General features: G+C 39.2%; 4 protein-coding genes across 6 annotated transcripts in view; 1 reads left to right on the forward strand and 3 right to left on the reverse strand.

The window, feature by feature from the left end:
- The window catches only part of arhgap21b (Rho GTPase activating protein 21b), a 49,654-nt gene extending 31,311 nt beyond the window's left edge, over positions 1–18,343 (reverse strand). Inside the window, exons 1-4 of one of the 2 annotated variants that reach the window (XM_042497085.1) lie at positions 18,147–18,343; positions 16,949–17,148; positions 5,343–5,522; positions 5,148–5,169 (exon numbers count right to left, since the gene is read on the reverse strand). In XM_042497085.1, the coding sequence (XP_042353019.1) occupies positions 5,148–5,169; positions 5,343–5,522; positions 16,949–17,020 (274 nt within the window). In that variant the 5' untranslated portion in view covers positions 17,021–17,148; positions 18,147–18,343. Of the gene's footprint in view, positions 1–5,147; positions 5,170–5,342; positions 5,523–9,303; positions 9,375–16,948; positions 17,149–18,146 lie in introns of those variants that run through there. The other variant, XM_042497086.1, reaches the window with a different exon arrangement.
- Positions 18,344–21,069: 2,726 nt separating this feature from the next.
- prtfdc1b (phosphoribosyl transferase domain containing 1b) lies at positions 21,070–33,395 on the reverse strand. The gene is given in 11 exon segments (XM_042498452.1): positions 21,070–21,903; positions 23,377–23,453; positions 23,597–23,643; positions 23,859–23,941; positions 25,992–26,009; positions 29,908–29,973; positions 30,935–31,118; positions 32,906–33,012; positions 33,250–33,321; positions 33,323–33,377; positions 33,379–33,395. Coding segments are annotated over 11 exon segments (774 nt in total). The 3' UTR covers positions 21,070–21,855.
- A 5,103-nt stretch (positions 33,396–38,498) lies between these two features.
- Positions 38,499–99,932, reverse strand: pbx1a (pre-B-cell leukemia homeobox 1a). 2 transcript variants are annotated; one of them, XM_042498306.1, is made up of 9 exons: positions 99,279–99,932; positions 98,405–98,478; positions 52,154–52,398; positions 49,560–49,750; positions 48,600–48,735; positions 46,440–46,599; positions 45,450–45,562; positions 43,527–43,616; positions 38,499–38,803 (listed from the first exon to the last, which is right to left on the reverse strand). In XM_042498306.1, the coding sequence occupies exons 1-9, from the start codon at positions 99,461–99,463 to the stop codon at positions 38,711–38,713; spliced, it is 1,287 nt and encodes a 428-aa protein (XP_042354240.1). In that variant the 5' UTR covers positions 99,464–99,932; the 3' UTR covers positions 38,499–38,710. The 2 variants fall into 2 exon arrangements, with proteins under 2 accessions (XP_042354240.1, XP_042354241.1); XM_042498307.1 differs by lacking the exon at positions 45,450–45,562 and having other exon boundaries at positions 38,715–38,803; positions 99,279–99,929.
- A 41,126-nt stretch (positions 99,933–141,058) lies between these two features.
- glula (glutamate-ammonia ligase (glutamine synthase) a) overlaps positions 141,059–144,179 on the forward strand; it is a 4,403-nt gene continuing 1,282 nt past the window's right edge. The window contains exons 1-6 of the mRNA XM_042497901.1: positions 141,059–141,197; positions 142,217–142,404; positions 142,485–142,646; positions 143,687–143,833; positions 143,917–144,044; positions 144,138–144,179. The exon at positions 144,138–144,179 is cut by the window's right edge and continues 158 nt beyond it. Of these exons, the coding sequence (XP_042353835.1) occupies positions 142,239–142,404; positions 142,485–142,646; positions 143,687–143,833; positions 143,917–144,044; positions 144,138–144,179 (645 nt within the window). The 5' untranslated portion in view covers positions 141,059–141,197; positions 142,217–142,238. The remainder of the gene's footprint in view (positions 141,198–142,216; positions 142,405–142,484; positions 142,647–143,686; positions 143,834–143,916; positions 144,045–144,137) is intronic.

Genomic DNA, 144,179 nt, shown 5'->3' on the forward strand with positions numbered 1-144,179 from the left:
TGTCTTCACAAATGTGCTTTAATGTTAGGCAACTTATAAGATTGATTTAAGACAGCAAGTCTCTTTTTGCTATTGTATAAATAAGGGGTCTTCAACGTTTTTTCGAGCCAGGGACCCCTTAGCTGAGAGGGACGGAGCCGAGACACCCCCCACTACATATATTGCATAAAATTGAGCCGCATATTAAACTAAGACAATAATAAAATGAAATAATAATTATTGGTAGATTCATATACATCAATTTGTTAAAGTTATATCGTCAATGTTGTGTACTGTTAATGAAATAGGGTTTTTTTTTATCAATAGATTTATTGCTAATAATTCATGGATTCATGTTAATGTGTTATTTCAGACACATTTTAATTAAAACTTTTTTTTATTAATTAAAACTTAAAATGTCAAGCAACAATTTGGCAACCTCCGGGTCGTGGACCCCCTGTTGAAGACCCAGAATAAAATCATTAATATCGCAGATACAAATTAAAGTTTTGGTAGCACTCTACATTAAAAAAATTAATCATGTTTTCAATCAACAAGAAACATTTTGCAACTGAGGTGAGATGAACAGATTGAAAACTTTTTTACTGCAATATGTTATCGCAATACTTGATGTACAGATTATCATCATAATGATCATAATCATGGTCTTTACTTTAATAAAGCACACTCCAAAAGCATGGCTCCTTAAACATGTCCTCTAACTTAAGCTAATTACACACCAAAAAAAATGTATCTGCAAAAAAAAGCGGAACAACTTAAATGTGGCGCTTTCATGCGGCTGCCTACATGGATGCTACTTTAAATTTGAAAGGATGTCAATCTTGTAAATAAGCTTGTAATAAACTCACTTGTGCTTTTTCACAGAGGGAAATATCTAGATGCAATTTCAAGTTAGGTTGAGAGACTATTCATTATTCATATCCACTGGCTGAAAATGCTTTGGAGAAAAATTCAAGTTGTCCTTTAGACTAAATATATGATAGAGATCAAGTGTACTTTTAATTCTGAAGAGGGCATCAAGTGCCAAAAAAAGTAATTAGGAATGAAGAAGACTGCATCAGAGGTATAATTATGTGCCCTCTCCTCCCTCCTTTTGATTTATGCCTATTGCCGTTTTTTTGATGTGTTACTGTGACCAGGATAGCCCAGTCTGGACTAAAAATCATCCCAGGTTGCCTTTTTTTTCCCCCTTCCCCAATTTTGGCTTGCTGCCTGTGAGCCCCTGTGTGCACCATTATGCAACTGCCAGGGTTCTTTAATATTCTCTGGCTTACTCAGTCAGAAGCAACAAAGCTGCAGACTAAAGGGTCTTCTACAGGGTTTTGGTTTTTGGGTGTATTAAAAAGTCATGACTGCTTTAATGGGAGCTGGCTCTCCTGTACTGTTACATGAAGTTTAAATTTGGACGAGGAGCAGGCTGTGTGTGTGTGATTTCCCGTATATCCCTGTTGTTAAAGAAATCACAAAGTGGGTCACAGCAACAGTTCAAATTTGGAACTGAGACACCACAACAAATTGTATCATGTGGTTATGGGCAGCTGCAGCAAAAAGCATAATTGGACTGCTATTTAGAGCAAGCTCTATCAAGATGAGGAGCTGTGTTGTGGTTTTTAAAATGCCTTGCTGGCCGTTCGTGTGCACATTCATTATGTACATGCGTAGCATACAGTCCATTCAGGATTTTAATTGGATGAAAGCAACCATCATCATTAGTACAGGGCTGTACATGGCCACGTGACTATGTGCCCTCTGCTTTCTAATCATTGTTGTCTCCATGTCATATAACACAACAGCCCACATGATCTGTTGCACCATACAGTTAATCAACCCACATCTACAGCTAGGTGATGCAGAGTCACAGCATCAATACTGCAATAGGATACAATAAATCTTTTAGTTATCGTAATATTGCTTAGAGTCTCACTGACGTCAGAAGGCTGCTTTACAGTCTTGTGACATAAATGTCTGAGCTTGACTGAGTGTAGTTTTGTGTGTGAGTAATGAATTATGAATGCCACTAACTGTTAGGTCACGATATCAAATTGCTAATGTTTTTCCTTCATCAGTTTTTGTGTGAGAATATCTCCTTAAAACCACCAATACTCCTAAAATCATATGGTGTCAATACATATTGTGGTATTAGTTAAAAATTTCTAGTGATATTTGGTATTTTTCTGACACAATTGTCTGACTCAAGGGATGTCGGCTCTGGCTATAAACCTGCCTTTGCTGTGTGTTCCTCTGAGCTAACAGCGTACACACTGAAAATGGTAAATTTGGTAAAGATAGTGCAGTAAGCATGCCCGCTTCATTGTTTTGGTGTATTGCTGCTAAGATCTACAATAACTAAAATGAATCAATCAATGAACATCACCTCTGAAAAGCCCAGACTCATCTCGCAGGACTCTCATGCCTGATGTTTATCAGTTTTTTGACACCGACAGTCGGCGCATGCTGCTGCCAGGGTAAAAAGTGACATTGGCCCATTTTACACTGCCTATTGAAGACAGAAAGATCACACTTCTGAGCTACCACCCATTGTGAATGTGGGGACAGAGTTGTCTTTCCTTAGTAACAGCTCTGAATCAAGGTCTATGTAAAAGGGACAGGCGGCGGGACAGGACGATAGGGGATGACGTTCTGACGATGTGTTATGTGTATGACCCACTGCGGGAGTTTTAAAAAGTATCTACCAGCAGTTAGAGGCTGACTCAAAAAAGGAGAACATCTACCAAAAATGCAAATGGGAAAACAATGAGATTCAGGAGCTCCTTGGCCTCCAAGCAGAGGATAAGATCAGCCGCCTTGTTCATAGAGCACTGCCAACGCAAATGTCATATGTTACACTAGAGGCAGAAACTGTTGTGATAAACTTAAAGCCCATCGTATCATGTTTCTTTTGCTTCCAGGATGCCGACATGCCGTCTAAAGTCACCCACTGGAGCGGCACAATGCTGCTGTTCTTTGGAATTGTGAACAAATGTGAAGAAGGCACAGAGAAGAGACTTAGTAATGTCTCTATAGTGCGATTTCTGATTAAAAAGGGTTATTGACTTCACCTATGTGCTAATTAATTTCACTCAACTCGAGCTACTGTGATATCAGTGTAATAATGTTCTGGGAGAGCCGCATGCAGATAACTCTATGTCTGTGGTGTAAACAGGTCAGTCAGGCCTCACTTTCAGGGCACCGATTATCAAATTATGTTTGTCTTTTTTATAAAAGCAAGGCATGCAAGGTAAGTTTTCTTATATACCACCATTTAGACACAGGGCAATTCGAAGTGCTTTACAGAAGCACAAAAATATAATACATTGAGAAAACAATTAAATTGCACTGCATAAAAACCAAACCAAGTTCCCCCCAACACTAATCTGCAAGAGCACCATCACTGCGCCCCGAGTTTAGCACCACCAAAGACGATTGTGATTTGTGTGAAAATACACACAGGCCAAAGCATTTCTTTCTCCAATACTTGAAGGATAATGTGTGCTTCCAGACCTTTATTTAACGCTGCGGAGATAGGTATGGTTACAAGAGCCTTGTAACCCAACTGTATATGACGAGCTCTGAGGAAAATTAAAACAGATTTATGGGCTTTCCCCATGTGAAATGAAAACAAAGAGATTACTTATGCCTACAGTGTTTCACTTCCTCAACATGCTCACAATGAATTACAGTGGTGCTTTCCTGAACAATTTTCCTCTCCGAGGAATATAAACATCTAATGGAATTTCTGACTTCGACATGGATTAATTCCAGTGACAGCAACCTCTACACGGACAACAGAAGGCAACAGTCTAAACATAGAGATAAGCCCACAAACACAACTGGGATATCACAGTGATCACACTGAAATGGGACAGCAAGAGTTAACTCAATCACAGAGAATTCCTAACAGGAAAAGCTAAATGAAATATATTCTAGTTGAAGAAGCCAGAATGAGTACAATGCGTCTTTCTCTTCTTTCATTAAGAATTGCACGCAAGATTTCTGAATTTAAACTTTCCTTCTTGGCAACAATACAGCATTTAAAATCCAATCCAGGCTTTCGAATGACTAACATAGCCTTGCTTGATAAAATTAAGAGTCAACTGTGATGTTTTGGAATAAGATGTGACGCTGGTCAAAATTAAACATCACAGGCATAGCACCAACATATCTCCTCTGAATGTAAATTCAGGGTGTCTGCAGGTATCAGACATTGTAATTTAATGCTTTTTAAAACATTTTCAAGACATTTTTAACCAAATGTAAGATTGATTTCTGGACCAACATCTGTTTGTCTTATGCAAGCATTGCAGTAAACAAAGGTAAATAGTATATACATGATCCCATGCAAGGACCTGCAGACACCCTGAAGTTAAAACCAAACTGATTATTTTTTGTTTTCAGCAAAAGTTGAATATGTATTGTATTTCTACAGAATAACAAATCCTCAGCACTTTAAGGCCATGTTTTTTCTCAAATCTTTAAACTCCAGCATTTTTAGAGTCTCTCATATCTCTTTACAAAATTTGTAAAACATTACTGCTGGTTATCACTATTGCTTACGTTTTTTTTTGTGAAAAGATAACAATGGAGTAACAACCAAAACATTTGTAAAGGTGAAATGTAACGTAAAATGTCAGGGTGATATTGGGCAGGCCAAAAATGTGAGCGGAAAACAGGGATTTGGTAATTATCTTAAAGTTATGCCTGAGTAAATAACTTAGTATTTAAACAAATAATCATATAAGTTAGACCAAAAATTGATGTGAGGCCCTTCCCAGATAAGGGAGACAAAATAGAGAGGTAGAACAACCAGGGGAAAGAGGGTCAAACACGGAAACACAACCAGTAAAATTGAGGCCATCTCTTTCTGGCAGCCTTTTTATGGTGAGGGAGAAAAACAGCAAGAGAAACAAAGTGAAAACAATATGAAGAGGTGGGTCGGTGCGGGACAGAAACAGGTGGTGCTGACCAAACCTTTCATGCCTTCACAAAGGTCAGTGACACACAGGAGCTACATTGTTCTCATCGCATAAGGAAGCAAAAAGAGCCAAAGAGTGGACGGATTAAGAGTCATTAGAAGTCAGAGGCGCTGCTCTGACTCAGCAGTGCTGAAGGGCGGGCATGAAGAGGAACAGCTGAGTTTTTCTGCTTACCTCTACGGCCATGGTCCTCCTCCTGTAAAAACACAGAAACACTCAAGTGACTTTGTTGTTCACGGTCACAGAGCTCAGATAACAGGCTTTTGTTGACTCAGTGTTATCTCACGTGATAAGCAAACAATAATCAGGTGTATGAAACTCATGACAGCTTCTGACAAGTTTAAGAGCAAACACAATCAGGATATTTACCGGGACGCAGTGCATGGACGACTCCGGCGGGTACACGATGAAGTGGCGCAGGGTGAAGCCGAACCCCTGGGAGGTGCGCCGCAAACGCACGGTTTTAGGTCTCGGCCACGAGAACGGCTCGTCTTCTGTTGGGTATTGCGCTGTAGAATCAGCCAAGCCTCTCCACTCTGAGGATTCATCCTACAGAGAGAGAAAAGTGGAAGAGGGAATTTAAATTGAGAAGCTCCACTTTCACATTTACACTGATAAGATCTATGAGATTTCTGCTGAAAAATGTAGCTATGAAATTTTGAAACTGAAAGTTTAACTGTTGGAAAAACCCGGTGATTAAATCCAAAAACAAAGTTACCAGGGTCCCCAGACAGAGCAGTTACAACAAATAAAGTGCACAATGCTGCTACGGGTGACAAATGAATGCCAAAGGTCCCCGTGTCGTTTTCGCTATCTTATAAATGTAGCACAATAGTTGGGCGTAGGTATGGAAATGTTTTATGATACTGTCACAACAATATTTACTTGCCCTGCTTTATTCAAACATAACAGATCCTTTTCAAAGATAATTCCAGCTGTCTGGCATACATGTAGAGAGAGAGGGAACGTGGGGAGATGGATTTAACCCCCTGAAACCCAAGAAAATCTGCTTGATTTCTTAAAAAAAACACGAGAAAAAGAAAATGAGCAGTGAAATAAATTATTCAAGGACATTGTAAAACTGAATAAAAAGTACAAAAAAATAACCCAAGGAAAGAACAAACAAACAAGGCAAATAAGTCTTAAAAAGGGTGCTTTTAAAAGTATATTTAATTCCATATCATAATTTCAAATATGTAATTTTAACAATTAGAAATAGAGTTTTTCCCTAGCTCTTCTCATTCCTAGACATTTTCTCTAGCCCTTTTTAAAATAGTTTTTTTAATCTACTAATATCTTGCAATTTGTTGAACTTTTCTTTTTCCCGTGTTGCTTATTGCCGTTTTTCACATTTCTGAAAGAAAGCACACTAATTTGCTCAGGGTTCAAAGGTTTAAATACTTGTGAAAGACATCTGAAAGCAGCACAATAATCTCAAAGGGTTAACTAATTCCATGACTTTTCCAGGTTTTCCGTGACTGCCAGAACCCCGTGCTACTAAAACTACACAACTAAAGTCACTCCCAGTTTACACAAACAAATTACCTTTTCAGCTGAGTGCACTCAAGTTAACAAGAAAAGGTCAGTAATTTATTATTGCTAGACAATTTTTTTGTCAATGGGCATTTGAAAACATTACTAGCTGTCCAAGGTATACTGTAAAGTCATCGTATCCCAATTTCACAGCTGGAGAGCAGAGCACGTCAGGCTGCAGGGCTTTGGACACCTGCCCCCGTGTTTACTGGCTATTTATAGCCTGACACCTTTGTGAAAGCGACGAGCAGCAACACCCCCCTCTACACAGGTCTCCCCATATCATATTCACCGTGACAGTAGAAGTTTCAGGAATGCCTCACTGCAGTCTTATATTTCCAAACTGAAAAAGTATTTTTCCTCACCATGTCTCAAACAAACCCTCCCCCTCCCCCCCGAAGCACAGACTTTCCTCCACAATGTGAGGAATTTGATGAGCTTGCATTCACGCTATCTCTGCCTGGGCAGATATGTTGAGTAAAATGTAGAAGATCACAGTGAATCACCTGCATGTTCAACCAGTATTTAACTATGATTAAGAAAGAATTTGCTGTTTGCCTACTTGTGATTAACACAGTGGCAAAACTAAACAAAAATCTGGATTATCTGACCTGTTCAGTATGTTTTGATTAAGAGAGAAATAAATAAATCCAAGAAGCTCTCCCACTTGATCCAGCTGTTGCAGAGAGCAACAAATGGGCAAAACCACATTTTAAAAAAAAACTAACACGAGCAACAGCTTGTTCACACCAACTTAAAACCAAAATCATCCCATCCAATTGCGCTTAGTATGTCACAGGATGGGCATTCAGCCTCACGCTCAATGGTTCATTAAAAATAAATTGTGTGCCTGGAGGGGTGTGCCAAGTTAAAGCTTGTTTCTCTGTCTTCTTTGCAGTATGTTTTAATGATTCTAACTTACGTTTTTTCTGCTTTTCTTTCTTTTGAATACATCGTCTCTATTGTTTTCATGTTATAACAACGAAGGGGTTGAATCAACAAAAAAATGCACAAACCTGTGATTAGCATAAGTGCCTGGTATAAATAAATAACTAAAGAAAGAAAGAAAGAAAGAAAGAAAGAAAACATAATAATAAGCAAGGGAGTAAACAAAAACAGTAGAATTTTTTTATTTATAATAATAATGAATTACATTTAAATAACATTTCCATCTAAATAATTATTATTAATGACTTATATATACATAGCAGATTCAGGACTTATATGAGTAACAAAAGAGTTCTATTGTGGGCCCTGTCTCCAAATACATTAGAAACCATCCCATATCCTTTTAAACTCTCCAGGTTTGTACCTCAAGATATACATTATTTTTTCGTTTGGTATGCATGACGCTAATTCATTAATCCCTCTCTTAGATGTAGGTGGTTGTTCATCTTTCCATTGCATGGTTTTACATTTGTTGGCTGTAATAAGGTCATTTCTAATACATTTTCTGTTTTCAACCATATATTTCTGAAAGAGACAGTTATATAAACTACTTGGAACAAAATGTATTTTAAGTTGGCACCCAGAGCTGTTGAACACATAAGGAGTTTAAACGTGCTCACTGTAGATAGTGAGGACTCATAGTACTACTGCAGCTGGCTGGGAAACAGAGCCGCAGGTGCAGCTGACACCCATGTATTTTGATGAAACTAGCAAAACAGGTTTTACTCTGCATAACCAAGCTTTGGCTGTTCTGTGATACCAGCACTTCCATGTTGTCTGTGTCTGAGCACTGGGTACGAGAAAACATTCAAATCCATACCCGGAGAGGGGCTTGTGGTGATATGACAAAAGATCAACTGGATGTTTGAAATGCCTGCATTGCTCCCCTCAAGTCTCAGGGCAAGCCAATCCCAGTCAACTGGACCTGATTTAGCAGCCAGTGCACGGGGCAATTTCCAATCCTCTGATCTTTAGATGTGGATGACAGAAGGGGGTGTGGGCCTCCTGACAGACACATGCCAAGCATTGCTATCTTTGCCACTTGCATAGTTAATACTGTTGTGACATTCCAGGTTAATAAATTCCAGACCCACATTTCCCTCATGGTTTCCCCTTCCTCTTATCTAAGAAAACAAAAATAAAAACGTTATTATTGAAGAAGTATTTCACCGATATACAGAAGGCCCTCACATATGCCTAGGTCGTTTCTGCAGTAGAAAGACGCAAATACTTCTGAAATTGGTGCTACATGACTAGAGACAACAGAGGAAAAGGGTGCTTTTGCTAAAAAAAGTAGAAAACCTACAACTACCAGAATGCATCTGGTGGATGACATAATGCTACCTTGTCCGTTCTACACAATTCCTATTTTTAAGCAAGAAATAGGCATTGCAGTAATATAATCTTGATTTATATTCGATCAGTTCTGCCTAGTTGTACCGTTTAAGCGGATTTCGCTACAGCCTTTAGTTCAAGTAACACCTCCAAGAGCCAGCGAAACACCGCAAAATTAAGTATTTTAAGTCGTTGACATATTTTACATCATTTGGCAGCGTTTCACTGTGGGGTACGGAAGGATATCTAGGTACTGGTTACACATACTCCCCACATTGTTTTGATACAAAGCTGGTGGAAAATCGGTCAAACAAAGCAAGACTGCCGTGTAAACCTGATAGACCAGATTAATAGTGCTCTCAAATAAATGTGATGAGAGGTCAAAAGGAAATCAACATAAAGGAGCAAATTATGAGATTACTTGTCAAAAAAGGGGCTACAAAGAAAAGGCACATGAAAGGGAACACCCACATCAAAACGCTTTCTCTCATACCCACAAATAAATGCCTCTCACCCATTTCTGAATCACCAGTATGCAGGGCTGGTATTTGCACTGGGTGAGGCACCTGGAGGAGTTTTCAGTTGGCACTAGTTCTTCTTCTGGACATTTTTTCGATTCAAGCAGCGACCAGGCCTGTGTCTCAGTGGGAATATCAATTTCAGCCAACAGATTAATGAATTGATAATTCAAACAAGAACTGGCTGTGTAGTTAAAAAAAAAAAAAAACAATTTGTTGTGGCCTATTCCACTGTGTCAAAAATCTCTATTTTTGTCCCAAAAAATTAAAAACACAATGATGAGACACAGCATTGCGATGGTGGACTTCCTTCATTATAACGTACATGGGCATTGCAGTTTATTAAGTTGATTCCCTAACACCATCCTGCTGCCATAAATATTACCTAAGGCACCAGTTTACTCCTGTTTGAGTGACACTTGCTAAAAACCACAGTGCCCAGGTGTTTTAGGGAATTACCAACCCTTATTGTTATTGAAAGTCTAAATGCATGACTTATTTCTTAAGAATTTCCATCTCAAGTATGAATGAAGGCCACATCCAACCTGATATGTTTCCATTTTTAAAATGGCCTTTTTAAAACAAAATGATCTCCATACACAAGTGTTTTAGCACCACTTCAGAAATTATCTCCATCCATATAAACACTTCTGAAAATGTTTATGATAAGACAAATGAAAACAGGAAGCAGATTGCCGTTGTTGTTAGAGGATATACTACAGAGATGGCAAGAAGTATGAACAGACATTTATTTGCTTGGACCAACAAAGAGGTGGCATTGTTACTGAGGGTAACATCAAGTGGTCAAGGTAGCGCAGAAAAGATTTGTTGCACGGAAGATATAGCAGAGTATTAGAGCGTACCTGAAGCATTAATGCTCTCCATCGGCAGAGTAAGTCATGGCAATGGGGTAACAAAATAAGAAAGATAAAATCACAAGAGGTATGTATACCTAGCTATAATGATAGACATTATCAATAAACAAACATAGTTGTCTGCGTTATTGTTTTTCTTAAATCTTTGTTTGCGCACATCCAGGCTAAAATGCAATGCTGGGGTTTTCAACTTAAAGGGGGTCAGCAGTTTTTTCAAAGGTCTCCCTTTCAAGGGTTACAAACACCAGAGTAGTGACAAAGCTGGGTGTAAATGTAGTAATAGTTATACATTTTAAAATTATGACATATTAGTGTGGCTAAGCCTGGTCTGTCACTGGCATCCTTATCCTGTAAACACATGCCCCAAATAATGAATGAACACACACTGGTAGCAGTGCATCACTATCTAAAACTGGTGCTTTTAATAGGTTTCATTCATGACTGCCATAAAATTATACTGATGTGCCTCCCATGGACGGCATCAGACAATTTCGTAAGACATTTTCTTACATTTGTTTCACAATGCAATGGTGAATGATGGCTATAAACCCAGACCGATTCTCATGCATTTATAAAAAGAGCTCTTTTAAGGACAGCATCTCTTATACATAATGTGTATGCATAAAACAATTGTGTAATGCTCTTGAAATCTGTTCTTGGTTAATGATTGTATGCATAAAACAATTGTGTAATGCTCTTAAAATCTTCTTCTTGGTTGACGAATGGTAAATCATTTGTACCAGTGCATTAAGTAGCATGTCAGAGTACAAGTGGTCATTTTCTGAGAGATTGTAAGGTGGCTACATGAGCAGTTCCCCTACCGCAGAGATTAAAGGGCAGGCAAACCAATACCACCCACTAACATCAGAAATTTTAGGGTGAAACTGCACATGCACAGCTGTTTACACACCACAAAGGTTGATATCTAGAGGCTAGGTACAAACTGAGGAAAACTGGAATTTCCACCTTGTCCATTTTAACAAACACAATAAAACCACACTGTATGGCCTATATGTTTAAAATCCTCTGCTGACATCACCAAATGACACATTACAAGCACCACATGACATCATCTCTAAAAACATCAGACAAGAACACTGTCTTAAAATGTGAAGAAACCTAGTTCTCTGTGGGCTGCCAAATTCTACACCACATCCCGTCCAAACCAAGCACTTAACTGTGAAAAGCCTAAAGTAATGATACAGAGGGCCACTGGTGAGACCTGGGCGTTCCAGCTATGTAATGCTAGACAAGGTTAGGAGCATCATTACTCTGACTGAGTGGACATGTGGTGTGTGTTGCTGTTCATGCCACACTTCTAGTTGTAAAATATAAATGGGACACATGAAGTTCTATGGCTACTGTTCAGACAATATGACTCTCTACATGCTGGCACTTTTGTAACAGATCTTTTGGTGTCGTTGTCTGCAAAAGACAAAACATAATGACTGTTACAGTGGGAAACATGATACTTTGATACTCTACGTTCTTTTTATGTGAAATTTGTTGTGCTGCTGTCTTTGCCATAGCTCCCTTAGAAAAGAGACTATTCCTGATTAAATAAAGGATAAATATAAAAAAAAAATACCCATGGATTTTACCAATTGTAGAGATGGGAAATAACCAATGTCACAATGAAACTGATACCTACATTCATACTCTTTGTTTCATACATGTTGGAACAAGCTGCAGACTTCAGTACCTACAGTGAGTTCACACAATAATGAACACCTTGTTGCAATGAATTATTACCTTTAAGGCATTTTTATGTAATTTTTGTAATCAAATAAGTTGAATTTTAGTACTGTGCAAAAGTCTTGGGCCACCTTAACTTATTATTCGTTATTACTTCTAACTTGTTATAATGGTCATAAATATTTCTCAGTGGTCTCTTTACTAAAATACAACCAGAACATACAGGAAATGTGTGTACAGTATTAAAAATGTAAATATATCAGAATAAAACAACCTCAGCAGGCTAAAATTGCATGTAGTGTGACCTTCCTTCCAACTTAGCATGTCTTGAACTCTCTTGGGCAGATAATATGAGATTTACAATAGTAATCTTCTGGTGTATTTACACCAGATTGCATTCAAGACATGTCCAAAAAGCTCAGTATTGATTGCTAGCTTTTGTTATGGTTGTACGATTAAATGTTTCATAGTAAATACTGACTTCAGTCTGAAGAAGCCATTTTGTTGTGACTTTTTTGGTGTTTTAATGCATTGTGCATGTTTTCTGTATTCTTTGTATCATAATAAATATAAACAGTACTGTGCAAAAATCTTAGTCCACCATAGAATTTTTGTTTTAGAAAAGTTGTAATGAGAAGATAATATATAAATTTATTGCTTAGTCTCTTTATGAGGATACAAAGAATACAGAGAACATGTACAATGTTTTAAAACAGCAAAAAAATCAAAACAAAATGGCTTCTTCTGACTGAAGTCAATATTTAGTGTGAAACATGGAATCACACAACCATAACAAAAGGTAGCTCAAACAATTAATATTGAGCTTTGGACATGTCTTGAATGCTACGTGGTGTAAATACACCAGGAGATTAGTGTTGTAAATCTCATATTGCCTAAGAGAGTTCAAGACATGCCAAGTGGAAATGGAGGTCACAGTAAATATTTGCAACTTAAGGCTGATGAGGTTGTTTTATTTTGAAATATTTGCATTTTTAATACTGTATACTGGTTGTATTTTAGTAAAGAGACTACTGATAAATATATATGTATGGTCATTATAACCTTGCTAAAATAAAGTTCAAAGAGGCCTTAGTAAGCATTTTTGTACTTCCGGTACCCTCATCTCAAAGTCAATAGGTTTTTGAATAGCTTTTTTTATAGCATGCCGGAAATAAGGTCTGCAGTCCACACAAGCTTAAAAGATTTTCTTGCTTTGTTCCAGGAGATAAGATACCCCAGCTTATGAACTTTGAAGCTTTTACCCATCTAAAAAGGCGGCGAAATGACACTACATAACATCATCACGCTTTATTGTGTTGGTGATGTTTAAGACATGCGGCCACGGTGTGGTTCGATTTTAGCCTTACATTAGCTTTTTAATCGGCAATCCATAATAATACTTGTTTTTCCACACTTCCTGGAATACCCAGGAAAAAAAAATCAACCCAGAAACAAAGTACAACATGTGGATGCCATATTGCATCAGCTGGAAACAGTAACACTGAATGAATTAGGCTGTGCATCACCCTTGCACAAGTCTAAATTTAGCACAAAAAATATATATTTAAAATAAACAGGCCAGCGACCATGCCATTTATCACAGAGAAAAAGTACTGTAGCGACAAGTAAACTTTCTACAGCAGAATTTAGCCATGAGACTGGACTGCTTATACATCCCACTCTCATGTGTGGGAGGAAACTACTGATGCCTTTGGTTTCCTGAGAAGGGTTATTTCAAAAACACAGCTGTTTAGGTCTCTTGCAAAGTTTTGCCAAAGCTGTATATTGAACACTTTCTGACTTGTACATGTTTTAAGTTTTGCTTGTATGAAAAGTTGTATAACATTAAACATTTTTAAACAAAGACATTGGAACTGTCGCTTTTGTGAACACCACAGATCTCTAACTTGTCACATTGCCTATAAAGAATGGATTTAGCAGGACTGAGCAGTTGATCTTACAAAAGGAAAACAGATGTCAGCTCTCTAAAATATCCCCCTCTGTTTAGGCATCTCCAATTATCATATGTTCAAGCTACGAGGTGAGCATGACAGAGAGAACATAACAGGCTTTTCCATTCAAGATGACATTGATGTTTCTACTGCTCAGAAACTGTGGCAAGAGAAAAAAACTGAATTGGATGGCCCATCTTTTATGTTTTCCCCTGAGACATCACAGACACAACCATAAGACAACAGGAAGTAACAGACTTCGTCTATCCAATTGAGGGTCAATTTTCCTTTCCGATTGCCATCAGTTAACCATACAATGCCTGCACAGAGGGGTCTGTAAAAGACAGCCTGCCTAAATTAGATTAAAAACTGAGCTTTAATGATGCAAAGATTGTAGGGACGGGAGGGGGGGGGGTCTGTTTGTCAATAGCACCCTACAGAGCTAAATATGGATTACGCTTCATCATAAGGAGCAGTAATTCATTTCACTTCACTCTCATTTCTGTCGTTCTACTGGAGCATAGCAAGCTGCAGTGCAGGTATTGTAAATCACGAAAAAGTCATCATATCGGAGGCAGAAATGGATCCTGCAGTATAGTGTGATATAATAAAGAGGCTCAGAGTAAATCTTTACCACTAACATGCCACACAACAGCAGACTGATCAGCAACCAATCAAAAATCTCTGTGCTGCAAACTCAATATCTGACCGGAGGAATCCAAGTCGAGGAGGGAGACATCAGGTCGACTTTGTCTGCTATTTGGACTCAGCTGCAGTGTTTGAATACCATGAAGTATTCAGCTGATAAAGTGGACAAATACTTAAGTGTAGAAAAGAAATCAAATCACCAGCAAAAGCTGAAGGCGAAGCTCGACCACAGTCTATGAACTCAACTAATGAATGATTTTTTTAAAATCCAGTTATTGTTATATACAACATAATATACAAGGATCATCTAACAGGCCAATGGCCATAATGGTTGTGAAAAAGTCGAAATAAAAGGGGAAAGAAATGACTGTTACAGTCTTATAAAGTGTTGTCTTACAGGTATAAAATAAGCTATTCATGGGAAACAGCAGGGAGGAAAGTAAAATATATTTTTATGTTTTTGTTTATTTGAATTGGTTTTGTTGATTTTTTTTAGAAAAATAGTTTCTAAATATCACAACATATAATTTTCTGTGATACCACACTGTAAAATTGCAGTGTAATTAAAACATTTTTTTAAGTTGCACATTCCTGCATAACTGTACACTTTTAGAAACAGTCACTTCTATAACTTTATATATTTACATATTGTTATATACTTTTTTCATAGTGTGTTTTAAATGTCCTTTATTTTATTTCATACTTATGTCTTTATATTGTTGCACTGTGTTTAGATGTTGTGCACCAAATCATCACCAAGTCAAATTCCTTGTAAGCGCAAAGCTACTTGACAATAAAACATTTCTGATCCTTATATGCCCAATTTTGTCTCAAATCCATTCATTTTTACATTTTTTTTTATCAACGGGTTTCTCTCTTTGCTTCACATTTGAGTTATTAACCCATCCTCGTTCTGCTGCTTGTTCAAAAAGACATGAATTCAGGATAAAAACAAAGGCCCAGCCAGTTATCCTAATCATCTTCATCAACAGTGACCACCGCAATTTGTTTTTTTGCTACGACACTTTCAAAAAGTGATTAAAAAAACATCCAGTTCGAATTATAAAGCCATTAATTCCACAGTGTCATTATTTCCAGAAAATCCTAGGAACAGAGACTCCAGGGGGTTTCCGGCTCAAAATTAGCACATGAATTGGTTAGTGTGGCAGCCTTATTAGAGGGACTGCTAAAAGAAGGATTTCCACTGGCTGCACTGTACCGAGGATTTTCCTCTTACCATAGTACACAGTTAGAAAGTAAAGTTCTGAAACAGGCTGTTATGTATTATGCAATTTTTCGCAACTGCAAAAAGAATATTTCTGAAGTTATTTTCTGCATCTGAATTTTTAGGTGCTTTTACATTAATTCATTAAACTCATTTAGAAGTTGAGCTGCTGTATCCAGATGGTCGTAATAGCAAAGGTAAGCATGCTGTCTGAGTTTGTTTTTTTAGCTGCGACTGTGAAAAGGACAGGGGTCCAACACAAGCTGTCTCTGCACAAAGACCTCTGAATAAGCCCTATGTTAAAATATCATTGTGCTCGTCTTTCCCTCCCAGTGAAAAGGAGTTTTTGTTCTTGATTTATGTTGTCAGATTTTCTAAAAAAAAAAAAAAAAAAATCTCCGGACCTCTGGAAAAGACTCAGAAATATAAATAAATTTAAAACAAACCTGGTAAGACTGAGTCTATTACTTGCTAATTGATTTGATATCTTGTTGAGTACTGACGTGTCATTTGTTTTCCCGCATGCTCCCCAATGATCTAAAATCAAATTTAGTTTGAAGTGACAACATAAGGAGCTTTAGATCCATCATTTACAGACTGTTCACATAAAAGGGGGGAGGGGGGAGGCTTAAGTGAAGAGTTGAATATTTGATTAAAGGCAATTGAGGGAATGAAAGAAAACTACTGATTCTATAAATAGGTGCCCTTCATTTCAAAGAGTACAGGGTTGCTACCCAGTTTACCATGAAGGTCTTCATTCAGGCGACAAGCTTTCAGAGGAGCAGATGGTGTCCTGTCTGGTATTACAGGGGTCACAGCTTAAAAATGGGAAAGAGGGGTGTTGTATAAACTGCTTCATTGCCATTGTGTCCTCCTACACCAACCAGTGATGAGTGATGAAAAAATTTAAACTAATTAAATATAGTTCTGCGATGGGCACTTGTGTTTCGTTCTCTAAATCTGCAGGTTAAGAAATAAATATTAAAATCTGACAGCTATATTTATCAAAAATACAAAAAATATTGACACACTGGCGTGATAAATAGTACAAACAAGCAGGAGTTGTTACAAGGACAAACAGCTGGGCCTAAGTGTCAAACACACTAACCCCCCTCCAACACCAAACTGAGAAAGGGAAACCAGAGTCAGTTGCCCCCCAAAAATTACTTTTGTGATCACCATTTGAAAAATGTTATTCATCTTACAAATAAAAAACAAAGCCTTAAGTTTGAGTTGTGTCATTTACCTCGCAGAAAGAAGATCTTGCTTGTTGTCTCTCATCATCTTCACAAGAATGAACCCAACGCGATGCCATCATTCAAATTCACTTAAAATCCTGTTATCCATGAACGCCCATATCCAAAAGGTAACTCCAGGAGGATGCAAGAAAATATGTTCCACTCTGTTCAGTTTAAACCTCCATTTTTGCTTGATGTCTTAATCCATCTGTTGTAAAGAGAGCAGCAGTGACATGTGTTATAATCACAGCATTTTGTTGTGTTGACATACAGGCATGTTTTCAAATTAAGTGCTCAAATATAGCTCTCACAATGTTCATGGGTCTGTAAAATAACATGAATGGATACCTCAGTAGTCTAACATAACAATAGACCATCCTTGCTTCATTTTGAACAATCACTATATGAAACAGGCCTAACTAACTAACTAACTATTAACTAACTATTTTTACCTGATGTTTGTGGCTTTACAAAGCTCTGCACTGAGACGCTGGGAAACTGGCTGACTTAGCGTAATAACACTGTATGATCAAATGTGAACACAAGTTAGTTAAGAAAACTGCTTACTGCTACAAAAAATACTCCTACACTTAATTGAGTATCACTTAAAGTTTCGAGGACAGTGAAAACAGTGTTGACAAACTACATTGTCACCGCATTATTCATGCAACAACAATTTAGGCTTGCTGTCTTCAGCCTGATGCACAACAACGTGGGTAGTCAACACTACATAATGAATGGCCAGCAACAAGTGAACTACAGACTGGGCGAAATTTAGGTCTGTCACAGTTGAAATAAAGTAACATCAAACACATTAACCCGAAGTTAGAAAGCACAAATCACACAGGTTCATTAAAATGTTTATGTTTCGATCTGAAACCATGGGTATTGTGATTTAGAGAGGGTGAAATTTGAATGTTTGAGATCGATGCTCAACTGAGGCACGAACAGAGCGCGTCGAGCTGTTGTTCTCAGGCGACCAACAAAAGTAGCTTTTCCAGTGTTACTTTTGATAAAATACCACCACACTTGAGTTTAAATGACAGTGTAACACACCGTAGTCACTTTTAACATTGCGTACTTTATAGACGCTGAGTGTAAAGCTTATAAAGTGGATGAAAGCAACAACCAAACCAAGTAAGGCAACAGGCTGCTAGGCGCTGCGGTTAGCATCCATGCTAACGGCTGGAGTTTAAACAAAGTTACCTGTGTAGTTACGAGGCGTCATTACAGGCGGGCAACAGCGGCGGCGGCTGTCCATAAAAGCGAGAAGACAACGTAAAAACATAGCGTTGGAGATCCAAGATGGCCAGACGTTTTCATAATTTAATATAGTATGAGTACAAACGGCTTCCCGGTGATTAATCCATACCCACTCAGGGGAGGCGCATGGTGCAGTTTCGTAGCTGGAAATTTTTGCTTCCAGCGTTCCCGACTCTCTGGGAGTCCACCTTCGGTCAACAGGACTCTCTCAGCCAATCAGAGGCGGCGTTGTAAATTTGAGCGGGCCAATCAGGTGCGAGTTTACAAAAAGTAAACTGCGCTGGTAAAAGGTGGTGTTTTTTAACCGCTCCAACTGAGTTAAACGACTAGGGGAGCAAATACACACTTTCTGGAGGCGACAAAGTAGAAGTAACACAAACACACTGATCACATTTCAGACTTTTTACAATCCTACCCGCTTTCGTTTGTTATAAACAAGGCCGAGCAGGGAGTCACATGTCCTGGTTCAGAGGGAGGTCGAGCAGGGCTGGCATGTGGATGGCAGTGGATGAGGAATGTGAGTTCACACATACCACACAATATATAATCTTTACTCCCATCGTGCTGCCATTATAAACCCCCGAATCAGAAAAATCAAATTAAACACTTAACACCGACAGTCCTTTACTACAAACACAGATTAAGAACAGATTGTGGCTAAAGACCAAATTTAAAGCTCAGATTTTCAGGGCCCTGACAAATGTCCCCTTTATTCTTCTCCACCATAAGGGACCACCTGTTCTTGGGATTGGCAGCTTTTGTTGCAGAGGTCAGTTTAGGGAGGAGACTTTCACAAAGCTGTCCTGTCCAGCCAGTTCTGCTTTCAGTAGCTCTACTGTGGATATAAGCCTTGGAAAATAAAATGTAAATGTTTATCTATTGGTACCTGACAGACAGAGCATATCTTTGATCTACTTCTCAAAGTGTTGGAAATACACCAATACACTTTGAGATACTTGTACCTTGAGTTTTGTGTTTTTTTCTCCAACGGGTTTGACAACTATTAGCCCACTATTTTCTCTGAAGGCAGGATTTCACATTTTAAATAAACAAAAAACAACAAACAAAAAACATGCAATCTTCTTGGGGATTGAACTTTATCAGAGTAAAGTGGTGGCTGGAGTGTGACTCCACTTTTTGTTTTTTTTTCATACCATGACCTACTCCGGAGTTACAAATATTTTTCCTTGCCCAGGTCAAAAAGTAGTATACATTATTGTATTAAAAATATAACTGAAGTATACCAAAGTTATTACAAGCATTTTTGTACTTTTTGTGCTTAACTTAAAGCATACTTTTTAAAACATATATTTTTCTTCTTTTATTTCAATTTTTTTTCAGTTAACTCTTGATACCATTATACAATAAATAAATTTACAATTAAAGTACAGTGTGTTAAAAATGCATGTTAAGTACAATTTATTAGAATTTGTTATGCATTTCAGGAGTACTTAAATTAAAAGTAGAAACAAACATAGATTAAAGTATCTTCTTTTTTAAATGCAGAATCAGTAATAAAATACGTACTGAAGTATATTTAAATGTGTCTTGATGGTCTCTCAAAATTGTACAATCAAGTACACTTAATTGTATCTTGTATTGTCTTTTGTGGCACTGACATGATTAGTATATCAAGTATATTGTTCGTACATCAAAAATAGCACACTTTTAGTATATTAATCATGTACAAATGGAAGTATACTAAGGATACTTATATTAAGTACACTTAAGTATACTTTTTCAAATTGGTTTAGCCCTCTGTGCATGACCCTTCCTCAACCATTAAAAAACAATTCACAGTTTCTGGCTATGATAAACTGTGTGATTTCAGATATTTTTTACAGAAAACATGCTTTTCAAACCCACTTGTAAGTTTTGGGGTTCAGAGGGTATTTAAAGTTTAAACAAAATATGACCATTTATAGTTAAATGTCCCTCCCTTAAGCCAAATCAAAAAATATAACTTCCTTCCCAGTTTTTAAAAAAAATATTTGAAGTGCCTGCCCCATTTTGGACCACCCCCTGCCCTCCCATAAATAACAAACAGTCCCTTATAAAATACTGGAAGAAGGTTTCTTTTGGAAAAAACACTTAAACTACCTTGAGAATCAACCTCGCAACATTTGTAATAGCTGACTTCATCTGCAAATTTTTGGCAAAAAGACAGCACATTTGTGTTTCACACTCTGCATAGTGATTAGTGAAAGATTAAACTAGCAAACATTATTAAGACTAACTAAAATTAGCTTCGTCTAACCAACTACAGCAGTAAAATGGTATTAACACATTAATGCATCATAATACAATCATTTAATATATAGTAATATTCAAAATGGGCATTTTTAGCACATATTTTGGATATTTGAAGTACATTTTTCTTGTAATACTTCTTTATTTTTACTCAATGCAGGCCCTTTACTACAACATAATTCTCTTGGAGCACTTTATCAAGTCGTTAATTCTTGGAGCTAAATTCGGTTAAAAGGTCAGAGAGTCAGTTCACTGTAATCCCCAGCAGACCTCGAGGCCAAGAGAAAAACGGTTTTGTTTTTATGGCACTTTGTGTTCCCTGCTTAAAGACTGGGAGTCATATGTCAGGTGTGTACAAAGAGCACAGCAGCTCAACACAACAGACTCTCTTTTGTTCCTTTTACAAGTTCATTTACCTTTTTCTGAAAAACAAACAATGAACCCGGTGGTTCAGGATGCAGATTTGACCAGTCTTTAAACCCAGAAAGATACAATCATTCACCAGTTAACAAAAAGTTTAGGCGTTTTAGAAATTGAGGAGTCCTTTGAGGAGCCAGTTTCCTGTAATATTATCTCCACCAGCAAGTACAACACCCAAGCACCTCGATACTACAAGAACTGTATAAAAAAGCATGATTTAATCACACCATTCAACATGTTTCAATGACTCAGAGCTCTTCTTTTTATATGACAAGTTGTTTCTGTCTCTAAAAATACATTTTGTAATTCAAGAGAGAGTGTGAGAATAATGTAGTTATAGATACCACCCAATTGCTAGAAACTCTTTCCTAGTGTGTCAAATAATAAAAGGAAAATACAGAAACTATAAAAGTATCCAGATGTACCCAAAACACTGAAAAAACAGAGGTAGTTAGAACATAGTGTTTACAAAACTACTTTGTTTGCCCCTGAGCATTAAAGGTGACAGCTGATGTGCTAATGAAACACCAAAAAGGCATCAACAGGTGGAAAAAATGTAAACTCCTATTACTAATTTCCTCATAAAACAACTCATACAAGTTATGATTATACAGTTCTTTACATTACATACAAGATGTATTAGAATTGAGATGGCATTTGTGTTAGAGTCAAACTAACAAAGGCAAACAGTACCAAAGCGTTAAACATTTTCCATATGTATAACGTCTGTAAACGTGAAGAATAAAATTGCAACATGTGCTTGATTTGCTAAAACAAAATGACCCGTTAAGCTTCAGTGTCTATTGTTAAAACAGATTCATAGAAGGAATGCTACAACAAAACAGGAGATGCTTGAGATCAAATGTCACGATAGCAGCTGTGAGTGAGTGGCATCCCAGGAAAAATGTTCAGGCTTGCTGTTGGATGACATCTGTGTAACAGACGCCTTCTTTTGCAGTCAGGGTTAGGTTTTTTTTTTTTTTTAAATCTTGTATTTCATCTTCCCGCTTTCGCTGATCACACAGATATGCTAAAAAAAAAAAGGGAGAAAGAGCAGTAAATACAAAAATGTTTCACCAAAGGGGAAAACAAACCTTTTCTTGCTTCGTTAAAGTATTTGCTACCATGCTAAAGAGTTTCTGTGTGTATTTCTGTATGTCAAATACACTTAAAAATCCAGGGTTAAAGGGTATTTTTCAGTCCTATTTTCTCATGTTTTTGTGTCTAATGGACTAATGGGAACATTTTTTTTAATTGGTCCAGTATTGAGCGAGAGTAACAGCCAGGCTGCAATTTACACTCAGGGCATGTCAGTGCCATCAATTTACATCCACTAAAAGTGCTTGTTTTTGCTACTCACAGGCTCAGATGTTATTCTAAGTGTCTAACAACTTATGGAAATGCCCCCTACAGAGATATGCCTTTTTTTTAAATTAAAGAAAAATATTCATTTTGTTCAACCAGAAACAGCCCTGAAATCACCACCGCCAAACACTCCAGATCCCATTTAAATAAGTAAGTATAACAGTAAGTTTATCCTTATCCACTTCATTCAAAGTTGACAGAAGCAAAATAAAACTCACAGAAGCCATCTTGGTTCGTCCTTCCACTGTCTCAACAATCACCAACTCTGGTTAGATTATAATAAGCCCTTAATTCACCACTTAGATGTTGAAAATATGCTGCTCTATACACACTAAATTTACACTTTTTTACATGGGGTCTGGCAGGTTTGGCCCCCTTCTCATCATTTTTGGACAAGAAGGCGGAGCTGTGGAGGAGCTGGAGTGGATCTGACTGTAGCGACGCCTCACAGACAGCTCGTCACTCAATCGGCTCTGCCTTAATTTTGTCTAATTTTAAGCCTTAATTACATGTTAGGGGTGAGTTATAAAAAACATGTCACCGCCCTACAGTTGTCATGAATGTTGAAATTAGCCATAGAGATTAAAACTGTTTTTGATGCAGGCTGTCAACATGTTTATGTCTGCTGTTGGTCTATGGAGGTCTGTGGGAATTTTTTTTTTTTTTTTTTTTGGAGTTAGCCTCGAGTGGCCATTTGTTGAACTACAGATTATGGCACTTAAGTGTTGGCTTTACTTTTCAGCCCTGGAGGTTGACGCTTGGTTCTGATGCACTTCAAATTATCCCCTTTCTCCTGATTTGCCTTTTGATTTTTTGTTTAGATACAGTCTTACTTGCAGCTAATTACATTGTTGTAAATTGCATTGTTTAATGGGTATTCTATATTGAGATGGTGCAAATATTTTCATAAAACATGTCTAGTATCTTTCAAACACATTTCGAGTTGTTCCTTCACATAACTGAAACTACAGATCTGTAAAAATAAATAAATAAATTTAAAAAGACATACATGAGGGTGTCCCCAGTATTTCTACTCTGTATTTTAGTGTATCTTCAGAGGTCCTTCGCTGAAAAACAACTAATATTCTCTGCCCTAAACAGTGTCTGTTGTCTTCAAAAAAAAAATGCACCAACTTACATTCAAGTCTCTAAAATACTCATTGTAGTCTAAGGCATATCCAACCACAAACCGATTGGGTATCTCAAAGCCGACATCTGAAATAAAAGACAAAGTAAAACATAAATTGCAAATGTTTCCATGGTCCACTGACTCACTGACTGACAAGCTGCAACAATTGTTGCGAGCGTGAATGAACCACTGATTCATAAACACATGAAAGGGTTAGTCAGGTACATACAGTCGGGGCGACATGCTGAGTTGTGTGGCACTCTCTTCACCAGTAGTCTGAGGAAAATAAAAGCAGACATTGTCATACAACATCTGTCTATCTGTTGCGTAGGACAGGTTTTAATTTTAAAACAGGAGTAACTAAAACCTGCGTCACTTATTCTTTTTCTGTCTCTCTCTCTCTCTTTTTCTGTCTAGACTCAGAGGCAGCAACTGAGTGATTCACAAAGCAGGACAAGTGGGCTGGTTTAGTTTTGAGGTCTTTAACTTACCCCGCTACTTTGATCATTTTGGGCTTGAAGGCCTCAACATGCTTCAGGAGTGTCTTCATTGTCTTTCCAGTGCCAACTATGGCCTGTGAGGGGAAAATTAGAAAAACTGGATTGGGATTGCTACATAATGGAAATGCAGACAAAAGAAAGATTCAGCTCACAAGAGAGGAGGAAGAAGTTGGTCATAGTGTACTTGTATTATGCAACTGTTTATGAGAATTTTCTAAAAATGACTTCCACTGGAAACAAGGAAATTTAACAACCAGCATGTGACATTTTACACAAAAACGCCCCTGACCTCTTGTATGAGGAAGAGATAAAAGTAGTGCTGAGACAAAGCAGCAGAAGTATGTTGTGTCATCTTTGTCGTGTAAATGTAGGTCAACATGGCCTTCACTGATCTTACACACTTACACTTAACATTTTTGGATGGACCGCAGCATGTGGTGGCAGCGCTATACATGGGGTTTGACAGAGGCTGAAGGTCCTGTATTATTGTCACGTTATTCCTTATTCTCTGTAACATGGTAGCAGGGCATTAAAATAGCAAGATAGACAGCTAACGAGCCGTCCGTGGTCATTCTGTCAGTTTTGGACAGAGAAGAATAAGAGGATCACCTCATCAGTTTATTTGAGGAACAGGCCTACATTTACTTAAACGTTATTAACTGAAGGGGTGGTGCTGCCATTATGAAGAGAAGAAGAAAATCAGACACTGATTAAAACTGAAGTGAATATTACGTGTCACAGCACATAGTATGCCTTTAAGACCACATTATGAGAAAAAAGGGAGAGAAAAAATCAGATCCTGGTAAGAAATTCATAACATCACAAGTCTAAAGTTGTAATTTCAACAGAAAAAAAGTGTAATATTACCTGAAAAACTTAGATACACGAGAAAAAAATTTCCCACCAGAAATTCAACATGGCTTAGCATAATGCAAAACAAAGTCCAAAGAGGGAAGAAGCTTTGGTGGATGAATGGACCGGGACTTTCTTCCAGAAGATCAGGGGTTTGTGTCCCTTGTTTATGTGTTCTGAATGCATAAATGTGTGCAGAAACTGGGTCAAAAATTTGACCATTGTTTGATCAACTAATCAAAGCATCCCATCTCAGTTCAAAGACTTTATTTGGCCATCAGCTGGACGCTTTTCCTGGAACTTTGAAATATGACATTAACACGAACACCAACCCTGACAGGTCATGAAGACCTGTCTCCTGGGTGAAAGTCCTGTGCTTGAGCTATTCATCCACCACGACTTCTTCCCTGACTTTGCAACATTAAATTTGTGAGTTATTTTCTTGTATGTTTTTGAGTTTATTTGCATATAAATCCAGCTTTTGTTTAATGAAATAGAATGACTATTCTCGTAATGCTAAGATTTTTTTCCCCTCAATATGCCTTCAATAATTGCATTGTAGTTTTGGTTCCTTGAGGATAATATCTAGTCACCTAGCACTTAAATGCTCTGACCAGCTAGTCGCTAACTTTGTCAGCTGGGGTAGTATACAGTGTATTTTATTTTTAGAGCTTTTTAGCCTGTTGGGAACGAAAAAACACAGATGAGAGTATTGATGCCGAACCAAAACAAAGACTTCAAAGACTCAAAAATGCTCCTTAGAGTTCAGGGGAACTGGATAGTTAGGTTATAGTCCTCCGTGGGTTCATCATTATGAGAAATCCCTTTCACATTATACATTCATTTAAAAATACTGCAGTAAAACATTTCCATTACTTGCTGCAACAGCAGATACAGTCAATGAATGACTGCAGAGGCATCTTCACAGATGTTTGTGCATTGACTAATGACCGTTTAAAATGTTTCATCTTGCCATGTCAACATACAGTAAGTAACCATGACTGAGTGACCATGTTGATTTCTTTCCTGTAAATGTCATTGCTTCCCAATACAGGCTAACAAGAGAAAGTTTGTGATCATGTTGGAAAAAACTTTTATTATTTTCCCAATATAGGTCAGCCACTTAAAAAGTTTCCTCATGTTGAACTCCTGCAGAAGAAAATACAATTCTAAATGGCTCCTCTTGACCTGGATAACCAACCACGGCAAGAAATACAATAGGCCCATTAGATGAAGAGGAAAAACAGAGAAGCAAAAACATGGTTGACTCACCTCGACAATCAGTACGTTCTATGGGAGCATGTTGGGAAGAGAGGAGAGGGAGGGAAGCAAACAATTATTGTTGGTTAGGGACAGATACACTGCTGTATCTTTCAGTCAGCCACACATTCAAAGATAACAGTCGCACAGACAAATGTAAAAACTATGAAGCAAATTAAGCAGTTGCAGCAAAAAAAGAGAAAAATAATTTTAATTACCTTTGTGCTTTTTTTTCTTGTACAGCAACAAACTAAACTAAAATAAATCTAAAGGAAATGATAATCTAAGAGCTTCTTTTTTAATTAAAGCAAAAGCAGTGTTGAAACATGAGCATTAACAAACACATTCATTAAAGCAAGCGCCAAATCAGTAAGGCTTTTGTTAGATTTTATGATGTCAGTGATTATGCAAGGAAATTATTGCCGTAGATAAATGTCAGCCTTGACCACATTGGAAATCCATGATGTCCCTACAGTCTTTCTTTGAATGTCACACTGAAATAGCTAAGATTCTGCAAATGTTTGTCTAATCAACTGGAGACAGCTAGACACTATTTATGTTAAGAGTCATAATCCACGCTTCAGTTCAACTTATGCCAGCCAGGGTTTCCCCGGACATTCATTTATTTGTAGCGGCCCGCCATGATTAAAACATCTGCCACCACGTTTTTATTTTACATTTTTGGAGTTGAACCTTTAATGAGGAGCACTATTGGCCATTTGGTTATTTATTTAACCACACTCACAGAGCACAGAACATACTCTGGGCACAGACGGAGCAGCAGAACACCAATAACTGTGAAAGTGATGCTTTTCCATGACTTTTCAAGGAACCATGAACAAATTTAATGACCATTCACAACATATAACACGAACAGAACTGCGTGGTATACTTTGCTCCAAATGTATGAAAACTAAACAGCAACCTTTTCAAATCTTTGTATGTTTGTTAAATTACATGGAAGTTTATCCAGGGAAGACAAGAGTAATAATTTATTTCATTACACTCAAAAAAATCCAGAATTTTGCAAAACTGTCAGTGATTTTTCAGGCCTGGAAAATAGGACTGTGAATTTTCAGGACGATTCCAGGTTTTTCATGACTGAAGGAACCCTGTTAACTGTTCATTGTGCTGGGTCTAAAATAGCTTATCTCATCCATCAATCTGATCAGCTGTATGCATTTTGTTCACGTTTTACAAAGGGTTTGACCTGAGCCATGCCACAGAAGTGCACAGCTATTATTAATTTATTTTTTAACACAATGGTATTCCACTGGTCATTGATACATGTCCAGGTATCGGTAAAGAAAGGAATAGTATTTATACCATATGTCTTGAGGGGAGTTTGGCATAATAATTTCCACCAGGAGCATGAATCTCAAATTTTTTTTTACTGCAGTCTTGTAAATAATGCAAGATCCCAAGTCTTTGTAAAATCTTGTGGTGTGTGACTAAAAGAAATGACATTGCCTTTGGACTTAAGTCTGTCTTAAGTCTTTTCAAACTCTTCTAGTGTATGTTAGGCATTAGCTAGGTCACAATAAAAGAAAGAAAAAAAACTTTTACAGCCACGTAACTGTAGCAGTTTACTCTACATTTCAGACAAAGGATTCAGCCAAGTGTGTAGTCATGCTTTGTTTAGGCCTCATTATTCATACAGATTTTTTTTAGAGTGCAGTAAACCCTGGGTGGAATAAAAAAGGAATAAGCTATACATTAAAAGGGGAAGTCTGTCAGATACACTGTAGGGAGGCAAGGCGTAAACTATGTAATGTGTTTCTTGTCACACCATTAGTTCACTTCTTCCAGCAAAACATTGCAGCGTTCTGTTACAAACAGGTGACTAAATTTAGCCGTACATCACAGGGAGTTCAGGGATTTCACAAGCACACTTAAAATACTGTGAGTGAAGCAGCCGGCAATGACTCAAGCTTACTACCTCATATCCTATTCATGTTTCAGACATTTTTGCCACGCCTCGCTTCAGGGCACTTTAGTATGTGTGTGTGTGTGTGCTCGGCTAAGATGTGTGCATGACTGTGAGATTCAGATCAGCTGATGTATATTACCTAGAAATACTTATGTGTGACTTCTGTAGTAGTGGTAATTTATCCCAATGCACACACACCCACATAAACGGACATATAGACAGGAGACAAATTAATGGAAAATCATGAATAAGTGAAGAAACATATCAAATGCAGATGAATTCATGCGCCAGGCCTTCTTGAATGGTTTACAGAGTTATGAAAATGATGTGACAAGTGAAAAACTACGCCTCTTACAGTCACCAGATCTTAACCCAGCTGACGCCTATGGAACATTTTAGAGCAACGTGGAAGGAAATGCTCTCACAAACAACCTCTTTAACACTAAATTATTTAATCTAAACTTTCATCTTTTTCATTTATACAGTGATGTATGTGTTTGACTACATTTACAAGCATAAATGTCCCAGTTTTTGCACTTATTCAGAAAAAGACAATAGTCCTACTAAGCTGTTTACATAGACAATTTTCCCATTTACTGTAGTGATGCAGACTTTGATTAACATGTCCCAACATGTTGTTAATCACATCAAAACATGGAAAAGCAGTATAATTGGAGCTGCTTATGCCATTTGCTTCTTTGCATCAAAAAAATGTTTTTTTCAAACTGCTGACTGTCTTGTTAAACTTTGTGAATCCAGCATCCCTTTTTTACATTCTTTTAACCACCTTTTTGAAAAGATCAACCAAACAATATTTGTGCAATCTCAAAGTCAACTTCCAGCCAGTTGTTGCTGCGTGACATCGGTGTTGTGGAAATAACTATAATCATGTCTTTCTTAACGACACAGAAAAAGTTCCATAACATACTGCATAAAAACAAATAAATAAATACATTTTTTTTTAAAGAAGAAGAAACAGGAAAGACACAACACCACATTATGCAAGTTCATATAAAAAAAAGACAAAATTCAAGAAACTGCACCTGCAAACACACTGGAGCACCAGTGGCTACACACTTAGTGTAACTGATTACATTATATTATATTCTTATACATTCATATGATAATGTTATTACCATAACTAGTTAAGTGTAACTAGTTACTATCCAGCACTGAGTATAATGATACCTGCTTGCTATTCCTTGTTGTAGAGTACTTGTCTACGAGTTGAAGAGGTAAATCTCTTAAGTATTTCACGAGAAAATAGCAAAGATTAGAAGAAGTCTCGACATTAAAGATCATTTTGTGTATCAGAAAGATTTTTCCTAATTTTCAACCCCAGGAATCATCTCACAACACCTTCTGTTCATCATGACCACCTGCAGATATATAATCAGGTCGGAAATTTCACCTTTAGTTAATAGTTAACACTGTCTAATCTGGTAACAGTCAGAGCGCGCGCACACACATGCACGCACGCGCACACGCACGCGCACACGCACACGCACGCGCACACACACACACACACACACACACACACACACACACACACAGACTTTGATTACATGATAAAAAAGACCAGCAGATGAAGAGTGAGCCTGCCGACTGCTGTCATCCTGATCTACTGTGATAGCGAGTATATCCTTCCATTTATACAGATTTGACGTGTTTCTTCCACTGGGATAAAGTGGAAGAGACCTTTAAATAATTACATTACAACAGCTGGTATCTGATCACTGCTGGGTTTGCCAGAAACTGCCATCTTTGATCTCCTTTAGGGAGGCACTGAACTGTTTCCTCAGGAAAGAGACGAGATAACAGACGAGAGGGAAGGCTGCCCTCTTGAGGCTGTCATCTATCAACACCCACCATCTCCACGCCATTTATCAGTGTTTGTTTTACTGTAATGCTGCGTATGATAATGTCTTACTGGACTCACACGCTGCTCTTTATAAAAAGTCAAGCTGTTTTCATTGGAGGAGATAAGAAGAGTTTTACCTTTCCAGCTAAAAAAGACAAATCCTCTGCTCCGACTATGTGAAGATCCTCTGTCGACTGGTCATTCTGAGGAAATACAGAAAAGCAACACATTTTTCTGAGTGCTTAGATGTTATTGTAACTGTTATAATGCCAGTGAAATGTGTCATCCTAAAAAAAAGTATGAGTTTGATTTCTTATGCAGAAAAAAGGCAACAAGCAACTCTGCAAACATGTTTCACAAATTGCGAGAAATAAGTAAATCTTTTTTTATTTAAGCTAAAAATAACATAATCTAATAATTATAAATTCATTTTACAGAATTATTATTTTTAAGCACTTTTTTCAGGCCATTTCCTTGTTTGCTTGCTTGTTGTTTAATTTCTTTGTTTGTTTTTTTTCAGATTTTGGGGTAATTTTCTTGTACTTTTACAAAAATATTTTGCTAATTTGGGGTTATTTCTTCTTAAATTTCTTATTGCCTTTTTCCTGTGTTTTTAAAGGAAATCAAGCCAATGTTCTCAGGTTTCAAAGGGTTAACAAAAAGATCTTTCTCTGTAGGGATCCTTTCCAAAATGTTGTTCGACAGAATCAAATTTGAGCCTGTCAGTGGTAAAAACAAGCACTTTGAGTGCTTTGAATTGGCTGAGCAAATATGCTCTGAGCGGTTACTGTACAACCTGTTTTGCAGCTGCTGGATGCGCTGGTCTCGTTCAATACTGAACCAATTTTAAAAACCACAAACACATGGAAAAACAGAGTCCATGTTGAAAATTAGCAAAGTTTCCCTTTAAAAGTCTGCTGTATTTTCTCCGCTGTGGCTCAGTCACCACATGAACGCAGCACACTGAAGGCAAAATTCTACAAAGATTCCTCTGTCATCGTGTCGTACAAAATATAACACACATCTTCTGGCGAAGTCACGGGACTCATGGGAACCATCACGACTGATAATATTAAGCGTGACGAGTGCCTCTCCACTTTCACACATGCCACAGTGTGTGAAACTGTCAGCGTGTGAGTGCTGTCTCTGCGGGCGGAGGCTCACCAGGTAGCTCTTGAGACGGATGAAGTGGACCCTCATGGGGATCGTGCGGTTGGAGTTGCAGCTGAGAGCCTTGATCCTGTCCACCAGGTCGGCACAGAACTGGTAGCCTCCCTTCAGCACACACAGCACCACGATGTCGTGGTCCCCCAGGTCATCCATGATGTTTCGAGCCAAACGTTCTGTCCTGTAAACAAAATGAAAACATGAACTTTCTCTTTAATTTTCTAAAGAAATGTTGAGTCTTCCTATCATCACAATCTGTCCAGGACAGCACAGTGATGTTTACACTCCTGTTTGCAGACTGTATGCTTGTTTGTAAGTCTGCATGCTATCTCAAAAACAGCAAAAAAAAAAAAAAAAAAAAAAGTAATTTGGACTTTGGTAAAGATTAAGCCACGGGCTGGAAAACATTTAACACACACAACTTTTAAACAATTTCTTTCTGAAAAGATCTACTTTTATACAGCTAGGCAATATTCATTTATCAGTGGAATAATAAGTGAATGTTTTGGGTTAATGTTTACATACTAATGTATGCCAAATCAACAACTGTGATTAAACCTGTGACAAAGGAAAAGAAGAAGAACATTAAATGCAATTATTTTGATAATCTTTTTAGAGTTTAGACTTCTGTCTTCTTCAGTGGGAATGTTTTATGTATTGTTTTTCTCATAGATGATAATAAACTGAATATATTTGGGTTTTGGACTGTTGGTCAGACAAACAGCCAGGGTGGGGTAGTCACAGATGTAATCGTGATTATACAATCAGGTGGAAATTTTAATTTCTCTTGTGCAAAAAAATAAATGCAGAAAACCTCTGACTTCCCAATACAAAGGCAACTAACGTAATTTCTGTAGATGATAGATCCTGTTTTGACAAGTCTAAAATGATGTCAGAATATGGCCACGACAGTGTTTGTTATGACAAGAAGTTCAACTTTCACTCTGGACCCATGCAATGAATTTTTCTTTTTCCAGGACAACGTCCGGTTTCAGATAATTTTAAAAAGCTGCTATTTCTCCTTTTTTTTTTTTTTTTTTTTTTGGGGGGGGGGTTTTATAGAAGAAAAAGGATATTAACGATCCTGAAAACTAAAAATTGCTTGTTTTTCATTTACAAATCAAATTACTATTTGTTTTTTTGTTTTCTCATCTCTGTCTCTGAAGGGAAAATTCAAAGACAGAAAAACACACTAACACTAGTCACCATGTGTCTGACCATTTCTTTTGCTTTAACCCTTTGAAACCTGGACCATCATCACTTTTCTCGGGCTGCATTCACAGGCCTTTAACAACTTTTTAACCTGTGAACCCTGAGAAAACTGTTTTCTTTTCTATAAACATGTGAAGAAAGGCAATGAGCAACATGGAAGAAATATGCTGCAAATTGCAAGAATTGCTTTAAGATATAGAATTTTTTATGTTTTTATAAGCTGGTAAAATGTCAAGATAACCTTATAATGATCAAGGTTAAATATTTAACAGAATTATTGTTATTTTTTCCCAGGTAATTTCCCTGCTTTTTTATTGTTGTTTTAGTTTTTGGTGTTGTCATTTGGATGTTTTGGTTTGGGTGTTTTTGTTGTTGTTTTTTATTTGTTAGTTGTTGTTGATGTTTTTTTTACTTTCCAAAGGGGTTTTTTTGTATTGTTTGTTTTGTTTTGTTTTTTTCCAGGTAATTTTGTTGTACATTCGTACTCTCAAGTTGCTCATTGCCTCCTGTCCATGTTTTTTGAGAAAATCAAGCTGATTAACCCAGGTTTAAAAGGATTACGTTTTTCATTGTCTGTTTGTTTGTTTGTTTGTTTTCTTTTTTAGTCTGTCTGCTTTTGCATATAAATTCCTCTAATTATTTTTTTTTTACATGCTGAAAATAAATCAAATTAAAGCAAAGCTGACAGCAGAAACATGTGGGCAGCTCTGACAGCATCTGAGCAGGGTTTTGGGTTAGACCCGTGTTGTGTTATACCTGTCCATGATGACGCCATGCGGGATGAAGACGCAGTCTAAATCTCCGGCGTAGTGAGCAGGGTAGCTGAAGAGGTCTAAACTGTAGCCTGGCCAATCATCGTTAATCTGAGAGGAAAACACAAACATTAAGTAACTTCATAACTGATCGACTACAAGCAGTAAAACACCAGCCATCACTAAACTGCGATCTTTTGGCTGAGACACACATGTGCCTCCACAGGAAATAAATCTACAAGGTGCGCAAAAGTTGTCTGCTGTCGCCATCTGTGCGTCCGAGAAAGAGTACGACTTCTCGGCACGCAGCACTCGTCCTACACACGCTGCTCTTTCTTATTAAATTACCAAAATCCCGCCGTTTCTTTGCTCGGATCGCACAGCGGAGTCTGCCATGTTGTTTTCCTGCATGCACAAAACAGGCTCTTGTCCGGGGAAAGTGGTGGTGCAGGCTCTCCGAGAGACCTGGCACCGTGCGGAGAGAGGAGGAGCATCAGGCTGGAGGAATGTTCACAACTTTCAGACAGTTTGCATCCCTCTGTGCTGTAATACGATGCTGCTGCCGCCAGAGGCAACATTACACTTTTTTCTTTACCACATGGCTGCTGCTTACGCATTTGAAACTTTAGCAAACTGGCTTGAATTCTTGACGACAAGACATTTGTAAAAAAAAAAAAAAGTACAAGATTACCTTATTATCTGAAAATTTGTAAACAAAACAACTTTTTTTTTTTAAAAGGCAAAGACATGACCGGTGGTAAGTGCTTTAAAACTATAACTGTGTTATATAATTTAGAATATGCAATTATGATACACATAAATATAGTTTTCCCCTAGCTTTTGACATTTCTTCTTGACATTTTTCCCTACATTTTTAAAAAATAATTTTCTAAATCTACTAATTTCTTGTGATTTTGGAACATTTCTTACAAAGTTGCTCATTGCCTTTTTTCTCGTGTTTTTGAAAGGTGTCACACTGATTTGCTCAAGGCTTAAATACTTATGAAAGGTGTCTGAAAGCAGCACAAGAAAAGTCATGTCACTCCAGGTTCAAAGGGTTCAAAGAGTTTACAGACGTCCCCCACCGTCAGACCATCAGAGACCAGCTCAAACAGGACTTTGGTCACATTCCTGGCTCCTGAGGTGACAGAAGTCACACAATATTACTTTGTTAAAAACAGTGTTACATATTAGAGTGCCTAATTACAAGAAATAGCCCTGCATTCAAGATTTAGAAGTATATTGAAATTATTATTATTATTATTATTATTATATTATTATTATTATTATTAGCAGTAGTAGTAGCAGTAGTATTAGTAGTAGTAGTAGTAGTAGTATTGTTGATGTTGTTGTGCTGTATTTTTTTTGGCACAATTTATGTAAGAATAGTCTACTAAGCAACAAATAAAAGGTTAAGATCTCATCTATAGATATATGTTTTAATGTTCACAAATGTATTGAGTGAAAAACAGAAAATAAGCAGAATAGTTTCAGTTCAATGCCATTAAAAGTGATTACAAAATACCCAGCTGGCAATAATTAAATGTAAACCTTCCCCTTTTATTTAAATACCACCTTTACATGTGGGTGCTGTAAAAGCTTTTGAACTACATGTGGTGACATTGCCATCTTGTGGAGAGAGACAGACACTTCTTGCCCGTCACTGCTTTTGTTTTAATCAAATCATTGTGTTTGTAAGTTCATATTCCCATATTCCTTAAGCATACACTCTTCAGGACATTCTCAATCATGGTCTCATATTATTATTTGTTTTCTTTTTCTCCAAAACAAGAGAAAAAAAAGACTTCTCAGCCTGTAATTTCATAGCCCAAGATGCCACACCCAGTCTCCTATGCAGAATATAATTGGTGTGTGTGTGTGTGTGTGTGTGTGTGTGTGTGTGTGTGTGTGTGTGTGTGTAAATGAGTGAATTTAGGATGAACCACCCAGGGACTCATGTGGTCGGTGGGTCCAGCAGCAGCAGCAGTAGAGACTGGGGTCTGGGCTGTTGTGTCACTGCACATTAAGGCAGTGTGCTGGGCTCTGTTGAGAGGGGGAGACAAGGTGTCCCGTGCTCGTCTACGGCAGCTGTAATTATAAGCAGTGGTACAATGACAGCTGGGGAGGCAGATGTCAACAGCAACATTAGATTTCAATCAGCGTGCACAATGTCACCACCCCTGAGGAACAAGGAGGTGTAAAAACAGCACTGCGTGACAAAATCCCTAAAAAAAAACAAAAAAAAACTGCAGAAAACAGATTTCAGTCTCTGCACAACTTATTTCACAATCTTTGTTTGAGATGATGATGCAGCAGGCTCAATGTTGTGATGATGACGGGCGTCTGAGCGAGGCCAGGAGATGTTTGTGGATGAAGTCTTGTTGTCAGATTGTTTTTGATGCCCTCTCTGTTGGTGAGAGCAGGCTGGCTCCTTCGCTGCCCTCCAGGCGCAGGGGAGCAGACTGGCTTTGGCATTTCACACTCGCTCAGCAGTCAAGGCCTGTGACCGTCCGACTTTACGACCAACTGCTCCCTCCTCATACCCTCACCCCCGTTGTTGGGCCAATTATGAATATTCAGTTGCAATGAAAGTAATTCTGTCAGACGTGCAACTGTCCAGCCAGATAGTGTCAGTGGTGCTTATTTGAAGGCAGGATCTCACAAGGACGTGACTGTTATTCTCCCAAGATTTTGGAAATTTAAGGTGACAAAAACTGAGTGTAAGATGACCTAAATACTACAGAAACATAATACATTCACTTAAAGAAAAAAAAATCCCTGTTTTGCTTAATTATTGAAATACAATCTCATAATTCTGAGAAAAGTTTCAATTAAAAAAAATCAGCTTTTTTTCCTCAATGAACAGCATAATCTTTTAAAGTCTAATTTTTATTTTTTTATTTTTATATTTTATATATATATATTTTTTTATTTTTTAATCAGAGAATCTCATTCATTCGGAAAAAAAAGAGCAGTATTTTTTTTAATTTCAGGAGAATGTCATTTATTCAGAAAAACGATCAGATTTGTTTTCACAAGTGAAAAAGAAAATCAAAGAAATAAATGAATTAAATCAATGAGATAAATCTTGCAAATTCTTTTTTAAATATCATAGCTGCATTTTATCTTTATATATTTTTGAATCCTCAAAAAAAAGCAGTTTTTTGTGGTTTTGTCTCTTTGAGGCAATTTTGTGTGTCTCTGTAGTTGTTTTGCCCCTTTTTGTATTAGTTAAGAGTCTCTTTGCAATACCTTACATCTCTTTGCAGTTCTTTTGTGCCTTTTTTGTTGTTTTGTGTCTCTCTTGTGGTTTGGTTGTTTTGCAAACTTCTCTCTTTGCAGTTTCTTTAAATTTTTTTCTGGTCATTTTGTGTCTCTTGGTGGTGATTTTTGAGTCTCCTCCTGGTCAGTATGTATTAGTTTGATTGACATTTTGCAGGTGAAGGCCAGAAGGGGCTCTGACACTTTAGGCCATTCTGTCTGTCTTTTCTTTCTTTCTTTTTTTCCATCATTCCTTTGTTTTTTTCCTATTTGTTTCCTAATTTTCTGTCATTCTTTCTTTAGTTTTTTGTCATTCTTTCTTTGATTTTCTCTCTTTCTTTCCTGTCGTTCTGTCAGAGCCACTGAGGTCTCTCCACTGCCTCTTCACTCTTTCACTTCTAGTCTACATGTGTGTTTGTGTGTGCCTTGGTACACTAACATGTTGGATAGGAGCCATAATAGAAGGCGGCAAACACGCACAGCCATTAAAGGCTCGATGTCTTCTGGCAATCACTAACCTTGGTTGACTTTCATTCTCACAACAATGACTGCGATTAGCGTCTGAAGCCTCTGTGTGACGCTGAGCAGAAAGAGGAGCCTTTGCTCTCCTGTGAACTCCACGATAAAGAAAATGATGATGTATAATCTCGCTGTATTACATATCATTTTTTAATGTGTTGAAAACCCTTTCCAACAAAGCAAGTCAAGCACAATGGTGCACATAAACACATGTTGAAAGTTCATGAGCTAATTCACGAGTAGGAAAGCAAAAAAAAAAAAATAGAAAATTAATAGCCTACATTAAGCATACCATAAAAAAATACAAAATAACAAATAGGCCACACAACATAAAAAATGTCTATAAAACAAGGTTAGACTGCTCAGAAAACACATTATTTGACATAAATGACTTGTCCTTTCTTTAGTGCTTAATGGTTAACATTTACAATGTTCATAAATTTTTTTGATACTGAAAAAAAAAAAATCTGTTTGATAGTAGCATGAATTCAAATGTCTACATTTGTTTTGGTGTCAATTCTAAGGGTTACTAAAGCAGAGTAATATATTGACTTGAATGCTTTATATTTTCAAATAAACACCCAGGAAGAGGACACCATTCATTAAAATGAGGAACGCAACATTATCTTCACATCAAAGTGTCCTCGTTAGAGCCGAGCAGCAGTTCAGGTACATCCAGATGCTTCGCGGCAATGATCGGTGGCTCCATGCTGAAGCATTTTCTGGACCTGCGCTGCAGATTCAGGAGCAAAGATCCACCGTAAAACTCTATTAACATAATGACTTCCTGTTTTAAGTGGATTGTGGTTCATGTACTGAAAAACAAAACTCAGTTACAGACGTTCTTGACAAACTTTGTCCTCCGTAGAAAGTGATATTTCTTCTCATGTTTCTTTCTATTCACTTGATTGTAGCACCAGAGCTAAATGACAGACCATGGTGATTTAAATGAGAAGAAAAAAAGACATAAATCTGTAGATATTTGATGAAAGAATATATTAAAAACCTGACTCCACGGTGACACACTTTTCTTGACAGTTTTGGTTACATCAGCATTTTGGCATCGTTAGAAAACTTGTATTCTGTATTGGTGGAAAACAATAAGAAATATCATGAAAGACTCAAGTAAATTAAAAAAAAGTCTTCTCCTTGTCCAGCATAGATTGACAAAAAATAAAAAAACAACAAAATTCCTGTTTTTCTTATTGCAACGGTGAATCCTGCAATTCTGTGCCTGTCACTCCACCAATATGCTGCAGAACCAAAACCAACGGAGTGAAAAATAATTTGTTTTTAAGCCGATATATCCTCCATCTTAATGAATGATGTCAAGCTTGTCCGATTTGATGACAAGTATTTATTTATTGTTTTACAGATAACATACTTCACAGGGTTACCTTAGAGGTAAAATCTCCTGACAGAACTCTGTTTTTGACTCGTCGGAGACAGAGGGGGGAAGATGAACATACTTTTTTTTTTTTTTTCAAGCACACATTGTAAACAACTGAGCAATATTTAAGTCTAAATGGCGTACCATAGAATAGGTGAGAGACAACAAAATGTAAGTAAGAAGATGTGCCTCCTGCTTGCAAAGACAAAAGTTTCATTTTTACAAAACAAATAATGGTCACTGACATATTTTTTCTACTACTTTTTTTTAGTGGCTGAGAGGTAGAATGAAGTATTTTCAGTTAAAACCAATGATTTGATTTATTTACTTTATCATATCATTTCATCATTATGAGTGAAAACATTACGAGTGAATAAGTAACCCCAGCCCTCTGAATATAATGTGAAATCTGTACAAAAACGTCTCCATTGATTGCGGTATTGTTTTAATTTTTATTGTGAAACTTTTTGTTTGTATCCCAAATATCCAACGTTATAAGCAGAGGAAATTTTTTTTTTTTCTGGTTAGGATTTCACAGCTCCTCTCCAAACTGCGGGGCAGTGAGCTCCTTTTGTTTAATACTGTGAATATCAACGTCAGTCCATGGATTTTGTAGATGAGATGTAGAGGTGGATTTACTCAGTTGGAAGTATCCGAATGAACGCTTCCGGGTCCTTCTGTGGGCGATGTCACTGACGAAGGAGTCGGAGCATCTTGCCAGCCACCATTTGTCTGTGTAGATAAGAAAAAAAATAGTTAGCTTCATGGTAAGACATATTGTATGTTACAGTATTGAAATAATAAAGTATTTTTGAGCAAATTGGTTTGATTTCTTTTAAGAAACAACCAACTTAACAAGACACAGCCCGAAAAATAGCTAGAAATTAGTAAAAAAAAAAAAAAGTTGCAAGAAAACTGTCTGAAAAAAAGCAAAAATAAATCAAATGTAAAAAGTTAAAAAAAAAAAAAAGAAAATGGCCTAAACAGTGCTAAAAAAGTATTTGTTTTATATCATTGCTGTGAATCAGCAATTAGTGAAACATAATTTTAAATATAAAATTATTATAATTATAAACATTGTTTTTTGGACATTTTTCCCTCTTATTATCCTCCCTTTAAAAAAAAAAAAACAACAAAAGTCATTTTTAGGTAATTTTCTTGTCACCTTGCAACACATTTCTTGCAATATGTGGGACATTTTTTCCAGGTTGATCATTGCCTTTTTCCTGATGTTTTCAGTAGAAGAAAAACAATTTGCTCATGTTTCAAAAGGGTAAAATAGCTTGTGAAAGGCTTGCGAACGCAGCGTAAGAGAACCGATGTCAATCCAGGTTTCAAGGGTTAAGGATAAGGTTGGCACTATTCTATATTTTTCCCAAAAGAGACCAAAGCAAACAGTGAACTGATCCAGAGTATTGCCTGTGTGGATAAAGCCTGATATATCTTATTCCTCTGTGCCATAGAGCTCCATTGTTGTCCAAAAACGATTATAAACACATCAGTGAGTCACAGCGTTGGGCTGGATGCCATGTTCTGCATCAACACTGGTACTGTTGTTTATTTTGAGTCACTGTCCTTCTGTTGTAAATACTCACGAGAGCACCGGGGGTCCAATCTGACACCCGGAGCAAAGCGGGTGAAACAGATTTTAGGTAACATTATACAGCCCAAGAATACAAACAATTACAATTAACAACAATAACAATAGCAATATGAAGATGATACGAGCCTCTTATAGTTCTTTTATAATAAATGCACTTTAAAGGCCCACTGTGTAAGGATATGTATTAACAGTAATAAAATATAACAGGTTTTATTTAGTGTATAATCGCCTGATAATAAGGATTGTTTTATTTAATTATTTAAGGCTGAGCTGTTTATATCCACATCGAAATCGGCATGTTTCTACAGGAGCTCAGAACAGACAAACCACACACTGGCTAAGGGTTGGGCTTATTGCATTTTCACGTCAGCCAACATCATGAGAAGCGCTTCTTATAACAAGCAGAGTCAGAAAAACACCTAATTATGTTTTTAAGCAAGAAACTGTTTTATCCAGTGTTTTTAGCAGTTAAAATTAGAGGGGCCGTTTGTTTCGGGGGGGAGAGACCTCCTCAGATAATTCACCTCCTCAACGATGAACACTGAAGGATTTCTAACAATGTGACGTTTCAGCTGGTTACAGTCTGCAATCCTCACAGCTCGATATCAATGAATTCCCCTGAATCTTACACACCGGATGTCTGAATAAAAAAATTCAGCGTTTCATTAAAGCTTGTGAATGAAGTGCTACTGCTTGTGTTTATTAACCTAGATACATTTTTTCTCCGACATCTAGTGCAGAAATCCTATTAATTTCAAGATTCTGCTTCTCACCATTAAAGTAATACTTCATGCCCCACATGATGGTGAAAAGGGAGTGTTCAAAATAGTAATGTTTTAGTGAAAATGCATGTGTTTGGGAGGTATTGACTGTACAATTAAAAGAGACTTGGATTATACTGCACAAGCTGCATGAGAGTTTGTGAACGAGTGTTTTGATATAGTTTTGCTGTATCTTTTGAACACATTATTCACCGTGGAGGTATGTGAGACAAACGTTTTCCTCAAAAATTCAATGCAACACGTGGTGATTAGTTTATATATAAATGGTCATTTTTGGGGTGAAGTATTCCTTTAAATGTGAGAAAACGAATCTTGAAATTGATCCGATATTTAATGGCGAGCCAGTGAAGTTTTTGAACAACAGGAGTGATGTGATCAATGGAGGGAGTTGTGTTAATGATACAGGCAGCTCAAGTCTGGACCAGTTGAAGTTTCTGAAGACAATTATCTGTCCAACTTCTACTTCACAGTCGTCACGAAAAACTGACAAACAGAGACTCTTCATTAAAAATGGTATCGCGCCACTTCCCTCATTTTCCCTGCAATCGGCTGACATAATGTGAGATAAACAGAGGAGATGAAACACAGAATACGCAGACCTTTCATATATCTCAGAATATACCCCTGAGATGGTTGATAAAAGAATAAATTATCACAATAAAAAAATAGCTCTTTAAAATGGAGGCCTTCTCCCATCATGATAAAAGGTTGACTAAAGACCATTAAGGACATTAATTGCAATTTCCACGCTATTAGTTAGAGCTGGGGACGTGCTTTGGCAGCCTCTTATTTCCAAACCCTGTTATTTCGCGTAAAGACTGTCTGTCATCTTATTCAGAAGCAAGAGGGAGAAAAAGAAAGAATGAGAGAAAAAAAAACATTCCCAGTCTGTGAGAGAGGCAACACCCACCAGCAATTTGAGGGGTGTAATTGCTGTGCAAGGATAAAGAAGGAGAGGTGAAGCACGAGAGCTCAGTCAGTAGATCTTAGGAAGAAAAAAATATTATCTAGGCTAAATAAAAACAACACTTCATTCACTGAAATGTTTAGTTTAAAGTGCTTTTTTTGAAAAATAAAAGAACTATAAGACGCTCATATCGTCATCACCAATATGCACTTTATTCTTTGATATTTCTGCTTCTCTATTATACAGCCTAAAATCTAGCCCACAATTAACTGTAACTATTAATTTAACAATCAAAAGTATTTTGTTAAATACATCGCTGCATGATAATAGTTTTTCTTGGTAGTGCATTTCTAATGTGTTTTCCCTGATTTTTATAGCATATAATATATATTTATAGCATTTAAGGGTTACGGCAAAGAGGCCATGATTAGGGCTGGTGCTACCTGCCAATCTTGGGTATTTTCTGAGATTAAAGTGGTAATTTTTAGAGAAAAAAATCTCATAGAAAGTAAGGTCACGTAGCAGGAAGAGCGACACAGTCCATGGAGGGAATAAACCGTGGTGGATGAATGGTTCAAGATCCCGACTTTCACACAGGAAGCAGACTCGAGTCCTGTCTGAGTCTGAATTTTAGCTTATTATTTTTAGATTTAGTTGACTTTTTATTGTCAGTTTTACGATGTGTAAAGCTGCTGATTGCACAGTGTTCATAAACTTTTGCAGAATAGCTGAGTAGGCATGTTAATGTTAACGTCATATTTCAACATTTCTAGGAAGCCAAGGATAAAAGCTTACATAAAATCAGACAATTACGAACTGAAATAAAATAAGATAAATTATGGTCAAATATTATTGTACCACAAATTTTTTTTTAACTCTCTTCTCAATTTGCGACTGTATTTCTAAATCCAGGCCACTGGTAATGACATACCACACAGGCAAAACATTAAAAATGTGAATGTGTTATTTTTCTATGAAATTATAAAATACAGAAAAGAACCATCAATATATCAGAGTATAACTGACACTGAAAACTTTAAATTTTGGTTTATAATATTTTGTTATTGTGTAAATTGAGCAAGAAGATATTTAATTTGTGGCTACGATCTTTGTTCAGCTCAGGAAAAACTAAACAAAAAATGATAACATGGAGCAAACAGAACATTTTTGTCATATAAATAGAGGAGTCATTGAGGGTTGTGAAAACACCTTCAGAGCAGTGTTGTTTTTCTTTATTTTTAACAACCATCTGGGGTATTTATTTTTTTAGAAAATGCATAGCTCTGAGACTCCAATGTAAAAGTACTACATAAGAAACACATTCATAATGGCGATAATTCATTACATCTCTTTCTGACTGAGCCCAAATTTCCACTAACACTAGTTTGTTAGTTTTGCATTTTTCATAAAAAGAGTGTATTGAACATGTCTTTCCAGCCGACACTATTGTAGGTTGTAACTAGCCTGATGCACCCATGTTCTTATTTTAGCAGGAGGGGTGTTGCAGGCTGGGCTGTCAGTGCCGCTGTTCCTGTGGATGAATGATCTGACCAATGTGCTTGGACTGTTAGCCCAAAGCCCCGCTCTTTCTGTCCCTGTGACTGTCGTATTGATTCTGTTCAGCCCCGCGCTGGCTGTCGCTATGGATCTACATGCTAACACACTGCCTCCAGTGCCGCCTGTCCCACCCCGCCCAGCCCTGCAAGAAGACCTAGAAAACAGGCCCAAGCTTTGACAGGCTAGTTAAAGAGTTATTTTAAGAATTAGCAACTTCTTTTTGTATTGTGAACCTCGTCTTGGGAGGTATGACTTGTCCTATGGTGCCAATGTGAGAGCAGTGTTGGGAGGGAGGATGACACCTGTGTCCTTGTTCCTGTCGACTGCAGGTGTCTCGCTAACGCTAATATCCTCCGACAGACCAGGAGCGTGTCCAGCTCCTCAGCCTGGTAGCTGCCTCATTGCCTGCCACCTAGGGCACGACTGGAGCAGGGGGGCAACTGGCTGGACAACAGCCCAACCCCGGCACACTCTGCTAAGTGGCATCCCAGCACACACACAGAATTACACAACATCACACACATCCTGCAACTGGGGAATCATCGCGAAGTGAGACAGCATAGAAAACGTTGAGAAGGACAGAAGGAGATTGTTTACAGGTCTTACGTTGATGCCCTGTGGACTGTACATCTGGCTGGCTGCGAGGCTGTCACTGTATCCTCCGGTCTGGCTGATAACATGGCGAAGGGTATCCACCTGGAACAGCAGGGACACACAGACAAAAGGCCTGGTCAGACAAAAGCTCTGGATAACAAAGACAGCCATGCACAAGGAAAGGTCAGTCTGATAGTAAAAGGGTACCATAAACAGGAAAAGGTTACAAACGGCGAATCAGAACGATTTGGCTGCTATTACAAGCTCGATAACAAGCGTCGCAAAGCATGAATACAAGAGAGGCGACAAGAAGTAACTAATTATGAATGTATTTGCTGTTGTGGATAAATAATACATCAAAATCAGACATAAAAACACTTTGCAACTCACTCTTCTACATGCAGCTGCACACTAGTGACAATATTCTACTATATGTTCAGGTTTTCTACAGCTTAACAGACTTCAGGGAAAATGCTTGTTTAATTACAATATTATCATTTGAAAATGAAATGCAAAATGAACCATTCTCACTAAAATTGTGACTCATATCGCTATATATCGATAGCCGTCAATATAATCACTTTTTGCACCACTTTTTCCTATCCGCATTTGGGATTCAACTGCCTTGATGCCCAGAGTTTAAAAACCTTCATAAAGTACAGCAAAGTGCTTTTGGTTCCACCATCATGATCTATGTGACATTAATGCAACAGGCATTCAGTTAATTATTTTAAAAATTATGTTAGCAATTATTTTTAGAATTTACAATGTAATATGATAAAAAAAAAAATCATAAAACCTACTTTCCATGCTTTTGCATTTTTGCATGTTTTGCAAGAGTAGTTTTAGACTTTTACTGCCAGTTTAGGCCTTATCATTAGATTAATAAATTCAATGCCTTTTAAAGCTCCAGTAGGTAGGACTGGGATATATTGAAGGAAATAGAAGAAAATACATTTTCTTTAGTGTATAATCACCTTAAAATATAATCATAGTTTTTTGGTTACCTTAGAATGAGACATTTATATCTATATATGGAGCGGGTCCTTGTCCACAAACTGCCATGTTGCAAATGTAGCTGAACAGACATAAGCATTTTTGCGTTTTTGCTTTGGCCATCGTAGTTAGCAGCCTCTCTGCAACGAGCAACTCTGGAAAAACACTGATTTTAATAACATGACACAGCTTTATTCAGTGCTTTTACTGGTTTAACAGATCTACAGGAAGCTGCTTTGTATCTTTTAGCAGAGCAGCCTGTCAGGTTATGCATGAAAACACACCTGCAAATAAGCCCACTTGGCTCCGCAGGCCAATTCAGTCAAAGTAGTACTTTCTATTTTTTTTTCTTTTAATTGTAGTGGACCGAGAGCTAGGTCGCTCTGTTCAGAAAAATAACCCTTTAAAGGAAACATGAGTTTCAATAATTAAAGGCCAACCCTGAAGACCTCTTTATCTCTTACAAGGGTCGTCCCTTCTGCATATTCATGGACGACCCAAAGCGTTTGGAAAGCTGATCTGAATAGAAAAGGGGATGGAGAAATTATGCCAAAAGCACTGAAACCAAATGAGAATATCACCACGGGTAGTGATTCCTTAATCTATGGTGAGAGTTGTAACACTCCGAAACACTGCGCTGGTCATCACTGTCCACTGGGGCAAGGTCAGGCAGCCGCAGTGCACCAGTGGCTATGTGAACTCTTGTCAGGAGCGTTGATGACTGCTGCACCGTTTCCAAAACTGTCTGCAGTCGTCTACTCAACCGTGGGTTGACAATGGCTTCTACGTTAATGTAACGCTTCAGGCTGAGTTTAACCTTTGATTCAGTGTGTAGGTCAAGTCATTGTGGGCGTCTGCACTTCCAGACTGGACAGTGGTTCAACAATTTCACATGAGATCTCAAGAGCTTTGGGTTGCTAACCTTGGAGAGACGCCTACCTGGGATTGTATGTTGGCCCCAACCTGCCCCCCTTGGTATGAGTCCCCATTGAGGGACTGCACACTCATGAACAAGTCTCCGGAGTTTGACATGTTAAAAGAGCCAGCAGAACCTGAGAATACAGAGGCAGAGAGGAAGAAAGAGAGCAAGACAAAGACCAGGGAAGAAGAGAGGAACAGAATAAGGAGTTAAAATGATCATGCATAAGCAAAAGTGCATTAAGTGGGTTAGTTTGGGAGGGTGTAGGCATCATGAAAAAGCCTTTCTTTGCAAACCTGCATGCTCCAGATGTAGTCTGCGCACATTAAAATATCACTGAGCCATAATTTACAAGGAAAAATCAACCAGCAAGAACCATGAGACAGATAATCATCATAAAACTGTTTAAGTCCAGTTAAAACGAGCCTTATGGATTGTATTGTTGTTAAACGTCCGTGCTGCTGGTGTTTCATTAAGGAAGTAATAATTGATCTGCAGGAAGACCCAAAGAATCGTCTTCGTCCTTTAATGGACCCTAAGCTCCCCAGATGTAAAGAGACCATCGCGTAACTTGATTTCAACACCCGGTCATAATCCAATACAGTTGCGAAGTCTCTATATGACAAAAGACTCCGCTTGCCCTCTGAGCAGCTTAATGGCATGCACAGGGTCAACCGGACAAGAGGCAGGAAAAAATTAACATCCGCAAGACCAAGAGGTCAATAACAGAGACGGAGAGGGAGAAAATGAGTGAGAGAGACAGACAGAAAAGGCGGAGAAGAACGAGAAAAAAGCAACAAGAAGAGCAAGCATTATATTACTGGGTTAGTTTAGAAGAAGAAATCTGTTAGTCCAAATGAAACAGCACCAGAGACTCGATTCTTGAGTCGGGGCTCAGGTGAGAAGAGCGAGAACATGATGGCGCTCTGTCGTATGCATCTATTTGTACCTATAAAGCTTCTTTCAATATAATCCAGTCTGGTCTGCAGTCAGTTTGTGATTGAGCTCACCTGCTGAGTTGGGAGTCGATGGGGAGTTTGCCTGGCTGCCGTGAGCAGACACGCTCGTTGCATTGACTGCGGTCCTCGCTGCGTACATGTTGGCCTCTTCTTGGAACTTGCCGATGTTTTTCTTGTATCGGATTCTCTTGTTCCCAAACCAGTTTGATACCTGTCGAAATAATGATGGAAAGACACAGTCGCTGAGTCAGAACAACTCTAAGCTTTGCAAACAGTCTGAAATTTTACTCACAGCGTTAAACCTTAAGTTAAAGCTAAAGTTTTGCAGGCTAAAAATATGTAGGCTGAAGCTTTAGCTTGTCGCACTTACCCCTTTTACATTTTTACATTAATAGTTTTGTACAGTTCTCTACTACAATAAAAATTAAAGAAACAAATAATCAAAATATAGTTGTATTCTGTAAATCCAGAATTCCCAAACACATATTTCTATACACATCTTGGTATTAATTACTCTGTTTTATATTTATTTATCATCTTATTTTTTTATCTATTAAGTGTTTTACACATTTTCAAAACTATTCCACAAATTGACTCCTTTGACATTTATACTGAGTTCACACTGACTCACTCTAAGTTTGTCTTTACTCATTTACAGTCAATCTGTATCCTTTATGTTTTATATTTAATTTCTCTGTAAAAAACTCTGAATTGCCCTTTTGTATGAAATGTGCAATACAATCTTCCTGCCTTGCCTTAATCTTAACAATTTCTGGATACAGATATATATTTTTTTACTTTATACATCAACTGTGCAGTACTTAAGTCCATCAAATCTTTAAATTTGGAACCATGTGAGTTTATGAATAATTTGTTGGTTGGTTCAGTGATAATCGGCTCTGTTTAAAATTCTTCTTCAGCACAAAAATTGGATTTTGGATTAAAACTTAAAGCTGGGGTAGGCAGTTTTATTGTGGCGTCACAGGGAAAACATGTCACAATAAACATTGAGCATATTGTAAATCAAGTGGTCTGAGCAAACACTAGACTTCTGCACCTCCTCTCGGCTCTGTTTTCAGGCCTTTGAACATCTGTGACAAGAGACTTTGGCTAATCACAGGTCATTTCAGAGACAGGGTATTCCTGTTGGCTGTTCTATAAATGCAAATTCAGTGATTCAATGGCAAAGAATCCTGCAGAGAAAGTTGCTATTTTGGCTCAGTATGACTCAGTAAAGATATCCCCCAGAAACAAGCTCGCCAAGTTGTGTGCTTGGATCCAAGCATTCGCAGAACTTTCCTTGAAGTCATGCTTGTTGATGCTGTCTTTGGCACTTGTGTTCACAAAATAGTAGTTCTCACACTTAATTACAATTCTAGCCTGTTTCCTCTAAGTGCAGTGACAACTTTGGTCTTTGCTGCAACAGATATATCCCTTTTCCAACGAAATAAGCGCATACATGTGGGTTTTTAAAAACGGGAGAACCCACTAAAACTAGGCTCCTTTCCTCTATGTCTTTCTGTGTGTATGTTTTATTCTGGTGTGTTACATTCAATGTCACAAACACACCAGAAAACAGGTTACTTAACAGAAGAAAGCAGCATGGAGGCCAATGAAAATGTAATGGTGGTTACACACTGTTTTCAGTCTCTTTATCAAACTCAGTGTAAACTAATTTGGAGCAATGTTTGAGCACTACTTATTCGGAGACAAATGGTATTTTTCTGGCTGCCTGTTATTAAATCTTACTGGTTAAGGGGCTATAATTTGCACATTTTACTAGGTGTTGTGTTTTCTTCACTGCCAATTAAGAGCCAGAGCTGATAAATACCCTCCACTACTGCAGAGCCATTTGACCCAGGAGTGAATGCTGATTGTAACCTTTCAAATAGAATAAAAAAGCCAGATGTTAGTGGGCGTTGGAGGGTTTTTTTCTGCAGTGGGAAAGGGATTACACAGTAAAGTACCTATTGTACCTCAACCCGAGTCATGTGCTCTCACAGGTTGAAGCTCAACGACAGGTCCAGATATTTATCCTGGGATGCGTCTCCACACAGTCCACAAATGATGATCGAGTGCTGATGCTAAGCCAACACTGATTTGCCTCTAATCTGGGGCTTTTTATCAGGGCACTACAAAAACTTTTCAGCAAGTGGAATATCAGGACTAAAGCTGTGTTAAGTGAACATGGCGTTGGTTGATTCTGGTTACCTGTGACACTGTGATGCTGCATTTCTTGGCCAGCTCTTCTTTGGCCTCCTCGCTGGGGTAGGGGTTACTGAGGTGGGAGTAGAAGTACTCATTTAGGATCTCTGTCGCCTGTTTGTTGAAGTTCCTCCTCTTTCGTCTGGACATAAAAGAGACAGCCAAAACAGAAACGTATTGTTTTTAAAAATCCTTCTTCATTTGCACCTTCATTTGAATCAGAATAGTTTAGTTTGTCTGAACAGTGCTGAAAAATTACCATTTAAAACCTGAGCAGATTAGTGTGATTTCTTTCAAAAACATTAAAAGGCAATGAGCAACTTAACAAGAAATGACTGAAAAATTAGCAAGAAAGTTACATGAAAATCACTTGAAATATGCAAAAAAAAAAAAGAAAAGAAAAACCTAACCACCTAGACCTGCTAAAATAACACAAAATAAATACATAAAAATAAAAAATGTAAAAAAATAATAAATGTAAGTTTTTCTGTAACCTAGTTTTTAATGTGTATTGATTATATATTATATAAGCAATATTATAGATTTATTATAATAAATATTTTCCTTAGATTTTTCCTATTATTTGACAATTTTCTAATGAGTCTCTCTTATTTATTAAAGATAATCTTCAGGTCATTTTCAATTGGCAGGACATTTCCTGCCAAGTTGCTGATTGCCTTTTTTTCCCATGTCTTTAAAACAAGCCAAACCAATTTGCTCACTTTTCAAGGGTTTAAATGCTTGCGAAAAGCGTTTGTAGGCAGCCAAAGAAAACTGATGTCAATCCATGTTTCAAAGGGTTAAAGACCGGTAAAAAAAAAGCTGTTAAAATACTTTAAGAATCAGTGTGATCAATGGCAACAAAGACACACAAAGCTTTCTTTAAATAATGAAAACTGGAGCACAATGTATGAACACTAAAGGTTAGTTTTGTTAGATTTGTTGCCCACATGGACACACACAAACCTGGCGTCGAGGAAGCGTGAGCGCAGGATCATTACGGCCTCACAGGTGCTCTGTTTCAGCTGCATCTGGATGGAGCTGAACTTGCGGTGGATGATGCTGACCATGCGCTCGATCTCTTTGGGCGAGATGGGTCGTGTGCGAGACTGCTCCCTCAGCAGGTTCATCACATGGGTGGTGAACTCATTGCACGCCTGGATGCACAGACAGACAGGATTCATAAAAAGACGAACTATCATGGAGACTCAACAGCTTCACACAGAACAAAAGGGTGAAATTGGATTCTGGAGCGGCTGCACCTTCACTGGTAGGCCTCGGCCTCGCAGAAGCAGCTCTGACAGTATAACAGCAGCACGCGTTAGAGGTAATAAGAATGGTCTAAATTAAAGCAGCAGACACTGCGCGATGTTTCACGCCAAACAAATGTAGCGGTGGAGTCATACAGTGGAGGCAGCGAGACCTGCGGTGCTCTGAATATTAAAAGACTTTTCTTCAATGGGAGAGAAAATGTGACAAGTGAAGAGAAATCTAAAATGACAGCAGGCTTTCAGTCCCGTTAACGTTCAAGAGGTTTAAACTGTCTCCCTCTCTTTTTACTCCATCTTTCAGTCTACCTCGTTCTCTCTCTGTCTGAATCAGTCACTGGATATGACTGCATTCAGAGTCAAGGTGTCTGTTGCTTGTCAACACCAGGGTTACGTCAGTCAAAGTGATGCACCGAGCAGCCGTTCTGCTTGCACACACACGCCAGACACTACTCACTCATACACGCACAAGGTGTACGTAGCGTGGTGACACAGAAATGCTCAGGTGTGTATTGACTGTGACAGTTAGCGATGACTAGCCTTCCTTGGGAGAAGATGACAAACCCAGGACGCTTTGACTTCGGAGCGAATGACAAGACGTTACAGTCTTTGGAAACGAGCTGGTGTGTGACTGATATAATGGCTGCTTGCCTGCTGAAGATAACATCTCTGAAAGCAGTGCTTGTCATGAGTTGGCCTGTGAGAGCTGATTTCAATAGAATTATGCTTAGTTAAAAACTCTCAGGAAAATACCTCATCCATCAGTTTTAAAAAATTATTCCTATTTAGGCTTTTTTTCCAACATGCATTGGACAAAGGACAAGCAAAAAGACAATGCCAAAACTCTTATTTTCTATTAAATCTTAAATCCATCTCAGCTGCATATTTTTCACCATATAAGGAAACACAGGAACATGAGCGTGAATATGTTACAAAAACATGTAAAGGCCAAGTCTCAATCCCTCATTATTTTTCTTGCAATTATTCATTTTATTTTTTATTATCCAAGAATAGATCATTTTCGTCTTGCTTGCTCCTCTCTGTAGGAAGAGGTCAAAGGTCAGTTGTGAATTTGTGTAATGTTTCATCACTACATCTTTCATTCCCATTAAGGAAGACGGTAACCATGTTTGCAATTTAATCACGTCAAGACACATATTTTGTGCATGTCAACATTACAACAGTTTATAAAGATTAAAATCACTGACATTTTTTTTAAAGTTATGCCTCTGTCCATATCCACCACCCGTCGAGACGATGTCCAACTTTTTCAGTAGTTGCACATTTAAACAGAAAAGAGAGATTTAAAATTACAACACATCCTACAGTCGTCAGCTGAGTAGTGGGAGGAATTTTCTGTCATGAAACAACAAAATATTGCTCAAAAAGGTAGAGTAAGAACACTGGACTCTTCCTCCTCACTTTCTATTATGAGGGGGTTGAATTAAAGGGACAGTTCACTACAAAACAAAAATATTTTTCCTGTACTGAGCCAGTACAATTAGTTGTTAATCTAGATCTTCTAGTATGAGCTGCTAAGAGTTCAGAGAAAAACTCAACAGCAATGTGTCTTTCCAGAAATCCTGACCCGGTTACTCAAGATAATCCACAGACCTTGTTGTGAGAAGTTGTACGTAGGAGCTATTCTCTTTCCACCAAACCAAACCTGCCAACCATATCACTGCACAGAAGGAAATGTGCATCTACTCACAGGTGAGAGGCTCGTGTTTGTCACAGTGCGAGATGTAAACATTGACGGCATACTCTTCGGCTGAGTTGTAATGTTATCTAGCTCAGTGGTGCAGTAGATGCATGCATCTTTTGCGTGGTGATGCGGTCAGCGGGTGTAGTTTTACAGGGAAAAAAAGTTCCTACATGAAACTGCTCACCACAAGGTCTGTGGATTATTTTGACAATCTGGTCATAATTTCTTGAAAGAGACATTGCTGTTGAGTTTTTCAAATGTATTTTTTTGGCGCTTTGAGCCGAGTGCTGTCTAGTGCTATTAGATTTGAGAGAGGGCAGACATTTCTCTAGCCGATATCTCCAGTGCTGCAACACACACCAAAACAATCTAGACTAATAAACAGCACTACAGGTAAAAGGAAAACAAAGTATTTCAGTTTTTGGGGTGGACTGTCCCTTTAAGGCTTAGCAGGTAAATGATGTCTAATATCCACATTCATTGTGTGGTATATGAGAATGGCACTTGTGTATTTGCTGATAAAATACTTACATTACAATGTGAATTTATGTCAAAATAAAAGCTGAGAAAACACTCTTCCTCCCCACCTGTTCGTATTTCTCCAGCTCTGTGTGGTAAATTTGTCGGATCTGAGACAGCTTGGCCCGGTAGTCAGAGTGTTCCGCTGAGTTGTCCGCACCCACGCCGCCAGTGGCAGCTGCTGCAGCTGCCGCAGCTGCCGACCCGCCGCCTTTCTCTGGCCCAGCCACGCCTTCAGCCAGCAGCATGTTGTCCAGTCGCATCAGCTGAGGATCTGGAGGCTCCTCCTCCTGGGCGCCACGGATACTGAGCACTGTGGACGACAGGAGAAGATGACATGAAGACTGTCCCGTTTACACGGATGTTCAAAATGACTGAGCCGCAAGAATTATACTTTGACTGTGAAAGAGTCTTAACTCTGGCCTACCAAGTGAACTCCCTGAAATATGGCCATCGATTTAATAGTTCAGGTCCGCGCCATAAAATCCTGCAGCCTCACAGAGGCTGGCAGCTAGGAAGGACCATAAAACTATCATTTCATCGATTCTGACTATCATTTCATGTAGAAAAAAAAAATTAACACAGCCTTTCACCAGAGTTCATCTTTCATTGCTCTCCTTATGCTCCAGCTATGTTTAGTTTCTGGCTGACGGCTTTATTATCTTGTCAGACGCTATCTAAACAGAAAAACAAAGTAATAACACACATTAGATGCAGTGTATTAATGCACCTGGCTCAAATAAATCAGGCGAGGAGATCACAGCTAAATCACAGAGTTCCTAGAGCTAGATGAACTACGGATACACAATTTTAAATTTGGGTCCTACTATACAGAAAAAAGCATAGTAAAGGTAAAAGGTTCAAAATTCACAATTTTGATTATGACGGGTATTTTAACACTGACATTAGCACAGAGAACCTTTTTGTTGTATAGTTTTGTATTTCTCATTCATTTTTATTTTTTATTATGGTTTTGTAACCTTTGTTTTTTTTTCCACTCAGTATCAGTTTTCCACAGTGGGTTTGCTCACTTAGGTTACGTTTGGATTAGTTTCCATATTAGTTTTAGTTTTTATAAGTTTTTTAATAATATGAGGAGTATTTTTCAAGACTGGGTAAGATTTAAGAAGTTCAGGTTCTGCTATACAACCAACGCCATGCTTGTCGTGGTGACGAATTTGACCAAATTGACAGTCTAAAACTATAGGCATAGCATGTATATTTTTATTTTATATTAGTTAGTTTTGTAAGTACAAAATATTTTTTCAGTTAGTCTTAAGATTTTTTTCCTTAAGTTTAGTTTTAGTTCAGTATAATAACCTTACGATGAACTTAACATGCAGTTATTTTAAAGTGCTTCTCCCAATATCATACAAATAATATCTACTGAGTTAATATCACACCTTCAACACCAGTGCAGTATTCATGGTTGGGACTAGATATACGATTTTATTTCAGATCACGATAAAAAACACTCACAACAAGTTGAATGCGGTGAATTTTCATTATCAGGATAATTGTGAATTTCCTGTCCTGTAGCACCAAAAGAGACTGCTGGTCAACCAACAGTAAGTGAGACTGCAAAAACAGGCTGCACATGCACCAACCTCAAATGTCCCATGCCTGATTCATAGTGTTGTAATCTTCATTTAGCAGGACTAAGGGCGCTTTTAGGACTGACTCTGAGGTCTGTTTACACACTTTGTTTAGGGGTTTGAACCTGCATGTATTCACACACCTACAGGCGCTCAGCTCTCAACTGACACTCAGCTCCCGTGGCGTGCAGAGTGAAGTGTAAACACAGCAAAGACAGGCCTGCTGAGACAGACATGCACAAACAACATACACGCAATGTACACATACACACATGCATGCGCGCACACACACACAGATATTCTGAGTAATAGATGTGATATGGGCTCAGTTTGTAGGAAATTTACTTGAACAAAAGCTATTTTAATTCTCCCAGAGAACAAAACATGCAGGTGTTTCAGCATGATTTTTTATTCTCTTATCAGCTGCACTGCTCTGCCTCTTTCTGCCACCAGAAGGCTCCCTCGGTAAAGCAGCGGCGTGTCCTGCTTTTCTCAGAGGTGCTGAAAACAGCCGACCAGGTGCAGCCCTCCATTCCATCCACTGTCTTCAAGGACAAAGACAAAGCTCACGCTGTCACAACATTTTTCATACACGCTTTAATCCACGAATCTATCAAAATGTTTCAAGCGGACAATCTTACACTCCAGCCTGTGTGTCTCTTCCATGATGACTGTGGACAGTGAGGGTAAATGACAGGTTGTGTGACAGAGCAGTGAAGCCATATTGTAGCCCACAGTCACAAGCGACGGCTCTTTTGTAATGAGGATGTAAGGTTGAGTCGCCCTGTGACCTTTCTGGTGAGCAGGGGGTCCAGATGGATTCCCGGGGCCGCGCAGGGAGCTCGTCTACCTCGGTCTTCCTCTTTTCAAGCTTTAAACCTCCCCCTCCACTCCTCTTTCCATCTTTTTTCCTCCTCCAGCAATAACATCATCCATTCCCATCAGCTCCAACACGTGAGCAAGCTCAGCTCAAGAGGCAAATGTCAATGGCTATCAGACGGCTGGAAAAGGTCAGGAGTTCACATGGGGTGCACGGTGCGTGTGTGTGTGTGGCGGGGAGCATGTGCACATGTGCTGGTAGATGAATATGTGGATATTTTTCATGTGAATCACACCAGCGGGAAATTATAACACTCGCCAATTTAATTCTGACAAAATAGTGGCACATCCCAACCAGAGGGGGAATCTAATGAGCCTAAGAGTGATTTATTCATTCCCTCCAAGTCCCCGAGTGCACAACTAAAAGCATGAAATGGATTAAATAAATACAATTAATAAGGAAAATCAAACAATTCACTGTGCTGTGGCATAATTACCCTAACCACAGCCATCAGCTTTATTTATTTCTGTTCAGTAATAGCAATGAAATCGATTAGACCTCGATGCCAGTCAGAGTGCTCGTTGTGAACTCTGCAACTATACATTAACATAATCACCTGACGGAGAGAAGGCCCCTCTACTACAATACATCTCATGCTCCCTGTAGCGCCAAAAACCTTTTATACTCACTTTGCAGTCTATAGGTAACAAAGGCATGGAGTCCATACTGCTCTCCTTTATTCCACGGACAGTCACAGATTAGTATCTATAAAAGGAAGATGGCCATCATCTCATCTTGATCATTACTGACAGACTTAATTGAACAATGAGAGGACACAATTCCCCCTCTCTGTCGCTTCCTACATCCCTCCCTCCTCTCCTTTTGTGCATGCTCTTGTATAATTCCTTCCCTGAGATGTGGGGCACTAAAACCCAAAAAGGCAAGGCATAAAAAATGAATACGTATCATAAACAATTCCCGAGCCGTTTCCTGAATAATGAATGGAATTCTAAGAATAAGCCTTTGTTTTGGTTATTGACTAAATTAATTTCTGCTGTTTTACTTCCTTAAGAGCTGGCTCATACCCATCGCCACACTGCCTGCTGTTTGCAGACAACAGGAGTGTAAATAAACATGACGATTAAGCCACCCACTCATACGGGGGGACTCAAGGTGCACGCACGCAAACACGCAGCACAAACATACACTTTGTGCATGTGCACAGAGGAAAAACACAAAGCTATGCACATTGGCAGACTACCCTGAGCACCCAGCCTGGCGCCCTGCAAGTGCTTTTAAATGAAAACATGTTTAATTAATGATGTTGAAGTATTCTGTCACAATTAGGAAGATTTACGGTCAAACAAGGCAGCAGTGATGTCCCTGACAGCCATGATGAAAGTTTACCCTCCTTGCCTCTGACTGGCAGCTAGCAGCCAACGCTGGACTGGATCCATTTCCCATCAATACAGTAATGCAATACACTCCACAGCACTGTAGCCTATATACGTGTGTTTGTGTGTGTGTGTCCTTTCTTGCCGAGCGCTTGTCCACATCACATGACCCCAGAGAGGGGCAGGCAGTGGCTGTGCTCTGTATTGATTGTGTGGGCACACGTCATCTAGGGTTTCAGCAGTTAATAAATCAGGCCTGCTCCTGACACAACCGTGTGTGTGCGTATACATCCGTGTGTGTGTGTGTGTGTGTGTGTGTGTGTGGGCCTGTCACAGACCAGTCAGCAGGAGTGAAAGCGACAGCCACATGATAATGTAACATCACCACCATTCATCCCTGCCACACAGCATTCTGAGACAAAACAACAACAACCTAGGAACCTGAAAAAAAGCAGCGTGATTTACAGCAGACATGACAAGTATCACTAATACAAGTCCTCCCCTCCCCGCTCCTTCAAGGAGTTCAGCATCCTGCTCTCATCTGCATCTGATGCAAGCCCAATAAAGCAGTCTTCAGAAGACGCAGCACGCACTTCATGCTGACCCACACACCAGAGGTAAACTACAGTGCTATTATCATTACCAAGGAAAATAAATGAATATTATGTTACATCACATCTAATTTACTGTATATCTGGTCATTTCAGCTGAATGGAATCTGGGCTTTAATAAAGAAACAACGATTATTGCGGAATTACTAATAAAACCTGCAACCTAAACCAATGTAATCAAAATTACCTGTAACTACTTCTGTTGGATGATATATTGGCCTTTAAAAAATGCGATAAACAATGTTATTGTCATTTAAGACCATTTTACGCAACGATAATATAACAGCATAATAGTGAAATGAATGGTGTCATTTAACAAAGAAATAATACTAAGTTGCAGTAATTAAGTATTTTTTGGGAGTATCTGTTCTTGCGTTTTTATATTTCTTTCAACTTTTATCCCACTATTTTTCCCCTAAGCATCTTAGTACAAAATAGGGAAGGAAGGGAGGATGGGATGAAGGAAGGAATGGGAGGGAAGGAAAAAGTCGATCTATTTCTTTAAATCCTTCAAGTTGCAAAAAAAATGTTTTTCTTCCAGTGTAATGTAAGCTCAGTTTTTTAGGTGGTGTATGTTTATTGTGGTGTTATTCTCAGAATTCTGACCACTAGCTTTTTCTTTACTACCAGCATTTACTTGTACTTTTACTCTTAATACATAAGTGCATTTATTCTGATAAAATTACTTACGCACAGTAAATATTAGAGACTTGAAGACTTTAATATTCTAATAGGTGTTTAATTTCTATCGGAGAGAGTCACAAACTTTCCCTTTTTAAGAATATTAGCGTTTTGTATCAGCCATCATAGCTGTCCGACATACTTCACACAAGGTACAAGTTTAAGTCCTGCAACCTCACTGCCAGATGCCACTAAATCCTACATAGTGAAGCTTTAAAGACAAGTTTTGCAGCACTATGCCGTCCATCTCAGCTGATAACAAAGAAATGCCTGGCTTTAAAACTACAAATTCTTCAGCCCCAACCATCACTGTCTCAAGTGACATCACAAAAATAATCTTAGATCGACTTAAAGAAGTATTTCATTGATATAAAGAGGGTCCTCACATAAAACTAGGCCGTCAATGCAGTAGAAAGACATAGATACACTGGCATTTGCTTTTGCTCAAGATCAGAATAAACTGCACCGCACCAGACCAATAAACACTTCTGCTGGTGGGCAAACTCGTCAGTTTGACAGAATGGTGACCGGCTGGTAATTAACAATCTCGTATTATAGTTAAAGGGTAAGCTAAAACATGTTTCTGAAAACATCTGAGGCGATAAACAGACAATGCTGTAACAGAATCTGGGTTCATATTAAATCAGCGCTGCAAAATTTTACAGTTTGATCAGATTTCGGCCTACGTTTTTACTGTGCAGGAACCACAGTGGTGCCCACTTTCTGTTCACAAATTCTTACTATTACAGCTAAACGGGGCACTAAGGAGAAATAGGCAGTGCAGTACATAAGCTTGATTTATATTCGATCAGCATTGCCTTGTTGTACCGTTTCATCAGATTTTAATTTTAGTGAAGGAAGTTTACCACAGTTCACCTACACACTGTTTTGATACAAAATCGGTGAAATATCCCTTCAAGTAATGTTTTTTTTCAATTTTCAGTGCTACAGAAATATTTCAGTAGGTACCAAAAAAAGTACTGAGATTCAAAACCCAGCCAATAAAGCAATCACCATAAAACGCAGCATTGTGCCATATTTCATACACTGCCTCACATACTAGAGGTAAACTACAGTGCTAAGCAACGCTATTATCATTACCGAGAACACTAAATGAATATTATGTTGCATTACATCCAATTTACTGTATATGTGGTCATTTCTACCGAATTGAATCTGGGCTGTAATAAAGAAAAGACGATCATTATGAAAATACTAATCATAGCTTAAGTCTATGCAATGAAAACTATTGTTATAATCTAAATACTGTGTTGTTTAAATAGTGTTCAAATGTTCTGTACTGTAAGCTGAAAGCCAGATTTGTGATCTACCCATGAACTCACGGGAAACTTTCTCAGGCCCAAAATGTTCTTTCCATCACCTGATAATGGGAAGCTGTACAACCTCAGTACACAAGGGCATAGTCATAAAGTACCTCTAAAACAGCTTTATGTTTTATCAGCCATCTCGAGTATCATGTGCAGAAAGGGGGCAGAGCTGGGGTGTTGTATCTGACACTGGGTGGGGGGATGGGGGATACCAAGGACAAGGAAAAAACACCAAAGAAATACTGGAGGGACAGGCCGAGACGAGGAGAGATGTGGATGGTGCAGGCAAGGAGGGAAGAGAGTGATGGAGGGAAAATGAAAGGCGAAAAATAGAAATGGAATAGGAAAGCGAGGTGTCAATTAAAAAAATGAACCCCAGTGCATTTGGGAGGTGACAGCTGGTGGGAGACGAGCTGACAGGCGTCACATTAGGCGGATTTGGTGGCCGCTCCCCTCATCCCCTCCTTTTTTTTTCTCCTCCTCTCCCTCTGTCTCTCTCTCGCTCTCTGGCTTTCTCCACTGGCGATCGGTAGTTTCTCATGCGGCAGTGGCGGCGGCAGCAGCAAGCGAGGCAAGAACTCAGCTTGGTGTTTTTCAGAACAAGTTCCCCCTGCAGCTACTCCTAATAACGGTAATTATCGTCATCATCTGAGGCTTAAGCAGGCCAGTTTGAGGCCTGAGGGGCTGGCCTGATAATGAGGCAGCCAGCGCCAGAGGAGAAGACCATTCAGAGCACCGCCCTGCCACCAACGCTGAGCACCCCCATTTAAAAGCCTTCATTAAAATAATTCATTATTCAAAATAGGCAATACATTAGCCCCCTGGCTGTCAGTCTTTCTTAAGGTGTCTTAAAATATATATCTTCTTGATTGAATCAAACTCATGCTCAGCCCATGCAGTTTTAACAGCTCCAGGCTGCACTAGAAACCACGGTGGCTGAATGGCTGAGGAGAAGTCACGAGCTAGAGGAGCAACGAACTGCACAGTCGGCCCTCAAGCAGAGAGACAAAGACATCTATGGAGAGACAACCATGCATGGGAAAAAGTACACAAATGTCTGGTCTCAATAACTTTTTGTTAAAGCTCTGGTTTGGTATTGCCTTTATTATCTGAGCTTATTTTTCTTCAGGCTATAGACATTCCCAGTTTCAAACCTGGGATGCTGAAACTTGAGATGTCTTCCTGAGAAGAACGACAGCATCAGTCATTTCACTAAGCGTCCCAAAACAAGGTGCTTATGTTCAAGCAGAAGTGAGACCAAATATTTTTCATCCTGGACGTTTTGCATACTGTAATTATTTTTTTGTTGTTGACCGCCACGTAGTTTTTGTTTGCAAAATGAAATTTTCTTTGGTATCATTCTCTCCAAATAGTTCTTATTAGTGTGAGATATTTCTTATGGATCTCTTCTGTAACTTGACCGTATGCTTTCTGATTGGTTCATACTAAGATGATCTGGCCTGCTGGGAATAAATTGTGATAACGTTGAATTAGAAGAAGAAAAAAAAGATTTGTGGCACATTTTTTAAATATCACACTTTTTAATCTTTGGGGTTGGAGAAAAGTATCAAGCACTATCGAGTAAAAAGGCTCAAGACTTGTGTCAGACTGAAGTCCAAGTCATGTGGCTCAAAATCACATCTTTGAGTTTAAGTGTCAGAGCCCTCTATCTGCCATAGTAATTATAATGGGAGTAAAGCAGGGAGTCAGGTGACGTTCAAGAGCGACCAAGTCTGAACATGGAGGAGGTTTGTGTGAATGGATGGGTCAACAAAATGCCATTCCTTATTGCGAGACTGCTGCTTGTTTCATGTCTTCAACCAAAAGTCAAGTCTTTCTTTTTTTTTTTTAACATGATCACAATCTTTTCAACTGACGATCAAGCTTCAAGAACCTTAGCACAGTGGTCATTTTAACCATAACCAAGAACAAAGTCCCAATTTTATTCCCCCGTGCCTTTGGACTCGTGTTGTCATGATATCACAAAGATTGCAAGAAATTAGTAAAAAGTTACCTAATAAGTAAGAAAATTACCTGCATTCCCCTGTCCCCAAAAAATTAAAAAACAAAGGAAAAAAGAAAAAACAACAAGGAAATGACCTCAAGAAAGTTATATAATGAATTATATAGATATATTTTTCTGCAATATAATTTAATACATAATTAAGGGAATTATAACTACAGTTTTCTTGACATTTTCCCCCAGTTTTCTGATAATATCTTATTGTCCCCCAGTTAATTTTCAGATATTTTCCTTGTCACTTTTTACTTATTTTTTTGTGGGAGATTTCTTGTTGAGTTGCCCATTATGTTTTTTCATGTTTTTAAAAGAAATCAAACAAATTTTCTCAGGTTTCAGAAGTTTAAATGCTTGTGCAGGTTGTTGGATTGCAGCACAAGCAGTCAGGTGTAAACTGATATTTTTGACAAGAGTACTTGTCACAAATACATTATGGGACAATAAATCATATCAACTAGTTTTTTTTATATTAAAAATACTGACATTTTAGATGAACAATAAAGCAAGCAAGACTAAAAATCTAAAAAAAAAAGCATCAGAATCAATTTTTTGATACTAACAGTTTTCCATACTAGATTCTAAAGTCAAATTTCTGTCAGTACTCTACAAGTATTGTGGTTGGATACTCAGCCCAAAAAGTTAGGGAGGTTAGTATTAGTCGTATTCGCGCAATATGCTATGAAAACACCTGAAAATGCCACACATTTCTGCAGACAATCTTATCAAAATGTTCTTAATGTATCAAATTTGTCAGAAAATAAATGCCAGCCTGAGATCAAATGACAGCCAGCATAGTGTTGCTGTCCCGGGCAACAGTTGGCGAGGAGGTGACGTGTGAAGCGTTCAGAGCCAGGAGGAGATGGTCCATGACAGTGAGCGTCCTGCCCTAACTGTTGCCCTACATGGCCTCCCTACGCACCAGGACAAGACATGAAACAAGAGGTCCAGTAACACAATCCTCCTCAAGTCCCCGTGGTGTGTGTTCCTGTGCATGGCACATTTCATAAGGCTCCGCTCTTTGACTGGTGATGAGTTTATGCGAAGGTAATTAACAGTAATTAATCCTTAATTACAGCAATTAGCAGAGTCGCAGTAAATTAAGCCACATCTGGAGGCATGGAGCAGGGCTAGACAAGTAGGGGTGGGCTTTTTGACAAGGGGGAGACACAGAGACCACGTGACAGAGACTGTTTAGGTCTACCTGGGATGTCCGGGTTACTATCCGTGCTCCGGGCCTTCTGCTGGGACCTGCGATAAACCGCGTGATCTCAGAGGTGGCTGATGGGGCAGGGTCTGATGAACACGGAGGGCTGAGAGAGGAAGGTTCATTTCTGAACAAAATTGCTTCATCTCAGGGAGAAAGGCTCCCTTAAGCTACCACGCAAGGACACCCACCATATGGCTGCTCATAGACAATAGTGCTGGTGGTTCTGCTTGGCTGTGCTCGGCTTCACTCGACAACATGTGAACATGCATTTTACACAACGTCGCTAGATAGTAAACCTGGCTCGCAGTTTACAGACCAAAATTACGCCCACCTTGTACAGTTTACTGAGATCAGAAAATGACATTAAAAAGCATCAAACACTTGTTTTTCCTGCACTCTGGTAATGTTTTTTTGTGCCAATTTATGGTGGAAATGTCTTTTTTGTGTAAAGAAAAACACCAAATTAAAAATATAAAAATATAATGGAATATAAGGCTCTCTGGCCTCTGCAATGCTTTCAAATATTAGGCCAACTTTGCTCATTTAATATCATCCTGCTGCGTCAACAAACATGTAGGTTGCACACTTTCCACATGAGTGATACATTATTTAATTTTTTTTAATTGTTTTGTAAATAGCCCTTTTTAGACAAAGATCGTGCTGTTGGGCCTCTACAAAGTCCCTTCATTAAGCCTTGTTTTTGTATACACAACCAAACAACAGTAGCATATTGCCGCCCCAGTGTGTCATTTTAGATAGCATGCTGGTGTAACCAAAGCAAAAGAGGCATGTCGGGCAAAACCTGTAACACAGCAGCATCGGCCTCTAATGTGACATATATCATACATGTAGCACATAGTCAATAATGATCATTTACCATCTCTGTTATGTGGCGGCTGATGTCACTCTGTTCTTGGAGGTAAGAAGCTCCCTGACCTCATTTTCTGCCTAATTTTTGGCTGCTGTTCTTGTTCTTTGAGTTAGATGCTCACAGCATAATATGTCACAAATAAGTCACACCCACCCCGTACATGGTCCTGTCCTGCAGGCTGTCCATTTGACACAGACAGTGATTCGACGCCGTTACTACCTCCACTGCCGGCTTAAAGGTGAGACAACTCTGTCCCCTGATTATGCGATCATACCTTTGATAAAGAACTGCAAGGCAGAATAATGGCGTGACATTCCCGCCTCTGTGTAAAAGGGACATGTCATGTTCTAGCAGTCCTTTAAAATGAAACTTCCCTGCTACCTTCCTGTTTTGATTAAATATTAAGTGGGACATGTCCCCTGCGTCCACCCTGAAATCTACGCCTATGTGCTGGTTCATTATTATTATGCTGCACAGAGTCACATGGTTCAGTCCGTATTACTCTACTATTAAAAAAGATTCTGAGTGGTTACTTAGATTATCCCATGATGCATTTTCATCTCCAGTGGGAGCAATGTCTTCCATGATGACAATGCTCCTCTCCATAAAGTACAAGTGGTCACTGAGTGCTTTGAATGGCATGATAATGCTGTTAGCCATATGCCAATGCCTCTTCTGTAAATAGATATGATCCGATTGTCTTTTCTATATATAGATACGATCCAAACTGAGCACCTACGTATATTCAGTATCTGTGCATCTTGGGTCATGTAAGTGTTACATCAGAGAGTAAATATCCTTCCAGATGAATAATATGAATTGACAGGTAAGGTCAGCTGTGATATTCCTGTTCTGTAATGCTTTTGGCTCGTGTATTTTAGAGACTAACTTTAAGATTGTATGGGTTCGATCACTGGCACACTTTTTCCCTTCTCTCATGGCTGTCATACAGCAGACGCCCAGAGGCCCTCCACAAGTCCAGATCACAATCCAACAAAACTACAAAGGACACTTTTGTTGTCCCATGACAAACCATGGAAATGCTAAAAATATCAGCATACAGACAGTGTGGTGAGTCTCTGCAGAATGACTGAGAGATTGGGCTGCAAAATGTGTTTTATTATTGATTAATATCTCAATATTTTGTTTGATTATTCAATTCACTGTACAGTCCAAAGCTGCAGCAAACAATTATTTATGTTATTGATTATTCTTCAGATTATTGTCTTAGCGATTGATGGTTTTGTCCATAAAATGTCAGAAAATAGTAATAGATTACTACAGTTTCAATGTGATGCATTTAATGAGCTCACTTTAACTAACCAAAGTTCCAAAACACCAAGATGTTAAGTTTATGATCACATACGACACAGAAAAGTATCAAATACTCACATTTAAGACGCCAAAACCAGCAAATGTTTGTGTGCTTTTTCTTGAAAAATCAAATAAAACAATAACCTTGCCTCCTCAGAGTTTACGTACAAAAATAAATAAATAAATGAAATAATGAAATGAATAAATAAAAAATAGATGTCAAGGCAGCTGGAAACTTTGTTAAGTCAATGATTGAAGGTGAAATCACATCAAAACTGTCCTGCATGAATGACATGCTGGAAATGAAAATAAATCGCCATTTCAACAGTAAACTTCCACAGTTGGTTACTTACATTAAAATAATAATTTTTTGTATTACAAGTTTTCTGAAATGTTATGTTTAGATATGCAAATGAGGCATTATCCAATTAAATATGCACTGATTTGCATACATTTCCAGAACAAAATTGAAATATTGGGTGATGCCAGATTTGAAATTCTTGTCTAATTTTGCTGCCATATCAGAGTCAAAGTTTATAACAGATGGAATTTGGGATATCTCTTTTTATCACTCCATATATCAGAAAATACTGTCAAAAGCAATTTAAATCAATTTTGCCATTTTTTAACGTAGAAAATGTTAGATAATTCAGGCTATGGTTAATATATGAACAAACACCTTTTGTCAAACTATAGACAGGAATAAAACTGTAAAGTCTGGTGTATGTTAGTGCTACTAAAATTGAGATTTTTGGCTCAGAATGTGAAAAAAATTAAATTTTGAGGAAATACTCTAAAGATATAAAATTCCACAAATTTTTAGCTGGAAAATAGGACACTACAGGTGAAAAGGGTCAAAATTGTCGATATAAATAATGCCATTAAGCTTCCTTAGTTGATCACTTACATTAGGGTATATTTTATATCAAAAGTTTTCTGAAATTTTATGTTTAAATGTGTAATTAGGGCATGTACTGCTTTTTGCATAAAATTTCAGAGCAGAAATCTGAACTAAAATAAACGCCTAAATGATTATTTTTGGATGTTTTCCTCCATTGGTCTGGAAGCGAAATAGCCCAAAATCTAAAAACTGACCAGTGCGTTGAAAAAAAACGCCTGTTTTTACCAGGGGTGTATTCCCATCATTGTTTTTGACCGATTCATCGATCAACTGACTAATAATTTTAACTCTAGTTTAGTCCAAAATGCAAAGGAAGGAAAAAAATCCTCACCTTTCAGTACATTTAGTTAAAAAATAATCAAATAATCAAATGATTGTGTTTGCACATAAATACATGTTTTTAACATATGATTCACTAGCCATGTACTGGTCATCAAAGCACAATATAATACAAAAGTGCCCAAAACTGCAGCAGAAAGCTGCATGGTAGAATCTGGCAGGTGGACTGATGCCATCCGAATGTTAGATAGGCTCCGAGAGCCCATTAATATTGTAACACTTGAGAGATTTGCTCCAGCAGGAAATATAGTCTCTCCCTGCATTTATCAGGGAGCTTCCCATCAAGGCAGACTAAGTCAAACCGGCTTTGTTTTGCTGCGTGTGCAGTTTGTTTGGACGCTGTCACAGCCACGGAAATCCCTGTGAGGTTTACTGTTTGGCCGAGGCCCGGTGCTTAAAAGACGTGGTGATGCTTAGTCTGCCCCTCGCTGTCAGGAGAGAAAAACAATGTGAGGGATCACTGTCCGTTAGTGAGGCCAGCTCCAACTCACTCACGCACAAATATTTCTTGGTTTATTTCTAAACATCTGCTCTTCAACCTGTGTACAAAAAAGGTGATGGTTTGCGACACTGACCAGATTAAAATGCAACTTCTATTTGGTGCCATAGAAGCAGCAAGATACGTCAGCGCGTGTCACAGCCTAAGAGACAACCAACAAAACAACAACACATAACAGCTCGAGTTCATCTCCTCACAGCTCACACTGCCTTTTCATTTATTACTCTTCCTTTACTTACTCTAATACTGATTTTTTTAAATTAATATATTGTTGTTAATTGTTTCTTTTGATGTGTATGTATGGATGGATATATAATATATATATATATATATATATATATATATATATATATATATATATATATATATATATATATAGAGAGAGAGAGAGAGAGAGAGAGAGAGAGAGAGAGAGAGAGAGAGAGAGAGAGAGAGAGATGGACCTGTAAATTTAATATACATGTAATAAATTAATATATGTTTTATAGTGTTATAGTTTGTTTATGTGAATTACTTTGGAAGCAACATTTATGTTCATGCTAATTATGCTTTTTAAAATTGCAAAAATCATTTGTGGAACAGATTTTTAAAAAAAATCTGTTCCACAAATGATTTTTGCATAAACAAAACAGAGCACTTAAAAGACAAATGATGGTATTTTCCCGTGCATGATAGGTCACTCAACACTGCTGTAAGTGTCCTAATGCAGAAATAATGAAATAATAAAAATAAAAACTAATGTTTAAGAAGCTGAAGTCATGAGGATAAAAGCAAAAAGTGTGAGTTCATGTTGAGGCTGTGTGAATGTGAATGTGTGTGTGTGTGTGTGTGTGTGTGTGTGTGTGTGTGTGTGTGTGTGTGTGTGTGTGTGTGTGTGTGTGTGAAGGGGGTCAGCTTGGGACAGAGGTTTAGAGCTGTAACAATGAATATGACAATGCAATGCCTGTAGGCAGAGAGAGAGACACATAGAGAAACACAGAGGCAGAGAGAGTGTTTACAGCAGAGGTAGTGGTCCAGGCAGTCTAAGTGGCCTGGCTGGCAGGCTACCACACCACTAGCGGATAAAGCCTAGTCATTAATCACAGGCCTGTGGGATCGTCCCACTGTAGCAGAATACTGGGTCAGGGGGAGCTCCTGCTGTCAATCATAAGTGTGTGTGTGTGTGTGTGTGTGTGTCTGAGTGCAGTGGGACTGTAAGGGGAGTGCGTTTTTGATGAGAATGTGTCATTTTGCCTGCAGCTAAAAAAAAAGCATATAGTACTGAGGAATTAATGCATTAATGCAAACACCAGCGTGCAAGTGCTAGACGTCATTTACATGAAAAGCATATCGAGTCATCCGTTGGGAATGAAAGCAGCATTTTCTGCCCTAAAAGCTGAAGTTTGATTTTAAAAAATAACGACAACGCTGCTCTCTGTAACGCAGCACACTACTATACTATGCAGACAGCCCCGTGGCACCAACAGCACACGCCAGAAACACTAATATCCCATTCAAACAAGAGAGACGCAGGACTACATGTTCAACCAACGTTTGACCCATTTTGTTCATACCTCTGTCACAGGTTAATACATGTCATCGTGGCTCAACAACAGTCTTTAGCTGTAGTTCTTCAGATTCACAAAAGCGCACACTGACTCATTCAGACCAAAGTGGGTTTAACCCGGGTCACTGTATTTGTTTAAAGGGGAGATAAGTGAACTGTCACATCAATTCTTTGAACTTTTAAACACGAAATTCAGCCAAAACAGCCAAAACTCTGGGCCAGCAACACTGACTGTTTTCAAATGAATACAAAAATTGCTAGATTTTTGTCCTTATTAAAAAAAAAACCCACAATATTTCTACTTAATTGGTTATATGGCTAATGAAAAAGAGGATTCCACTAATATTACTGTTTACGTGCAGCCGTGCATACTCTCCATTAGCGTGTCCCAACATGTTGTTTAACGGCAACAAAATATAGAAAAGTGAAACAGCTGGAGCTGCTTGTGTCATTTAGCTTCATTGCATCAAAAGGTTTGTCTTTATAAAAGTAATTTCTCCTTCCAAACAGAAATGTGGACTTTTCTTTTGGGCATGCATCTCTATCCCACAGCCTTGTTTGTGAGTTGGATTGTGTACAGCATATCCATGACAACGCACGAATCCTCTGTAAAAGGCATGAAGCCCTGTGTAGCGGCTTCAAGACGCAGGAAAAAAACACTATTGCGATACATATGTATGTATGTATATGTGCTGTATACATGTTCGATAATGCCATTAAAATACATATATAACGTCATAATCAGAAATTGCTAAATTTGGAAAAAGGCCTAATTTGGAATATGCTGTTTACATGAAAGCATCAAATTCAGAATACTGTCATATTCGCAATACTAATGGAATATTAATGTGCATGTAAATATAGTCAGTGTGTCTTTTTACTGAGAAATGAAGCCTGTTTCTATAAATCTTGTGATCCTTCTACACTTTTCTGCTGATGTATAGTCTGGTTCACAGGATGTAGACTGCAGCTATAAGCCTGCCATTGGCCGTCTATTTAAGATGGAATTCTCCTCCGCTTCCTGCATGTTACGGTTTTCAAAATACTCATCGCTACTAGTTTGTAACAAAAACAACTGCCAGTCTGTGCCTGATGTAACAAAAACAACTGCCAGTCTAGCAACCTACACAGTAACGGTCAAAATACATGGCACCCGGGTGTAATATGACAGGTCAGCTGCAGCATGTCCGCAGAGCAAAGCGCGACCAATAAACTGAAGCTGCTACACTAAACACGGAAGCCCACGTCGCTCTTCTGCATTTTTGCAGGGCTGGTCATTTTTTTTCTGTCTCTGCGCACAGGTCTCCAGCAGGAAAAAACGACACATTGCTGTGTAAAAAAAGAACACAATCTGTTCAAAATGATTAAAATAAATACCTCATTGTACAAGAGGAAATGCGAAGCAGCAGAGCAACCTTGTGGGTGTCTTTACATTTCACAATAAAACTAAATCAACCACATCAGTGCATCCTGTTGTTAAAACAAACCAGTTAATTTATTCAGTACCAGTTGACATTGCATAAATGCTTCCAAACCCTCCATAATCCCTGTATTATCACTTGTTAAAATTAAAAAAACACATAGTGTAGCTGGGTAACAACTACATGATGCAAAGACAGAGTATGTAGAAGGCAAAAAAAACCCGCTCCGCTCCTCCTACGTGACATGTTTCATCCATTATCCGTGTATTTCAGCTGTAAAACATCTTTAAATGTTTTATGTGGCGTTTTCTTTTGCCGGAATTTAGCCATTCAGTGCCAGATCCCAAAAAAGTTCCCTCCCGACAGTATTTTGTCAGACCTTTCTCCAGCACTGGTACAGCATGAGGCAGGTCTGGCTATGCAAGAGTAGCAGCTGTTAGACATTTTGTTTATCCAGCCTGAGATCTTAAGACGTGCAGCACTTGCATTGACGCTGTGGTCAGCTCTGTCAATACAGTGAAGTGCATAATGCAGAGGGGAGGATGTACCTGTCCTGCTGTGTTGAAAGATCAATAAAATATATGCTACGTGTTCATAAAAATAAGTCAATGAAATGTAAAACCTCACATAAAACCGCAACATTACCAAATAAATCACCTTAAATGTACTATAGTCTACTATGTTTACACACCAGGAGCTGCAAGAGTAATACCGGAAGAATCATTCAAAGATCCCAACGAGACTCCTCCCTCCAATTTGTGAGATGTTGTGCTGTTTTGCTAATTTTCTTTAACTTAACTCAGGAGCAAAAATCTGCCTCTAAACTTGAGAGAACCAATGATTTCACTCTTCTAATGTAATAATTATCAACACTGACTGATATGAAAATTTCAGTGATAACATTTTTAGCCATATTCTGCAGGCCTATTTTATATAAACGTCATGTAAATTGATAAATTGAGTGACTGCTATTTTTGAACAGCTGTTTCAGTCACATTAGTGTTGTCCCAGTAACCCATATTGGTTCTTTATGCTGAATAAAACAAAAACAAAAAAAGAACAAAATTTTTGCCTTTGGGCTTAAACCTGTGCAGATGGCACTGAGAAACTAGCAGATAGAGTCGCAGTCTGCAGCAGAACATTCAACAGTCAGACAGCCGTAACCATGGAAACAGCGTCAAACGATCTATCAGGACTCCACTCAGTTCATTTTAACCACTTCACCAAACCGCTGCTGAGAGACACACACAGAACCAAAGAGACTGCACAGTTGTGTCAAAAATAATGATCCACCAAACTCAGCCACTGTGTTCCCATATATTCTCTGGTTCAGGTGACATTATTGTGCTTTTAAAAATACCTGATGCACCTTTTCAAAGGTAAGACACAGTGAAAAAAATTCTACTTTTGTTTTACAAATCAAAGTAATTATAAAATTAGTTGCACTTTAGCACATTAGGACAAGCATGCAGTGATTTACCGTGGTGCATGCTTATTTACCGTCCTGGAGAAAAAAAAAAACTCAACCACACGGAGAATCTCACCTTGACTACCTGTCAGAATTTTTACACATATTTCCATGATAAAAACGGCGCTGGTTTCAATTATAATATCCCGTTTTTTTTTTTTTGTTAAACCCAAACACTTTTGTTTAAATATATTTTAAAATATATTTGTAACTGACAGTAATTGTGTAAAAATGTATACCATGAAACCACGATATTTTCTGAGATGGTAAAAATCTGAGATGGTAAAAAATGATACTAACTCAATCCACTTAGTATACTAGAGTGTCATTCTGAAAAAAAAACTGATGTATCGCTGCATAAAAATAAAAAATGATTTGGTGGTAAGACTGTTTTCACACTGAGATTTGGCAGAGAGGTTTCCTCTGAAACATTGAGCAGATCTTTTCCTCTTCCAACTCTTCATCACTTCAATGAAAAAATATGATCAATGGAGATTTCTGTTTTTGTCTGTTTTGTCACATGGAGGCAGATTATGCATTCAAATGTTTGAATCAGTTGTGTGAGGAGGGTTTTTAAATGTACGAAAAAAAACAAAGAAGTTCATATTGTGAACTTACTATTATTATCATTATTCATGTAAACTATAGTGTTACAGGTAAGTGAGAAGCCTTTTATCTATTTTGCACAATAATGTTACCCTATCAATGATTTCATGAAACTATTACTATTGGTAATAGGTGTGGGGGGTTTGGGGATAGTTTGTTAATTATTGATTTATTCATTATATAAATTATTAGTATTGCAAATACAAACTAAACCTTTGGTGGACTGCTAGGAGAATAAAATCAGTTGCCTGTTTATTCCACTGGAAACACTTTGCTCCAACAAAAATTACTGAAGTGAAAACTTTTATTCATGAAACTTAAGCTCCTACTTTATTTTGAAGTGCTGTATCTGTTCATTCCTCCTATATGTTTCATGTTTTTGTTTTTCAAACCAACTTTTTGTTTGCAGTTAAATATGTGATCATTTATAATGTGTGAACCTTGAACTAATGACTAAGGACAAATCTTGACCTCATGACTGGACCAGTTGGAAACCACTGCTTTAGCCTATTATATAAAACAGACATTTTTTAAGTCACAATTTATTGCAATATATGTTATCGCATTACTCGAAAAAACATCACAAAACATTTAATCCAAAAGTATTGTAATAATATCATATTGTGGGGCATCTGGTGACTCCCACCCCAATGTGGTAACACGTGTTGTTTTTTTTCTCATTTTTGATGGTATTTCAGCATTATTTATATATATATAAATTAATTTAACTTAACGTGATTTTAGGTTCTCCACTTTCTGAAGTGGATGAAGCTGCAGCTCCACAGCCTCTCCTCCCTCGCGGCCCCCTGGGTGAGACAGCAGTCGTGTTCTGACGGTCAGCCTCGATACACACCTGCATACCCAGCTGGACCTCTAATCCCCCCCCCCCCCTCCCTCTCCCCCCCCCCCCCCCGCCCCTAACTCTACAGCTCTACTCCCACGTGCCTACAGGTCAGCTATACACACCTGCAATAGCCGCGCGTCATAACTCCAAATGACGAAGTGCAAAAAAAAAAAAAAAAAAAAAAAAAAAAAAAAAAAAAAAAAAACAGCTAGGTCCATTTTCTTTCCCATGCATTTTTCCAGAGAGGCTCTGTCGGCCCTCCCTCCCCCCTCTCTCCTCCCTCCCTCCCCCCTGCTCTACAGAGCTCTACTCCCAGCTGCCTGGGCTATTTATAGGCCCTGTTTCATTTCCACACCTGCAGGGAGGCAGAGTTGTCACAGTGGGCCCACAGAGCCTCTCTGGAATACTGCATGGGAATGAAAATGCACCTTGCTGATGCAGAAACTTATTCTTGTCACTCTCTCCCCGCGGATTCGCATGATACTATTTTGTTGAGGATGTGCGTTGCAGTATGTGGTGCAAAGATAACGCGTAAAAAGGAATCAGTGTAAATAAGATTCCCCTGCGGGGAGTGTGAGGGATATTGACATGCACTTTTTGAATAATCACGTGTGTGTAGTCTCATACACAGACACACAGACGGATGAACACCAGCTGGATATCAGTACATTTCCTCACAATAGGCTGCGTGGACATTACTTCTCTATAAACGTGATTAATGAGAACCAGCGAGGAAATGCTAAGTAAGTATAACAACACATGAAAGTTCCTGTTTTCCTCCTACATTTTCGTTTTTTCCTGTCATGCTTTTCTCTCTGGATGTAGTGGGCTGAGGATCCAGTCAGCGGATTACATTATCAGTCTGACCTAGTTGCCAGCTATCTCCTGAGACCTGAGGAGCCAGGCTTTCTGCACAGCCTTCCGCTGCTACAACACGCACACTGTGTAACTTTAATTTATCAGGGGGAAGAGGAGGGAGAAATGTGACAGGTTGACAGTTCTCTTTGCCTGCCACTCCGAGCACTCCCTCTCCCCACAGTGTGCCGGTTAAGGGTCCTCGCCATGGAACAGTGCATTACCGAGAGTGACTTTTATTCAGCGCACTGGAAACTCATCAGTAAGGTTGGAACCCTCTTATTAACATGGACGTTTAAGGCGAGACCTGCAGAGAATTGTGCGATTCTGGATGTGGGCATGGAGCTGAGTTTCAGTCGTTTTTTCATTGATTAAAATACTAAAAAAGCGAATAGACTGTTGTTCATGTTCAGCCACCTCCAGTGGAGGAGGAAGCATTCAGATCAGTCACTTAAATAGAAGGAGCAAAACAGAGCAAAAGTACTCAATTACAGATAAAAATACAGAAGTATTACAGGGTATTTTCTGCATAAAGAATTGAGAGGTGGCCACTTCCATCAAATTTCATCATGCTTCTGTCTGTTAACAAAACTTTGATGGGTCTCATTATGAAAAAAACTATTTTATGAGCAGTGTTGCACTTAGTGCCATCTGCAACTGAAATTGCGGTATTGGACTGATGGCGCTATCGCTGGTGGCGCTATCGTAATCAATATAGTGCTCCAGAAAAAGGCGTTGGCAAAACTCCCAAAAAGGGAGATAAGCGCCTCCTGTTGGACAATAGCAATAGCATATTCTTTACCCTATGAGTATTGTTTATGAGTATATGTTTCTATAATTGTAGTTTTTTCCCAATCTTATAATTGATATAACCCCTAAAATATTTTGCTTGTAAGATGTTTTTTTCACGAGATCATGACACTACCACATCTGCCTCAATTTGAGACAAAATAAACATAATTTACCAAAATGTCGTAGCAGGTCGAGGTGGGGTTTATTTTATTTTTTTTTAACACCGTTAAGCCATGTATATTAATGTGATACTTTATGAGCTGATTACAGGTTTTATATGTGGTACTTTAATCTGAAAGGTAACTACACAAAGAAATCAAGACGAGTAAACAGTACAATATTTCCCTCTAAAATATCATGGAATAAAAGTATAAAGTACCATAAAATGAAAGCAAAAACACCTCCAGTACAGTACTTTTGTAAATGTACTTAGGTGCTTTCCACCAATGATTGTCTGACAAAGAACACAAAGTGATAATAGCAGAATTATAACAAAGCGTTTGACATATGTAACACTGATCCAGTGTCTATCAGTAGGAGTTTTTCATATTTTCTTAAGAACATGGCCTCCATACTGGGCAACTAGCGTTCAATTAATTTCATAAAATCAATCATGTAGCAATTAGTCAAGGAAAGGCATAATTTAGCCATTCAAAAGAAACTATTTGGAGCTGCTGGTCGAAAGGCACAAAGGATTTAAAATCACAAAGCATTCTGCAGTGGAAGAACTAAAATCACGGCACACTCAAGTCGTGTGAAAGGCAGCACGATGGCAATATACTGCGAGAACAAAAGACTGAACTAATCAGCCTGTAGATTAAAAAAAAAATGAAAATGGAGTTTGCAACAAAGGGAACACTGACGTCCGGAGGAGGAAATGGAAAGGTGAGTGTGGAAAGACATAAAACCATGAAAGGGGAAAGGAGAACATGTTCCGCAGAGGAAATATTACAGTATTTATGCTCCACACTGAGTGTATGGTGATAGATGATCATCCAAAATAGCAAAACAAGCTGGACTAATTTTACACCTGTTAACACTGAGAATCTGAATGATCCAGATCCTGAAACTCACATCCAATTTGACATTTCACAGGCTGAGCAAAACCATACGTGCAAATGTGAGATATAGGTTGAAACACTTGAGTCTTTTTGGGTCACGACTGTTTCCCCCAGTTGGAGGAAGAAATGGCCAATATGGTTTTTCTGTGAAAATTTTGGGGGGGTGGAGGTGGGGAGCGATGTGCTGCTGCCAGATTAGGCTCCAGCCTGTGCCAAGGTTATAAACAGGCTGTTATCAGGCCTCCAAACAGAATAATCCTCCCTGTATCAGCGCCCAAACATATGGGGCCACACAAAGCAGCAGCAGCCCCTGACAGACACCCCCTTTTAATTACACAGAGGAGGGGGGCAGGACCTTTCTCCTGGTGTACGTCCCTTTTCTGCCTCGGTTTCTCTCTGTCTGCCTGCCGAGGAAACACGTTTAATTTTGGAGCAGGAAGCTCACGTGGAGTCAAAAAAAGCCTTCAGCAAAACTGTAGCGACCTGGTATCCCATTAACTATTCAGATATTGTAGATTAGAGCTGAAGCGATTGGTTGATTCAACTATTTGTTGGCCAACAGAAAATATTACTAGCTTCTAAGTTGTAAGATTTGTTGTTCATGTGATTTGGGGCGTTGGACTGTTTTCCAGACAAACTGCAACATTTGGAGAATTAAGTTTGGGCTTTAGAATATTTTTATGGACTTTTTTTTCATTATTTTTTGACATTTTATTTACCAAAAGATGAAAATAACTAGCTGATTAATCGATAATTTAAAAAAAAAACTGCTGGATTATTTTGTACAGTTATTAAGAAAAATAAAGCGGTTTGAAGACATCACCTTTGGGCAGGGATGGGAACTGATAAGATTCTAATGATACAGAAGCCATTACCAATTCTGCTTATTGGTCTGATTCTTCATCAGATCCCTTACTGATTTCTGAACAATTTTGTTTGCGAATAAGGTCGGCCTACACAGGTTTTCAGAAACTGTTTAAATATCTGAGAGAATATTTGAGCAGTATTTGTTTTAGGATTTTCTTTGTCAATAAAACAACAAAGTTCTGGTGTGCTAATGTTATAACAACCATATGCATAGATTTGGAGGTTGGACGCAAGAAACACGCCCCCCTCAATATTTAGACTTGGGAATTTTACACTTAAAAAGCCAAAAAACATTTGCATCACATACTGATGCAGAAAAGGCACAAATTGGCGCATTGCAAAATCACCAGAACGCAGGAAATTAAGTGTTTGGTGCTAAAAATTCTCCCTGTTTTGTATGAGTCCCTGTTCTAGATATTTTACGATTTCCAGCTCTGGGAAATTTATTGGATGATTAATCAGAAAAAACATCTAAAAATAACTGGACAATTTACTCAATAATGAAAAAATGGTTCGATGCACTCTTGTTTTAAACCGAAGAAAAAAATTACAAAAAACAGTGCAGACATCTCTTCTAAAATTTCCCTTTCTTTTCCAAATTATTGGATCTAACAAAACCATGTCAATCTGCTCCACTCAGGTCTCAACTGTTGGGGGACTCTCCTCCCATCTGAAAGAAATAAATTCCTCCGTCTTTTATATACTGCCTACAGATTTTAAAGTCTTGTTCAATAAAGTTTAAATGTCACAGAGGTGTAATAACGGGGATCATATAAACGCTGGGCTTGGAAAAGCTATGCAAAAATGACGGCGTCCCTTTCCGCTCGTGCAATAAAGTTTTATTTGGCTGAATCTGCCAATAAAAGTGGGCTTTGAAGGTTGTCAATGGGGAGTAATTGGTCCGTTTTACAGGCGCGATCATATTTCTCCGAAGCTTTTTTTCATACGGCGTGAATGAGTCTTGACAGCGACATGAGGAGAATCTTCTTGTTAGGGATGTGACTTCCTCACCAACCTTCAACTGTAATAGAAGGGCGTATAAAAGCCGAGAGAAAAACATCTGGAAAAGCAGTACAGTGCAGGTAAATGACACTGCAGGATGAATATGCAGGTCTGTGCTGTGAGTCCGTCTTTGGGATTTCACATGGACGACGATGGAGACACAATAACAGTCGGCGCTTTGGCAGCAGCAGAGCCCATTTCACACACCCCCAGATAGCAGAAAGAGTGTAGACCTTAATGACGTCCAATCTTCTCTGTCACGCCGGGCTGGAGGCTCACCAGGGCAAAAATCGACCGACAGCTCAAAGTGCTGTTAACCGGTTTTGAGGACTCCTCGCTGATGCACAAAGCACACCTTTATTTCTAACATAGGTCGCAAAAAGCATGCCATCACTGTCTTTACCTACAATTAAAGTCCAGACATCCATGCTGCATATAGGAAAACAAATTCCCAAACATTCAGTGGTGTGAAGCTTGAAACACTTTTCAAAATGAGATGTTTGTTCTGAAGACAATTTCGCTTTTGATAAAAACGCGCAGTGATAATGTGTTTCATCGTACCTGCTGTAGTGAGACATAAATGTCAACCACTGTAATGATTTGTAAACCAAACAAACACAGACCAAAGCTGACGATAACCTCGAAGAAAACAAAAGGAGGCATCTTTATTTTGCCATAGACATTCACTTTGAGACCTGACGGCTTTTTGTCTTGCAAACTATCTGTGTGAAGTCAATTTCTCTTTTGATCAAGACTTGAGTTTTGAACTATAAAGATTTGTGTTACGTTGCAGCTTGTGGCATAAAATTTCTGACTACAACTGTGATCTTTTTAATTAATCAAAGTCACATATAACCTTGATGAAACAAAGCAGTAATCACTATGAATCACCTTAAGATCTTGCCACTTCTTATTTTTTTTAAGTGACCCACTAGCTGGTGGAAAAGTAAAACTCGACTAAACAACAAGCAACGGAGAGTCAAGGAGTTTTGTTTTTGTCATCAGGTCTGGCCTCGCTCTTTGATTTGATTTCACAGCTGGAGAAGCATTTGGTAAGGAAATATCTGAGCGCAGCTGTAAGCCAAAGTGTCAGTGTCTATCCATCCCCGGTAAGAAAGGCCCAAAATAATAATCAAACACTCTTGCCTCTTTGGAGCAATGCTGCCAGCGCCACAGAAAACAGACAGACAAACACAATGAGTGTCTCCACATCCCCGCTCTGACAGGAGACGCCGGCAGAGTCGGGGTAAACGGACGGCGCGGTGCGGCACGGCAGCCCCTAATGATCTCCCCTCTGTTTCAGCGGACTGAGAAAAGCCATTACCTCCCGCCACATTACCCTGCCATCCCTCACATGGTGGATGGCTCCTCTCTCCCATGAGCACCTTGCTCCAGTTATGGCTGGCAGTGCTCACCTCCTTACCGCCTCCTCCTCAACCCCGTCCACCCTCCTCCCTCTGAAACCCCCAGCTCTATACATCACATTTAACACTTTGACACTAACAGTCTATAATGTTTCTATTCTACAAAATCACTCTGCCAACTCCAGGATAGCAGAGCAGAGTCTGAGGAAAATAAATACCACTCTCAGCCGCTGGCATTAAATTCTAAAGGAAAAAAGAAAAGTACAAAAAGAGCCTCTTCCACACGCTTCGCACCGGCACCTGAGAGGTCCTCCGGCTGCCGGGGAGGAGGATAATTTCAATCGATACACATTAACTGACGGCAACAGCTCACACTTTACATGGAGGATTGTCCTCGCCGTCTAAAGAGGCCATATAACCATATTTTCAGAGATGTCAACACTCCTTGCGAGCACTTTATAGCCGTATGAAAGAAACATTTCACCGCATTAAATTATTAAAATCAAAAAGTGGCATGAATAAATAAAACCAGCCTGAATAAGTGATGTGACAAGACAGACTTGAGGCATGACCTTTGAAAGTGTCTCAATGTGTCAGCAGACACAAAGAAAGGGACATACTTTAAGTAAGTGGCAAAAAAAAAAAAAAAAAATTAAAGCGGTTGAATTGTAGAAAAAGAGAAAAAAAAACAGAGAATTTTAAAAATAAATGAAACATGTCAGGAGAGATTACTCAGAAACGCAGACGAAACAATAAACATAGAAAGCGCCCACACCTCATTGCATCACAATTTGCTCCTTTTGTCTCTCTCTTTAATATAAGTGTTTACTTGGGCAAAATCCAATCATTTCATTCTCTGCGAGCGTATTTCATGTATATAAACAAACATTTGCTCGACCTCACTGGAGTATTAGCTTTAATGTATCGTCAGCAAGCCTGGCTTTGAGAGGGCATTAATTTCAATTCGCCGATTTAAACACTCCAGTTTGTCGCAATCCTTCATCGCAGTACGCCACCAAGTCAACACACACAATGGGCCTATTTTTCAATCTAATGGTGGAGCTTACTTGCCATTAGTGAAAAAAACAGCTTTTGCCTTTGAACAAGCCACTCAAAATGTAGCCCAGCATTTCAAAATGAATTTGAATAATTAATTGCAAGATAAAACAGACACTGAACCCCAAGAAACGGGAGAACGGGGATGGGAGCTGGAAATATATTTTTTTGCCCCGAGGCCAGAAGATCCCTCATCTTAGAAAGCTGGAAAATCCAGTCTTTGAGGATAGAGTGTGTAATCTCCAGTGAATCTAATGAAACAAAGTAAAAGATAACGCCACATTTCATCACGTCGGAGACAGAGTGCTTCCTCTGGCTTGCCCTTGAGGTGGCAGGAATCCATAATCTGAGGAAATCATTCTTTTTATGTAGTTGAGGTATCACAAGCCCCCGTTTGACCCGACTCTCAAGACAATTGATTTACGAGCAGATCCGGGACTTGAAGCCAAAAGTCTACACCTCTCCCTCAAATGATTTTTTTAAAAAGGGCTTTCTGGAAAAACAATGTCATGGACAACCACTATCACAAAGGAATTTAGAACATGGCCTCTTATTTTCCTCCTAAACTCACAGGTACAAAATGAGTGACACAACAAATAGATACAGTACTCTGCTCAAGTCTTAGGACAACATGGATTTGTTGTTTTGGCAAAGTTGTAATCATTTTTTTTCCCTCTGTCTGTTCATTAAGATACAAACAAAGAATACAGAGAATATGTACAATGCATTAAACACAAGAAAATTTAGAGCAAAATGGCATCTTTGGACTGAATGCAACCTGGTGTAAATACACCAGAAGATTAGTATTGTAAATCTCATATTTTCTGCCAAAGAAAGTTCAAGACGTGCTCAGTGGAAAGGGAGGTCACACTAATTACTTGCAACTTCAGCATGTTGGAACTGTTTTATTCTGAAATATTTGTGCTTGTAATACCGAACAAATACTACTTGTATGTTCTGGTTGTATTTTAGTAATGAAATGAAGTAAATATTTATGATCGTTATAACCTTCCTACAATAACAAAAGTGTACGGTGGCCTAAGTCTTTTGCACAGTACTGTATATCCGGTGATGGATATTTTGTGGAACCATATGTTATTGCATATCACATATTTACAGCACTGCATCCTCATTTATGTCAAAATCAGACATTTAGAAAAGCCATCTCTCCTTTCTGACTTGTCCTTGGCCCATTCCTTTGCAGTGAGCTTGTCTTTATTATTTAATTAAGCCACTACGGCCGTTACATTAATAATTGAGTGTGAGAGGAGACCCAGGGCAGCCGCAGGCTCTGGCGCATTGGGCTTCCTGGTGAGGAGTGTATTAAAAATGTGTGTGTTTATGTCCCCAGGGCGTCTGTCCTGGCTGCATAAAATTGAATTGGTTATATCTAATATATCATCCCCTAAGGGTGGCTGGTTGGCTGGGTGGAGCAGAGGGAGAGCCGAGATGGTCGCATCCTGCCAGCAGGGAATGAGTCCGCTCTTAGAGATTCAGAGAGACGCGCGAGGCCGTGACGTTAATGTCCCTCAGAATCAAATCGATGGCTGTCCGAATCCTCAATGTGCATGGCCTTAAGCTAGGGAGCACAAGACAAGCCCAGAACCAGATTAAACCCACTCGTTACCGCAGTCTTTGTTCACTTCTGGTGTTTGGTGATGCATTCACTGAGAATGGGTGGAGGATTTCTTATGAAAACGGATTACAACCAGATACCAAAAAAAGGAAAAAAAAGCTTATGGCATTCATATAGATACTAAGAGGATGAATGTTGGTGACAATGTGAGCGTCTGAATGTAGAAGCAGGAAAAACATCACTCATGATCCCTCCTTTCACAGACCGAGGGGCTGACTGCAAAATACACTCTCCCTCTCTGTCTTTCTCCACCTCTTCTCTTATCTGCTTCTCCCACCATCCCCCACTCCCACCTCCACATCCAGCCAGCGCCGTGGCTTTATCCAACTCTGCACCTTTAAGGCCTCCAGACTCCAGAGGAATGAGCGTTTTAACACCACCATTAAGGTCAGGGCCTAAATTATTGATCTGCCACCTCTATCAGCATAACGGTCACGTAGCCAGTATCACAATCTAACCCTGCCGCCCTCGGCCAGATCGCTGCAGTTCCCTCAATTAGGGAGAGATTCTCATTACCAAGAGAGACAGCGAGAGCGAAAGTGAAAGAGAGCAAGGTAAAGGAGAGAAAGAAAGAGAGAGAGAGAGAGAGAGAGAGGGGTCCATTTCAGGCGGGGGGAAAAAGGGGGACAGCAGGCATTCTTTACACCCACCCCTCTCCCTCCCATCCACCTCCTCCTCCCCCTTGAAGTCTCCCATCATCCCCCCAGACAAGACCCAAAGATGACAGGTCTTATCCTCACCAAAATGCGGGCGATAAGGCAGCTGTAAAAGAATAATAAAAGAATAATGCATGGAGGATGAAAGAGGACGGCAGACAGGGAGTGAGAGAGAGAGAGAGAGAGGCAGGCCAGGGAGGGGGCAGCAACATAAATAAAGATGCAGCACAGTTGTGCTGGATCTCCTAATGAATTCGGAAGGTCCTGGATCAATAACATCAGCGCGCTGACGACACATCACAAATGCCAAAGGAGCTCTCCGCCTTGAGCCCAGCCTGAAGAAGAAAAACAGACATTTACTGCATCCTTCTGCTCTGCGAAAATGACTGAAAAATGACCGAATGCATCAAAGATCGTCTTTGCAGAAATCAGTGTGTTTGTGTGCCGCCGCGAGCAGCATCAGGAAGCAGGAAGCAGCCTTGATGCTTGGTAATGGGGATGATTTCCACCTAGGAGATGCCGTGATAGTGGCCGTGCTATCAGTGCTATTAGCGATGCTGATGACAGATGGTTTCTTTGTCTCTATTCAGATTTATTTTCGCAGCTGTCAAGCGAAAAACACACTGAGTACATCATTACCCAGTACAAATAGCCTGGAATGATGCAACCCCTGACACGGCGGTCAAACTGTTTGCTGTACTGAAGATCTATTGAGTGAAAAACTGGAGAATATGTTGGAAAATGTTTTGGCAAAGAGTCTCCTAGAAGTGGATCAAAGCAGACATTGACTTGGGTCTCTGAAAACGTGCCCTCTCTCCCTATTCGCTCATACACAATCATGGCCTAATGGCATCCATTAACATAATTGCCAACATAACTAGTGTTCCGTATCTGAGAGTCATTCCCCAACTACACGAACAAAAAACAAACAAAAAAAACCCCCAGAAAGATGAGAGGAGATGAAATTGAGCCAAACTGGGACCATCCCCAAAAACATATTGTGGGTGTTCAAGCTGGACCCCCCCCTCCCCGTCCTCACCCGCTTTTCAAAGCTACAGTGCTTTGTGGAGACCCCCTGGGAAGACTCTGGCATCTCAAGGAATGTGATGCCAGAGCGCGTGTGTGCGTGTATGTGTGTGTGTGTGTCTGAGGGCACACATGTTTGTATGCAGCACAGATAGCGGGGTGGAAGAGCAGAGCTTCCTTCACATGTTGGTAGCTGCCTCAGCGTTCAAAGATTGGGCCCCGACGCACGCTTCACACCAAACACAACCTGCCAGGCGAAATGAAATTCCCATTATTTTTAATTAATCCCTAATTAAAATATATTACTCCACAGATTCCACAAATCTCTCTTAATATGCAAATGTGGCCAATTCAAGGATATTTACATATCATTAATTAAGGCAGGCACATTCTCTTAGTCTAATGAGCTGTGGCCTGGGTCTGCCAAGGAAAACTAAACGCCGGGCTCAGGAGTGAGTAAGCACAGCCACGGGGGGATGTCGGCTCTCTGTTGAGTCAGGACTATCAACTGTTAACGCCGGGGTGAAGTAGACAACAACAACTCTGCTAAGGCTCGCAGGAAAAATCCACCCTGAAACACTTTAACATCGTTAAAAACTGCTGCTGGCGATGGATCTTGCATCCTTGTGCCTGTTTGGCCGCGCTGTGTTTTTCTCATTCCTGAAGGACCACAAAGGGGATGTGACATCATGCAGAGGTGTTTCCTGCGGAGCTCCGATATGTCATCACTGCCACTATCACTCAGTAATACCACCTACTGTACATGCTGTGAATGCAACAAGTTCATGCCCTACTCTCCGGAGACTGTCGAAGAGACTTAACGTGGACAAGAGCGAGTCGTGAACTAAACAAACGTAGACGAGGTTGAGCCCTTAACACCCATGCTTCCCCTTTTATTTCCCCTGAAGCACCTTTTATCTGACAGCATCACATCACATATGTTCTGTGTCATTTACTTCCAACTCTTAATTGGGGGAGAAATATTAAAACCCATCTGCACTATTTTGTCAAATTGAAATATTATCATCTCTTTTATGCATCTTGTTCTTTATTTTCGTTATCTTTTTTTAAATGCACTTTTCTTTTGCATTTTCACGTTTTATTGATCGTGACTGAGTTATGAAATGGAAGAGCGAGGAAAGGACCTGCAGCAAAGGACCCTGGGCCGAACTCGAACTTGGGCCGCCGCGGTCACTCAGCCACTTTTATACCTCATTTTATACAAATTTCCCCAAATTCAGCCTTACTTGTTGTCTTTGGAAACTCAGCTAGAATTAAAAATAAAGTTCTGTGGGTTTGAACAATGTTTAGCTACACAGCGTGAGGCTAGAGGGCGGGCTGGTCAAGAAATTGCAAAATGATATCATAAAATGCAAATGTGGTGGAAAGTTACTACTCAAGCACTGTTCTGAGCTGTTTAAATCTAACTTAATACTGCACTGCATTTAAACATTTCAAAGTTTTTTAAATGCATTTATTTGACATTGACTTACTACTTTATCTGATGCAACAGCTGCAACATTTAAATGCTGCTTTTCCTCTTGTTAATGTTTACTACAGTCTGCCGGTCTCTGCTACTAAGTACAGTTGTTGTTATGTTATAGTTTTTTTATAGTTATCTTTAAATTAAAAAATTAAAATGCATGCCCTCAATGTCAATTTTCCCTGTAGTATCAAAAACGGTGTGGAATATCAATAGTTTTTAAGGTACTGTATCAAAGTTAGCAATCCCAGATTTGTGACATCACTACAGCAGAGATTCTGCACTCTGTGTATTTTCCAAATTTCGTCTTGGAAAATTCACAATGTGGTTGGGATGTTTATGGCCGTGTAGCCCCGAGCCAAAAACAGCGCACAGGTCATTCTTATCCTAACATTAACCAATCCAACCAACAAAGGCAACGACTTCTAGCCACTCAAAGGGAAAGTAGGGCAGGTCCTTCCTTTTCTATCCTAGGATCTGCACATTTGCAAGCAGGTTAGGTCCAAAAGGAAGCCTAAAAATTATATACTGAGGTAAAATGTTAAGTGGACAAAGCTAGTTCCAAAACAAAAGTAAATCTGGGATTTCTTTCATTTTCACTTTCAAAGGTAAGCACTAAGGGAGAGGATGTGAAGCGTGATGGAGAGTTGGCCTGCTTTCTGTTGGACAGTTAGGTGCCGGTGGTTAGCTTTGTTATCTTGCTGAAGCATCAGCTTTTCCTTTACAACAAATAAAATGCTCCTATAACAGTACATTAGCTTGAAGTGTACCTACAAGCAGTGTAGGGAGGAGGGGCCACGTTTGAAAGCTGGGTTTACAAACAATGATAAGAAATTTCTGGATGGTATACCTTTAAGCAAATTATTTGAGAACTAAATCATGAAGTACATGACGGTAAATTCCTCCTATAACTGTATTTTCAGTGCGCATCACTGTACGAGCAACATTTTATGAACTGCAGCTTCTTAATCATTAAAGTGAATATGTGGAGTGCATCCAACCATCTTTGCATAGATGTTCATGGGTGCTATTCATGAATATCATGTTGTATTAGGTGATTTGAAGGAGAGTGAGGAAATGAGGTGGGGTGAGATGTACCTTGTCCATCTCCTTGTTCTCCCCTTTTCCAGCTGCTCTAATTTGACACCTTGAGCATTGGAGGGGGGTAGGGTTAACTAGGTGGGGGAGTGCAAAGACACAGCGGAATTCATTAAGAATAGCAACCTCTCTCTCCCTTCAACCTCCCTCCAACGCTAATGACATCAGAGGTTAGCAGGAGCGAGTCGAGGAAAGACAGAGGGAGAAACCAAGAGAGAGGGGGGAGAGGCATGAAATTAGAAATATTTAAAGTAATATTTAGAACGGGAGAAGAAGTGAGAAGTGCTGCAGCTCGTACACGAGGGCGCTTTGACTGAACACGGAGGCCTTGTTTGCCTGGTTCGGTCCGAGTGTATTTCTGCATCCTTTTAACATTCACACGAAATGAAAGAGGTTTCAAAAACTGCCATTTTGCCTCTGACAGTCCTAATGCACTATGATGACATACCAACAACCGACTGCAGACCTTCGAAAAACCCATTTATGCCACACTTTGTAGGTTGGATGGAGTGCAATCAGACCTTTTTCAACATTGTGATTACCACGTACTGGCACAGTAATCTGTGGCTGAGGAATTGGCTGGCTAATGGCAGTTTCACATCAGCCATCTATAGGGACCTTGCAGACAGGTAAAGTGGTAGTTGCAAGATATTGAAATGGCCAGTGCCACCTGGGATGAAAGGCCTTTAAAAAAAGTATTAAGAACTTATTTTTTTTTTCCTCTTCTGGAAGCAGCAGCACTGTGTGTAAGATGAGCAGCTTTATCTTTGCAGTCACTTAAAACATCAAACACCTTGCTTTCCCTCACAGCCACTCTGGAGCTGCTGCTTGATTTTAGACCCGGAGGGAAAATGATTGAGGGGCAAGATAAAAAAAAAAACACTAAGCTGAGCCGAAATCCTTGCTGAAACAGTGTCCCGAGACCTTTCAAACGCTCATTTCCATTCATCTACTAGTGACATTTTTCATGACGTACTTTCTGGCAAACTATCTGACTCATAAATCCAATTCAAGCCTATTACTGAAGAACTTTTAAAGCTATCCTTCATTAATGTTAATGGGGTTTTTTAGTGGAGGCCAGTGGTGGTTAGGACTACATGGCTGCTTTCCCAAGCTTGTTTAACAGGCTCCAGACAGAGATGGATGCTTCTCGCAGTCCGATAGGCTCTCGGAGCCATCTATCACCCAGAGGACCCACCCACAGAGCTGGCGTTCCATAACAAAGGGCAGGCAGGAAAGCTCCTGATTGACAGCTTTATGTGTGTGGTGGCTAGTCAGACAGCAGAGAGGAGACATGGTATCTGTTTCTGGCCTCAGTGCTGGCCCTCTTTCTGAAAATGAGTTGTGAAGAACAGAACAAAATAATGAGTAAGCAGGGGAATCAATCAATATGCCGACACATGAGATAAATGGGAGAATCAAACACACAGAGAAAAAAAAACATCCCTAATGCTGCTGAGTAGGTACAAAACTAATCAGGCAAATGAAGCTGCCCGTGCAACGTAAACTGTGAATGGAGAGCAGTGTTAAGGCATAAACAGTTATTATCATAAAGATTATTACCCTTACACCTCCAGACTCACTAATTAGCTCAATAAACAGCCATATTCTAAAATGTATGGCTGGAACGTGCAATAAAACCCGCTGCAACATGTAAATACAGATACTGCGCACACAAAGACACAAATAAAGGGATAACGCACTGTTCTGCAGTCACTAAATTCCAGCTTTAAAATCTATAATAATGTAACACATGTACGAGCGTAAACTGCTTTGCTGCTGCCACAGCTGTAATCATTTTACGAGAGGCCACAGTTCCTCTCAGGGCTGTATATATTCTTGAAATGCAGACAAAAAGGAAGGGTGGGTGGGTGGGTGGGGGGGTTTCAGAAGAGACACACTAAATTTGGACAGTAAGTAGTATCACCCCGTTGGCGCGGTACACCGCACATTCGCAACGCCCCATTTAACCGCACACGGCGCTTCCCTCTACTGCCTTCATTTGCATACTTCAGCGGGGCCCTGACGGATGAAGACGGATGGGGCAAAATCAGCCTCACTGAAACAACTGTTTTATCAAGGTTAAACTATCCAAGAAGCTCTTAACCCCCGCGCCTTTATCACACTACAGCTCTCCCAATATCAATCTATCAATATGATCCTATCGGCAGGGAGGGAGGGGCCTGAAGACGCTCTTCATAAACTCAAGTAATAGGAACATAAAGGAATTTTATGTGTTTAGGGGAGGAGACAGCTAAACATGGTGCTGAAGGACATGACCAATAAAGCAGGCTACAAGGTGGTGCCAGCAAGCCAAATAAAATATAATAGGAGAAGAAGAGAGCTGCCCGCCCAGAGGCATCAGAGGCATGTGCGGAGTCATGGGGTCGTCGGTTCAGATCTTGTGAACGAGTGGTGAAAGCATGAATAAGAAACACTAAAAGCCTCCTTTAACAACAAGGCTTAGAGTGGACTCGAACAAGGATACTGACACACACAGATACATACATACACACACACACAGCTCCAATGAAAGTCCCTTTTATGTAAAAGCACAAAACTACACAGGGCATCTGCCATTTTTATAACTTATAAATACAGCAGGGTGCTGCATGTGTGCTCCATTGATGTTGAATAATAAGAGACCGTAGAATTCCTCTGCAAAGCTCGATATCATCTGTTTACAAAATAAATATTTTTTTAAACTAAAGCTATTATTTTTCTTGTGAAAATCTTACCTCATGCATAACTTCTTGCTACAAATTTAATTCCAATCCCCCCCTTTCATTGTCTGAGTAGATACATGCAAATGCACAGTGATGGAGGAAGTATTCAGATCCTTTTACACACTGTACTCTGTTAGTTGTAAAAGTCAGCATTTAAATTGTCACTTAAGTACAAGTATGTAAGTGCACGTAGGAAAATGCATTTAAGAGGTAAAAGTAAAAGTGCTCAATGCAGTAAGAAATTAAATCAATTTAATAAATCAAAATAATTAAAACAAAATTAAAGGAACAGCAGTGAATCCTTATATCTGAAAAGTTGAAACCAAATAAAGATTAACGAAACAACTGACAATCAATTTTCCAATCAATTGAAAAATCATTTCAGCTGCACTTGTATATTTTCATATGGGTCGTGACATGAAACTTCATCTGTAAAGCGATTAAATAATAATTGTGGTGCAGTAAAAAGCACAATATTTCCATCTGAAGTGTAGTGGAAAAGAAGTAGAAAGAGGCATGAGATTAAATGTTGAAGCAAAGTAAAAGTACCTCAAATTTGCACTTGAGTACAGTAAATGTACTTATATATATAGCTTCAACAGACTTCAGCGTGCAGACGACCACATACTGCAGTGCGTGTTTGTTTTTATGTTTTTGTGTGTGATATCTCCACGTCACACCTCTCACTTCTCAGTGAGTTACTGTCTACTAACACACATGCAAAAATACACACTTTCATATACAAAGTGACAGATTTCAGTGGTATCTCGATAAATAACACTGTATTCACAGTGTAAAATCAAGAGATACAATGACACAAAAATACAACGTTTGGAGAGGATTCCTGCAGTTTAAATTAGATCACCAAAAGTAAGTGTTTTACAACATGATCCTGATCTGGATAACATCGCACTGAAACCAAAACTCAGCGTCATAACCTCATAGAGTTTGTCGGCCTGGCTTTAGCATGTATACCTCTATATCGATACGATATTTTAGGGATCACTATATGTGCATTCATAAAATATTAGCACAATGAGATTTTTGATAATTATCATTCCTCCAGATATACCTGGTAAGTTCAGAAAATAACATTACTTTACTGTAATGTAGACTTTAAAACCAAGAAAAGACAACATGATATTATGACGAAAATCTAAGATGATATTGAGTTTTATATCATAATATCAATATAATACCAATACATTGCCCAGCCGTATTATTAGTTGATAATACTATAGCATTAAAGACGTGTGCAGTGTTAGTAATAAGAAATGGACAATTACGGTATAAATACACAAATTAAAAAAGTTTGGCGCATCCACCCAACATTTCAGAGGCTTTTTATGACACTGTACTGCTGATCTAATAAAGACTCACAAAATGACAAACTGTCAATAACACACAATTGTTCCCATAAACCCACACACATCGTGAGAGCAAACAACCTCCTAACTTTTGATCTTTGAAGGGTAAAACTATGTTAGAAGTGGCTTGGTAATAAATGAACAGAAGTATATAATTTGCTGATTATGCTCAAGTAGAAAAAAGAAAATGACAGCAATTAACATAATTTCAGTTGGAGTTAACTGTCCAGAACTAACACCGCCAAAGGCAAGCTGGCAGACAGAAGGCACAAAGGAAACCCACAGCTTTCACTCTGGGTTGGGATACTGATATCTACAGTACAGGGAACCAGCAAGGAGGCATCACTGTATTATCAATCCTCATCGCTGTAACTGGGAAAAACAGTTTACACATTTTACCATATTAGAGATCAGAATGGAGACTGTAATTTTCAATGTTTCAACTGTTTTCACACTGAAAAATAAAACAGTCTAGTAATTGGGCATTTCAAATATACATAAAGTAGATTTGGCATAAGTCAAAGCAGCTGGTGGTCAAGAAAATCTACGCTATTTCTGACTCAATTTTGGTTTAGTTAGAAGTTTCATTACGCAAGTTAGAATAATGTAAACTGATTTAAGCAAATAAGTGGAAAAATCTCACTCTTCAAAGTGCAAGTTTTCTCCAGTTGTGCATCTAGTCTGTCAAAAATATAAGTAATGTCAGTAGTTGAATCGGTTCAGGGATGTGTGAAGATTCCCAGAACACCTGCCAAACAGGTGATTAAGTCCCAAACCAACAACATGACTATAACTTAAAAAGGGTTTGGTTGGAAAAAAAGAACAGATCCATGGACACACAAACACACAGGAAACAGAGAAAATCCCTGTGGCTACAATTTAGGCTACGACAAACCTGAAGGCGCATCATCTTACTTTTTATGCCACAGTTATAAGTTAATACATAAATACCTATGACCACTGCAAAGACATTTGACCCAGGAGTGAATGCTGATTTTAACCTTTCCCATTAAATACAGAAGCCTGATGTTAGTGGGTGTTAGTGGTTTTGTTTTGTCACCTGGAAAACGGGCTATAGTTAACTAACTGCAACTTGAAATAATTTTTAAGTGCTAATGTTAACTAAGCCTATCAATTTGACTAAAATGTAATGACTTTTCTTAGACTATAAACTATGAAGGACAAGAATGGCAAAAAATGTAACATGAACTAATTGGCATTTTCTTCTAAAGGCTAATAAATGTAAAAATATCTGCCAAATTAACACCGCCGAGGGTTGCCTTTGGTGCCTGAAAGAGCCGACACTACTTCAGCAGCAGATTTAAGGGCCCTTATCTGCCTCTCTGTTAGATGGTCTGTCTGCTGCCAGGCGGCTAGGCCAAGTGCTGACCTCTGCTAACACTCATGCTCTCGCCCCACTGTGCTAAATGCTACCTGTGGTGTCACATCTGCCCTGGGAAGTGATCCAAAACTGCAGCACCCTGTGTCTCTATAGGCCCCACGGAATTAGCAGCAACAATCCCAAGAGACCGCCTGCCTGCCTGCCTATTTCTGCCCCTCCAACACACACTCTGACACACGCACAGGAACAGTAGATACCACACAGCACACTGAAGATTGCCAGCATGAGGCTGTTTGATTTTGCAGCCACAAAAACAACTCTTTGTGTGGCTAAATTTATCATCGCTCTCCGCCACAGTATTTGTGTCTTTCTCTACAGTTCGATATCTCTTCTCTATTTTTCTCTCCAAGTGTGTGTGTGTGTGTGTGTGTGTGTGTCTGTATTGTTCTTTGTCTGCGCCTTTCCTTCCACTGAAGGTGCCGAGGTTACCAAGGCTCATCTGTGGCCCCTTTGTCTCTCACGGCAACAGCAAGGTTTATTAACATAAATTAGAATAGCTCACCGAGAGAGTACCTTGTCGCTATGCGTTACCCACGGCAACCTCTCCTCCACTCTCAATCCACCTGAGCGTGCGTGTGTGTGTGTGTGTGTGTGTGCATGTGTGTCTGTGTGTGAAATAAAAAGAGAGAGAGAGAGAGAGAGAGAGACAGAGAGAGAGTGCACTCCCCTGCATCTAAATGTGAAACTACTCTGAAACGAGGGAGACACATCCACACCCATCTCTCCCCTGTCCTGATTAAAATAAATGGTGCTATCTGCACTGCATGACTCACTACACCATGGCATTACTATCAGTAATTGAAACATCCAATCACTACTGAGCCATCAGCCTCACTGCTCTTCCCCATCTGACTTTGTGGCACCTGATTGAACATCCCACTGTATGGGAAGTAATACAGGATATGCCTGTGAGTTTATGTGAAGACATGCGGGAGAGAGGAGCAAAAATATTGCATGCATGAGGGTGCAATTTACGTTTGGTTTTTTTGTATATATATATATATGTGTGTGTGTGTGTGTGTCTGCACACAGGATATGTAAAAGGGATATTTTGTCGATTTTCAGCTAGCTTTACATCAAGACAATGTGGGTCGTAGGTAGAAATGAACTGTGGTAAACTTCCTTCCATCTAACCAGTGTCTAGATATCCCTCAGTGAAACTCCGCCAGATGACGCAAATTGATGCAAAACACGTCATCTGCTGGAGTTTCGCTGGCTGGCCAAGAGTATAGAGGCAGATTAAGAGAGAGACCTGCTCCTCTTTCTCTGATTAAACAGTAAAACTAGGCAATGCTGACTGAATATCACCAAAACTATGTTACTGCACTGCCTATTTCTTGCTCAAAATGTTCCTAAAAACACATTATAGTGCTGTGTTTAGCTATGATATCAAGAGTTTGTGAACAGGAAGTCGGCACCATACTGCTTCCTCCTCCATGATACTGGTGTACCGTATACCGTAGACAGTGATACTCAACTGATGGACCACAGAGCAAATCTGGTCCACAACCATTTTCTAATTCACAATAGAAATTAAGTGTTTCACACTGGAAATAGTTTTTGTACGTTTAGTATACAAAGGCTCCAGAGGGCATGAAACAGAATCAAAATAGAGCTTGTTTATCAAAAAAAGTGCCAGTGGGGGATTGCCGACATCCCCCAACAGAGGTACTAGCCAAGCCTTGAGTGTCCTAGAATCCGAGAAATGTCCTAAAATCCTAGAAATGTCGTAGAATCCTTGAAATATGTGTAGGGCTGCTGCGACTGGCCCCCTGGCCTCCTGTCATTTTGCAAAAGTGTTCCCCAAGCAAAGCAAGCTGGGTATCCCCGCAGTGGAAGAACTAACAGTAAAACAAAGCAGTACTGATCAAACATAAACTAAGATTCTGTTACTGGGTTGCATATTTCTCACCTACAATGTTTTCAGAAACATGTTTTATCTTAGCGTTTAACTTTAAGACTAGACAGCTTATAGCTATCAGACATACAAGTTCGTATTATGTCACCCACCAGCAGGAGCTTTAAATGGTCTGGCACGGTGCAGTATATTCTGGTAGTTGCAGGTTTTCTACCTCTTGAGCAAAAGTGTATTTTTTCTCTGTTTTCTCTCATCATGTATTACCAATTTCAAGTATTTGCATCTTTCTGCTGCATAGACAGATTATGTTTTAATATAAGACCATCTTTCCAGCAGTGAAATAAATGTGTGTGTGTGTGTGTGTGTGTGTGTGTGTGTGTGTGTGTGTGTGTCCCACTCCTAAGCAGATATCGAGGGAGAGTCGGGTAGCCTCATTGATTGGTGTTGATTCCATCTGGGCAGCGAGCAGCGACTGACAGAGGATCTAAGCCGCTGCGAAAGGCAACCATTAATCTTGGTCCTGTTTAAGCAGCATGTATTAATTTATGTCATTTTTACTAAGTCAGCCAGGGAAGAGCGCTTGCCATTTTACGTTTGACTGTTCATCGAAGTCGGGGGGGGTTCCTTTGTACAACCCCAGCATGCTGCCAAAACGCCACTTACATCGCAGTGGCAGGGTGCCAGAGAAATGAGATCCCACACCTCGAATTAAAGGTTATCAACTGCCAGGGCAACCACCTCCATCAGAGCACCCAAGGAAATGTGAATGTATGAGTGAATGTAAGAAAAGATATAACTCCTCAGTCAAACAGAGGGAGGGGAAAAAGGTGACATGTAACCAAACAGAGTTAATGCTATGAAATATGAAAAACTAAACTGTGCAATTCAGAGGTAGCTGGAGTACACAGTTGGAGCCCCCATGAACATATCGGTAATAAGATCTGCAGGTGTTTCAACGCCAACAATATGAGGATATACGCGTCCACCAGTCCTACTGCGTGAGGCAATTCCACCAGACTGTGGAAAATCCAATCATATCCAAACAGCACCAATAAGAAAAACAATGGCTGAGGCAATTGCAACTGCAATAATGTCACCAGAGCTGTTTTGTAGACACTAAAAGCTGCTCCAGAGACAAACATCTGATAAAAAAGAAACTCCACTCCGCCATAGAGCAAATTTCCTCTCTAAAGCAATTTTATATTCGATAAGTGGGAAGGCATTCTTAGTGTAATGGATCTGAATATGATCTCTGTCAGAAAACTAAGAACATAGCCTTGTATAAAAGCCCAGTTTGCAGAATGGACAGTGCTGCTGCATCAGATAACCAGATTGAGAAGTGCAGGAAACAAACTATAGATAGACATGCAATGCATTCATATTTCTGTGTAAGAGGTGAGCTGATGGATCTCCGTGTGTCTGTCCTTCTTGCTGTGTACGTGAAGGTGAAATGTGAAAAATGTATGTGGGGGGAAAAATAGTTATCTGAAGCATTTAACAGACATGGACACACACTTACTCGCATGCATGCATAGGTGTATCTTTAAGGGATGCAGGGTGGATGTCCCGCTAATATTTGGAGCATGTGCATTTGTCCCTTGGAATAAAAAGATGAAAGTAGCGGAGGACTTTTATTTTGACAAAATTTAAGACATTTACACCATAAATTGATACCGAAAAAGCACATATTGGTACATAAAATTCATCACAATGCAGGAAAAAAAGTGTCTGATGCTCAAACTATTCTGGCAGAGGACCCCCCTCCCCTCTGTTTCATATGTGCCCCCCCAAATGTTCAAATGAGACCTACGCCATTACATGCACGGAGAGACAAGAAACCAAAATAAAAACTTTGATTATTCATTTGTTTAAAGGTTTAAAGAGACAGAGTATAGCTACTGCAACTTCCAAAACAAACACAAAACACACCTATGCTCTCGCAAACACACGCTCAAACACGCACAAACTCCCTCGCCATACGATGACATACAGAATATGACCATTCTACAGCCAGATCTGTTATCACGGCTAATTACAACTCCCACCTCAGATATACAGGGCTGTAATTAGCCTCTTAAAACATGATTAACATGTCTCAATTAAGCCAGTCAACATTTGCATAATATATTAGCTGTCCTAATTGCAAGTGAGTTTATATCAGAGGACAGGGAACAGCAAAAAATACTCGCTGTTGCTTCTGAAGTGCACTGATAATGTAGTGAGTATAAATTTGAATATAGAGCAAACGTCTGTGGGTAAAATGGAATCCGGTCTATTTATGTTTGATATAACTCACTTTAAAAGCAAAGATAAACTCACAATCAGCACATCCCCGCTCAGACGACTTAGAAAAATATATTACATGTTTATTATCATTCACGTTTCTGGTTAAGTGGAGGAATAGTTTCCTGTAAACTCGCAAATCAAAGCCCAGCAACATTTTCGAAGGAAAATTTTGCACTCGTTTTGAAGTTATTTATTCGAAGTCATTTATGAGGGAACAGACAGAGTCCTGTTCAGCCTTATTTCCGTGGAAACTAAAACATGGGGGGATAAACTGCTGCTTCGGCACTTCCAAGCCGGGGACAGATATACAGTCTCCAAGCTAGTGCGGGGAAACCAAGGACATAGCCATTAGTTTCAGGACAGCGCCACATTGGAGACTAATGCCTCCATCTGTCACTGGAGATGAGAGGAGAGTAACAAAGAGAGGCAACACTAACCCCTGAACTCATCATGGACAGCCATGTCAATTAAATACTGAAAAACAGCAGCACTGGGAGCCATAGTGACCAGTCTATCCACTGCTTCATGGAAGCTCAACTAGTACCTCCGTCAACGTTTGATGTTAATGTTACAGGAAATACAATAAATAGTAGTTTGACATTTTATCACCATGCACCTTCACATTTATGTCAACCCTACCTACAAGAGCTTAAACAATCAACTGATTAAAGGGATACTACACTCACAAAATGACTGTTTGTATGTCAATTACTCACTCCCGTTACATTCAGTTTTAAATTTTGTATTTCTCACATGCCTCCGTGTGAAGAAAGAATCCAAAAATTCTTGAGAAACTGAAATCATGGGGGTCCACGTTTAACAAAACTATAGTAACACATCAGTTTACAAACTCTCACACAACTCGTGCAGTATACTTTAAGTCACATTTCTCAATTCGTATGCTCAGTACCTCCCAAACAGAAAGCTCTTTCCGACAGGGAGCTGAAAAAGTGAAACATATTCTCTAATTCAATATAAAATGGGGTGAGTACTTGATATAAAAATTGTCATTTTGTAGGTGTAGTATTCCTTTAATGGATTTGTTAGTTGCGACTTTATTAATCCTTTCTGTCATTTTTTAAGCAATATGCTAAACTTTTTAAAGTAGCAATTTTTCCATCCGCTCCAATTTGCTGCTTTGACTGTTATATATTTTTGTAGACAGAAAATCCTTGGGTTTCAGACTGCTGGTTAGACAAAACAATAAAGTTGAAAACCACACTTTGGCAATATTTTTCAAGACTATAGACTAAATAATTACCTATTTAATCAAGAAAGTAATGGGCAAACTGATCAATAATGAAAATAATTAAGGCACCCTGGTAGCTCACCTGGAAGAGCACCTTAGCGGCAACCCAGGATCGAGTCCGACCTGTGGCCCTTTCCTGCATATCCTCCTCTCTCTCTCCCGCCTTTCGCACTATTTATCTTAATAAACAAAGACCAAAAAGCCAAAAAATATATATCTTAAACAAATAATGATTGTAAGCTGAACATGAACAACACAGCACTTTCAGGACAGCTGTCAAAAGAAACATCTTTGTGTTATGCTTATGATAAAAATCTAATTCTCCCAACATTTATGGCAGCAGCCTTTGACCAGATCAACACCACTGTGACTATCTAAAATGTGTGTACATGTCTAATTAGCAGGGCAAGCTTGGAGGGTGGGGGGTAGGGGGGTGGCTGCAGTTAGTGGGAGCGACTGATTCAGCAGGTCTCCAGCTTTGATAAGTTCAAGCGGTGTAATGCATTATCCGTCTGATCACATTAGTCATGCAGGAGCTCTCCATCTGACCCGAGCCTGCATGGGGGTAATGTGAGGCTGCTGACACAGAGTGGCCTGACGAAACAGTCCCAGGCCCGCAGATAGAGAGACACAGCGAGGGAGAGAGAGCGGGTAGGCCTGAAATCTGACACCCAGAAACACTGACTTGGTGTCTGGCTTCTCTTACTTAGTCAACCTGTACGTGCCAGCTTCCCTCGCCGTAATGGTTCCACACAAACAAAGACACTCTCCAACTCTCTTCACAGGATGTGAAGCAAGCAAAGGGAAAACAAATTCCAAGTGCTTCTCAGGAACTGTAGAAACAATGATAATAGTTTAAAGAAAAAAAGTGTAGGGGGGGCCGGTAGTTAGGGGAAACACGAAATACAACACTGGAGGCCAAAAGGAACATCTCTGAGTGGTAACATAAACCTCCACCGTTGGTTTTCCATAAGCCAGCGTGCGAACCTGAGCTTGTTTAAGCTTGCTAAATACTCTCCTGCCGTGACACAAGCCCGACCCCGGCACAAATATACAGGGCGTGGGGTGGGGTGGGGGTCATCAGTTAAGGCCTGCTCTGTCTGCTATAGGCATGCACTCCCGCCTTGTTTGTCAGCTGCGTGCCAATGGACACCTCACTGCTGCAATGTCCCATATTGCTGCTGTCAACACTCACACACCAGTGATATACCATAAGGGGATACATGCGACACACATGTGAGTAACATGCAACAAATGATATACGATCTAAAGAAATGTGTCCTCTCTTCAGTAAAAGGTCGAGGAAAAGGGCTGCTTCGAATGTGAACCGCTGCACTCGTCTCCTCCTGCTCACACTTCTTCTCAAAGACGCTCTGACTGCAACAATGTAAAAAAGCGAGGAGAAGCTGACTCTTTATAAAGAATATAAAAAAGAACTGACAAATTACAGGCTGTACTCCGCTCGCATACACTGCACTCAGCACATTTGGCTGTAAATGCCATGGTGAAGGTTTGAGTCATTTTCTCTGTCACTGCAGTGAAAGGATTTTCAGTTTCGTCTGCACAAACCTCCTATGGGCGAAGATGAGCCGCAGCTCAGCTCTTCAAACGTAGACAGGGAGGACACAGCGAGGCAGCCATTAAAGCTCGATTCTCTCTTAAATTGTTTGGGTTATTCTTAACTTTTAAATGCTTTTCTGCTTTCATCAAAACATCATAGTTATTTAGGGCTTGCTGATTTGTGGTTTGGAGCATGTTTTTCAAAAACACTTTAGAGTAAAAATAGCTGATTTGATACATAAAAGAAAAGAGGATATAAACTATGTTGAAATATGCTCATTTCCAAACTTGGTCCTAATTTGCAGGCCAAGGGGACCCTCTCTCTCTCTGTCTCGTCAGAAGCTCTGTGAAATCCTGCGTTGCCAAGAACGGTGGGAAGAGAGGAGAGGCAGGGGGAAAAGCCAGGAAAAGGTCCAAGTCACTTTGTTCTTCTTTTTGGAAACGAACTCTGGTTGAACCCAGGGAGACGCCAGACAGTTTACAAAGAGCCAGGCATTACTCTCTCACTTTTCCAAGCCTTGCAATTTAGAAACAGGGCCCCAACCTACTGCAGCTTCCTCCTCACAGACAGCACTCTTTAACCTTTAAATGTGGTGAAAATCCCAAAGTGCCTGCTGGTTCCCTCTACCTCTTTTTTTTGTTCGGAAAACCTGCGCCAAACTCTGACTCACACCAACAAAATGTCGGTGTATAAGAGCTCATTTAAAATTAAGGGAAATGGTATTGCCTCCATACCAGCCCTGTGTTTATTTTTAACTGTCATGGCTGCGAAAGCGACCGACCAGACTAAAAGTGACAAGGCTCCCTCAATAACCTCAAAGACAGCTTCAAAAGTTGTGTTCACAGATAAGCGTGTACTGGATATTTTGTTTTATTTCCTCCCTTGAAAAGCCGCCTCTTACACGGCATCCCGCCACATCCCTCAGAGAATATTCACAGGCTTTTATCATGTGAGCCGCTCTTCTTTTAATCTGCTGTTAAGTGAGTAATAATTCACACATTCCTTTTCATGACTTTGACCCCTTGTTGCAAACATAAACAGAAAATCCCTCCGACCTGCCTCTGCATTTTTAAAACAGCTCACTTAGCAAACAACCATCAAACTCGGCCAAGGAAAAACAGACAGAGAGGGGTGAGAAAGCCCGGCCCCAGCCCAAATGTCGGCATGAAAACACTCCTGTCCAATGACAGCGCCTAATCTGAGGCCAGGGCTGTTCACATGCACAGTGTGTGACGTTTGTCAAGAAAAACATCTCATATATTGTTAAAAAATAAAATATATATATATATTTTTACAGCAAATCAATTTAGAGTGGCTTGAGAGGAATGCTATAATGATTATGATCTATATTCTTAAAAATATGCATGAACATGTTTTAAATAGAGAGAGACGTGAAGCTTAGACACTAACAGTCCGCTGTTAGACCACAAAACTGACAATGTTCTTGTCAGTATCAGTAAATGCAAGCGAAAATAAATAAAAATCCAGCAAAGAGAACAAACAGCTTACCTGTTTTTTCTTTTATTTCGCACAAGACGTTGAAGAGAGCAGGTTTCATTCTGTGGCAGTTCAGTGCATGTTTCCTAAAAAGAGGACAGGACATCCCTTTCCAGATCAATATTCAAACAAGTGGCAATAATAACAAAGCCACTTCAATAAGGAGGGCGTTCTTAAATCATAAAATGTCATTGTGAATATTTTCCCAGATTCTCCTGCTGTTTCTACTGTAAGAAGCAGGTTAATTTGTAAAAAAAAAAAAAAAAAAATCAAGAGCCAATGCAAAGAATAATATAATTATTTTTTTTTTAACTGGATCTCTAGTGTTTTAATTTAATTATTTTTGACACATAAATACACAATTAGAGAATTCAAACCTTCCCATACAATATGCAAGAAAAATCCAACCAGTTACACTACACCTGTAACATGCCTCGATGGTGTTTTCTTTACATTTTAACAATTACTGATTAAAACTATAGGAGAGGAGCTGCAACATGTTATCACTGCACAAGATTATAATGTAAGCTCCTTTGTAACAGAAGAGTCTTGAAAGACTGGAGTGGCAACTGCTCCACAGTTAAAACAAAAAACAAAAAACCTAAAGTGATCATCCTTGTCCACAATAATCAAACAATAATTAATAGTTTTGATTAAAAAAAAAACTATTATCGAAAAGTTGTTTCATATATTTAAACATGAATCGTGACAAGTTTTTAAGGTCTTTATTTTCGCTTTCGCGCAGTCACGGCACTTCAGTGGGCGTAATTGCTTTCATTTAGAGACACAAACCACAATGTTATTATCTCCCCCTTCCATCCCCAACAACCTCATATTTCCGCTCTCTGATTAACAATACAAGTGTGTGTTTTCAGTAGAGCCTCACCTCGCCTGTGCTTCGTCTAAGCTTTGGTCTGTGATGGTCATTATTTGCTGTAATATGTCTCCGATGTCCTGCTTTCTTCCCTCTCCGTCCGTCCCCGCCGTGCCATCCTGCATATGCTGCGCCAGGCCGGGGTGTCCGGCCATGCCTACCCCGTGGGAGTGCATCAACCGCGGCTGCTCGTCCATCCTTGACCACGGTCCCTGCTGCCTCGCCTCCAACTTTTAAATTTTAATATCAAGAGGAGGGAGGGAGGAAGAGAAAAATATCCTCGGAAATTCCTCTGGATTCCTCTGCGTCTCTCTCAGCTCCGACACTCCTCCTTTTTCCTTGGTAAGCTTTTCTGGATTTGGGAGGAGGGAGACTGACAAACCCTCTCTCTGCTCTCTCTCTCTCGCTCTCGGTGTCTCTCCTAGCTGGTTTAGGTGAAATCTGATCTGAATCGCTGCTTTTGGCTTTGGCCACTCCTGCACCGCTACTGTAGGGAAGAAGAAAAAAAAACAGGATTGAACATTAAAGGCTCCTAATCTGATTAAAAGTGGAGCGCGTTGGGCTCCTCTTATGAAACCTCCGATATACTCGAGAGCTTTATGCGCTATAACGCGCTAAAGACTCAACTTGCCTGTTAAGGTTTTTGGATACAAAGTAGCCACCAACTGTCTGTTATTGTTTCGCTTATGTCTGGTAACTGACTCATAATCAGAGTATGGATGGAAAGCCTCCGCCCCTCGAGCCACGATTGGAGAAGAAGGAGCGCGCAAGTCCCACCTCGGTCCTCTCCGAAAACGTCAATCATCCTCCTCGGGAAGGTGGGACACTGTAATAAACATAAAGAGATGTGACCGGACCGGGTGGCTATACAGTGATGGATAGAGAGTGAATATGTAGCCTAATAAATAATTGTGAGTGGCAGTGAAGCTCTGACCCAACAGGACAGCATGGTGGTGCTCGTGGGAGACACTCTGTCACCCGGACTATATATTCTCCAGCTGAATATTTACATCCTTGTAATCAGTCAAAGGATAAATAAATCAAGATGAATTTATTAGTTTGTGGGAAGCACTTTTACAAGCCTTTTGTTGTAACACAGGACCACAACAGTTGTTATGGCATATGCACCGATGCCCCCCCCCCCCCCCAGTCTAGCCAGCCTATTTTCAAAATTGATTAAAGAGGAACTCCATCAAATTTTAAAATCAAAGTATGTTTACAGATCTTGGAGAGCTCTACAGCATAAGTGAAAGAAAAAATCATATGAAGTCTGGGGATGTCAACAGTTAACCACTGATAATATTTTCCACTGGTTACATATGTGGGTCTATGGCTTATTTTGCTACTCTTCAGTTTACTGCACCGTGCACCACTTGTGTCTTACAGGAGCAAGCCAGCTAGTGGCGCCATTTTTTTGGTGATTACCACTAATAGGGTAACGCTGCCCCAACGCAACAGCATTACTGTTGAAACATTGTTCCTATCCTCCAGTTGCCTTTCAGCTCAACCCTATGAGTAGGCTACTTAATTTTGAGCCCTAAATCCCCATTAGTACTGTTGACTGTTAGCACTGTTAGCACTGTCAGCACGGCAAGTGGTGCTAACATAGTTAACACCACTAAAAAGGTTTAATGGCTCAAAACTGAGCCACTTACTCACTTGGACAAGGTGGAGGGCGACTGGAGGGTGAGCACAATGTTTCTGCAATGCGTTCTGCCACCAGATGGCAATAATAAAAATCAAGACCGGTACATAGTGAAACATTAAAATTTCACCACCTCTAAAGGGATAGTGCTTTGAAATGATAACTGGATCTGAATGAACATTGAGTTGTGCGCAATCTGACAAATTGCCTTGAGTGATATCACTTGAGACAGATAAGTTTAAAGACTACATGTTTGAAAATAAAAACAAAACTGGAGGTGTTGACTTCTAGAAGCGAAGTTAACAGACCTCTGTTGCCCGCCTCTTTTTGTTGAGGTTAACAGCTCAAGGCAACATTAGCCACTACTAGCAAAACATGCCCATATCTCTTACTGAACTGTCAGCAGTGCAGTTGAACTACAGGTAATGTAGGCGACAGGTTTTGACAAGGAAGAGAAATGCGTGGAATATAAAGGACAATATAGTATCTGGTTCAGGAGCATCAATTTTGAACCTTTTCATTTAAACGCTCTATTGTGAGTCCGACGATGAATGAAACCTTTATTGCCCAAAGAGGAATTTGGTTTGTACAACTGAAAATAAAAGATTATACAGAAACACACAAAATAAAATAAAAAATAATGTAGCATAAAAACAAGCATCATAAAACATTAAAAAAGTAATTCCAATAACCCATAAAATCAAGAGGTGCCAATGTTATAGAAGTGCAATGCTGACGGCGAAATACTCTTTTAATCATTTTACCTTTTTAAGCAAAAATGCAACCAACTACCAATAGCAAAATCATCAGTACCAGATGATTTTATGTGAATATTTGCAGGTATACTTGTCCAAGTCCAAGTGCAAGAGCGCTATAACGGAATATTGTTACATATTCAGTCAACATAACAGCCCCCATATCTATGGCCTTAAAAAGAATATTTTGTTATTGTATCTACTGTTGGTCAATCAAAACAAGCAATATGAATATGTCTTGGGATTTTGAGAAATCGACATTTTTTAGTATTTTTTTTTTTACATTTTACAGATCAAATGATTAATCAGTTGGTTGAAATAACAGCTGGCAGATAAATCAATAATGAAAATAATTGTTGGCTACAGCCCCTAACCAGAGTGGAATTTATATTTTAATTTGCATTAAACATGACATATGTTATTGCATGGAAATGATCTTCTGTTAACACGTAAAAAAATCTAAATCATAATCTGGATATGCTGCAGGTCTGTGGCTCTGAGTCTGGTCTCTGCTATATCCAAATGCTTCCTTCCCCTCTTTTCCTGGCCGGACAGAAATCGATCAGTCAGTTTTCTCATTACGTGCTGAATAGGGAGGTAGGGCAGTAATTGTCACAAGGGGCAGGGTGAGGTTGAGGGTAGTGGTGGTGATAATGTCTGACACTAAGGAGCTGCAAGACTGCACAGTACAGCCCTGAAATGGAAGTCTGCGGTCCAACAGCCATTCTGCTTTATTTTATACCCTATTTAACAGGGTCATAATGACAGAGGATTATCTTTGTGTTGTAGGAAGGGGATGGTGGTGCAGCTGAAAACATGCACACTAACATGTGAGAAATACTCGTCAGACATAGGAAATATCAAGTTTTTCTTATATTTTTTTACCCAATCATTCGTTGACAAAACAGTGAGCGTAAAGCCAGAGTCTTATGTCAGGCTGGTGCTTTAAATCCCGATCTATACCTCCCACACATCAGTCTTCTTAGGTCCGATTTAAAAATCAAGGGCTGCATTGATTAGTGTGAAATATGATCTAAAGAGCTCATTCCTTTTGCTCTAAATTCAAATTTATTCCACTGTAAGCCAATAGACAGAAATGACCTTATTGCTTGTGGATGCTTTCCGGAAAGTAAACTCTGAATAGAATAAATAAGACCTTGTTTGTGGCTCTGATTGCTGCATTTCAGAAAAAGCAGCATTTGCAGCCTTAATGAAAGTGAAAAAAAAATCATCTGACATTGCATATTTTCTCTCCATTAAAACCAAAATGTGTTGTTGCAGCATTAATATTACTGCAAAGAAAAAAAAGAAAAAAGTGGGATTTGATTATAATTGCAAATGAATTTTGATGTAAAAATATTCTTATAAATAGTAGATGTTTTTCTCCAGAAGTTGCCGAGTTGTTTTTCCGAGACTGAAAATGTTAATACCAAAGCATGTCTGAATTCCCAGAAGAAATGTGAACTAGTTGAGTTTGTTGAGTTGTGTTGTGTTTACCATCATCCAGTGAGGCTGCTCTGATAAATATGGAAGAAGACTGAATGTACCTCAGATTATAATACATTCATGATTAGAAAATTGCTGCTTTTTTCATAATTTTTCACACGAGCCACCTAAAGTAAAATAATGTAAGACAGTGTGTTTGGATAGACTCCTCGCTATTTTAACCCCTCTACCGAATTTAACACCAATAAGCAGTAGGAATACTTGATAAATGGTTTATGACCATCTAGTTTTAACAAAAATTGACATAAATTATATTTGTTGGATTTATTTTAATGTGTTTATTAAAGTATTTGCAACTATTAATATGCCCAATTAAAATTGGTGATCAATGTGTTCAAATCTTAAGAAAACAGCATTAATTACAACCGTCAAAGCATTCAGTAACCAGCAACACTTTATCATAATCATCTTTAAAAGTAACTGATAGTTAATTGAACTCAAGTTAATAGTTATTTTACTGTAACAATAAAATGCTCATAAATTACATTTATTATTAGTAATGCTATAATGTATAGTATGTTTATAGTTTATTGCTGCAGGTTTTTATTCTATATTAAGTGTTTGTTAATGGTTAATAATTGGTTTGTAAACAATCAATATTATCTGGATGTTATATAGTTGTACCTGATGATTAAATAGCTTGTAAAATGGTTAATAAATGCTGTGCAGTGTATCTATAAACACTACCTTGATTTTAGACTGTTTACAAGCAAATAATTAACCATTGTCAAATGCGTAATGTATCACAGAAAATGATGTGTGCAGCAATAAACTCTTAAAATACTAAAAATTACAACATTACTAATAATTAGTAAAAATTGTTATAATTTAATTGTTTTTTAACAGTAAAATAAGTATCAATTTACAGTTTGTTAACGATAATCATTATAAAGTGTTACCCTTTGACAGTTTATGGCTGCTGCATGAGGGGAGTTATAGTTTTCAAAAAATTATTAATTTTAAAAAACGTCCTTATATTTCCTTACTCCTACATTACAGTGTGCTATAATGCATTATTAAGTGTTTACACACTGCTTACAAATGCTAAATAAGGGGATTTAAAATGAAGTTTTCAAAGATGTATTAGATCCAACCAAAGCGCAATATTTTTAAGCTTCATAACAAATAACATAAACAAATGCTGACTCCACAGCACACGTTCTCCTATCTGGACCAGGGTCAAACAACTCCTCCCAGAGAGAGCTGCAGGTCAGAGCAGGGTAAGTTATGTATGAGCTAGGAACACACCGAGGGAGAAAGCAGCAACTGCATGGCACATCTCTCCAGGAAGTAACCTTGATGAAAAATTCAGTTGTTTGCAGCTCTTGGCGTCCCTCAGGCATGAATAAAGTGAGGCCCAGACAGAGAGAAAAGACCTGGGCTCAGCTTGAAACTCCTCACCGACCCACTGCTGAAGAACACACACATCGGCCGGCATTAGAAGATGGGCACGAATTAAACTTTAATCACACCTCAAATAGATTAAGCGACAGGAGCCGAGTCAGCGTTTCCAAGCCCTTGCTCTGCCTCTGTTGACCATCCTCCTTTGAACTCCGGCTAAATTAAATACCCACAAGTTTCTTTGCACCTCAGATAAGCTTTTAAGCAAAAGAGGTACTTGAAACTAACCTGAGGTAGAAAGCAAGACCTGCACAGCTGCCTAGTCCTTAATGTGATGTTTTATGTAAATTATCTCTTTAAAGTTTAGTATTCGTACCTCCATAACGACACATTCTCACTCTAAACTCGTCAAATAGCCAAGCTCATTACATGCAAAATGTCTTTTTAAACTAAACTTCTGTTTTCACAGGAAATATACAGTTTCTGCTCATAACACACAGTCTCTTTTTAAACTAAACAAAAACCAACATGGGTCTAGTGCAATTTTAGGTTTTCAAAAAAATGAACACAGTTAGGTTTAGGAAAAAAGCACACGGCTTGGTTTAAAGTAACTACATTTCTTACTAATGTAACGTCATGTATGTCAGGTTACCTATGTCTCATGGTATACTATGTTTTGGTTTCATACAGGACACAAGCAGCGGCTTCCTGGATGAAAGTTCTGTGTTTGTTTGACCCAATCACCATCTGTACCTCCTCCTTTCCTATGTGACCCTTTTTTTTCGTTCTTAATAAAACATGAGTTGCTAAGAGCATCCAATAAGAATGCTGCCTGTTGCGCCTCCTACAGACTCTAAAGTTGTTTTTCATTGCATTGGTTTCAGACAACAAGTGTCACTAACCAAGCGTCTGTGACGAATTGGGAGCGAGAACATCCTGTCAGTAAGGTTTGCGGAGTTGTGAGACAAACCTTACCAAGGTGGAGATATCCTTTAAGTCCTAAATGCTTTATACTTTTAGTCCTACATTTAGGTCAACGTCCAAATATGCTGGATCCTACAGTGCTGCCATCTCTAGAGATATGTTACAGTCTGAAAATAAATTGTGACAGTCCTCCAAAGTATGTCATTTGTACTAAACACCAACTTCTGGGTCTACAAAATTAAACCAATGAGAAAGTTCCAAAATATGCAATTCCTAGTAAAGCCACTGGAGCTAACTCCAGAAAAGAATCAGTCCCTATAGACCCCCATGTTACAGTAAAATGCTCAACTTCACAGCAGAAATAAATATATTTACAAAAAAAAAAAAAAATGGAAAAAAACAGTTTGGATCTCTATAGCTAATTTTCCAATTATTGACAACTGTAGCTAATTATAAGGGGAGAAAAGGAGGAATTCAGGTCCCTGTATGAATGTAGTCAGAGTGGACAGAGCAGTCAAAAAACACAGGACTTTGACCCAGGAGACTGGGGTTTGTGTCCCATGTAAAACCAAGAGGTTTTTTGTACATTAGGTATGTAACATCAGGTTACGTACTTATCAAGTCATCACATAAAGTCACATTTTCACATCCAGTAAACAGCGTTATGTGACGACGCCCAATTGTGGTTCCTTTCTAAAACCAGTACTAACACGTAGAGGCACAAATTTAGGAAACGCTACAAAACACAAAGCATGTGATCATATTAGTTCAAGGACTTGAAATCTTTATGTGTAAAATTGGCCTAGCGCCCCTTTACTTTAGTTCTAGCAATGAACATGATGGTGGTTTTCTCAGTAGCCATATGAAGATGAAGCTTATTGCTTTATCCTCTCTGAAATATGATTCCAGATTTTTTTTTTAAAACAAAACAAGATATATTTTCTGGAAAACCTAAACTAATGTCTCCTCTGTCTGTGTGACTTTATTTAAGAAAATTATATTTTAGAACTGAAGAATGGTCTGGTAAATATGGAGATTTTGTGCTTTGTTTCCTTGTTAGTTAGAGTAAAGAACCCAGCAGGATTTGCCTGTATCTTGCAGCTCATGATCATTTTTAGTGTGGATAAGCTGAATGTGTCTTTGTGCAGCTGAGGCTGGGTCAGGGTGAAGGATGACTGATATGAAGGGGTTGACCTGTCACATAGCATTTGACTTACTATCCTTGGAACAGGATAAAAGGGGAGCCAAATGTCAAGTGATACAAGTGACGCATCCTCACGCACACACATACACACACACACACACACACACACACACACACACACACACACACACACACAGAGGGCTGAGGAGATGAATGTTTTATAATAAAACCTAAAAACCCACCAGCCATTCTGTGGATGGCATGTAAAAACAGTAAGCTTATCATTTCCGTGAAAATAATAGTCACCGGTGGCACTCGCTGTGTGTGTCAGCCACAGGATTTCCATGCCCTTTTCCGTGAGTGTGTCTGTTCTTGCTGTAGGGCCCCTGTAAGCCCTTAGACCTCTTGGCAAAGCGTGGGCTGTGCCTGGTGGGGGGAGATGTGACGGATGCCGGAGCCTCGGAGCCCGCTAGCTGCTCTGTGAATTTTCCCAGACTCATTTGCATTCATAAAGAGCCTACTCCTTGTCACAGAGTGTTTTCTTTTTTAGTCTGCCTCCAAAAATCCTGTGCGACTCCTGGTGGGAGTGCGCCGGGAAAATCCGACTGTCAAAGACGACAAGATGAATGAATCCCTGTGTCAGACAAGTGTGGCTTCAACGATGACAGATGGAGGAGAGCTGTCCCTCCGTCGATCGGTAGGCTTCATTTTGGAATAAATAAATCTGAATTTCACCCCCTCCCATAATTACAAGTGTTGCTTTATTTGACAGCTCTCTGTGTTTGTTGATGGGAGTGTGTCTGTTGATGTGTGTGTGGTGGGTGGTGGCACTGACCAGGTGACAGCTTGATTTAATTCCACATGGGAGTGACTGCAGTGTGGTGCAGTGGTTTTCAATCCTGACTTCTCATCCTAGCTTTCTAATCAAGCACCCATGTGCACGTGGAACAGCAGGTGAACGCAAACATGCAATCAAATGCAACTGACGTTCAAATGCTTCCTTTTTCTGAAGCAAAGCCATGCCATTGTTCCAATGCACCAAAATTTAGAAGCTCTGTTAGTCCTAAAAATGTCCCATTGGATCTGAAGTCCATTTCTCCAACCACCCATTACACCAAAAGCAAACAGCCATTGCTCGGAAGTCCTGTTGCTCTGAAAATACACACTCCCTGTAGCTCGTTTCAGTTTCCCAGCAGCGTTTGAGCCATTGCTCTCGGGTGTTTAAACCGACCCTTTGTGGCATTTTTATATATTTCTGTTTTTTTGATCTTGGGTGTTTTTACCAACCCTTCGCTGCATCTCCTGGTAGCATTTGAGTTACAGATCGTGGATGTTTTCAGGGACTCTTGCCTGCAATTGAGCCACCAATTGCAGGTGGCTCAACAATTCACTGCATTTTCAGACCTATTGATTGCAGATGTTTTTACAGATTTTTCATTGAATTTGAGCAACCCTTTACTGACCCTTTGCTGAATTTCCAAGGAGCATTTGAATCACTGATCACAGGTTTTTTTCACTGAACCTTTGCTGCATTTCTCAGTAGCATTTGAGTCACTGATCGCTTGGCAGCGATTCCCAGCTAGTTTTTATGGAATCTTTGCGGTGTATCTTAGCACGCTTGAGCCACCAATCCTGAGTGTTTTTGATAAATCCTTTGCTGCACCACACTCGCATGTTTTCATTGACCTGTCTCTGCTTTTCTAGCAGCTTTTGTGCCACCAAATGTGGGTATTTTAAGCCAAAACATTATCTTACCCAAACCATAACCAAATGTTTTTTGTATCTAAACCTAACCACACATTCACCACAGTGTTGAGAAAACAGAAAATAATGTAATCATGTAACATATCAGTGGTTTACAGAAACGTACAATGCAAACATTTTTTCTGGGAAATGGGTATTCTAACTACAGGTAGTGTGTATTTTCAAAGATATGAGACTTTGGAGCAATAGGCATTTGTTTTTTGAGAAAACAGGCTCTCAGAGAAATGGGCTGTCCGTCTAATGGAACATTTTTCGGACTAACAGGGCTTCCGAATTTTGAGCCGTCAGCAGGCTTGGGCAAAAATATTGATAATATATTAATATTGTGACATGAGACTAGTTATTGTCTTAGATTTTGGAGATCGTAATATCATAGGTGTTGTCTTTTCCTAGTTTTAAAGGTTGCATTAAGGTGATGTCATTTTTTAACTTTACTAGACTCTTCTAGCTGTTCTATAATTTGCCTTTACCCACCCACATGTCATTATATCCATAATACTGATGATTATTTATCAAAAATCTCATTGTATAAAGATTTTGTAAAAGCACCAAGTTAGCCCCGAAATACAGTTGCAAAATCATTAGAGGTATTTGGACAAAAATGATGTGATATTTCATTTTCTCTATATTGCCCAGCCATATCTGTTGGAGCAATGAGCAGAGATGTCTGAGGCATCCACCCTGCTTAAGTGTCCTTGAGCAAAATGCTGTATCCCTTCCACCATTAGAGAAGTGGTTCTCTATGTAATCCCACACTCTAACCTCTTGTAAAAGAAGGGCAGGGACATCACAAGGAACTCAGGGACTCATTATCTTCTTTTTTTTAAAAAATAAATGAATTGAACTGCTGCTACTGGAGGACCCGAAACATTAAATGCACTGATTTTTTTCATGCAAAAATGAAAAAAAAGAAGCTTGCAAGGCTTTGAAAAGCTTGTCGTTTTTTCCACAAAACAGTAGAAAAACAACAGAGCAAGTTGAATGTGAGCGACACAGATTCCCTAAACCTCAAAGAACACGGCGCGAGTGGAGAATGATAAAAAAGGAGAACATCTGGTGAGCCGAGCACAGTGCCAGGACAAGACAAAGCCATGTGTCTGGCAAACACATACCTACACACATACCTAAACACACACACACAAACATTTATTCATGCATGCGCACTCAAACCCGCCTGCCCCCGAACTTGCAAACAAGTACAAAAAAAAAAAAAATCCCCCCTACACGCACATTTACAATCACACACACATGCACATTGCTTTCATTGTGCCGGCACTCACGCACAGCAGGGTGCAGTTAGAGAGGAAGAAAAAAGAAAAAGCAAAAGTAGGATGTGATTGGAGAGTCCGCTGTTCAGACAAGACTAATCTGCATACTCAGAGGCTTAGAAGTGAATATGCATGAGAGAATAAAACGATATGCCTTCAAGCAGACCACCCGCTCTCTTTGGATTACTGTGCCCACCTCCGAGCCTTTTATCTTCTTGTTGGCATGCAATCAAGCTGATTTAGTGTGCACTGGCTGATAGTTTCATACAATGGATTGGACTTAAGAGATGTTAACCTGTTGAGAAAAAAAAACACTGTCACCGAAGCCAAGGGAAAATTCGAAAAAGGGTTTAAAAATCTGACCAAAACGTGTACCAGATTTATCTTAGAGGGTGTTTTTTATGCATATTTTTCAGGCCTGATTTGGTTTAACTGTAAGAGTAGAACCAACTGAAGCTGGAAAAGCAAAACAGGGAGAGTGAATATTTGGAAGAACTGCGCAGTATTAGACACAGAGCTCTGATGACCCATCAAATATTGAAGAAATGTCTGCTGGAACCATGAATTCATATTTCAGACAGACTTCCTCTAAGACTGTCCTCGCCAATGAATGAATATTTCATTTCAGAAAATAGAGTGGCCCTGAAAGGCACCATTACCAAACCCTAATGTCAGGGGGAAAACATTCTCCACATTTAGTTGAAAGTTAGGGTGAAATGATAAGAGCCGTCCATGCGTAACACAATTTGATGGGGTAATGCATTGGCATCACATTAGCATGACTGTATTTGACTGCATGGCAGCGTGCGCCAGTGTGTATGTGTGCGTAGGTTTTCCCAAACGACTCAAATGAGAAACTGGGGAACTCGGAGCACAAGGGTTTTTCAATTTATCATCTCGCTCATCTGGTGAGAAGGAACAAAAGTCAGAATTTTATCTTTTTTTTTTTAACTCACACACAGTCAGTGCGTTAACGTGTAGCACATAATCAGATCTTGTAAGTAGTGATCTAATTTTAGTAAAGGTGGGTGTTTTTCTTCCTTTATCAGGCTGAGAATACTCCAGTTAACACAACTAGATTCCCACTGGAGGTACCTCATTGTTTGCCAAGTTATTTTTCGGGTCTATTTAAGAGTGCACATGTGCATAAAAAGGCTCCAGATCCACAAAAAAACAACAACGATATTTCAACTGATAAAGGAGTAAAAGGGCATGGGTTTAGTTTCAGGGATAGGGCAGGCAGTGGTGGAATGTACTTAATGAATGCTTTTCATTTTTGAAAGAGTATTTCTGTTTGATGCTACTTTATACTGCATAAATATACTATACATACGTAGTATAAAGTACAGTATAAAACACATTTACTACTATAGTAGTATATATGCTTAGATACTTCACTACTATGTACTACACTACTACATTTCATTTATTTGACAGCTGTAGTTACTGGTTGCTTGGGTAGGGCTTGATTGTCCATGCCAAAATACATATTTATTATATTAGGCTATATAGTATATCGCTCAGCTGCCAGACATGCGTGTATAAATTTGTGTAAGTTAACTTTGAATGAGCAAAACAGCTAATTAATGTTGAAGACAAGGGGACAACAAAATAAACTTCATTCCTCTTGGATTGTAACCACCAACCTGTTCAAAAAGAATGCAAAAAGTTTGCAGAATTGCCCATAAAGTAAATGTAAAGACATGAATTGATGTAAATTTGCCCTAGAAGACATGACTTCTGCTGACGTGATGGCCTTTATGCACTGGAGGCATGATGAAAACAATACAAAAAAATGCAAAATACTCGCCTGTCAGTATTTTGCATCAAAACTATTCATTTTAGCAGCAATGCAAATTTGCTACAGTTTAAACATTTGTTCAGTAAAAGGTTTTGAATAGATTAACAGCATCTATTTTCATGAGTTTCCTTTAAGTAAAATACTTTGTGTGAATTTAAGTTCCACCTGGCAAAAAGCTACACTGCGTGTTTCGGTGAAAGGACTAATAAAGTTTGCCATTTTGGTTTGGACAACAAAGGCTCCATGTTTTTGTTTTATAATCCTCCGTAAAAGGCGCAACATGACTGGTCGATGCCTTTTTTCACAGTGCAATGGCTTAGAAAAATCAATTTTGTTAAAAAGAAATTTGAATTATGGTGCTTTTTCAGCACATAAAATTCACATTATGTGTGAAAGTGCTAATGAAAAAAACAAAGTTAAAAAAAATACTGATGTGCAAATAAACTGCACGAAAAAGGCCTGAAGAAGCACCCTTGCTAGTAGAAAATCTTTTAACTGAGGTGCTACATTTGAACTTGCAGAGGCATTGACTGCTTTTCATACAGAAAACACAGAGTCCCTCTTCATACACAAGATTTGTTGCTAGTGAGCTGCAGATAACACCTGCACAGTCTTAGGGTGAATAAACAGGGACTCAAAATTCGTTCAAATTTGCACAAAGCACAGGAAGAAGCATGGAGGAAAATTATTAAATGGAGGAAAAATTATAAAGACAAACCTTTGCGATATCTGACTGAATCAGATCCTTTTTTCTCCTACCATTGCTTTCATTTTTCCTGTATGTCCTTCCTTGGGCTCTGTAAAATTGTATAAAGTAATAATGCGAGGCAAATATTTTCTTCCTGGTTAGATAAGGTAAGCTACAGAATCCATATCATCCCTTTGTAAATCTCCACCTAAATGCAACCAAAATAAATTGAAGTTATGTCTTTATTTGATGATGCAGAAGGAAATCGTATCACTGACCATGATGAAATGTAACAGGTTTTAGGGTAATCAGGGGAATGCAACACATACAAACACTTTACTCGGTTTTCTGCCTAAAATAGCGTTTTTGTTTGTGCACTGAAACACAGTCACTCATGTCGTACCACACAGTGTATACAAAGAGGAGCAGAGGAGGTCACCACTGAGCAACAACACCTGCAAAGTCTCTGCTCTTGATTTTTTTCCTGCACATACAGAAAGACAAAGAGAGGACAAGAGGCACAGACAGAGATGTCTGTGGTGTGGAAATAGTTAAAGCCATAAAGACGTACAGTACTTCAGCCCTGACCCCGTGCCCTCCTAGGTATCCCCCTGCGCAGAATTCTTATTCCCTACCAAACTGACAAAGTGTTTTTAATCTTTTCTTTCCCTCTCTCCTGGAGATTGGGGAAACAAAAATCAATAGCTCCTGGCAGGCGATCTAGCAGGCTGGTGAATTACAGGGTCTGCGCTGCAACCAGAGCGCTGCATCATAGGGGCCTTGGAATGAGAGACCTTGGGAGAGGCATCAGAGACACGGAGGTTGCAGGGTCACTCTGGGTCCGCAGTCTGAGGAGTGGGGTATTTACTGCCTAGGCCAGCTTGCCACGATGAAAAATAACTGCCACACCGCAGAGAGAGAGAGAGGGATGGCTGGGGTGAGAAAGATGGCGAGAGAGACAGATAAGACGGACGAAAAGGAAAAGAGAGAGAGAGAGAGGCTGGTGGTGCAAATACAAGCAGCTGAAGTCATGGGAGAGTTTGCGGTGATTTGTGTGTACTCCCCTCATGTGCTGTGTGCACTACAGGTATGATGTCAAGTAGAAGACTAATGCTTTTTTTCCCTCTCTCTCCCAAATGGGAAATGATTCATTAGCGTTTGGTTATTTAGAACGTGGCAGCGCTGGCCGATCAATATGCATGGGCCCATCTGTCAATACGTGATTTCTGCTGGTAATTAGCTGATGTGGGCCAGTGGTTGTGAATATTGCCTGGCAACTGACAGCCTGGTTGTTTCTGTCATCACTGGGGGGTGCACAGGTGGTAGTAGCTCATTGCCGATCGATAAAATACTGTGCTTCAAGGTCCAAACCAGGTTCATAAAGACATCTTCCATGATAATATATGGACTAAAGAGGCATTTCAAAAAATTCATTCATTCCAGATTTATGCTCAAAAATCACATCATGAATCATGAATAATAACAGTGAAAGTTGAAGTTTTACATAAACTTTGAACAGCCATTTCTGTAAACATACATTTGCTCCAGAGGTAGAGGCTGCATCTCAGGCACTATGAAAATGTGTCAAATCACTCAATTATAACAACTCGAGACAGCTGGCAGCGAGACAATTAGGAGTGTGAAAATGATAATGATGATTATGATGAACAAAAATTTTAATTGCTTTGTTTTCAAAGCGAGGAGATATTTACAGGCTAGTGTGCAACCTCGAGTCTGCCTGTGGCTGACGAGAATTTCCTGGTTCACTTGTCTGCCATCAACTGGAGTAATTTTGACCCCCTTAACACCTTGCATTAAAATGCCCAGTCGCCAGAAATAAGCGTTGGCATTGTATGTTTCTGCAAACCATGAATACATTACATTTGCAGGTTTCATAAGCATCTTATCAATTTGAGCGTGCTGTCATCATAAGGTGGAAAGGATAGTGTATTTTGTGTCATCTAAGAGAGACGCAAACCTAGCTGGACACCACTGCAAAAAACTGTTCGATGCCAACAAACAGCAAAACCTGTTGTGATTTAGCGAGTCATTGGTGCGGTTCCAGCAGCTTTCTAGGCTTGAAACACTGTTGTGTTTTATTTAGACATCGCTGCTTTTCCTGCTAGAATTGTGCCACCCAAGTTGGGTAGTATTAGTTTTGGCATATCTCCTACATAATAACATGCAAATATAACATGTCATATATGTACAATGCCAACATTTTTTCTGGTGACTGGGTTGATTTAGGTATGACTTATCTTGATTACATTTACACCTGGTATTGATATGTTTCTCCAGTTTCCATACTGATATCTAATTGAGATCTGATTACTCTGATTACTCCTGCATATTGATCAAACAACAAAGTGGTTGTCGGCATTCTCCACATTTGACTCAGCCATTGCTTCATAAATGGCTCAGTTGCAATATGAATTGCCAATTTTCACTTTTATACCTCCATTGGACCAAACTGAAAGCTGAGACTTGGTCTTGCCCTGAGTCGATCCACAAGTGTCTTAAATATCAATAAGCTTTACTGCTGCTTTCCTGCTAGCAGCTTTGCTGGCTAACTGGCTAATGGCTTCTGCCTCACTGGTCTGAAACAGTCCTGTAAGATTACATATTTACACCAATGTAGTTGTTGGATGTGGATTGAAAATGAGATGGTTTGGCTGAATTGATCAAAATCCATCCTCAATGCATTGTGGATACATTTACACCTGTACTTTCATATACAACATATTTTAACACATTTTAATGCAGATTGAAGGTTTGCTTTTTTTCTACAACAATCAAATCTTCCCTGTCTCATGGTGTCTCCAAATATGAAGGTTTTGAATTTTTCAGATAAAGTGAAAGATTAAATGCTCCTTTATTCGTTAAGGAAAGTATTCTACATCTTAAGCGAAACAAACCAATTAAAATGTATTGAATTATTTGAAGTGTTCTGTCAACATGGATGAATTATTAAGCTGGCCTATCAGGCACAGGCCCAAGGGCCCAAAAGGTCATGAGCTTCTGTTTGAACTGCCTCTTATTTCTTGTTAGAAAAGCAATCAAATGATTACAAAGAGATGTAAAATGACAACAAAGAGACACAAAATGACAAAAAAATTAACACAAATGAACCACAAAGAGATATAAAGTGACTACAAAGGGACATAAAACAACCTTGAGGTGAAGCAAACTGGCTGCAAAGAGACACAAAACCACAAAGTGAGGCAAAATGTACACAAAGAGACAAAATGACCAGAAAGAAACCTGAAACACCCACAATGTGATGCAGAATGGACACAAAACAACCACAGGGTGAAACAAAATGGACGCAGAGACACAAAACAGGCACAAAGTGCTGCAAAATGCACACAAAAAGACAAAAAACAAGGACAAAGTGATGCAAAATGGTCACAGACAAAATGACCACAAAGAGACACAAATAAACCACAGAGACACAAACTGATAACAAAGAAACAAAAGCTAATGAAAGACGACTAAAAAACACACACATTTTTATTTCTACATACAGATATCATCTCTATAATCCAGCCATACCATAACCTTTGAATCTTTTTACATTTAATCAACTAAGGCCAGATCCCAAATTAAACGCATTGACTTTGTTTTGGCTTCTATTTGCTTTCCATTACACTGGTAGCAGCAGCACTATAAGGAGTTTATTGAACTGCACTTGTGTCAATAAAACAATGGCATTCATTAAACTCTAAACATTAAATCCGCTGAAATTTGCCTTTACTCTTAAACAATTTCTCTTCCCTGCTGCACCTGTTACATGTGTGATATTCCCTCGTTTAATCCTCATAATAAATGTCCTTGTTCATAAGTTCACTCATAGAGAAAAGCCAACGAGCAGAGGTGGTGTAAACCCCTGCAGAAGGATGCCTCTCTGTCTCTCATTGGCATTTGCATATTAGAGTGTTTTCTGGGGAAAATGAGCTGTAGAAATTAATTCAGGATTAATTGGTGCCTTTATCTCGTTAGGACAATCTAATTTAGGGGATGATGGAATTGTTTAGACTCCCTTTTGCATAATTGGATTGCGGTGAATGGCTGTCATTACCGTCTTTTTAGCATCGTCTGTGGGCCCCCTCTCTCTCTTGCAGGCCCCAGCCTCATAAAGAGCGATGATGTGTTACGCCAGTGTTTTGCTAACCCCTGGAACACACCAAGCATGCTGCAAGAGGCAAGCATGTGGCTAACCGCGCAGCAGTGATTAACTCTCTTCTCAGAGCCATTAGCATTACGGCGAGCAGCACGCTGTTGAGGAGATTTCACATGAACACATAAGCATGTGGCTAACAACATGGCGATCATCGTCTGTTAGAGACAGCAATTACTTTTTAGTCTCAGCCACTGTCATGCTTTGTGGTTTGTGGTACTGACAGTGAATACCTGACCCCCAGAGGAGCTGGACATGACATCTCAAAAAACTCTCAATGCTTTTTGAGAGGCTTTTATTTGCTTTGCTTTTTTTGTCCGGCACATTTCCGACACATTTCGCCCTTTCATTACTTCCACAATATCTCTGAGACAGTTTGCAGAGGGCTGGGTTTTTTTTTTTCAACGTGGGATGAAAATCAATAGGAGAGGAGCAAAGCTCATGTAAAGGATCACTCACTGGAATACCTGATCTTCTCACTTCAACAACATTGATGTAACTATGGAAACAAGTTCCCAAGATGAACGGGGATATGCCTATCTCCTGACAAAAGGCTTTTTTATATCTCTCCCAGCCAGTTACCCTATACTACAACACAGGAGAAGCTTATATCTGCCGCTCCACGCTATGATACCATCATCATTTTTCTGAAAGCACAAATTGTATAGATATTATTCTGCGGGCCGCTCTCTGGTAAACAAGGCAGAGTGAAATCTAATCTATGGTGCTGATACTCAGGCTGTGCCAGGCTAATTGAGTTGATGTAGTCTGTCCCTGGAGGAGCTGGACATACAGTAAAGATGGACTCTATCAAGTCATATAGCTCATGTACTGTACTTACTGGAAGTGACTTGCGTTTATATTGTCACAGTTGTCAACGGTCACTATGAAACTACAATCTGATTACTTGCATGCTATGATGAAGAATAAACTGCAGCAAAGAAACAACATGCTACAGCAGCCCTTTTTCGAACGTGCTACAGGGCCGCTGCGAAGTCCCTTCTTTATGCCTGCTTTGCATTTTTACACAAAAACTAACAACGATTGCAACATTCTGCCCCAATGTGTGATTTTAAACAGCACCCAGCATTGCGGGACCAAAGGAAGTGTGAGAATGGAAATTATCTATCAGCATTATTTTTCTTAGAGACAAAATATTGTTATTGCACTATTGTCACAACAGAGCACAGTTTTCACTTTGACCTTGTGCTACATATCTGCTAATTAACAGCATCAAAATAAAAATTAAAATAAGGTTCTTCCTCACCTGAATTCTGTGCATCTCTTATGGAGAGGTATATAGCATATATATATATAAATGCCGATGTAGATATATTTTAAAGCGGTTATGGTACCGTGACGTGCTGCAGGGTTGCTGTGAATGTCTGAAACATGGTAACATTAGGGATGTTATTCTTATCGGCTTTTTTGTGCTCATACCAATTCAGACTGTGTTTGTTTCAACAAATTCTTATAGAACGGGTTATATGAAATCCTACGAACTGGCGTCCCAAGAATGACGTCTCTAACATACAGTCATGTACTTAATGTAAAGTTACATAGGTAATGTTTAGGCAGTAAAAGTCACCGTGGACCTTAAAATGACTAAAAGGTCATTCAGAGTTCGCTTGGTTCGGAAAACATCGTCTCCAAGGAAAAGTGAACCAGCCACCACCTCAACCTGCCTCCTTACAGGACCGCTCAGGAGTGCTTCCTTGTTAACCCCTGACAGCACATTCGTCACGTGATCGCAGCCTTTCAAAAAACATGAGATATGTATGAATTTGGGTGCATTACTTTTGGTAGTAAACCGTACAGTTTATGAGAAAAGCCTGAGTTTTTAAAGTGGCTTAACAAGTAAGTTGTGTTGCTTTGCAGCATAAGTTTCATGCACTCTTTGCATACGTTTTTTTCATCTCCTATGTCCAAACAAGGGATGATTTTTGTTTTTCCTGTCTGCAGTGGCAACATTTAGAAAAGTTTTTCACAGGCTGCCGCTGCAGGCATGACAGCTCCTCAAAAGTGGAGACTAGTGGTTAGTATAGGGACTGCTTGATTTGATATGCAGCAGAGTTTCTTTGAGCGGAGCACGCATTTTAAATGTCAACATCACACCCGATCATGTTCATTTAATTGTGGGAAGCCAAAATCATGATTACGATTAATATTCAATTTATTGTGCAGCCCTGCAACATGCTACATTGTCTTTCCTTATGTCTGCCGTCACTCTCTATGCTTTCCCCTTCATGTTAGTGATGCATACTGTGTCATGCTTTTGATGCATTTTTAGCCCCCCTCTCCTTCGTCTAGTGCCATTTTCCATTCTTTGCATAAATGCAGTCTAACAGTATTAAGTATTCATGCGTGTTGGGGAAGGTGGTGCCTGTCCTTCAGGGTAAGTGTCAGGCCTGCGTGCGGCACAAGAAAAGCCCCGGGGAGAGGAGAACATTAGGATCCATCAGCCTGACAGACAAATCATTCTCTCATGTAAACATAAATATGAGGGTATGTTTCCACCGCCATCCCACTATCTGTTGCTAGGCTACCTTGCATTAAGCAGTGTAGCTGTCCCTGTTCATTTTGCTCCAGGGATTCCAGCAATACCATCATATAACCTGCTGAGTCTTAATGAGAAGGCCTGCTCATATGAGTGGATATGAACATGGTGAGATGTGAAATTTATTCAAAACACAGGAATTCAGCTGTCTGTCAGCGTAGTGGCGGCACGGAAATGTTTATGAATTTGAAGTGTTTTGGAAAAGGAGCTTTGAGGGGGAAATATTTCTCTGCCTCTGCACAAACACACCTGACACAAGAAAAGGTCACAATGGATCAACACACACACGCATGCATGCACCGATGCAACACACAGCAGCTTGCACACTCGCTCAGACGCGCACACAATAAACAATGTGACGCTGAGCTTCATAAAGGTCATTTGTTGTTGAGAAATCACTGATCCCCAAAAGCATTAACAAAGTCAATTAACTATTCTCCCACAAAGAAGAAAGGAACCCATCTCCAATAAAAATAGAGCGCAGAGCGTCGTCCAAGCACCCCCACAATTATAACAACTCTGCGTCCCCAGATAATTACGTGAGCCATAAATGGAGAGAGAAAGACAGTAGAAGGCAATGGTCACTGAGAAGAAAGAGCAGGGAGATGAGGGAAAGGAGCGCCAACAGCTGGTTTGAATAGATTGTGTGTGGGATGAATTAAAAAGTTGAACCTTTCCCTGGCCGTATTCAGATGTCTGCCTCTGGGTGATTAATCATGGCCGTCAGGACCTGTAATCCCTTTCAGTGGGAAACAAATGCAGCCACTGTCCTCTCTTCTCCAAAGCGCTCAGGGCCCAGGGCCACCAGCCCGCCTGCCTGGTCACAATACCTGCGCCACAGAGAAGGCACCCTGGGGAGCGGGGAAGTGTGGACACACTGTAATCTGCTCCAAACATGATGGGACGAACAAAAACCGGTGGATTTCAACAAAATTGTATGGCACCCTTTATTGGTTTTGTACATCCTTTTTTTGCATCTCGCAGTCAATAGTTGAGGCAGGTGGCACGACTGCAGGTCCAACTGGTGAGATGAAGCAGCTATGAGAAAAACAAACACGCCTTCGGGGATTTAAAAGAAGCCGGTGAATGGCTTTCAGATGACAGAGGAGTTTTCCCTCTGACTGATATCAGACCTCCTTTGCTTGCAGCTGCTTTAGTCAGTGAACTTCATGTCACGTTCCTACACGCTGGTAAACAGCTGATCTAGTTTAGAAAAGACAGTGAGAAAGTCAAGAGCCAGCAACATTGAGAGCCCGGGAGAAGAAAGTGTGTCATCAGCATAAAAATAGAAGCCCTCTAACGAATTCCTAATCATATCCCCCATTTCCTCGAGGGGCTATGCTAAAGAGGTTAAAACACCAGCCGGTGGATGAGAATATGTGGCGCATTAGCTCTAGAGATTAATTCTTGGCATTCCAAAAGGTTTTCTTACTGTTATTGATTGTTAAATTCACCATTATCTCCTCAGAACTACAAAACATGACTATTCTCTGTGCAGCCATGTGTCCTTTCTGCAAATGTTAAAAGCTCAATAATGGGGAGTAATTCCTCCTAAATGTCTAACACTAGTGAGGGTATCAGGGATACTTTGTGCCTACTTTATCAATCAATCAAGTGAAAATAATATCTTAAAAGCAAAATGCACAGCTTAAACATCAAAGGCAGTGGAAAAGCATCAATCTCGACTTAAGCTCAGCTGAATCAAGTAATGCCTGTGTGGCTTTTACGAGTGAATAAATTGAATGCCCTTCAAAAGAGCGCCCCCGTACTGATTCTAATGGTGTATATGCCCTCGGAGTAATCACCTACAAAAAAAAAAATCTTAGTATTAAAAAAAATCCTTTGTATCTGACAAAAGGCAAATGTCAGTGTTCCCACTGAGTGAAAGAGTGCTTTTATATGTGTGAAAGGTTGTGAGGGTAGTAATTCAGCGCGGCCGCAGAAGGTGGTGTATGTTGGCAGCACAGCAGACTGTGGAGAATGGGCCACGGCCAGCCGTTTCTAGAGCCTTTGTGTGTCTCTGTTTGACCAGGCGTCTCCTCGTCCACAGGCGCACAGCTTCAACACATCTAGCAAAGGAACAAAGCAGCCATTATCAGCCCTATCTCATCCCCACCCTGCCTCGACTCACTGACACCCAGGGACAAACAGTGGCAGGGCCCGGCCGCTCAGCTTTGCTGGGGGACTCTGAAGCGGACACTGAAGCGGACTGGGAGGTCCATTAAACACATAGGCGACACCTTAGCTGTGGACAAACATCAACACAATAGCATGCAGCGCTGGTTGCCACGGAGATGGGAGAAAACAGAGTACAGCGCCAGCGGTGACAAAGAAAGGGAGGGGTCAGGCATCATGGGCCACTGGCAACTGAAAAGCCTCTGCGAAGCTAACAACAGCCTTTTCACTTTGTGTCACAAACACTGTATACTTAAAGCATCCATTCAGTTACATGCAAAGAACGTCATTATAGACAAGTCAGCTGCATGCAGCATCTCTGCAAAGAAAGTATTCTGCAAAAATGTAAAGCGTTTCCTAATGAAAACAGAGTTTCTCCAAAATAGACTTAAGTGGATATGTAGTTTTAAGCTAGAAATACTCCTATTTATAAAAGCTCTACACATCAGTGCATTTCCTGCACATTCCTTCAATGAGTTAAAAATATGCCGTGCTTTGTAGCAGAGCTGCTGTAAACCTCATGTGTTCTGAGGAAAGTAATGACCCTCTGTTTAACATTCAATTCACATTTGCTGGTCAGCATAAGTCATATTCTTAATTTCTTACATCACTAGTCAGAGAAACCGAAATATCTCCACATTAATAGTACATTTAAATTTTTATTATTCCTACACCTGAAATTTTACAGAATTAAAGTAATATCTCAACCACAAAATGACTATTTGTGTATCAATTGCACTTCTGGACATGAATTGGACATGCACTTCTTAGATTTTTTTTTGGATACTTTAATAAGATTAGGGTCTAGCCTGAGAAAATTAAGTATTTTCTTGGGTTACATAAGCAAAAATCCAAACATCTGTATGCTGTATGCTGTTTACTGAGCTTTTCATAATTATAGTTCTTTGTCAAAGCACAGCCGTCCTGCTGTGATGAAGGTCTATGTGACCCAAAACTTTGACATTCATTTGCTTGTTAAACCCATGAGAGAATTTTTAAAGGAATACTTCCCTTCCAAATGACTTTGCTTGTCAATTATTCACTACATTTTACCTTAAGTTTGTGAGTAAAACTTGAAATTAAAATGCTTTTCTTGCGTCCCTCCATGGTGAACAGAGGACACACACTCCTCATAAACTGAAGTCATTGGGGGCTGAATTTAACAGAAAAACTATATAACTATATAAGCCATATAACCATATCCATTTATCCGGTCGTTTGCTTAGTACTCCCCAAACGCATGCATTTTCACTAAAACAGTTGAATGTAAAACACTTGATGGTGTGACACCATTTGTACTGGCTTGGTATAAGTCGTAACATTTCAGGGATAATACATGCGTTTGGGAAGTACTGAACATACGACTGGATAAATGAGACTTAGATAATACTGCACAAGTTGTGTGCAGTAAATGGATGTACTGATATAGTTTTGCTGATGCGACCCTTTACTTTAATTCATGAAAAATGTTTGCCTTTTTTAGATTCTTTGTTCACCATGCAGGTATGTGAGAAAAATAAAGTTATTTTTTAACACAGGGTAACACGGGGTGAGGAAATGATTTACAAAGAGTCATTTTGCTGTTGAGTGTTCCTTTAAAAATACTCTGAGGGTTAACTGGGTTTAACTTCACACACTACAACTCTACCACAGGACCAAATGCTGCCAGATGCCAAAAAGTAGCAAATAAATGTCTAATCTTTGGGTCACAGAGACATTCTTCAGAGCATGACAACTATGCTTCAATGATTGACGATGAAAAGCTAGTGCAGCAAATTAAGTGTTTGCAATGAAGGTGAGCATGCACATTTTGATTTTTTTCCCCTTTTCTAACATAAGGAAATCCTCCCTCTCAGGCTAAACCTTAAATCAAGTCAAAAGCTCAAAAAAGGCTGTTTTCTAAGCACTTAAAAGGTGACATTTTGGGAGTACATGGCTTTCATTGGACAGCGAGAATATGTTGTTGTTATGCTATAAATCTGTTAACAGGAGATGCGTTTGTTTATTAATGATGGTGGATGAATGTCTAATGCTGCCAACTGCTTTGATTTGTTACGACTACAAACGCACTTCTGTGTGTCACACGGACTGTTTCTAATTTTGTCCGTAAATTGTGAAATTACAAATGAGTTTGGTGAAGAGAGTAAGATGAGAGGAAGAACTCAAAGCTGAATTAGAAAAATTAGTGGGTGTACATGCACACAAAGAAGAGTTTAGATGTTTCTGTCAGTGCCTTTAGTGGCTATTAATTTGAATACTATAAAATCAAAACATTCTCACAAACCCACGTAAACTAAATGAAAGCCTGGTAATTGTCTATTTAGATGGCTGTCTTTTTTTAAACCAGTGTATTGGGCTTGAGACGTTTATAAGTCATTGGTTACATGTTGTGTATTTGCTTTGTTTGCAGGTTCCATGCACATTCAATTAGAATATTTTCTAGCTGGGTGCTGCAGCCAAGGGCTCTATGTCTCAGTCTCGAAATGCCAATCACGGTATCCATAAATCAAAACGTACATACAAATGAACAGAGTTGAGATCTTGCCTTTAGATGATGATTCAAAGTGTAAATCCAATTCAAAAGCCGTGTGGGCAAAATTAAATTGGACATGTTAGCTGAGGAAGCAAATACGCTTGAATTTATTGAGGGTATTGTGAAAATTTCTTGCTTTGATTCAGTTTTCATTCAGCACAAACTGCATCTGGTGATTCATAGTGTTTTTCTGCATCACAAGCTTTTGTTGTGCGAGCCTGCTTTCTGTCTATTTTTCAGTTATGACCAGCAAATAAAACCCGTCGATACAATGATCCCCTCTGACCTCTGAATCTGACAGCATGTCTGCTAAACACTTCAAGTATAAGACTCCGAGAGGCCAGTAGTTTTTTCTCTCTCTCACTCTTTTGCTTTCTTTCCCTCCCCTCTCTTCCTGCTTGTGTGCACAGCTCTTCCTCCTCTCCACCTGCCTGAGCGGCTGTGGCCTTGTCTGAATCCTCTGAATTCCCACTCCACTGCAGTGTATCCGCCTGGAAACACCACAGATGCCAGCACTTGGTAAGTTGCACAAAAAACAAGGAAAGTGATGGGATGAAGATGTCAGTTATGGCAAATAGAACTCTGTCACACTCCTATAACATCTCTGTCACTGATTATCAGACCGGAGAGTCGAACACACACACACTCACACACACACAAACAATGTTGGGCTGATAAACAGAAGCATGAGAAGAGCTCTAATAAAACTGAAGGAACCAGATGACACAGATTTGGAAATTAAATATATAAAGTGAAGAGATTGTCACTGAGAAAACAAGCTAACCAGCTTCAAAGTCTCATGGAGTTTACACAACTTTAGGACCAGCTAGTTGTGTTACACCACTGTGGGACTCAAAAGGCACAATTTAAAAAAAGATAAAAACTGTTTCAGCAAAAACAGATATTTTTATTGCAGGCATTTTTCTTCCTTATCAAAACCAAGCACCTACATTACCCAGGATGCAACTTAACCACTGGCGGTTCTGTTATGCTAGCAGCAGCTAATGTAGCCTTGAGCCACTAGCCTCAAGGTGAGATGAGGAGATCAGGTAAGCTTACTTCTTTCCAACTCTGAGGAGTTCCTAAAGTTTTATTAAGCTACTTCTATGTTGCAATAAATGGGCTGGCACATGTTAAGAACAAATTCACCTTAATTCTGCAAATAAAATATGAAAACAGTAACCCTTTCAGAATAAGATAGCTTTACAACTTTGCTTTATGTTTAAGGTATAATCAAGCGGCATCTCCAGGGCTAAAAAATGAAGCCAATGCATCAGTGCCAAATACTGCAGTTCCTTGAATGGCCACTTGAGGCTGGCTCTAAAAGTGAGTCAATCCTCTTGGGCCCAAATGTTAAAACACCCAAATTTAGAAACAAAGATGTATATAGCCTGGTACAAAAAGCAGGTTTTCATTTCTAAAGCTTATTTTAATATCCATTACAACTGTACAGGAGTTAAATTTGTATATAACTCATTGTTTTAATGTTATTAAGGGCAAAGGGCCACAGGTCAGACTCGAACTGGACCGCTGCAGAGGCCTCAGCCATATGAGGCACACGCTATACCAGATGAGCTAGAGGTCGCCCCAGCAGGCCGAGCTCTTTTTATTACCTTCGCAGTTGAATGTCACTCGTGGGGTGAATAATTGATCTGTTAATATGTTCACAGCTGATCAGATCGATGGATGAGAGTAGGGCTGGGCGATATGGAAAAAAGTTTTATCACGATAATTTTTTTCATATCAGTCGATATCGACATATATCACGATATACATCAAATCACTATTTCTGTCAAGCTTAAAGGTTCCTTCTTACTCCTAAGTGAGATATGAAGATATCATAAGGTTAATTTCGGTTTTAACATTTATTTTCTGTCAGACATTGAACATGACAAATATACTGTAGAACAGGCATCACCAACAGGCGGACCTATTCAACTAAAATTCAAAGAGGTCCAGTTACAAAATTTACAAAATTTGCTCCCAGCAAAGGTCTGAACCTCATACCTAAAATCAATATCATGATAATTGAACATTTCACTTCGATTACGATTAATGAACTATTATTTTGATTTTTGTTTTTGTTTGTGGTTTGTTTTCTGCCCTCATTGTTCTCTGACACAGTTTCATGTGACCATGGTGTGTTGGAGTGAAATAAACATAGGATATATTATTATTTATCAAACTCTTCAGCATTATATAAAATTAAAAGCTCCATCTTAAACAAAGTTCAAGTAAAGTTAAGCATATTGTGCTGAAAAAGGCCAACCTCTCCTGACTGCAGGACCTGGACTTCTGTGATTCTTTCGTGAAAGAGGGTTGAAATATGCTGACATTTCAGATTGGGCAGACTTTCTTAAATGCTTTAAAAACATTTAATTACTGATTCCCCCCTCCCCCAAAAACTGAATGATGCACATTGTTGATTTGGTTATTTGTAAAGGAGTGACAATGGATGTATTAATAGGAGGAGACCCAGGTTTTTGTGCTACACCACTGCGAAGAGACTGTGAGAAAACAACAACCTGAGGACCCAGCATTGATTTCATATCTAATTTATTTCAGTGCAGACAGGAGTTTGAGCAAAGGGAGGGTCTTAAGCACTTGGGTTGTTTTTCTTTAGTCCTTCGGGGTGGGAGGAAAGGATCATGGGGTGAGGAGTCAAGGGGAGGACAAGGTGACTGATTGAGCTGAGGCATTAGGTCAGCGTTGGGTAGCTGAATCAAACCCAAGCAAGACCCTCCTCACAACTAACTATGATCAAATACATCATCCGGCTCTGTCAGCACATGTGTCTGGCCGGACGCTATATCACTTCCACATGTGCGTATGGGCCGAGCGACACGGCAACACACATTAACGGCCTTATCAGTACGCAGCTCAAAGCAGAGCACTGACAAAAGCAGCGTTTTGGCGGAATAATGGATGCATGAAATCAATCTGTGAGTTTCAAAAGGTCAGCATGTGCAAAGAAACCATATCATCGCTAAAAGGGTCCACACAGAGAAATTTAACAACAGGACGTTAATTGGAAACGGGTGAACACGAGTTAAGTTGTTTTAAAATTCAAAACGTGTGTGCTTTATACATTAGCCAGATAATTAATGTGCTGCAATCATCACCAGTCGCCATTGGGATGAGAATTAATCTACACCAATAGCTCCATTTCAAATAAAATGTATCACAAAGTACATGATTCTTTTCAGTATTCTTCCAACATTCATGCACAGTATTTTCAATACAGAATTCAATTATGCGGAACACCTGAACAAACAATATCTCACAGCCAATTATTCAGCGCCTTGGAGACCATTGGCAAACAAATTAGCAATGTTAATGTGAGAGAGTGTCTTGATATTTTTGGCTGTGTGTGCTTACAAAGGCAGCAGCACAGCTTCCCCTCCACTCTCCAGCTTTCTGGGCTATTGTTGACTGATGAATTAAACAGATTGGACGTGATTGGAGGATAAAAAAAACAAAAAAAAAGGAGATTTCAGGTGTCAGTCTGCCCACTCTTCCTCAGACGAGAGTCATCTTCAGATTGTGGCGTTCATTATTGTCAGAAGCTTCCAGATTATAAAAAATGATGTTTTTCACTACAGACAGCCATATTTCAGCTTCAGTTTGAGCAGTGCTACTCTGCCTGACATTTCAGCTTTCAGACAGAACAATGAAAAGCTACCATGAGATATCTTGGCAAGGCTATTGCCCTGTGTATTGATTGGGCAAAGGCCCAACATCCCCTCACTAAAAAGAGATTAAAATATCAGACTTGTCTAAGACATTTATGGAGTCTGTGACCTCAGCCAATGCTAAAGTGGAGTACATACATCATAGTCCATCTCTGTGAGCTACACCGAGTCTTGAGTAGCACTGACAGAGAGAGAGGAAAGAGGCTGAACATTCGACTGCACCTCCATGGGCTCATGCAGACGGGTTTTAAGCTACAAACCGTAGGTGTAAATCAACTTAGTTGCTGTTTCATTAAAAATTCACACCACGTTGTTGCATGTAGATGTTTAACACTGTGAGCTGTTGTCTGGGATGCTTCTCTTACACCTTCTTTTTCTTTTGGTTAAAATGGATGAGATAGATTCTGTGGGAAAGGCAGGGAGACAAAAGCGTGAAAGATGTGTGTATCCATTCACAGCTCCAGAGGACCTTCATTACAGAGCAAGCAGGTCCTGTCAACGTCTTTTCATTACATGGTCCCATATATCCAGCCCTGGTGTCCAAACGGTCCGCTCTGTCGCCTGTCAAGAAAAGGCACTCTCGGGGAAAGTCCTCCTATCTCCCCGATCCCCCTCACCACGCCTGATTCCAGACTGCGAGGCGGGAGAGGCCAGGCAGAAAGGGAGGAATCGTGTTTGCCATCAACAGCTCAAGAGAGTAGCATGGCAGCAAGATTGATGACACCCTCCCTGAAAGTAACAAAAGAACTCCTGTGCACGAGGGCCCGCTTATGGGGCTTGATAGAGTTGTCATCCTCTTAATAAACAGCTCTGATATGTCAGCGGCAGTGGCAGCAGGGACTACACCAAGCTCACCCACCAAGCCATGGGCAGGACCACCTACTGGCATCGTGGCGCACACGTCCGGGGGCAAACGTTCCATGTGGAGGCCCCCGTGGGCGTTAGCTCAGCTATTACTGGAGGAGAATAAATGACAAACACATTCCTATCTCTTGATTTAACTGTTGTGCAAGAGAGACTGAAGGTAAAATATGTGAAGGCATCTGTGAAAAAAAAAGCATTCATCCCGGTTTTGTTGTGTCTGAGTTAATCTGTGCGACATGAAAAAATTGCGTTTTTTTATTTTGTACTTTATGAATATGGGTGAACAGCTATAAAATAAATGAATGCATGTTCGCAATGCAAATAAAACCCACAATATCCTCAGTTTGAAGAAGGAAGGCTACACTGACTCCAGGAGTTTGCAATGTTGCAATCACAACAACTAACAAATTTAGCCAATCCCTGCAAATTCTGCATTATCTTGCTATATTTCCAATCACTCAACTTTACTGTAAACTTGACTTTTTAAAACCAGTAAAATCTAATGTTAGTGTAGAGCTGCGTGCAGCATAGTGATTCACTCAGCCCCTCTTGCGCCTTTTTCATTATGAGACTACTGGTCTGGCACCAGAGCTCTGTGCCTGGGACAGAGTCACACACATATAGTGACAGGGCTAACTGCTAGAATCACACAGCTAATGTTACCCAAAGCATATTAACTGGTTTAATTGGTGCCACTCACATGGCAATGTTTGAATGCTGCTGCTGATTGTGTTTTTTACAGTTTTTACTGTTTTATGTGACTGACTGACTGACTGTTAACTGAATTGCCCCTTTGGGGTAAATAAAGTTGTCTCTGTCTCTATCTCTATCTTTAACGATAGAACCGAGTCGTTTCAGTGACGGTGTGAGATTAACAGCTCGGTGTGGGATGTTAACCGCTGCTGATCGGTTTTAGCCCAAGTGGCAAAATATGACAAGTAGGATAAGATCACGTGCTTTGGTCGCTTTGGGCTGCATAGATCAGCAGCAACAGTTGATTGTCACTAATCAACTGTTGACCAGCTCACAAATTCTGGAGGGACTGGATAGGGTTCGACATTTCTGGACCAATTGCCCGTGGCCACAAAAAATTACTCCACTGCCCCAAAATATCGCGTACAGGTGGCCATCTGTTACTTCTTCATTTTATCAGGTCTCTCTTGAGAATGAGACTGCATGATTCAATGAGATTAACTGCCTAAATAAAGGTTAAATTGAAGAAAAAAAGAAAAAAAATCAACATTACAAAGCCTTTGCCAACTGAATGTTAAATTTCCACCACCATCCAGATAAATTCATGCCTTTTAGGTAAAAATTCTACAAAAACAGCAAACAGTACACGGTGCCAGGTAGCTACTAATGTGTTGCCGCTACCGGAGAATGGATTTACGAAACCTACTTAATCTACTAACTGTTCTCACAGCAAAACCAGAACACAAATGGTGAACTATGAAAAAAATGCAACAAAAAATTGCAACTGCAACAAAAACTTCTGAATGGAACTAAGAGACTGTATGAGAACATATGTAATATATGTTGACAAAAAACTTTTCAATTTAAATAAATAATTGTATATTTTCATTTGGTAATGTCTTTTCCTTTAATGAGTGTCATAGTTAAGGAGGGCTGTGTTAAGCTGTGTTAAATTGACTTTTCTGTATTATCTTTTAAATAAGTTTATATTTGGGCCAACAAAAATGCAATTTGGCATCCACATTGAGGGGATGGTGGCTGGTGGTATCACTGTATCAGCATTTATCCCTGAGGGTGCTACCACCTTATGCATAACCAGAACAAGCGGGGCATATGAACCATCACATTTCCTTATGACCATTGCTAATGACACATCACCAAAACAAAAGGTAACACTTTACTTACATAGCACACCTACAAATTGTTTAAAAATAAGTTTTTAACATTTCAACAGTTGTTTTGCTTTATTCTGTAGATGTTCAACAGATTATCTATTACATAGATAGATAGATAGATAGATAGATAGAAATCCCATAGAATGAAGCAAAACAGTTAAATTATTTAATCTGAAATAATTTTCCAAATTTTACGAATACCCTATAAACTATCTGTAGGTGGACTAAATTATAACCAAAACAACCACAGACCATTAAAAATCGCAGAAGCGATTATTATAGAACTGACTTTTCAGGATATAAACGTATGCCTTTCTATTGAAGAATTATATGAGAGCTGGAGTCAGAAGATGGTTAGTGAGATAACAAATCACACAGCATCCTGCTGTCTTGTCAGTACAGCTGATGTTTGCGAGCAGTATTTGACAGCTAAGCAGCTCTCCGGACATAAAATATCTTCTAATAATCTTATTACAATGACCATGTGGAAGATTTTGTAAAAGAAAAAAAAAGAAGAGGAACAATTTGTGATGGTCTTGTTGTAAAATTGAGTATGTATATAAACTGAAAATTAATACCTCAGTAGTGTATCATCATCTGCTATAATAAAGCATAAAACTACCATTCCCATGTAAAGCTGTGGATCATATGAGCATGAATTGTTTTCACTGTTCTGTTTTGATACAAATCTTAATCTAAAACCAAAAAACAAAATAAATGCAGTAGATTCTATCAGCTGCAGACATCTCATATGAATTTGAGAGACCAGGATGACAAACACACAAATTCACGCTGAGAAAATGGAGCAAAAAATCATTTTATATAGTCTGCCACTTACAATATTCACTTATTTTTCACCAGAAACGCTGTTGTCTCTGTCACGATTCAATCTGCAGCACACTCCCCACACGCTGTATAATACCTAGTTAAAGCCAGCAGGGTGTGAAATGGTATTTGGAAGTAAATGAAACTGACTATGAAACAGTGGAGTTGGGAGATATTGCCATGTCAAGATGACAGACAAGTCCTGGAATGGAGCAAAAAAGTTATTATCCCAAAGAGGAGCAAGGCTGGATTAAATATAACCCATGATGCCTCACGCTGCTCTGCCTTCATCCTCGCTGATACCGGGGAGAGAATACAGACAAAAATCACGCAAAGGCAACAATCGCAGCAGCGGCTCGTGCTCCTGCTGATTTTCATTTGAACAATCAATAGTATTTCACCCTGCCGTGCCAATAAGTGTTATTGCAAAGTGTTTGGTTATTGATGCTCCATATAAAGTGTTGTGAAGGAGCTTTAGAGGAACACAATCCCTTGAGGCTCCTCCTGGCCTGATTTACAGCTGAACCGATGAGTCACAGAGGACATGCTGGGCATTGAAATAGCGACAAGTATGTTGTCAGCCTTATTAATTTTTAAGGTAGAGTGTTGTCCTGTGGTTTGTAGAGGACATGATGATATATGACGGTCGGAGGATCGCAGGGGTTAGGGCCTAATTGTTATAAGGTTGAGTGGGGTGAAGGCGTAAGACGTGCGGAGGGTTGTTCATCAACCTCTGTGCTGAGTGACGGAGCTGCGGACAAGCGTTTTTAAGTCTGCAGAGAAAGTTTGTTGTGCACTTGTACACGTGTATATACAGTTACAGAATACAGCTAAATAGAGTCACATGGCCAAAATCATTCATTTGTTTCTCTGACTGCAAAAATCAACATTATATTAATATCTTATAGCCAAAAATAGCCCAACTGCACCCTCTTACTTCAATTTTTATCTATTGAGGTCTTTTCTTATATTTTGACAAACCAGTTTGCGTGCTATCCCACAAGATCTGACATGTAAAACATTTTTTATCAAACTGAATGTGGAATATTCCCTTTATAATCACAGAATTACACAGAATCCAGTGAAGACAAATATATAGGTTAAAGGGGAAATGCTACTTTAGTTTCTCAGTCACTCAAAATAAAAGCTCTGGATTCTGTTTCCTCCAGATGAAGTTGGGTTGGTAGCTGCTGCCCTCTTCTGGAGTATCAAGTGACTCTCCAAAACAAAAGAAATCTCTGTTTTATCACAAAAAGCTGAACTAATGTATACGTGCACATTTTCATTTTTGTCATGTGTATCTTTGATTAAGAAATGTGCGGTGAAACTGATCTGTACTGAAGCAACTATAAGAAAATTACTCAAAATTCAGAGTTTTCTGGATATTTTCCCATTTTAAAAAAAAATCTAATACCTCTCTCTCTTCAAAAACAAATTTTTAATTTAACTTCAGGTCATTTGCTTGTCACTGTTTCATAATTTTTTTGCAGTTTGGGAGCATCTCTTGCCAAGATGCTCAGTGCCTTTTTTTGTTTTTTGTTGGTTTTTTTATTTTTACCTTTTTTTAAGTTTTTTAAGAGAAATCAAAACCAGTTTGCTCAGTTTTCAAAGGATGAAATGCTTGTGAAAGGCATCTGAACACAGCACAAGAAAACTGTCAATCCAACTTTCAAAGGGTTAAGACTAGCATGTTAGAGTTTTTTCGCTGAATGCTTAGAAAATACTGATCACCACAGCACCCAACAAGTGCAGCTGCTTAAACTGCTACACTCACATCAGAGAAACAAACTACTTTCACTTCATCATTTATCATTTCTCTGCTAGTTGTATACTTTACTGCAGTTCTTTGTATTTGCTTTGTCTTACAGTCTGTTGCTTAACATGTGGATGCAATGATCCAACTTATTCTCTCCAAACAGATTTTAATATCTCAACTCAGGATTTCTGACCACACAGATGTAAAAATCCAATATCAGAGTTCTCTTTTTAAAAACTGCAATAACTTCTATGTAAGGTGGTATATGGTCTGGGATTGCTATGACACCAAAAGCTATGAATGGCCAAAAGTGATTGATCTAGTAAAAAAGGCGTTGATATAGACACTGTACTTAGTGTAGATGTGACCCATCCACATCATGGAATAACAAGCGCAATAGTGCTCTGAGACGATACGTATATCACAGTGTAGAAAGTCACAAACACACTGTAGTTACAATTTATCACCAAAGAGAACAAAGCCGTGATCTTAGAGATTACTAAATATTTTATGCTTGATTTCGAAAGCTATTTGGGTTGTTATTTTATGGGGACTAAATCTTTCTTTTCTTTAGAAAACTTTACCGTACTGAAAAGCTTCAAAGGTAGCCTAATGTCTACTTAATCAACTTAATCACAGTAACTGTTAAACAAATTATGTGCAAAACATAAATAAATGTATATATAGTTGCCTGAATTTTTAAGTTTTATCACATTCTGTCCTGAAATCCAACATGGATCCACTCTCCATCCAGGATCAGGATAGTCCAGATAATTTGGATCAAAGGTATCCCTATCCTACTGAGAAGTTAGAACAACACATACTGAGGGTTTGATCCAGATTAAAACCAAGACTGGATTGCATGATGGAATCTGATTCCAGCATCTCTTTTTTTTAACATTTGAAAAACCAATCTGATCCAATCTGGTGGCCAATCTGATCAGATTACTTCCAAACAACTGGGCCCAGGTGTGAGTGCTGGAGTGAGCCACTGTACAAATGAATAACTTTAACGGCTTCACATTATAGATTCAAACACATAATACAAAGAGGGACTTGCATTTCGATCATGCAATCAAAACAAAAACTATTAGTAAAAACACAATAGTGTGGATTAAACTGAAATAATCACTCTATTTCTTGATTCTATTTATTTCAAGATTCACTCATGACTTCTTATCATATTGTATGGATTTTTAAAAGTCCACAGTCCCCCTTTGCCCATGCTTTAAACACATCTCTGTTTACAGAGAGTGTCACACTAAAAATCAATCAAAGTCCCACCCACAGAGATGTAGCAGGAGCTCTCTCCCCATCCCGTCATCCTGTCCAGCGTTGGAAAATACTGCATTATTGTTGGCATCAAAGAGGAGTCGTCTATGCTCTCTGCCCTGGGAAAGAGACGCTCTTTTACAGTCACTCATGTGCTTTGATATATTAATCAGCATCTGGATCAAAAGTATGATAAAGTGGGATGGGGGCAAATTTGTGAGATGTAAACGTAGTGAAACTCTTAAGTCACTGCAGTTGTATTATGAAATGAGTGTCATCATATCAAAGAGACTGATAAGACTTGTGCCGACAGTCACATCAGATTCTCACAATATCAGCAAGTCTGCACTCCACAATGACGTATTCTGGTTGAAATGTCGACAGCACAGCATATTACCCTGAATCTGAGAGTGTTTCAGAGCTCAAAATATGAATATTTCAGCTTTATGAGGAAGAATGTTCTGCTTACATACGTAACAAATGATCCTGTTAATGTCATTGTTTATGTAAACAGCCACTAACACCATTTAAACACCACATTTTCTAAACATAGAACAAATCCATTAAATTAGGCACAAATACTCCTACTCTATATGCTGAATACAAAATCCACTGTTCATCCATCCATTCATCCTTTGTCGTCTGCTTATCCAAGGCCGGGTTGCGACCTTTATGATCAAACATTTTAGAAATGTTTGATTATAAAGATATGTTGGCCTGAGACAATGTCAAACTGGAAATGAGAACGAGTTGAAAGCAATTTTTTAACTGTGAATTATAACATTGCAAGATTATTTGCAATCATCTGTGAAAGGAAACTAAATTCTGGTGTGAGAATACATTAAAAGATCCTGTTGTATAAAAGTCAAACTACTTAGAAAAAATAATCCTCCCCTGTTGTCTGACAACTGCACTCCTAAAATAATTTTCATACAGTCCCTCAGTTTCTCATACTTTTTTCTACCAGGGACAATGACGAAGTCCAGGAATTTTATATTAAGATATATAATAAATATTACTCTTGTCAAAATACTAAACAAAATCTAAATAAACTAGAGACGATCTTGGGATGGGATTACCCGAGCCACTGTACTGCAGTCCATGATTTAAACCAATATGGGCCAGGGGCGTAAAGTTGGGGGACAAATGACCCCTTCCCTACTGCATACCCCCCTTGCTCCGGGCACCCTTTCTCACACCATATGTATCTTCAAAATCTGCCATCACTGTGAGATCAATTAAAGATCTGTACATTTTCATGAAAGCATCTTGCATGGTTGTGACACTATCACTTTGTCAAAATCTGTCTCTCACATAAACACCTGGCAAAGTACTCAAAACCGCTTCCATAATAGCTCCAGCTTTAACTGGTGTCACCAGGACCACATTTGGCACGATGACACACACAAAGAATCACAAGGTAAAAACAGAAGAAGAAATAAAACAAAAAGATTCCATACCTCTATGTTCAAGAACAGGTCACTGATAAGAAATTCAACTGTTATCACTTTGGCGTCGACCATCTTTTCATATGAGACAAGGTGCTTTAATCAACACAATAGTATCTCCCCAATATACTTCTGGAAAATCAGTCTGGTGGAGCTCGACACAAGTCCAAATGCATCCTCACACTTCATGTAAAAGTGGTGAGAACTCTCCACTTGCATGTTTTTGTCACGTCCCTTCTGTTAGTCGTGGTCGCCTCTCTCTACATTAGGTCACATTTCACAGAAAACTCACGACAGACGGGCGCAGCAGCTTGCATGGTGCCTTCAGGCAAATGTGACAATGATTAAGATGTGAAAACTCGACATGCTTTTGTCTGAGAACAAGTCACTTAACATGGACTGTGATTTCATCATCGCACACAAAACCTGATACTTTGGGGATCTAAACTCAGAAGACTTATTTATATGTATTTAACCATTTTCAGAGATTGGCAGACTTTTATTCTTCATTATAAACTACAGCTGCTATGGCATAGTTTGGATATTTTACTGACGACCAAAGACAGCAATGCTGGAGTGCTCCAGTTTCAAAAGGAAGGTCACATGAAGGTTAAACGATATGTTTACAATTAGGGTTCAGCTAATTGTAATATGTTCATTTGTCAACTTTTTGTGGAGTCATATTGTGATGATATAGCCACGTTATGTTACCATATTACATTTCAAAATAGACATTTTTAAGCAAATTGTCTTTAAAAACTATACTATAAAGAAGTTTTTGTTTGCATATGTGCTGAGTTTTATCTAATGTAATGCATAATAGTGTAACACAGTTTACCACAATAAAATAATAATAATAATAATATAACATAATTATAATAATACCACAAAAAAGTGTACTTATTAGCTTTTCCCTGAGCTTGTAATTGCATGTCACCTGAGTAAGAAATGTTGGTCACATCATAGCAGGTGGGTGTGGATGTAAAACTGACATTTCCAAGGTTGAGAATAATCATTTAATTTCACTAAATCTGCTTATTTTATATGTGACTTGACATGATGTTAATAGACATTGGGGATTTTTTTTTTTTTTACCAGTATCATGATATTGATATCAATCATACTATTGCCCAGTTTTGTGAAAAATAAATATCAATACAACTAATATGATTTCAACTGAAAACTGAAGCAACTGTGAGCCGTCTGTTGGTCTTACCTGCGTTTGCATAGAGCAGGTAGAGGGACATTCCCATTCTCAGATCCTCCAGGGGTGACAGGGGTCCAGTCTCCTGATAGTAGAGTTGCAACCATAAATCAATTAGTCATCAAATATTAAATTAATCACCAACTGGGGGATTTTTTTTAAAATAAGAAAAGTCAAAAATCTCTGATACAAGCTTCTTAAATGTGTATAGTTTGTTTGTGTTTCTCTTCTTTAACAGTAAGTGAATATGTTTGGATTGTGGACCAAACAACACATTTGAGGACCTGACTTTAGGCTTTGGGAAAGCTGATTGACATTTTGAACCATTTTCAGACATTTTATAGACCAAACAAAATAACTGTGATAGATTATGAACAGTGACGATAATCATTAGTTGCGGCCCTACCTGGTAGTTCAGTGTCAGCTAGTCTGAAGCAGAGCCTCCTCCTCCTCATCTTCATCTGCTGCTCTGGAGCTGCTCCTGCTGTCCAACAGGTGGTGCTGTACATCCACTAAACTGAAAAACAAAACAATAGCAGAGGGTTTCTCATGAGGATCTTCTCATGATATAACACAGCGTTTTCAGTGTGTCGTGGATGCAGACCTAATTACCAGTTACAGTATGTGAGAAAGCATCCCAATGAAAAAAAACAAAATATAAACATATATAGAAGGAAGTCAAAGCTAATCCAAACAAAGAACAAAGGTTTAAAGAGCACAGCATGAGATGCATCCAGAATGGATACCAAAGGAGTTAAATGTAATCCTGTGTCAATATTTTTCATGCATGGCAGAGTCTGTTTATATAAACACTAATAATTTGTTGCTGAATTCACTTGGCACACTTCCTGCTCACTAGTTTGAATCCGGGGCACAACATTGCCAGGGGGCTGCAGGCTGATAAGATACATGTTTGTGGTTAATTTCTGCTTAAATGATTCACAACAAAAACACAGCAAAATACACAGCAACAACATCCTTGTCCTGAACCTGTTGCAGCGCTTTGGTGGGACACTGTCTGTCTGTAATAGCAGGTTCAAAGACGTGTCCAGCTTCTGCCACAGTCCCAGATGGTGCAGCATGGTGTTTAAGCCCGGGGCCCAAAGATGGCCATGATAAGAAGCCCCAGCCAGCATATGAGCAAATGATCATGGGGATATTCTCTACACTGTCTCTTCTTTTTCCAATTTCCCTCACAGGATTAATAAAGTCTTTCTATTCTTTGTCCAGGGTGACCACAACAACAGATCTGTTCATTCATTCCCTGCAGCACCACCCTTGTTTGAAGTTATCTAAAGGTTCGACACAAGCTTAAAGCCATGAGTTCAGATGGTGTCTTGAAGAATAAGGCCTGAGGCGACATCTTTCTGCTCTTTGCACTGAGGTCATTTCAGGTTGCTTTGCAGCCACAGAAGGTAAGGCTAGTGCTTTCTCAAAACACACCAGTGTCCCTGCCAGGTGATACAGTCAAACTCTCAATGCTTGCATAAAGGCAGTTATCTATGGAATGAACAAGTACAGGAATATTTTCTGTATGTGTTGCATCACCTCAGTAGCAGAGCTGGTGAAACTGAAAAACACTTGTCCCCTTAGAGGAAAACCCATACAGTTACTATGAGTGATCTAACATTTCAGTCCTGGTGGACGTCTGCTCTCTGGGTGACAATATGTCCACAGTTGCAGGGGCACTGAATGATTGAGTAGGCTATGAAAATGTTGGTAATCTTTATGTATTTGCTTATTTAAGATGATCTAATGCACATTCAAACAAAGGTAAATGCACCTGAGTCACCTGAGAAGCTAGTTTATGTCAGTTTTCACACAGCCAGGGGTTTCCAAACTTGATTTTGAATGGGAGCCAATTACATAACGTGAAATTAAACGTAAGGACCAGCTGCTCCTCGCATTATATGGTTTACTAAAAAAAAAAAAAAAAAATAAGACAAATACATCTGTTTCATCTTCCATTGACAAAGTATTCAACTGTTCACGCTCCTGAAAGCATCGGCCCTTGCTGTCAATGCTCTTACGCTTCTTTCTTCCTCTGTTTGCTTGTTTATCAAATCTTGAAAACACACTAGTTCTGCCTGCTCAGGTCTGTACGATTGTCCTTCCATAGGCATAAAAAAAGAGAAAATGCAAAGTCTTGCTTGATTAACCAACAGAGTTGCAGGCCACATTTAGTGTATTTTGAAAGACCAGCTGACGGCTTTTTAAACATCTGTCCGAGGGCCACAATTGGCCCCTGGGCCGGACTGTGGAAATGCGTGAGTTACACATGCACTACATGATTTTTTTGTTTTCATAATGTCGTTCACCCAGCAGTGAAGCTGTTATGAAGGCTTGTGGTGTCCAAACACCTCATTTGGACGCTTTATGTTGTTTTTTTCCCGTTAATTTGTAAGCTATCCGTGCTGCCCTGCTAAGCCAAAACTGTAACACATTACATATTAAGTCAAATCTGATTTCAATCCAGGATTTGTTCATGTACTTTACCACATGCAATAATATTATGCCATATACGTATAACAATAGTTTTAACTTTGAGATGAAAGTTTGTAGTTTTAAAGATTCAAAACAAAGAGCTGTGTTATGCAGTTAAAGATCAGCTAGCACAGCAGGTGTGATAGCACAGCTAACATTAATTTGCCTTAACCAAAGCTATATTTTCCTACTCTTCCTACCTGTTCTCCGTAACCGAAAAAGCAATGTGTTTATTTCAGCGTTTAAGTAATCAGTAGTTAATAAAAGAGAAAAAAGTCCAAACAGCTCACCTTAATTTAGTGTAGTCCGGCAAACAGTTTACTTGCTTATCTTTAGCACCGCACCTTTGGCTCATGTTAGCCGTAACCACGTCTTAGTTCTGAACCCCTCAAATTTCATATTTCCTACATATTAAAGATTGTCAAGACATTTAACACCTGTAAAAACACTAGACACACTGGGTTAATATATTGGACCAATAAAGTGGGAATATTATCCTAATAATAAACCAAAACATCTTCATGTTTATGCAACAAACTCAATCATCACACCATGTTATGCAGCAGATCTCTGCATTGTTATTGATTGTTTTAACAGTTCATTTTACACATAACTTGCTCACGTGGGCGTGCAGGTCAAAACCGGAGTGTACCAGACCACTTTTCTTGGTGGGTTTATATAACATTTCCCATTAAAACCAGTACACTCCGGCAGTACCTGATTTATACCACAGAGTGGCGTCTTGCACTGAGAGCTACCTGGTTGTTGTGCAGCTGAGGATGTTGAACATTTTGTCCCACACGGCTGAGTCCGTCTCCAACAATGAAAGCACGTGCTCGGATAAAAAACTGCATCCCTTACACATTTACACTTTTTATTTTTGCATTGAATGTAGCTCCTCGGGTTGTTTTTGTGAGGATGTGGATGCTCAGACACAGAGGAGTGGAGTGGCACGCGGCTGAGCACGATGCTGAAGTTAGTTTCCGATTCGTAGCTTCCGTGACAGCAGCTAAGGGGAGAGTTAAGGACATTGTAATTTGCAATGCTAAAGGACCTATATGTGAAAATGCACAAAATGGGAGATTTCACTGCATTTTTCACATGTAGGCCAAATTGGACCACTTCCTAATCAAAAGCCACTATAAATAGAAAGGTCAGCTGTGGACTAGATTATCCCAAAAATGATAAAAGATTAGGCCTATTTAAAACACAATTTCAGATTTGTGAAACCTATATTTTGTTTGTGAAAATAAAAGACAGGCAAGAATGCAAAAAAGGGAGATTTCACTGCATTTTTTCACATGCAGACCAGATTGGACCAGGTCTCTCTCAATAATTACTACACACAAACAGTTCAGTTCTAGACTAGATTATCCCAAAGATTATTTAAAACACAATTTCAGATTTGTGAAGCCTTTATTCTGTTGTGAAAACACAAAACAAGGATGAAATCACATTAAATCACTATAACATTTTTTTATTATTTGTTCCACAAATCTGAAATTTTGTTTTAAATAATCTTCAACCTCCCTGGGATAATTTTGTCCAGATTGGACCTGACTAAGGATGATGTTTTTTGATCTGGGCCTGGTCCAATGTGGTCTACGTGCAGTGAAATCTCCTTTTTTTGCATTTTCACAAATTGAATACAAGTTTTACAAATCTAAAATTGTGTTTTAAATAATCTTTGCTCTCTCTACGATAATCTAGTCCAGATTTGACCCATTTAAGTATGGTAGTTTTTATATGGACCTGGTCTAATGTGGTCTACATATAAAAATGCAGTGAAATTTCCTTTTTTCCACAAATTTAAAAGTGGGTTACAGACAGCGTTGAAAATTACTTAAAAAACATACTTTCACGTGAGTACCAGGTGCAAAAAGCAAGAATCAGTCGGAAAGTGTTGCAAATTATGTCCCCCTTAACTCGCGCCTTAACTGCTGAATCGGAAGCGAACTTCAGCGTCGTGCAGCTGAGCTCCTGCTAGAGGGCGGTGCGGCTCCGTGTGCAGCCTGTCCAATGACCGGGCTGCATGTGCCTTCAATCACACTTGGAGTAAACACACTACAGTCTCCCCGACCAATCAAAGACGCGACGTCCCAGTTCCTGCTCTTATAAATATGCACGGATCCCGGAGTTTCGGTACCGGAGAATGAGACAGACACTAGCGACACATCCCACGAGAAGACATTGGACCTGCCAGTCCTTTAGTTTTTATTTCAATTTCCTCGTCTATACAGGTAATTTATTCTTTTTCTCGTGTGTTTTTTAACTTCAGTGGGAGTGATATAGCAGACTTTTTTTTTATTGTTACAGACTTTAGACAAGGAAGTATTTTCCCGCTTGTGATTTATCCAATGGTTGTGAGACTCTTAGTATCAGAGAGTAAAGTATCAGGTGTTGGGTTACAGCGAGGAGGTCTATGATGTAATATTGCCTCACTGTGTGGCAGATTGTAACCATGGCTACGGCAGGCGAAATGTCAACGGGATGTACAGTAATGATGCGTTTTGCTGTTAGTTTGTTGCCTTATTGTGTATTTTTCCATGAGGCATCCTTTGTGAGGGGGCGCGTTAAATCCAACATTGACCATTTAAAACCTGGTTCGACATCGGTTTTCTTATGCTGCGTTGAGACGCCTCCCACAAGCTATTTAAACCATTTTTCATCCTGAGAAAATTGGCTTGTTGTAAAAATATAAGGGGGTGAAAGGCAGATGCCAACTTGGCAAAAAATGTCCTACAAATGGCAATAATCAGTAAAAGTTGACGAAGAAAATTAAATGGAAGATTGGTTTTAAAAAAGGGGGGTAAGACTTTTTAGATATGTATCAAAAATATATTTCTAATTATTATAACAGCATATATGTATATAAGAGGGGCATATATTGTTAAGTTGCTCATTGCTTTCTCCTCATTTTTCTTTTTTTTTTTTTTAATCAAACCGGTTTGCTCAGGTTTGGAGATTAATGCTCATGCACATGCGGTGGCTTTTCCTTTTGTCTCCAAACTGGAGATGGGTGGAAAAGGCTGGAAATGTGCCTTTAAAAAAAGACTGCAAATATGCCTTCTTTTACATCCTCCACACGTTTTTCATCCCTTTTTCATTCTGGAAGAAGAAACAATGGTGCTGTTTTTGTGTTTTTTTTGCGCCCTCCCTCCACCACCCCTCCTCCCCAAACGCGGTTACGCAACATGTGATCCAGAGCGCACCGAGGTCTCATACCTGCTCTCTCCTCCTCTGCGCCTCTCATCCTCAGGTGTGTTATAGTAGGAAATAAGATGGCCACATCCGCCAGCGCCACGTTGAGTAAAGCTGTAAAGCAGCAGTACATGGAGCTCCCTCAGGGGGATAAAGTCCAAGCAATGTACATTTGGATTGATGGAACCGGAGAGGGGCTCCGCTGCAAAACCAGGACGCTGGATTTTGAGCCCAAAAGCGTGGAAGGTAAGCAGCCTCCTGGATCTCCAATAATAACTATGATCACCTTAAGTCCTAAAGTGTAACATAGCTGCACTGTCCTGTAGATCTACCTGAGTGGAACTTTGATGGCTCCAGTACATACCAGTCTGAGGGCTCCAACAGCGACATGTATCTGGTTCCTGCCGCCATGTTCCGGGATCCGTTCCGCAAAGACCCCAACAAGCTGGTCCTGTGTGAAGTGCTCAAGTACAACCGCAAACCTGCAGGTAACAAATAGGGTCAAAATAGATGTAACTTAAAATGAATGGAATCATTTGCAACAATTTAACAGACATGGCAACTATTTAGAAATTATTTGCCCTGTATTATATTACGTAACAGACAATAAAACACATTAAAAAGATGCTGTTACTGTAGCAGAAGTTGCTTTTACCCTCAGGCCAAAAGCATCTTCAAAGAAGACACTGCCTGATACTGCCAAATCTTATAAAAAAAATAGTCCTTTTTAAGTCATAAAGTTGTTGGAAGTAAACGTATTGTGCTGTACTTAAATTATATTTGCTATAATTTTATATAACAAATTGACAGCGTGATACAGTTGATAGATGTGACAGTGCACAGTGGGCTAGAAATTACTTTAAAGAGGAGAATGGTGAGGATGCAAAAGCCAACTTTTAACTAGAATGTGCCATGTTGAAGGAAAATTGGTCTTTTTATTTGCTATATTTTATCTTAATATTTTGAGTAAAACAACCGTGTAATCTGAGTTAATCAGGGCCAATCTCTGTGGATCCCTTTCAACTATTTGAGATTAAACCGGGCTATGTTGAACTGAAAAATGTGAAGTAGTTGCTTGCACGCACTTTTTAACATTTTGCATACATTTACATCCTTTGACACAAGTTCACTGATTTGAATATGCACACACTCATTTGATATGTGCATACATGCTTATGCAGGAATTAGGAAGTTGAGGCTTGTACATGTGGAAGTAATGGACATATCAGCTAAGTAGGCTTTAACATAGAATAACATTAGCAAAGAAATTTAAACTGAACTGACTGAATAATTATTCAAAAGTTTAATGCACAATTTACACGGATCATCCCAGACCTTTTTATCCAGTAGCTTTGAGACCCAAAGGAAAATCTAAAAATGTTGCACACCTGTCATGTTGAAAGTCAAAGTACTACATGTACGCTATAATTTGCCTTTCTGTTTAGATGATACTAAAAGGTGCTTTGCAAAACTGGCCCAGGTGGCTGTATGTGACTGTACTGATCTGAGTTTACTGTTTTTTTTGCAGAAACCAATCTCCGAATCACATGCAGCAAAGTGATGAACATGGTGGACGACCAGCACCCCTGGTTTGGCATGGAGCAGGAGTACACCATTCTGGGCACAGACGGACACCCTTTTGGCTGGCCATCTAACGGTTTCCCTGGACCACAAGGTAAGCATCTTGTTTGAAGTTTTTGTGCCAATAAACGTGAATTCATGTCTGGATGTTTTGTCTAATGATCAACATGCTTGCAGGTCCGTACTACTGTGGCGTTGGAGCCGACAAAGCCTATGGCAGAGATATAGTGGAGGCCCACTACAGAGCGTGTCTGTATGCTGGAGTTGAGATCTGTGGCACGAATGCCGAAGTGATGCCTGCTCAGGTAAAAATAGAATCCTAATCCATGTGTAGACTTTCAAATTATTTTTTTGGTTTTATTAGCCAGTAACTTATAATTATAACATTTGTGTTTTAGTGGGAGTTCCAAGTCGGACCCTGTGAAGGGATCAACATGGGT

Source organism: Plectropomus leopardus, chromosome 12 (genome assembly GCF_008729295.1).
Source record: "Plectropomus leopardus isolate mb chromosome 12, YSFRI_Pleo_2.0, whole genome shotgun sequence".
In the NCBI taxonomy this organism is placed as follows: domain Eukaryota; kingdom Metazoa; phylum Chordata; class Actinopteri; order Perciformes; family Serranidae; genus Plectropomus; species Plectropomus leopardus.

What these genes read in the sequence shown, in the direction of transcription:
- pbx1a (XM_042498306.1), bottom strand. Translation starts at nt 99,463, where the DNA reads ATGGACGAGCAGCCGCGGTTGATGCACTCCCACGGGGTAGGCATGGCC. An exon ending in AGCTGGAGAAATACGAACAG is followed by an intron (nt 49,751 to 52,153) that starts GTGGGGAGGAAG and finishes CTGTGCATCCAG; the next exon opens with GCGTGCAATGAGTTCACCAC. An exon ending in TCACGCTTCCTCGACGCCAG is followed by an intron (nt 48,736 to 49,559) that starts GTTTGTGTGTGT and finishes TTTTATGTCCAG; the next exon opens with ACGAAAGAGGAGGAACTTCA.